The following is a 112,496-nucleotide window of genomic DNA, read 5'->3' as shown; positions in this document are numbered from 1 at the left end:
TGACTGTTGTGATGAACTTCAGGTTTTCATCTGTCTTCCTGACACCAAGGGGAGAGCACAGCTCCGAGCAGGATCCCTGCCTGGAGTCTGATTGCAACAGCCAGGCAGCAAGCTCTTCTCAGGCTTCTTTTTGTTAGAAATCTTGTTTTTGGCCAATAAATCATTAGTTCTCTCATAGACTGGCCTAAAGAGAGGCTGGCTTTTTGTCAGTTGAGCTTTTTTAGCTTAAGTCAGCAGTGTATCATACTATAAAAAACACAAAAAACACAATTTTTGTTTGGGTTTTTTTTTTTTTTTTTTAGGAGATGCTCAATAATGCAGCACTGGGCAGTGAAGATGACAAGGCAAGTCAAGAAGTCAAGTCTGAAGTTAAATGCAGTTTAAGAACTAGAATATGTAATTAGGCAGACATCACAATTAATTTTGCAGGGTCAAAAGCTTTTACATTTTGTCATTTTCAAAGCACTAAAACACAAAGTAGTCCTGGAAATAATAGAGAGGCTGTTATTGAGAATAATATTTGCGTTTTAAAGTTGTTTTCAATGAACCTAGGAGAGAGAGAGAAATACTTAGGTGTGAAGGAATATGTGCAATAATCTGGCAGGATTTCTAGCATGTCTTCTGTGTAATTCATACCTTGGGGTCTGTCTTAAAGCTACCAAAGACAGGATTTCATAGGTAAAAGTCAATGTCATTTCTGGGGGTGGCAGCAGTGTCAAAGGCAGGATGGAGAAAAGTCCAGTGCACACATGCTGAGGGTCTGTGGGCAGGCTCAGAGAGCTGAAATCCAGCCAAGGCCACTCACGAATTCCTGTCCTGTGGTCCAGCTGTGTCTCAGCACCAGCATGAATTTGCCTGCACTTGCCTGCTCTCAAACCTTCAGCTGGGGTGGAGCTGTCCTGTGGTGGAAGCAAACTGAGATCCCTCAGAGACCAGTTATAATTAAACATCTAATGAAGATAAATGGAGGGAAAAAAAAAAAAAAAGAAAAAAGACCATTTTCCTGGTTCTTTTTGCACTGTCGGGTGCTTGCTGCATGGCCATCCACAGCCCACGTGTTGTGCAGAAATGTGTAATAAAAAGCTTTTTTTCTTGTTCAAAGGGTGCTGACCAGGCAAATATTCTGCTTTGGGTGGGGACTAGAAAAATAAGTCTTGGCCCCAGGACTTGGATATATTTGCCACTTCAGGCTGCAGATTGAGTGAGATTAACTAGGCTGGGTCTGTGGATTCTTCAAGCTCCTTTCCAGGCTCAAGCACACACGCACAGCTCTGAAGAAACAGAAAGATGTAACCTGGCCTTGTCTCCTTGTTCTGTACCAAAATCCCATCCCATCCTGACGCTGTTGAGCCAGGGACGGGCGAAATGGCTCACAGGATTTCAGAAGGCAAATGAGAGATTATTCAAAAGCACTTCTCTCTTTTATAGAGAACATCGTGAACATTCATTCCATTGGTCTTAGAGTAAAAACATTTCACCACATTGGTACACTGGACTTGGGTCAGTGTGGTAGAACACATCTATAAACAATATGAATAGAAAACAAGATAACAGACTGCTTACATTCCTCTTGGACTTTTTCCCAGGCTTAGCCTGGCAGAAACCTTGCTCTTTTTCTCTCTGACTGAACTGAGAATATCCACAGCATCCCATCCCTTGTTCTGTACCAAACTCTGACTGAACTGAGAATATCCACAGCATCCCATCCCTTGTTCTGTACCAAACTCTGACTGAACTGAGAATATCCACAGCATCCCATCCCTTGTTCTGTACCAAACATCCCAGCCTGGTGAACAGTGCTCTCCATGCCATCCTTCTCAACACAGAATGCCCTCGTGGCTGCGTGGATTTAGCCCAACCAGCCTGACCAGTCAGCAGTGAGCCCTGATCTGGGAGCAGAGCTCTGTGCACAGACACAGAGCTGCAGCTGGGGGAGATCTGCACACCCAGGTGGGGCAGCCAGGGTGGGAATGAGCAAACACCCAGAACACAACAGAATTGAGAGTTTAGGCTTCAAACTGTGCTACAGGAGAGCTTACAAGGAGCTTCTTGTGCCCACAGCTGTGGAATTCAGGAGGATGCTTAGCAGGAGTTGGCATGGTTAGAGAAAAAAATAAATGTTACCTGCAGGAGCTCAGGGAGAGAGTGTAATCAGAAATAGATCTGAAGGTACAGGACTGTGTGAAGAACAATAACTGAATGAATGATGAGTCCAACAGGCTCTGTGTAGTTCTTATATTTTTATAGCTAATGATGAGTCCTACAGGCTCTGTGTAGTTCTTATCTTTTTATAGATAAAGATGAGTCCTACAGGCTCTGTGTAGTGATTATATTTTTATAGATAAGTATTTATGGTCGAAGGAGTTGTGCACTTGTGTAAATAGAAGCTTCCACATGGTAAGAATGCTTGAAAAGGAGTGAGGTTTGTCTATTTTTTATTATCTCAGCTGCTTTTTTGGCTTCTCTAGCTGCTGCTAATGCATTCTGTGGCTTGTCTTCTTTTTCTGACTGTATTTAGAGACAACTGGGGCATCATGAGGAGAAAAATGTTATTGGAGTGCTTCCCAAAAGTGCAATTATTTTGAGCAAAAACTGTACAATCAAATATTTGGAAAAAAATCCTAAAATATTTCACATTTCGGTAATGTGTATACTCTGCTCTTTTTTCATTTTCATTGTTTTATTTCAAGAAAATGGCAGAAATCAGGGAAGTTGTTACTATTTCCTCCCACAGAACAATCAGATCAAATGGCAAGAAAATTTCATATACAGGAGCAGTCAGTGTAAGGGCATCTAAAATAATCTGTCTTCCCTAAATTCTGATTGGGAGTTATTTGTTTCTATTAAGGTAGTTTAAGGAAGAATAGAAATGAACTTGTTTAAGTTTATCCTCAGTGCTAGTAGTTTTGAAGTCATAGTGTACACTACTTTCCTGGTCTGATTAGTTTGGGTACTTTAAAATGCAGAGATTATATAGAATAAATCCCAATAAATACCATTGGAAACATCCTTCCTTTTCCCCTTGTGCCTGTTTTGGAGCAGGCTGGAGAATCCCAGTGATGGCAATGTGTCATTTTGCCTTTTGTTTTTCTGACTATTTGAATTCCAAATGGAACATGACAAGGGCAAACTACACTTTTGAACTCTGACCTCTGCTTTAAATTGAATGTGAAGTCTAAATATCTCCCCCTTTGACTGTATCCAAAGAGAGGTTTGTCAGAGACATCTTATAACCTTGTGGCTGCAAGGGTATCCTCTATTAATTAAAAAAAGTTTTCTGAAGAAGTTCTGAGGGGGCAAACGTGGGGAAGAAAGGCACATTGTTCCCATGGACAAAGACAGGGGATCAATTTTCATAAATCTGCATTCCCAAGACAACTGTTCAAATCTGGTAAAAGGTCCATTTCTTTGAACTTACATACCAGAAAGCTTTTATTCCCCTGCTCTGCAGCAGACAGGAGTGCAGGTTAACTGTGTCTCATCAATGTCATGCTTTAGATGTTCCAGCGAGAAATTCTTTACTTCAATGAGGGAAGGTACCACCTACCTCAAGGAAAAAAAAAAAAAAAAAAAAAAAAGACAAAAAGGAAAGAATGAAAGGGTTACCTGTGGTGCCAGACTATGTTTTAGAAGATTCAGTTTCTCCAAGTTTTCAAAGCCCAGCTTTTGAGCTTCGTGGTTTAAAATTGCTAGATGTTATAATTAAGGATTTAACGCCACTCAAAAAATTGCTTTTTTATTTCTGGAATAGCACGTATCGAAATTCTAACCACGAGTGTCCTGCCTAACCTAAAATGTTTTGCTTTGGAGTTCTTACTGCTGTTTATTCACTCTTTTGAGACTAAATGATAGTAAAAAATGAACTTTACTTAACCACAGTTCAGTGCTAACACAAAATCCACACCACTTTGCAAGTTCTCAGCAGCATTGCACTGGAATGCTGTGCTTGGCCACTCATGCAGAAGAAGCATATTTTTATTTCCAGAGCTGGTGAAGCACAAAGATTTGCCTTAGTATTTTCTCCAATAATATTAACATGTATTGAATATTTTTGTTAGAGGAGCTTCTGGACATCCTGAGTGCAAAGAGACCATGGGTACCTACATTTACATATGACAAGCAGTGCATTGTCAAGAAGTAATTCCAATCTCAAAAAAATTAAAATAACAAAGGCAGGGAGAAATTATTTATTTATTTCCTAGACGGAAATTCTTTCTGTCCTCTTGCCCTTTTGCTTCTATTTGCTTTCTTGTTTTCAGTCCTCTTTTTTTTAATATTTTCAAAGTTTTTCCCACCACCAGGAGGGCCAGGAATAGACTTTCCTAAAAATGATGAGCCCTGGCACCATCACAGCACTTCCACGACTGGGGCTAAAAGACAGGAAATCCAGGAAGATTGGGGCCATAACTGGGATCTCTAGATCAAGTTTGTTTGTGCCAGAACAGAAAATGCCAGGAGCTGCTCTCAGGATCACAGCGTGAGGAGGCAGGCAGAGCTTAGCTAGAAGTTAAAACACCAAGAACTTCATTTGAACACCAACAACTTCAATGACAAATTTCCTGGTCTGAGTTTACAGACTGCCAAAATGCTGCCATAAAGGGAATGAACAAATCTGGGGAATGCAACCTGTAAAAAAACTACCTGCTGAAGTGTAAAAATGCAATTTTTCCCTGTTTTCTTTCTTCTTCTCTTTGCTTCCCTGACTATTTACCCCTCATGATCTTTTCCTCATCTCTTCAGATGAAAGTTGAGCCAGACTTTAATGAAGGTTTTACTGCATCACCTTTGGGTCTGTACAGGTGTGTTACACCTACCTAAAAGTGTCCTTTTCTCCTTTAGCTACAGGCAGGCACAGCAAATGAGTTGGTTTGTGCTTTTCAGACATTTTTAATATTAAGACAAAGTCATATCCATGAAATGAATGAGGAAAAAACCTCAGAGGAAACAAAACTTGGTGACTTAGTTTTAATGACAGCATCTGTTTGTAGGTGTATATATAAAAATATATATGTGCACTTATGATTTAAAGACAATTTGATAATTTCAGTAGCTGATCAGTATCTTTACTCTTTTAAATAGGAGAAGCTTCTTTGAATTGGTGAAATTTGGGTCAATTGTAGAATCAACTAACTTAACTCAGTGTCCATAACATAATTTGTTATAAGGAATAGTTATACTCTGAATGGCCTTTTTTTCCCCAGAAATTAAGGCACTGGAGTGTAGTGTAACCAAAATTTCACTTTGGCCATCTGTGCTTTGATCCTTGTATTGTCACAGATAATTCTCAGGAATTATTCTTGGGTACTTATTCTGTGGCTTTTTCATACCCATTTTAAACTTTCTTTCATCATCCCCTCTCAGTGTCTCACAGCCTCTGCTTGTTTGAAAAACCTGCAGAGATTTTGAGGATAAATTCTGCTCTCTGTGGTGCGATTTGCAGCCTGCCTTGTGCTCTGGCTCCTCTTGGCTTTGGTGAGAACTGAGCTGCTGCAACTCCTGCACAGGATCCTCAGCAATTACCAAAACCTAAACAGACTGTCACTTCAAAAGGATCAGCATTTCCTTGGGAAAAAATTAAGTTAAAAAAAAAAAAACCCAAACAACAAACCATCAGGAAGGCCCAGGATGACAGAAAAGATGTGGAGTATTCCACAGGAAAGGAGAAACTCCAAAGCAGAGGATTTATGTGGTCTAACTCCACTGCTTGTGTGTGGAATTATTATAAATGTTTTTCATTAATGGGAAGAGTTGAAATATGGAATTAACTGCTGATGAATTGGAGATGGGCATGCACTCCCAACTGGAGAATGTAACCTAAGATACAGTGGCCCTTTAATCTTCAGGTTCACAAAATAAGTGATGTATTCCAAGGCTTTCCATGCTGGGTCATCTGGAAGGCAGTGACCATGATGGTTTTCATTAGGAAAGAATGAGGGAGATAAAGACTGAGGGAGATAAAGGAGATTCACAGGCTTTGTAGGCTTTAAACAAACACAGAACTGATTTGTTAAGGGAATATCTTTTTGCTTTCTGGACAAAGCAATAAAACTGCAGTTAGGGGAGAGGAAATGCTGGGCCCTGGAAGTGTGGGACGTGTGCAGTGGGAAGGTTTTCACTCCTGGGAGGTGGAAGATTAAGGGTGGGATGTGTGCAGTGGGAAGGTTTTCATTACTGGGAGGTGGAAGATGAGGATGTACTTGGCAGCTGGTAATTTTAATGTGCTGTTGGGTTTCATGATGTGTTATGCCATATATAATGGGCACTGATGGGTTATTAACAGAGCAGGAGCTGGCTGGCAGCTCTGGGCTGGATTTATGGCGTGGCTCTCATGGAGATGGTGCTGGATAAGGTGCAGTAAATAACACACAAATTAGATTGCAAAACAAAGAAGGTCATTCCTGTATTGTGGCCCAAGGAGTTTGGCTGAATGCATGGGCAGGGCTCACACAGCTGGGTGGGAGCTGCAGGAGGCTCCAGGCTGCTCCACGAGTGTGGGATAACCAGTGGGACACATACAGGAGCTGTAAGTACCCCAGCAATTGTTCATTTGTTCCCACTCTTTGTGCTGAGGATGGGCAAAGCTGGCACAAGTGTGTTCTTCACCCCCACACAAAGTCTGCTGGGAAGAAACCCCAAAAATTGGTGTGGGATTTTGTCCTTTTCCCAGTCTGAGCCGAGGCAGTGGCAGATGTGAGTGGCTGTCATTTCTCAAGCTGAGCAACCAAATCAGAAGCCCATGGTCAAGGCAGAGAGCTCTGATCCCTGAATGCTCAACAGCACTGTTGGTAGAAAGCACAGAAATAACAATGGTTTGAAGAGACTTCCCAGAGAAGGGTTAGTGTGTGGGTAAAGGAAGAGAGAAATTGTGAGGTGATGTAGAAGTGACTATTTAAATATTGATATTTAATTAAATCTTGATATTAGTGCCCACTCCCAGTTTGGTGCTGTGTGTGAGCTCAAAACTGATGGTCTGTTCAGTGCTGGGGACTGCCAGCAGTGGAGTTCTTGTTCCAGGAGAGTGAACCACAGCTAAGTCTGCTGTAACCAACCCATGTGAAAGGATTCTTTCAAACTCCATGATTTTAACCTGTTTATTTATCATTTACATTTATGGAATTGATTTCTGCAAAATATTTGTAACAGAAGATTGAGGTGGTCAAACTCTCCTTAAAAAAACCTGACTCGATTGGCCTGCCACAGTTATTAGTATTTGCAGAGTGAAAGAGTTATGAAAATCCCAGTATTTCCAAGTGAGGTTTCCTTAGCTTGAAGATACACTCTCTGTGTTTACAGAAAACTGAAGTTTTAGAAAGTGATTTCGTAATTCCCAAGGAGAACAACAACATCACGCTTCTGTCCAAGGGGAAATGGATCAAAAGGGGTTTGTTTAGAGAGCAGTCACATTTCTTCACATCACTTCCAGTTGTTGCAGGGCTGCTGTTGCCACATCATCACTCCTAGAAGTGCATCAGCCTTGGAATGCCATTAAACTTTCTGTTGTGGCTGCAAAAATGTGTTCTGCTTTCTGCTCAGTGCCTAGGGGAGGGGGCATTTTTCTGAACCCATTAACAGTGTGCCCAAAATGATGTCAGGCGGTTTTTGAGCTGGAATGTTTATGCAGAGGTGAAAAACCAGGCTGAGGTGTCAGGAGCCTGAGACAGGCGTGAGCTCCATCCCACCTCAGCCATGTGCTTTCCTGGCAGAGTGGCAGGGAAATGCTGAAGGGAGCACTGGAGGTGTGTCCCTCCTGCTGCCCTGCCCCACTGCAGCCCTACTCTCAGCACTAGAATGCAGCTCCCAGGGGCTTGGAGGGGCTGGAGCTGCACAGCCACAGCCTCTGCCTGCCTGTGCCTTTCCCCTTCCCTCCGTTTGTGCCAGCCTGGAGTCCCAGCTGATGCCTCGGGATTTCAGCGTTTCTATTTTCCATCTATTTGTAACCCTGCAGTTCTTCAGTGTGTAACTCCAAACTCCACACTCAGTGTGAGCTGCTGCTTCCCCACTTGGGGCAGACACAACAATTCCTCTCCAGGCCTGGCAATCAAGGACACCTCACTGCCTCAGGCCAGAGAGATGGGAACAAAAGTGACTTGGGGGAGTAAACTTGGGCTCAGTGACTTCATTAGCTGAAGCTGGAATTGGGAGGTTCACCCCCAATATGCAAATGAACCAAACTTATCAAAGTGTGAAACCCTGACCCATTGTCCATTTTTGGATGTAGCCCCTGGGGGGTTTCATCTGCCCTAAATGTACCTGAAGCCCTTCAATAAATAGAACAGCTTTTCATTCCCTTAATTCTCTCTGGCCTCTGTTTTTAGGTAGCCCCAAAAGGCATCACACTGTGGGACGTGGGACTCTCCTTCCATCAGCTCTGCTGGGCTCCAGGGCCAGGAGGGCTCTGGGTCAGGCTGCCCTGGGCAAAACCACTTTACAAGGCTGTTTCTCCAGTTACAAGGGATTCTGGCTTGTAGGTGTGGGCAGAAGGCTGGTGCTCCACCGGATGCACCCAAACAGCCAGAGCAAAACTGATTTTTATTTACCCTGGAAGGCTGTGAGTAGATTTAATGACAGCTACAAGCAGCGTTCAGATTATGTGAACCAGGATAACCCTGGCCTGAGTTTTGCTATAAAGAGCACATTTAAAAAAATGAATTAATGAGGATTTCTACGTTTATCATCAGTGGAAAAAAAAAATCTTTTAAAAGTTGGAAAACAGTATGTTTTGTTTTCTGCTTGCTTCACAAAAGTTTAGACTATTTTGAGAGGCCAATAAAGATTCACTGACGTCAAAATGGAATATTAAAGGCAGATGTTCCTGGTTAGCTTAGTTATCCCTAACCACTTTTCCTGATTTTTTTTTTTTTTTGAGAGATAAGTCTAGACTAAACCAAGCACATTTCTGAAGTGTACTTTTAACTGGTTAGTTGGTTATTCAGTGATTTTCAGAATAAGGCTATCAATTTTATTTCCTCTGCCTAGTTTCATTATTAATTAGTGGGTGACATTTTGATAAGCCAACAATAGAACTGAGTTTTATCCAGGAAAAAAAAAAAGTCTCAGCAGTGTTATTAGAGACAGATGAAATGTGCCACTGGCTTGAAAAATTAAACATCTGGAGAAGATGGATGTTTAAGTGAATGGTATAAAAGAGCTTTAAAATTTAGATAAAGCAACAAGATTAATATATATGAAGAATGTTTCCTCAGTGAATTATTTTCAGTTCATTCCCTGCCATAACCTCAAATATATTGTACCCAGATTAGTTTCTCAGAGGAGGCAATCTCAGGGTTGGAAGTTGCTTCAGAGGAGGGTGAGGAAACCTGAGCAGCAGCACCCAGATCCACAGCATCCCGTGCTGATCAGAGAAGAAATATTGCTCCATTAGCTCTCGTGGTAAATGTGCTCTGGATCAGGACAGCCATAAATATAAATATAGAGATGGTTGCTGGAACCAGTCTGGCCCATTTGCAGGAACAAAAGCACTCAAGGCTGCTTCCAGTTTTGCCACCACATTTTAGGCAGCTGGTACAGTCCTGCCTACATTCCTGTTCCACCAGAAAATGGATTTTGCCTCTGACAGAGGTCACAAGGATTAAGGCAGCAGACAGAGGGATGACAGGCTGCAGGTTTTGCCTTTGCTTGAGGAGGTGAGGATCAGTTGTTACAGACTCCAGTCTGTGTCCCTGCCTGTGCTGTCCTGCTCCACAGCTTTTCCCTGGGCTGGGGCTGCCCTGGGGGGCTCCTGGGCACTGGGGAGGGCTGCTGCTATCCAGGGATGGCGTGGGGAGTGGAGTGTGGAAAGGAAGAGCAAACAGGACAGGGAGTCTCCTGTGCTCACACCCCAGCCTTCCTGAAACACCTCAGTGCCCTCCTGGCCTTCTTCCCAGCTCCATTCCTCATTTCATCCCCAGTGCCCCCACCTACTTCACATCTCATTGGCCTCTCCCAGCCTTTCATGGCCCGTTCCCCTTCACCAGGAAAACCACAGTGCCAGCCAGACTGGCCCCTCAGGCCCTCTCTTGTCACTCTTGTGTTAAGGATGGATGAATGAAGCAACATGAACTCTTAGGTCCTCAGAAGGTAAATGTAAGTTTATTAGATAGCAGGAATTCTTTTCTAGACAGCCATGATGCAGCTGGACCTGACTGGTCCTTAATCAACACCCTTTACAGCACTGGTTAATTAGGCACAACACCCTTCTTGTAAACATCTTGCAAGAAAACAACACGTTCAAAACACCAGCTGTAAAGATTAGGAATAGTTTTAATTTTTTTTCTCTGAACTTTCCCAAAACTTCCCAGAGCAAGGCCTGGGAGAGTTTATCTGACTCTTTCTCTGACTAGACTTGCAGCACCCACACTCTCTACCCAACTCCCAGCCCCGAATTTGGGCTGAATTCTGCCTGTGATGCTGGGCAGCCCCAGCACTGCTCCTCTCCCAGCCTCCTGCACTTCCCAGTGCTCAGCTGCTCCTGCCCATCCTCCCAGCTCCTGCTGCCTCTGCACTGTCCCCACACCTGATCTGGGCTCGGATCAGCTCTGGGAAGAGAAGCTCTGGTGTCAGCCTTGGAGCAGCCAAGGATCCTCGTGCTCCTCTTGCCAGGGTGCCACAGCAGCACCCCGCATTTGGCTGAGCCTGTGCCTTGGTCACGAGGCTTTTGACCTTTTTTCCTTCCTGACTTAATGCTATTTTTAAAACTCAGCCAGGATTTCTTTTCCCCCTTGACAGCTGGATTTGGCTCAGTGTTTCTGTATGATTCCATAACATCTTTTTACAGTATTATCGTATTACTTATTTTCATTTTTAGCCCAGGGCTTCATTTGAGGGCGCTGAAGGAGTTATTGTAATAACTAACATTCCACCAGATGTGTAGAACAACAGCCAATGGCTTCAGACAAATCTTTTTATGGTTTTTCTATAATAATAAAACAATAAACTTTGAGTTTATGTGAAGACACATTAATGTAACTTTCCACATGTAATTCAGATTAAAGGAATCTTAAACCTTCCAGAAAATAATGCATAAGTAGATTAACATGAGCCTTACTGGACATTTAAGGGAATATATTTATTAAAATGTACTTTGGTCATGGGGATGTGCTTGACTTTAAACATGCAATTGAAACCATTTCAGCCTGGACCCTGCCAGCTTGTGCTGCTGGGCTGTGACTAATTCCAGCTGAACTCAAGAGGTGACTGCTGGAAGGATTCAGGATCATTTCACCTGAATTGAAGCACCAGAGCTGGGTCTGTTATTTAGACAGCTGCTTATTAACAATTAGTTGATTATATGGAATAGAAGCAGGTGTGTCCAGACGTGGCCTACACAGTCCAGGTGATGGGATGTTCTCACAGCACTGGCTCAGTGCTTTGCTACGAGCTCATTGCATGGGGGCTCTGCTTCCCTGTGAACAAACTGGGGCTGGGCCGTGGCTCTCAGTCACAAGTTTTGTCCAATTTTCCCTTGTTCAAGGGTGCATTTGCAGTTCTCTTCCCTCTCCCATCCCTTGGAGCATTTTGCTCCTTAAATACCAGGACATTTCCCCTCAAAACCTGCTCCTTTGCAGCCCTGCACATCCTCTGCTCCTCCGTTCCACTGCTCACACCACTCAGTGTTCTCACATTTATATCACTTTTCCTTCTCCAAATCCTCTAGAGAGACTCTCTCTCCTCAAGCACTACCTTCCTTCCCAGGGTTACTCCAATTCTGTTGCTCTTTATTGTCATTTTAGGAGTGCCAAAATCTGGAAACAGTCTACTGCTAACTGGAGCAACAAAGAAGCTTTGATTGCAGTAAAGCCTGAGCAAAATATATAGCATGAAATTATGGGATGATCCAAATAAGTGGGAGTGTTGCCATTGGCTCCAACAGAGCAAAAATTTCATGCTTGTTTAAATTCAAAAGCTGAAAAGCTAAAGGAAGTGAAAATGTCATAAAAGATGCTGGGAGAAAAAAAAAAAAGCCCCAAACCACTTAAAAAGGGCTGATTTTCTTTGAAGCTCATTTCTTGATAGCAAAACTGAGCCTGGATGAGCATCAGGGTCTCCAAATAAGTAGAAGCTGGGTTTGGTGGGGGAAGAATCTTCCAACAAACATAAAAGAGCTTGGACAGCAGAACATGGACTTTTCTGCTCCTTTCTTTGTTGATAATTTATGATTTCAGTCGATTCCACCACCTCCTTTTCTTACCTTGAGCTCTTTTAAAAGAAACAAATGTGGAAGGTTGGTGCCTGTGAAACAATAATGTCAGTGCACAGTTGCCCCACTGAAATCCAATACATTCCTTCACATTTCGGGCGATTTCCTTGAGAGCAGAGTTTTTACTTTCTAATCTGTCATGTCAAATTCTTTGGCACTCACACATAAATAATCACTCCCAGGCAGTTGTTAAAAGTGGCACTGCACGAAGTTCTCCCTTATCCAATACTTCCACAGAGCCCTCTATTCAGCTGTGAATTATTAGGGAAGAAGAAGGGGTGTGATTAGCTCTGAAAGCCATTTCAGCTCAGCTGCTGCTGTTATTTCATAGAAGTCTTGCTCACCCTCCAAAATCCAAATCCCTTCAGCAGCCTGGCAGCTTTGCAGCTTGCCCCTCTGATTTTTCATCCATCTCTTTCACTGCTGGTAGCTCGCATTAGGAAACCACGTTTCTTTTCCTGTTACCTGCAGAAAGATTCATCAGCCCTGAAACACCTTGGAAAGGTCTTGCAGCTTGTGTAATTGTTTAATCTGGAGTCTCCCGGGTTCTTGTCAGGTGTGGGAGCTGAGGCTGAATCCAGAGAAATCTCACTGTTGGCTATTAGGAGCTGGCTCATTAAAGCAATTCCGTCCCAGCCTGGGGCTTTGCTCAGGCTCAGCTTTTCAGGCAGAGCTGCAGACTGGGGGTTATTTCCTGTGTTTCTCTTGTCTGACCATCTCATTCCAGGGAGAGGGACTGTGTGGATAACCAGCTATGCTGCTGTCCCTGGCTCCTCCTGTGCAAACCAGTTTTGATGTGGGTTTGGTGGCAGTTTTAACTTGGCCAGCTTGAAAATAGGAGAGTTTTTACATTTCCCTTTTGCACTTTTAATTATCCAAGTATAAAGAGAAAGTTCAGGGTCTGTTTTCTGGATAACTTTAAAAAGTTTTCTTCCCTATGTTCCTTCCCTTTGCAGTGTGGTTATCTCTCAGATTTATTTAGAAAAATTACTTGCTCTGTTTAAGTGGGTACCTTTATCCCAGGTTGTTCTGTTTGAGTGCTCCTTGTTAAAATCAGCTGGGCTCTCTCTGCTTTCTCCACTGCCCTCAGTTCCCCTTGTTCCTATGGAATATCTGGGTAATTTCAAGGACAAAGGCATTTGTTTGTTGGGATGGCTGATGCTCACCAGTTCTCTCGGGTCAGAGGCAGCAGAGCACGAGGAGCAGAAATGGGGTAGAAATGTCTCAAGATCATTCCAGACCTCCAGGATCTTAATGCAGCATTAGACTATTTCCTACAATTAACCCTCTAGCATTGTCATCTAGCTATCATAGCCATAAACCTACACTTTTATAGGGATTTCAGACCAGCTGGACTCTTCCCCACTGTACATTTTGCTCCAGTTGTGAATTTAAGCAAAGCCACACAGCCGTGTTGGAACAGAGGGTTCCATTTCACAGGAGTTCACTGTGCTTGCAGATCACTTTCTGTTCCAAAATGAGAGTGTAACACACTTTTGGATTCTTGTGGCATGGGATTTTGGGGGTAGGTATTACTTTAATACAGCAGCAAGTTTTCAGTTTAATAAAATTTTGGTCTGAAATGGATTTTTCTGTTTTATATTGTGTAACATGAGATTAAAAGGATTGAAAAAGTGCATTTCAAAGCATAAAGGTTCCACTCAAAGGAAGTCTGAGCGTTCAGTCTCAACCTAAGTCCTAGTCCAGCATTTTTCAAAACACGGTGTCACTGAAACTGACACATTTCTGCAAACATTTTGGATTCAAGGAAACCAAATTTCCTCCTGGAAGAATGTCCTGCTGGAAAACTTCTCACCATCTCCATCTCATATTACTTGGCAGATTTCACATTAGGCACTGCTTGTTTCCTTAGCCTTATTTAATACTTTTCTTGGAAGTATTGCCAATTTTTCAACCCAAATGTGGGGAACCTTAATATGTGAGGAAATTCACATCAATAAAACCTTCCTGACTGCAGTCAGTTTGCCTGTGGCAAGGCACAGCTGAAAGGTTGGAGCCCTGTGTGGAGGGAGCTGAAGGCAGAAGGCTCTTTGCATCCACCCAAGGTGCGAGTTCCTGGCACAGCAGTGTGTGCCCCAGTTTATTTGGGGCACACTGGGCAAGTAGTTCTTTCCAGTTTGTGTGTGCAAGGACTTTCACAGGACATTTAGAGTGGCATTAAACTCTGGAAAGCACTTAGAGAACGTTTTATTGATGTGGCTACTTCAGCTCCAGGATGGGGTAAGGCAGGGGCTGTAACGTGCTCACCCTGCAATAGCAGCAGGCTGTTGGTTGTTCCCTTCACCTGGGTTTTTTCCTCATTTCCCTTTGTCACTCACAGAAATTCCCCTTCTGTCTTCCCAGTCGGGCACCAGCACAGGTGAGGCTGATGCCCATCCCTGCAGGGGAGACCTTTCTCTGCAGAGACACCCGTGCTCAGTCCAGAAATCCTCTCTCCCCGTTCCTGGCAAGCAGGAGGTGTGGAATGAGCTGAGGTGAACAGGGAAGCCTCTCCCTGCTCTGGGACACACCCAGCCTGCAGAAGAGATCATCCCACCCGTGTGATGGTGTCAGGACCATCTGCATCCCCCTGGTCCCCTGTGCCCCAGCTCCTGTGGCCACTCTCTCCTCACAAGAACTTTGGTGCTCCCTGCCTGTCCCTTGCAAAAATCAAATCAGCTGGCACACTTCGGGCTTGCTGTTAACACACACAGGCCATGAGAGATTAAAGGGCACTCAGTTCCTCCTCTCCACGTGAAAAGGGTTTGTAAACTCTTTCAGTGGCTATTTTTTTTTTTTTAATACTTTTGCTAAGGAAATAAAGCTGAGTAAAATCATTTTGCAAGATTGAAGACAGAGGGCTTGGGGTTATTTTGTACTCTGCCTTGGGTAATGTAGCTAATAACTGATTTCACAATGAACAGCCTTGTGAGAGAGGCACAGAGAGCTGTTGCCAGGGAAGTGCAAAGAAATGCAGGAGACTTCAAGAGACACCTCAGAGCAGAGCTGTGAGCTTCTCAGCTGCTTCTTAGCTGGGCTGGAAGTGGAATTCCGCTGTGAGTGTTAATGTCATCACCTCCACAGACTTTGGTATTGTAAAGTGACACTTCCTGCAGCACTGGAGGAAGTTTTCTGCCTCCATTTGGGCTTTTAGATGTTTGCTTACTCTTTTTTCTTCAGCTTTGAAGTGGTGGTTTTGATAGCTGGTACATTTTGGGGGTCTTTGGGTGAGCAGGACCAAGCAAGAAGAGCAGGCTTTGTAAAGCCTCTGGAAATAAAAGAGACTCCAGTGAGGGATGTGATGGGTTTGGATGAGCATCTCTGGGGCAGACAGGCAGCATCATCCTCTGTGCTGGGTGCTGAATGCTCCCCAGCCCACACCAGTGAGCTCTCCCCTCCAAATTACTGTGCAAATTAATGCCACAGCATCAATGCAAATGCCACCCTGGGGATCTGAAACCACCCAGAGCAGCTTTGGGGTGTGGCAATAACTTGTGCTCCTTCACTGTGACTTTCCTTATGGGCCGTGGTACACGCAGGGATTTGTGGCTGAAGGGTGTCTGCTGTAAATCCTCCTCCACAGGCAAAGCTCAGGTGGGGATGTGCTCCCAAAAACTGTCTTTAGAGTCCAGCTGGAGCAAACATCTGACTTCAAAGCTAAATGTGCTCTGTCTTGTCTAAATGAAACTTTTCAAGCTGATCATGAAGCAGAAATAATCCCCCCACTATGTCTTTCTGTGAGTTGAAACCAAAGGCTCTTGCAGCAAAATGGCTGCAGGTTTTAATCCCTTCTTAGAAAAGTAACTTCTGCAGACCAAATAAACAAACAAAGAGAGAGGAAATGTAAGATGATTAAACAGGATTCCTCTCTGTTCCCCTATGTTCAGCATTTGCTGTTTCTCTTAGGTCATCAGCCACCATGAAACCAACATTTCAGTCACAGACTGATTGCGGCAGCTGCCTGAAGCCCTGCTCATAAGCTCAAAAACCAAACTCCAAAAAATATCCAGATGACCTCAGTTTAATTTGCTCAATATATTTGTAACGGAACATGGTATTGCAGATTGGTATTGAAGTTCAACATTTCATCTGCATTAGATAAGGGAGGGAAGTGCTACTTCATACAGCAGAAACTACTCTGGGTTTAATTCAATAAATTGTAATCATGTGCAGTGTACTCGTGTTCACAACAAATGTCCCACATATCCTGGAGAGAAAAACATGAAAGGCTCCATGTCTTTTAGCTTTGGAGTTGTTAATCTTTTTGAATTCATTTGTTTGGTTTCCCTTGGTGGAGCACTTAGTGTATGTAGAGCATGACAGTGGTTCAGTGAGCATGACTGGTGGGTCAGAGCAAACAGTGTTTTTCTAGTTTTAAGAACATTCCCATCTGTCTGTGGAATACAGGTTCTGCCTGGTGGAGAAGGAAAAAAAATCCCTTTTCTTCCAGCTTGTGTTGCAAGTCTCCTACATCAGTGTGTGTGTCTGCAGTTGAGTCATTTTTATTGCAGTTTCTGAGCACCTCTGTTTATTTCAATAGAACAAATGAAAGCGCTGATTGGAGCAGGCAGTGGAGGGGGACTGAGGTGGAGGGGGATGTTGCAGGAGATGTGTGACCCACTGAGGATGTAAATCAGCCTGAACTGCTGCTCAGACTGCCGGACCATTCTGTCCCTTGTGGCTGGGCAAAATCAGGTGGTGATGGGTTGTTACTCATCTTGGAAGGGGACCAGAGCTGGAGGAGACAGATGGGAAATTTTCTCTGTATTATTCCAGGAGAGTAAAAACAGCTCTGTGTGCTAGCTGTTGGGCAAGGGCCACCAAAAAAAGTCCTTAAAATGTGTCCCCATTTTCCCAGAATGCCCAGCTAGTGAAATCAACCTTTGCCACTCAACCTTGCAAATCACAGAATACTTAAGATTGGAAAAGACCTCAAAGATCATCAAGTCCAACCATAACCCAGCACCACCACCATGTTCCCCACTAAACCATGTCCCCAGGTGCCACATCCACACGTTTTTTGAACACTTCCAGAAATGGTGACTCCTCCACTTCCCTGGGCAGCCTTTACAACACTATTTGTGATTTTTTTTCCTCCTGGTGCAACCACTTCCTCTCATCCTGTCAGACCATGCAGTGGGTGATGCTGCAGTCAGTCTGATGATGCTGCAGTCAGCCTGCACGTAGGTTTTAGGAGCTGGGCAGTGCTTTGGGGGCTTGCTAAAGCCAGGAATGTCCCAGGGGGGTGGTGGGCAGCATCCTGAGCTGCCCCTGCCCTCAGAGCTGGGTGCCTGGTCCCCACTGGGGCAAACAGGAGCTGCTGTGGTGCTGTCCAGTGGGGAGGCAGCATGGATCAGAGTGCATGGGAAGAGTTCCCCAAGCTCTGCTACCGAGGCTCAGCCTCCAGCAGCTGCTGCTGAAAGAGCTGCTCGTTGTGAACACCCCAAATCTCTGGCAGAGAGGTGTAAGAGCTAAGCTGCTTTGGAAATCTCCTCCTAAGACTTCCTGCCCTGGCTCTGGTACAGACTGAGGTCATTGCTGGGCTGCTGGACTCTCTGGCTCTTTCCATACAGGGAAGATTTCTGTAATTAGGATGATTCCAAATATTTCTGTTTGCCTCATGAGCTTTTCATTATTTGTTGTTTATTTTCCCTCATGAAATCGTTAAGCTGCTCATGGCAGGAAACATTTGCATGAACAAATATTTTGCTAGTTGTGCTCAGATCAGGCAATCCCCCAGCAGGGATAGTGCATTTAGTTGCTCTCACTCTCTCTTTTAAAAAACTAATTCAGAGCCCCATTACCCAGCATGGGGCAGCAGTCATTGGCATTTCAGTGAGAAATTTCTAATGATAACCGAGGAGCAGTTGGCTCTCCATTGAAAGTCATTGAAACGCCCCACCTGTCACAGCAAATTTACACATTCATATGCTAAAAAGCCCTGAATCAGCTGGCGTTGTGTTTCCTGTCCGAGGCAGATTGTTTGCCTGTCACCCAGGAGCAGATATTTCCTGCAGGATTTCCACTGGGCTGGGGACCAGTGGGTGAGCTTTGGTCTGTCTGATGTGCTGGGAGGCACAAGTTCCACCACCTGGACCTGGGGTGGAAGGGAAAATTCTCAATTCTGTGTGAACCCTGGATCCTTGTGTGGATTTTGGGACTGACTGCGCCAGGTCAGTCTGGGCTCGAGGTTTTGGGAATACCTAAACATGGCTCAATTTGCAGTTACCAGGCTTAATTCACTCAGGAGCATGTATCTCATTTGCTAAAGAATAAATAAAACAACTAAAATATTAATTAATTAAATAAATAAAATATTCCCGAATCTGCTGCACCCTCCACCTTGTGCAAAGGTATCTGAAGTGGTTGGGGCAGGTAGATTTTAGGCTGTGGCCAAAATAATGCATTTGGGCTAATTCCCCAAGGTGAGGCCCTTTTCAGTGTGGTCACAAACTTCCCAGGCTCGAGCTGGTGCCCAAGCAGAGCACACACACATCTGTCTGCACCCTGCAGTGTAACCAAAACTTATCTGAGCCCTCGAGAGGCTGCAACACTTTTGCTGTGACTGAAATTCTTCATGAGCACATCAGCCCTCCTCCTCCTCCTCCTCCTGGTGCTCGGCACTCGCAGGGTCCAACACGGCATCTCCCATTTCCCACGACGTGTCCAAGGGCTGAAAATGTGCCACTGGACATGGGCTGGGCTTGTTGTCCTGTAATTCGTCAGATTTACACTGGAAAATCTCCACCCAGCCCAGCAGAGAGCCCAGTGCCCAGGGCATGTGCTGTGGCACGAGCCTGCGTGTCCCTGTGTCCCCAGCACTGCATTTAGGTGCTTCTAACAAAGCAGATTTAGGTGTTTCTAACAAAGCAGCTATTTCTGTGGGAAGGATTTTGGCTGCAGCCACCTGACGGGGGACGGCTCCCGACATGAATGATGACTAATTGAGCGGCGGATGTGTAATTTGTCTTTATTGAGGCTGCATTTGTGCTGGCAGCTGCTGCTCGGGGAGGCTGGGCGGGGGCTGGAGGCGATGGTGGATCCAACACTGCCACCTTCTGCTACAGCAGCGGAAGGTGGGGAAGGTGAGGATGGCCCCAGCTCCTCCTGCCACCTTCTGCTACAGCAGCACAAGGTGGGGAAGGTGAGGATGGCCCCAGCTCCTCCTGCTGTGCAAGGGGCTGACAGCTGGTCTGTTGGCCAGAGAGAGTTAGTTGAAGAAGAGAAGCTGATAAGAGCTGCCTTTGCCCCTGAAAGGAGTTCTATCAAGGCGTGGAAACAAAGAAGAAGAAAATATAAACAGGCAGCCTGCAGTCCCCTCCTTGGTGGAAAACAGTGGTGGAGACTGCCTTGCACCAATGAACATTATGGTGATCTGTGGTAGCCAATGAATAGGTATAAACTTTGTGAGAAGGTATAAAAGACAGCCTGCTGCTAAAATAAACAGAGAGAAGCCACCTCAAATACAAGAGGTGTTCTTCTGTTTGTTGCAAGCGTCTCAACAGCGACATCCTGCCCCCTTCTGCTAAAGCAGTGGAAGGTGGGGAAGGTGAGGATGGCTCCAGCTCCTCCTGCCACCTTCTGCTACAGCAGTGGAAGGTGGGGAAGGTGAGGATGGCTCCAGCTCCTCCTGCCACCTTCTGCTACAGCAGCACAAGGTGGGGAAGGTGAGGATGGCTCCAGCTCCTCCTGCTGTGCCAGACCCCACAGTTCCATCCCACGCCGGGACATGCAGGGTCACCCTCCAACCCTGCACTCATTAGGGGAGAATTCTGTCCTCCTGCAGCTCCCCAGATCACCTTTCCAAAGTCCTGTAGGGTGGCAGTATGTGCAGTGTTAATTTGGAAAGAAAAATATTAGATTTAAGCTCTAATGTGATAGGAATAGGTGTAACTTGTAATAGTGCTGTTGATGAATTTTATCAGGAGATATTGCTGATAAACAAAAGTTAGTTCCACATACAAATCAGCTTGTATTGCTTGGGGAAGTCACTGAATAAAGTAAGGCAGCTCAAATGAAAATGTAAAATAGTTTGAAGTGGGAAATTTTCATCAGCCTAAAACACTGTTGAGATAAACTGCTCTGTTGTTCTAGGATGGACTGGGCAATGGCTGGTACTTCTTAGGGGTGAATTTTGGCATAAAATAAAAAGACCAGATGAGAAATATTTGTGCCCTAATAGATAATACAGCCTGGAAAGTGTTCTTGTTGCATCCAAGGTGATGTACCCTGATAAAGTGAAGACTTTTGTACTCGGTGCTGACAGGGCCTCAGAGGAGATGTCTCTGAGGAACCCTGATGGGATGGAGGAGGGAGCTTCTGATCTGAGCCTGGCCTGGGTAAAACTGATCTCAGAAGTGTTAATCTGCACTGGCTCCTAAGAGCTGTTTGCACAAATGTGCTTTTGCCATGGATCCAGTGCCCTAAAGATCCCAGTGCAAGTGTTAGCATTGAGAGTGTGTGTAAATTCATGACATTCCTCAAACGATTTGGGTTCTGTAAATTTAAAATACTGCCAGGCTGGGACAAATGTAATTCCACTTCCATATGCTTCCTGCTACATACAAAAGAAATAAAGCATATTTACTTCATGCTCACACAATGGAAACTCAAGCCATTAAAATATTTCTTTTCCATTTGAAGACCAGCAGTTTGTTTGATACCTTCTGTTACCACCAGGCTTCTGGGATGAGCAGAGCCAGCACAGCATTAATTAATCCTTAAGATTACAAGCAAGATGAGACCAGTGTGTGGCACAGGGGAGAAGGGGGGGTGGTTATCTCTGTGTTGCACTGGTATCTTTCCAGATTTCCCTTTGCTATAATCAAAGGATGATGCTTCCTTTCTTCCTGAGGAGAGTCCTCTCTCTGATTCCTCCCCTCCCTTCCTGCTCTGTGTCACCTCCAGACCTGCCCTCATTGCACAAGGGATCAGTCCATAGTCTTTTCCACTGTTGTTGTTGTTGAGTCTAATATCCAAAGATTTTACTGAGGCACAGCTTGGCTGGATGATCAGAGTTACCTTGACTGCCCTCCTGGCTTGCCTGTGTCCCTAAATTGTCTCTCATCTTGGTTTAATTGCAGCCTGCCTCAGGCTGGGTTGTGTCTTCATGTCTTTGCACAGTAGATCAAAGCACTTGATCAGAGCTCACAGGTCCTGCAGTAGCAGGATTAATGAGAACATTCTGGAGGTCTGACAGTATTCAAAAGGGTCTCTTTGGACACAAAACATCTCTAAAATTGTCTTCAGAACAGCAGGACTTTGTCTGTCATGTTTGCTTTTATATCATTCAATCCTCTGGAAATATTTACTGTGTTTGGGAGTGATTAAGAGAAAAGGATTTTGTTGAAGTCTGTGCTATTAAGGCCAGGCTTTGCCACAGAGGAAGGCAGTGCCAAGCCCAGTTAGCCCAGCAGAGCCCTTACACATCACACCTCCACCTGAGCTGCTCTGCAGGTGAATTTGAAGCTGAAGAGCTGCTCTTGTCTTTGAGTTTTAAAAAACAACCAATGGTTGACCCTCGCAGTTCCAAAAGGGCTCAGCTCCATTTCCCCACCCTGCAAAGCCTTCCCATAAATACAGCCTGCAAAGTTTGCACAGCATGAGGCAATATTAGCAAAGCCAACGTGATGTCAACGCTGTAATCTTGTCAGGGTTTAATTTCCCATATGGTCTGGTGGTCTGATGCTCAGAAATAGGCACTTAATGACTCTGTGGGTGTGTTGGGAGGGCTGTGGGAGCAAGAGGATGAAATGTTTATTCTAAGCTGGCTATTTGATGGTTTCTCTGCCATGAATTGCCCAAGCACAGGGGGTGCTCTGGTCTCTACCCAGTGGGCAGTGACCTCAGAAATCCTGTCTGTCTGCAGCTGGAGGAGTTTGCTGATTTTGGTTGTCAATGTTCAGCCATATCACAGGGGAACTGGTTACTGGGAGAGCATCCCTGCTGTAGCCTGTGTCTCTTTCTCCTGGCATCAGTGCTCTGAAAAGCTCCCAGGAAGTTCCAGGTCTCTGAGGATGTTTCTGAGACTCAGGTACACACAGTCCTTATGAATAATTATTCCATATTTACACCACACTTTTTTTTTTTTTCCCTAAGCCAAACATTTGTTCTCTTTGTGTGGAATTTTTGAGGACCAGTGAAGGTGCAGACTGCTGTAATCTGCTTTGCTGAGCAAGACTCCTCTGCTTCCCAGTGAGTGCAGTTAGCAGGGAACACACCACAATATTTGCAGCACAGTTCTGCCCAGCCACCCGCCAAGGGCTGCCCTCCAGCTCCTGCACGGATTTGAAATTCAAATCTCTTGGAAGGCCCTTACTGCTGTTATTCATCCCCAAACCTCAAAACCCCCAGCCCACATCTACCCATCTTTGAAGGGTCTCTGGGTGTGGGAAGGGGACAGGAACACCCTGAAACAGAACTGAAGGGAGGTGCTATGTGCACTGGGCAGAGCCAGGATTTTTGCTGCTCGCTCTCTGTCCTCAGCTCACCTCCCATCCAGGGCTCTGGACCATCACTCATGGGGAGAGGCAGCATATTTTTGAAATTATTGGGTTTTTCTGCATTGCATTTCCTAGGCCTAGTTCCTGTTGCTCATCAGATGAGCTGCTGTGGAGAGGCACAGTATTCCTATAAAAAATTTAAGATGTTTGTGTAGCTGCAGCCCAATGCACTTGCTGGTTTAAGCCAAATGCAAACAGATATTTAAAGGCATGAGACTTAAGCACTGAAATAGGGCCTAAATGCTGCTTTGGGACTTTGAAAATTTGACTTAATTTCTAAGGCACTTGGGAATTGTTGAAGACATTCCCTTGGAGCTATATGAATCCTGTTTCTGGCCAGCTTTGTATTTAATTTTCTGGTGGTGGTTGGAGCATGTATTACCATGACCTGGAAAAAGAGAATTGTATTAAATAATGATGGTGGCACTGGGGCTATTTTTCTTGCTGTATGCCAGAAGGTGTTTGAATAAATTGACAGTGTATTTTCTTTTTGCTCTTCATCTTGATTTATTTCCATTCTTGAACTTTCCCCCTTTGGAGAATCCAGCTATAGGTTTTCCTCCTGAGCTGTACACAGAGCCAGCCTTCTATGAGCAGTCTCTAAACATATGTCAAGAGATTGAATCACTGGCTTTTTCCATTTCTGTGGAACAGATAAGACAAATAAGGGTTACTCTGAAACACTAGATTTTGGAAAGAGAAGGGGAGCGAATTCAGAACAAAGACCACCCAAAATATTTTGAAGCTCAAGACTCCAGTGAAAACAAACACAACAAAAATAATGTGCTTCTGATTAGCTACATAAATTAGCTGGTATTGTTCTTCTTCCCAGGGCAAATGACTTACTGGTTTATCCCACCCAATGTTAAATGTAAATTGGAAATGTGTAAAATTACATTTGGCTGTGGAGCACACAGTGTGTACACGCAGTTGGTGAGCAAGGCCAGCCCCACATGTTCTATACATTACAGGGACACAATTACAGAGTTATGGCATGAGCTGCCAGCTGCTGGGCCATGGCAGGAAGGATCTGCTATCAAATGTATCAATCTGGGACAACTGAAAAATGAACTTATTGAAGATGTGGTGACATTGCTGGACCAGCTGTGGGGTGCCCAACTGCTCAGTTTTCCCATTTGCTGCATCATAAAAGGAGGTTGTATTATTGAATTCAGACAGAGCAGGGCAAGATGGACCAAGAAAGGAAAACTTCTGGGATTTGGGGACCAAAATCCAGAGGGGGACCCGAAAGTGTCCACGGGCAGACCCTCCTGCTCACCTGAACAGCCCCAGCTTTGGCAGCTCCTCCTGCCCCGGGCTCCTGGTTCAAGGATGATCAATGCCAGCTCCCTCCCCACTCTGGGTGTGCTGGGGAGGGGTGAGAGAACAGCTCTGAGAACTGCTTGGCCAAGATCAGCCTTTTGCTACTTGTTTTGTGAATCCAGACTGGCCTTAGGATGCAGGGGACTTTGCCTTCAGGAGTAGCCCAGTTCACGAGTTCGTTGTCCCTCCCCATGTGGAACTAGATGGTCTTTAAGGTCCCTTCCTAGCCAAGCCATTCTGTGACTTTATGAGAGGCTTCAGCCAGTTCCCACTAGGGTGAAACAGGCTCTGGTGTGAAAGAGACCTTCATACACTACTTGAAATTACTCGAAGAGGCCGAAGGCTTCTAGAAAAGTGCTATGCACTGCTCGGCATGAGGCCATCCTGTCACACCCTTTTGGTTCAAACTCATGTTCCTTTCATATTTTAACACAAAATGCTGCCACTATGCTGGAGGAAGTCTCTTTATTCTCTTTGTTTAGCTCTGAGCACCAAGAGTTTGTGGTGTGCTGTGTGTGTGTATATTCACACCTACACGTGTCCATGGGGGTGTACATTTGTCAGGGGCAGCTGAACAAGCCCTGCTTTTTTACACACCTGCCTTTATGCGGGATGTTTATTGATTGATGGCGGTTTTCAAAACATTCCTCTTTCCCATGTATTGAATTTGTGCTGTGTTTATTTATTTATTGTTTGATTTGCGCCTCTTCTGATTCGTTCTGCCTCGTGTTTTCCTTATCGGTGTCAGTTGTAGTCAATTACTCTGAGTGAAAAGATTGAGGACCTAATTTATGGCATGATGACACACAGTAGATACACTGTTCCCATTAGAACCTGATGAAACCTCTCTATTAATTTTCTCAGTGTGCCAAGTCGAGTCACAGAGGGTAGACCTTTGATGAATAAAGCATATTTTCTTACTTAGCTCCATTCCTAACTAGCTCAACTTCTAGAAATAATATCGGTTGGCCAATGAAAACACTTCTTTGATAGTGGCAGGAATTTAAGATAAAAAACAGCTGGGTGAGTTTTTTTAGACGAAAGGAAACAACTTTGAACTCTGCAGACAATGTAGTTTAAACCCAAACAGATGTGGTTTAATCTTGTTTTTGATCCTCTTGTAGATTTTCTTTTAAAATGCATGCATGTGCACAGAAATGATGACTTTCAGATGGCTGGACATAATTTGTTAGAGTATCACCTTGGTGCATAAATCTTCTCTGCCAAAGGCTCCACGTCTTTGAACATGGCCTGAAAGGTACCAGAGGGAATTGATGTTGTTCTTTTGGTGCTATCCTGCAACTGTGCAATAGGAAGGTAAAGTCTGTAAAATGAGAAACTCAGATGTGCTTTTGTGGTTCCCAATAAATCTTTTAACCACGAGGGCCTAAAGTAACTCGGAGACAGAGGAGACAGTGTGAGACTTACTCCAAATCAGCAGAACCCTTTGATCTGAGCCCAGCCCTATCTCACTTGGAGAGCTGTTAGTCACATCTGGCATTTTCATATGCTAATTCCCCTCTCCTTTCCCTGTGTATTAGCACAAGTGGAAGTAAACATATAAACAGACTTCCCTTCAATGGATAATCAGCTTTCCATATAAACATGGTAGTGGCACTTTCAGCACATGTTCCAATCACCATCAAACTTCAAAGCTCTGTGCAATCAAGACCTGCTTCTTCCCCACAGCCAAATCAGAGGATTGAATACAGGAGGGCTGGCTACAGATGTGCCTCTGCACAGATGTGAGCATTTCTTTCTCCCCATCTCTTATCCTTACTAAAATCAGGGAGGTGGGGCGAAAACCAGCATAAAGAACAACCTCTTTTCTTCTTGGCAGAGGTAAAGAGCATTCTGGAAATAAAAAAGGTGATGCATTGCTATCTCAAACTGAGGTTTGGGAGCTGCAGCAAGTACCAAGGAGGGCTGGGAAGAAAAGCAGCTCACAGACAGTTTTGAAAATGGGTGCATGTTTTTGGTGAATCACAAATTTGGCCCCCAGGACTCAAACATATTTAGGACTTCACACACTTTGGAACCAAGGGGAATTAGTAATTCGAATAACTTTTGGATGTCTGAGCCTTGCCACAGTTTTCCTAAAGTCTCTGTTTCTCAGATGAAGATATAACATGAGGCTCAGTAAGGGAAAAATTAATTTTTGTAAACTTCAGAGTGGAAGGGAAAAGACTGAAGATGTCTTGAAAAAAACAAAACAAACCAGAAAAATAACCAAGATCATTATCTTCAAACAAACAAAGAAATAAATAAATAACTTTTCTGATTTCTGATGGTTCTCTTTGGGTGGTTGGTTTGTGATTTCAGAACAGAGTGCAAATGCTGTTGGCTGGGATGTGTTGGTGCTGTCCTGCCAGCCCAGCTCTGAAATGAGCCAGGCTTTTCCTGCCTCATCTCCTCTGGCACAGTCACTCCAAGGCAGGGACCTGGAAGTAGATCTTCTTAAAGCTAAAAGTAAAACCATCACATGATTTCTAACAAGATTAAAAACAGAGCTTCTAGCAGAATAAACACAGCAGATATCCTGGCTTTTTACCATGACCTAAGCAGTTGTTATTTTAGCAGATAGCAGGAAATTATTAGGAACCCATTCTCAGAGCCTGGTGGAAACAGGGGTGAAGCTGCTGTAGATCTGACTCTTAAACCTTATCTGGACTTATCTAGACCTTGCCAGTGGAGGCATCTACTACTTCTCCATTTCCTTCCAAATCTTCAGGGTGGCACTGTATTTTACCAATATTTTCTTTTTCTTGTTTGCTTTTTCCTCCATCAGCAATAAAGGGTTATTTTTTTTATACAAACAGATTTATTTTACGTGACCTTTTAAAGAACATCGAGTTCCAAACCCCCTGCCATGGGCAGGGACATCTTCCACTGTTCCAGGTTGCTCCAGCCCCAGTGTCCAACCTGGCCTTGGGCACTGCCAGGGATCCAGGGGCAGCCCCAGCCAGGGCCTCAGCACCCTTAGGAGGAATTTCTTCCTAATATTTAGTCTAAACTTGCTTTGTGTCAGTTTGAAACCACTCCCCCTTGTACCATCACTCCATCCCTTGTCAATTGTCTCTCTTCACATTTCCTGTAGCTCCTTCAGGCCCTGCAAGGCCACAGTGAGGTCAGTGAGCTTCTCCTGTGCAGGTGAACAATGCCAGCTGTGCCAGCCTTCCCTCCCAGCAGAGCTGCTCCATCCCTCTGATCCCCCTGGAGCCTCCTCTGGGCTCTCTGCAGCAGCTCCAGCTCCTCCCTGTGCTGGGATTCATTCCTGTTTCTGACAGTCCCTGTTGGTCCTGCACAGCAGCTTCAGGTTGTGCTGCACCATTTTCAGAACATCTCCCAAAAGCGCCCCAGCCCTGGGATGATCACACATCCCAAATATCAGCAACCCCACCCTGGGCAGCCCCAGGGCCCTTGTGGGGATGCTCTGCTGCCCTTGGAGCTCCATCACTCCCCAGACAGCACAACACTGAAATGTGAGCTTGGCATCCCCCAGCAGGGCTGACAGAACACAGGTGGGAAAGGAGGCAGCAGTGAATGGCAAGAGCAGTCATTTGCACAGATGACTGCAGCAAACCTGTAATCAATTAATGATTTGCATGTTCAGAACGGAGACGAGTTGAGCAGTAAATTATTATCTGCAGTCTAATAGCTCCAGCTCGATGATAGCAGATAATTTGCTGTGCTTACATTAGCAAATAACTGAGGCAGGCAGGGTACAGCAAAACCCAAAGCTGTGCAGTGGAATCAAACCACAGCTTGAACAAAATTTCTCTATTGCCATGTCTTTTGAAGAAAAAAGGGTTTTTTTTCCATTAAAGAAAGTTTTAACTGACATCTTTTACAAAATGGAAATCTTTCACAAAAAGATTTTTTTTCTTTTTAGAAAAAGGAAGAGAAGCCAGAAAGCTTCAGCCTTCCTCTCACATCTCCACTCCCTCCAAAGTCAAAATAAAATAAAAATTAATATTGGAATTTTGATAACCCCTCTGAAATTTTATTAATAAGTTCTTTAAATCTGCATTTAGATGCTTCATCTACATGGACATGTACAGTAAAGTGCCACTACACTCCCAGCTGCATCTGTGAAACATCCTGCCATGTCCACCTGAAAGTCTGGAATAAACCTGCTGTGGACACCAGTGAGGCTATGCCCAGACCTCTCATTTTCTTAGAGGTGGCCAAGTTTTCAATGATCTGCACCAAATATTGTCTAGTAACACAAATACAGCCTATGTTTGTTTGGTTTTTTTTTTAATTTAAAGCCAGGTATAAATTGCAGGATGTCTAATTTGATGGCAAGTATGAGAATCAATTAAACATATTTTAGTTAAGTAAGGAATGGGATTTCAAGTTGTGGATTTTCTCCTTTTATTTTACATTTTCAGGACCATTTCCCTTATTCTGCTGTGTGGGGGTAATTCTGTTTTTTTAAAGCATACTGTAAAAGCATAAAAACTGGGATTTATGAAATAATGGGAAATATTTAACTATGAAACAGCTGACTCTGTGTAGCAGCATTAAGTACATGAAGGGAGCCTCTTGGTCAGTATTATGATTTAAAGATTTGCTTATGGCTTGTAATTCATGTGTCACTTAAAATTGGTACTTTAAAGCTTGTCCCCTCGACTGCTGGCAGCTCTTATCTTGTCCCAGAGCTTTTTAATGGTTACACAAAGTTATGTCAGTGATACCAAGAGATTCTGGAATGTTTGAGCAGCCAAATGATGAATAAAAATTTATCCTGCTCTTTTTTTTTTCTTCTTTTAATTCAGCTCTTCCATGCCTGCTGATCAGAACATGATTTCTCAGGTATAAAGGGCATCAGGGACTGCATTTCACAGGTGAAAATTTCTCTAGAGGACTTTCCAGTCCCTGCCATGCCCTCAGGAGTTTTGCTGCTGCAGCATGTTGTCCACACATCCTGCTGGAGCCACCTGAGGATAATTCTTGGCTTCAGGCAGAGCTGAGCAGACCTTGCTGGTTAAAAAGAGTGTGTGTATATAGGCATATCTGCATCCTCATTTCCAGATGGGTGATTGTGTTACAGAGCTCATCCTTGCCTGCCTTCAAACTCTTGGAAAGACAGGAGCTTTAGCCCACCTCATTATCCATCACCGACAGACTTCCAGCCTGATCCATCCGTGATTTCCTGCCGTACCCTGCGGTGCTTCCAGGGCGGTGCTGGCACGGATAAATTTGCTGCAATCTGGGGAGTACAAGCCATCTCATCCTGCTGATTCCACAGGAAGCTTGTTACCCTTGGTGCCTGGGTGGAGAGGGGAGAGAAGTCCTGTAATTTCATGGAATGACCCTTGATTGGATCCCTGCTGGCAGCACGAGCCAGCTCGCTGTCTGCCGTGGCCGTGCCTTGCTGCTCTCATGGCTCACACTGCCTTGGGCCACGCTGCTGGCCCGGGCAGCATCCCTGCTGCTGCTGAGGGCACGGGGCATCTGGCATCTGTGCGGGCAGGGCGTGGCACGGGGGCACCCCAGTGACATGGTGATGGCACTGGGGCACCCCAGTGACACAGTGATGGCACTGGGTTTGGCACAGGGGCACCCCAGTGACACAGTGCTGGCATGAGGATTGGCACAGGGACACCCCAGTGACACGGTGATGGCACTGGGTTTGGCACAGGGGCACCCCAGTGACACAGTGATGGCACGAGGATTGGCATGGGGGCACCCCAGTGTCACAGTGATGGCACGGGGACACCCCAGTGACACGGTGATGGCACTGGGTTTGGCACAGGGGCACCCCAGTGACACGGTGCTGGCACGAGGATTGGCACAGGGACACCCCAGTGACACGGTGATGGCACAGGGGCACCCCAGTGACACGGTGATGGCACTGGGTTTGGCACAGGGTCACCCACGGTGATGGCACAGGGACACCCCAGTGACACAGTGATGGCACCAGGGTTGGCACAGGGACACTCCAGTGACACAGTGATGGCACAGGGGCACCCCAGTGACACAGTGATGGCACCAGGGTTGGCATGGGCACACCCCAGTGTCAAATTCCTGGCACTGGGGTTGGCACAGGGACACCCCAGTGTCACAGTGCTGGCACTGGGGTTGGCACAGGGACACCCCAGTGTCACAGTGCTGGCACAGAGTAACCCCAGTGTCACAGTGCTGGCACAGGGACACCTCAGTGTCACAGTGCTGGCACAGAGTAACCCCAGTGTCACAGTGCTGGCACAGAGTAACCCCAGTGTCACAGTGATGGCACAGGGACACCCCAGTGTCACAGTGCTGGCACAGGGCTTGGCACAGGGGCACCCCAGTGCTGGCACCACAGGCTGCTGCTCCCCACGTTCTGCCCCCAGCGTGAGGCACAGTTTCTTTTTCTCTATGGAAACTGCCCAGCCTGGCCTTGGGCACTGCCAGGGATCCAGGGGCAGCCACAGCTGCTCTGGGCACCTGTGCCAGGGCTGCCCACCCTGCCAGGGAACAATTCCTTCCTGATATTTAGTCTAAACTTGCTCTGTGTCAGTTTAGAGCCACAAGCCCTCGTCCTGTCACTCCAGGCCCTTGTCAGAAGTCCCTTGTAAAATGATATGGCACAGAGGGGTTCAGTGCCATTGGAGTTTAATTTTTTTAAAGCCAGTGCAATTTCCATCTGATATTAATTACATAATGAGCTTTATATGTTTTCATTCTGAACAAGCACCATGAAAAGAGCTTGTTTCTAGCAGATTCTTATCTTATTTTCTCCATGTGCATGATTGTCTCCCATTTTCTGAGGAAACCTGGAAGAATTTAAACTTAAATTAGTCTTAAACAATTTTAAGAGGGAATAAATAATATTCATGAGATGCCTTCTGTCCTGTAGAGGACTTGGAGGATGCCACGATTCCAGACTAATTCTTAGACAACTGATCAGCATCACAACCTACCTTGAGAATTCCTCCTGCAGCAGCTGAAGATGGGAGCACTGTGTGGCAGCAGCAGGAATGGGAAGCTCCTACAGCATGAGGTGGAATGGGTGTTGGGAATTTTTTGCTTCAGAATTTGGGGTGTGTGTGGATCTGAGCTGCTGGATTTGAGTTTTGGATTTTTTTTTTTTTTTTTTTGACAAAAAGCAGAGCCTTTTGTCCCATTGTTTAAGTGACACCAATGGCACTCACCAAGTTTGTGCTTACCAATCTCAGGGAACATTTGTACTTTGAAATTTCTCTAGGCAAAGCTGTGCAAGACTTCCTGAACTTCTTTGTTGGTGTGAGTGTTCAAGCACTCCAGATTCTTCCTGCTACAAAGGAAAAAATGGGAATGCTTAAACTGCTAAACACCAGCCTGTGAGGAGTACAACGTTAGAAATTGATTCTGAGGTGGGAACAACCTTTAAATGCTAACATTTGTTAGAGAACAGAAAGTTCTGAGCTCTCACTGCCTTAGAGGAGCCAACACCTCCATGCCATGGGAGCACTGTGCCCGTGGAGGAGGCTCCTGGGGGGCACTGGGGGTCCCATGAGATGCTTTCCACCAGGACATGCCACGATTTGGGTCAGTCTGGGGAGAGGGGCTGCCCTGGGAGTGGGAAGGGTGTGCTGGGGGCACAGGGGGGTGGTGGGTGATGGGGTGGTGCTGCAGGGGAGGATGAGGAGCTCCACATCTGCAGGGAATAATGAAAAACTGACCGGGCAGCACATGGGGCTCCTCTGGGATGAGCTGCTCGGTGGTTTCTGTGTCCTGCTGGAGAGTGCTCTGGAAGTTTAATACTTATTTTTGCCTCCATTGTGGAAGGATTTCCTTTTTCCCTGGATGCTGTTCTTCTCCTCCTGGCTGGGTGAGTACAAGACATCAGCTGTGTCTTTGTTTTAAGAGAAAAAAAAAAAACCCTCAAAGGGCTACAAGTGCTAATTCTTCTGGAAACCCAACTTTGATTCTGGTTGCACAGAATAAACTTTTGTGGATCTGGGAGTGAGAGAGAAGCTCAATGATCAGTGTTTAAATGCCACAAGAAGTATGAAATTGCTCTTTCAGCACAGAGAAACTGAATAATTCCAGGATTTGGTATCTGAAGGTCTCTCAGCTCTAGGAATAATACTAATAGGAACTCTTTCCTATTCAGAGGTTTTTAAAGGGGGAAATTCCTGAGTTTAGTGCTGAGAATCTCTTATTGGTACAGGCCTGAGTCTGCTGTTGTTGGTCTTAAGCCAAGGCATTTTTTGGGGGGGAAATACCTTTTCTGTGCAATATAAGCTACCAGTTTTCTCTGGGGAAAGTAGGAATAATTTCCTTTCTGTGCTGAGCTGAACTGGAGAATTCAAACACTAAATAAAATCAGAAAGCATTATAAAATCTAATTTCTGTAAAACTATAATGGTCAGCTTCATAGTGGTACTTCATCTTATGCAGGTGGATGGGGATGGAAGTGGAAAGGACTGGTCCAGAAGAAGGGTAGATTTACTTCAGATAGTTTTAGACTTTCATGTGCTTTTGCACGATCACATAAGCTATTCTGTCACTTAGAAATTGAGTGTGGAGCTGGGATCCTGCTGCTGCTGCAGCAGAAACAAAGGGAGTCCTACACAGAAAAACCCTGTGCTGTGATTTCTGGGGGCAACACCTACATGAACACAGAAAGCAAACCAGAAGGAACCTTTTCCACCTGGAACAGCACAAGACTTGTGCTTGTTTAGCTGTGCCCAGCTTCAGGAGGAGACTGCTGTGCCCGTTTTAAGCCTGAGACTGAGCTTTCCAGGTGATCTGAGCTCAGGCCAGTGGAGGAGGAGCTGGGCTGCAGGAAGGCTCTTGCAGAGGGCAGTGCCTGGTGTGGGTGGCATCCACGTGAGAGCAGGTGGGTGTGTGGGTGTCACAGTGGGAGTCAGGGCTCTGGAGAAGTTTGGGACATCTCGGGGTTCTGTGCTCAAGATGACCCCGAGATCGTAAAAAGTCTTTTCCTCCCAGCCCTGCAGCCAAAGAAGAAGTCCAGATGCGTTGGTTTTGCTTCTCAAGGTTGTTTATTTTCCTTTCTCTAGAACATTCTCTCTCTGCCCTGCTGAGCTCTGTCCAGCAGGTCAGCCATGGCATTCTGTCTGCCCTCTAGGGTGGTGTTTCCATTTTATACCAAAAACTACGTGTACTTTATTTATGATTAATTCCCAATACCTATCACCTATGTTAGAGAGTGTGTGTCTCTAAACCAGTAAAAAGTGTCACCATCAGAGTGAAAGATGGAGGAGAAGAAGAAGGACAAGACACGCCCAAATTCCTCCATCTTGCCTCCTGAACCCCATTCTAAAAAATCCCAAAATTCTACTTTTTCACCCTGTGTTACATTAACTCAAACTCTTGTGACCTGTAAATCTTCACACAAAGTTGGCAGTTTTTTCCACGGGCTAAAATCAAAGCCACAGGTGTTTTTGACTTGGTGCCAGGGTCTCAGGGCAGCCAGAAGGATGTCCTGCGTTCCCACATGGAGAGGATTCCTGGCTGGTGTTTCCAGCTGTCTGTGAGGGGCTGCTCTGTGAGAACAGAGCAGTGACAGCTCTCACTCTGGCTGCAGTATTGCTGATCTTCAGGGCTTTCCAGCTGTGTTGCTGTTACTCTGTCCTTCCCTCCCCGTGGCTCTGTGACAGCACTTTTGCCATGCAGCTCCTCAGCACTGGGGACCCTTTTCCTGTCAGGGCAGTGGCAGGGATGTGCTCAGCATGGTTTGCTCTTTGGCTGAGCTCCCTCAAAAAGCAGCACCTGAGATGTAAGAAGTTATAGAAAGCTTTTAAAGGTGGAGAGGAGCTTTCCCCTTCCTTCATGAGCTAGACTTGCTGCTGGCAGCTCCCGTGCAAGCTAAGGTTTGGTTTTTGTTCCAGAGTTCTCCCACTCTTTCCTAGGTCTGCCCTTTTCCTTGCACTTCAAGCTGCTGACTCTCCCCACTTTCTGTGCTGCTCTTTTCTTGCTTTGCTCCCTTTTTAGCATGAGAGTCCTGCCAGTGTGGAGGAGTTAACAGCAGCATTGTGCAGCTGCCAGGAGGTTTGGGTTCTTGTGTCCTGGTTAAAGTGGAGACGCTGGCTTGTAACTATTCCACTCTGAGCTATGATTATGCCTTAGACCAGAGGCTACAGACATCTTCCTACAATATATTTTGGCAGGGCTGAGTTGATTAATGAAGCTTGAAGCATGAGAAGGCAAACTCTGGGAAACTCCTGTGCTGCACTTAAGATATCTCATGTAAATTAATATTTCTGAAACATGTTGTCTGCTTTAAACCTGGACCCAGGGGAGAAAAAGTGCTGATACATATGAGAGCTCTGATTTCCTTCCCAAGCTCAACAAGAGTCTCAACAAGTGCCAGTAAAGGGCAGCAAGGAGCTCTGAGCAGAGAAAATAGAAGTTTAATGTTTCTAGCTGTTGACTGAAAGAATTGGGCCATTGTGGAGATGACAGAAGGCTGGAACAGCAGCATCTGAAAAGCCCCTCAGCGTTGTCTGATGCTGTCCCTTTATAAGTGCTGTATTGATGTAATGGTACTTGAGGTAATGACTTTTTAATGTATTTAAGGGAAACAAGACCACCCTGATTAACTGGAGTTTTATTTTCAACAGAGTTGTGATTACTGAAATGCTGTCATGCCATGAATCACTTGATTCTGCGGCTGAGGTACTGCAAAACCATCAATTTTAGTGGTTGGGCCCCAAAATTTCTCTCCCATTTTGTGGCAGTTTGGCAGCTGAACCAAGTCTAACTCGATTGATGCATTTTTTCCTACTGGAAACAAGATAGCTTGAATGTAAAGACAGTGAGATTTTTGTGCTGGATAGTGACAGTAGGGCTGGGAAAGGGGATGCTGTGAGCGCTGTGGAGTGTAAAATATTTGTGGGGAAACTTATGGAGCATCTCTGCCTCCACGGAAGTGCAGTAGAACAGATTCTCTGTTAATTCCCTTGAGCAAGCCTGTGTAAGTTTGGACAAAAAGATTTTCCCACTGGACAAGGATGTTCCAGGGGTTGTACTGTGCCTTGAAAAAGCTGCTGGTGAGATTCAGTGCTGGTGGAAATCCTTCATGGCTGAGCTGTAGCCTTCCAAGGCTTAAAGAGAAGTTGTCCTTTCTGTTTTGTCCTTTTTATATGTATGTACACACAGGCTAAAGGCAGAGAGGGAGGTCAGCTGAGTGTGTGTCAATGTGTAAAAAGGTCAAAGCAGCTGTGGAAGTGTCAGTAATGCCAGCACATGGATATGGGACAACAGCCCCCTGCACGTTGGACTGAACTTTAAGTGACTGGTACCTGCAGAAGGCCATGATAGAAGTTCTGATTTTTCAATGTGGATAAATTATTTTAAAGGGCGTTTCAAGCTGAGCAAACTCAGTTTAAGTCCCCTGAAACACTAATTTTCAGTTTGTTCCACCTGGAGGGATGACAAAAGTGACTGTACCTGCACTATGTAGCAGCCTGGCAGAGGGGGTAAAATACCCTGTTAAGAGTTAAAAGATTATTCACTGCAAAAGCTTGTCAGTGAAAGGCTATCAAGCTAAAAATGCTGGCTGGACTCTAATTCCCAGGATGGGCACTGCTTTGTTGTTTTTGGATGTTTGCTGCTATTGTGATCAATATGAGTTGTACTTTCCATGAGTCTTCATATTCTGCTGTTCTGAGCACAGTGCTGGTTGTGTATTTTATTGTCAGTCTCCTGTAACTCATTTTATGTTCTCCAGCATTAATCTTTCCTTGTCAATGTTTTCTAAATCTAATCCAGCACAGCCTCAGGAAAATAAAGCAATTGTTTAAATTGATGGCTTTGAACAAAATAAATCATAAATCAGTCTATGATCTTTGAAACCTCTCTTCATCTAGAAAGTGTGTTTTGATTTGTTTTGTTTTTCTTTTTTTTTTTTTTTTCCTCCTGGAATGTGATTATGGAGCATGGGTTAGAGATGTGCAGGAAGGCCATGCCACCTGCAGGTGCTGGGGAGAGGGTGCAATTAATTCTCAACAGCGTCCAGGGCTGGCTGAGCTGCCCCTGCACAGCTCTGCAGGTGACCAAAAGAAAACACACTCCCTTTTCCTTTCTACTCCTGCAAATAAACAAGTTTCTATCATATTCCATGTTTTCTGAATATGATAGAAATATTCTATTCAGAATAGATAGAAACAACAGTTTATATCATATTCCATGTTTACTGAATATGATAGAAATATTCTATTCAGAATAGATAGAAACAACAGTTTATATCATATTCCATGTTTACTGAATATGATAGAAATATTCTATTCAGAATAGATAGAAACAACAGTTTATATCATATTTCATGTTTACTGAATATGATAGAAATATTCTATTCAGAATAGAATTCTATTCAGAATAGAATATTTCTATTCTATCTGATAAAACATTTCTATCACAATCAGAAAACATGAAATATGATAGAAATATTCTATTCTCAAGAGAATGTTTCTATTATATTCAGAAAACATGAAATATGATAGAAATTGTTGTTCCAGAACCCCCACACTGACTAAATGTGTGTGAAAAGGGCTTGGACGGGGCAGGATTGGTAGGGGATGGTTTTCCTTTCTGTTGCATTCTCAGGGAAAAGCTTGTGCAGCCCAAGGGTCCCCATGGGCCAGAACCCCGATGCTTTGGTTTATTGGCTGCTTTATTAATTGATGTTCCTCTCTAATGAGAGCCTGGCAGGGAGCAACCAGGATGGAGCTGTGCTCCTGCTGAGGATGGGCTGCTGCTCCTTCGTGTTTCTGGCTGCTCAGTGTCAGGTTTTGGGAGCTCCAGGCGTGTCAGGCCCAGTGGCACTGCTGGGAGCCAAGCTCCTGTTCGGCTCTGAACTGCCTCCAAATGACCTCTGAAAATAGTGACAGAGAGCCCGGGTGGGGAGTGAGTTAAGGAGAACAAAACCAAGTAATGGGAGACAGCGTGTGTTGCTAATTGCCTGCCATTCTGATTTGGGCAGTGATTTTTCAGCTGTGAGCTGGGCGGTCACACGCAGCAGCAATCCAGGAGTGCTCGTTGTGGTTTGTGGGCATGTGAAACATTGGGATTGATGTTGTGTCACTGCTGATCCCGGTTTTCCATTTAGGATCGTGCTGGAGCTCGGGGAGAGCTGCTGGAGCTGGGTAGCTCATCACAAATTGTAATTGCAGAAAGATGATCTGCAGTAGCTCCCCAGACTCAATTTCCACTTGTAATTGGCAGATGGAAGAAGTCTCAGAACAATTATCTGATATTAATTATGTCAAAGACTTTTTTACTTTTGGATTTTCCTCATCTTTAAAGTCTCATTTCTTGACGTGACCAGAGAGCAGGGAGAGGGAGATGGTAACTCTTTCAGCAGGTCTGTCAGAAGCTGACTTGTGCACCCTGTGCTTGGTAGAACATCCCTCAGCAGCTTCAGCATTCCCTCATCAGAATTCAGATGGAATTCTCACCATCTTCAGGTACCCCACAGGTGCATTAGGTCAGCAGCACCTGGTCTGGACTTTGCTGGAGCACTTTGCTGGACTTTGTGGAGGAGAAAGCCCAGGGCTGAGCCCTGCTGGGCCTCCAGTGCAGTCCTGCCTACTTAGGCCTGGCAGGAAATCTAAATATTGATTTCAATATTGGTGCACAGTGGGCTGAACAGAGCAGTGCCACTCCTACCTCAGTGGAAGGGAGCTTTCCACAGCTACGACTTTCATTGGATGATTGATGCTGTGAGATGAAGAAGGGAGATGTGGATTTAGAGGACGCTTCTAGTTCATCAAAAACATTGAGTTTTAATTTGGCAGAAGTATCTGTAAGGTTGTAGCTGCTCTTGCAGGTGAGGCTGGACAATAACACCAGCCTTATTTTGACATGGTGCTTTCCAAAGGTGTGGGAATGTTTATGGGGAGAAATTCCAACACAGCTGTGCCCTGGTAAGACACCTCCTCCCAGCCACCTCTCTGCAGTTGTTGAGTCCTGTGCACTGGCAGGAAGAGCTCCATTAATTCCAGAAAAGCCCTGCATCAGGTAGCTCCGTGCTGGAGGTGTGTTATACACAGATTATCTTCTGGGTTTTCTGGGGACTGCTGTTGGACACTGGTAGTTTGGTGGTTTTTTTGTTGGCTTAACTTTGCCTCTCTGTTGTCTGGTTGTGGCAGCTGTTATGGGATGGCAAGGGAAAATGAGAATTAATAGTCTGTGCTATAAGGAACTCACCTGCAGCCTGTGAGGCAGAGGAATGCTTTCTGTCCTGCTCCAGAGGGTGTAAAACCACTGCATGTCAGCTCATTGTGAAGCTGTAGTAAGCTTGCAACAAAAATGGACTTAAGTAGAACTCACATCGTGGCTTGAAGTTACAAGATTGAGTTTTCCCCACCTCTATTTGTCCTCCAGGTTTCTTATTGGATATAAAGCTTTTTTTCTTAGGAATCCAGGCAGGGAAGCTGGAAGTAGTCAAATATAAATGCATCCTTCTCTTGCCCCTGTTTATTTCATGTCTGTGGGACTGTGGAGAGCACCTGTCTGCTGAGGGTACCATGAAAAATGGCCCTCACCCCCTTTTAAAGCAGGGTAATAATATGCAATATTTATTGTATGTGTTGAATGCTCAAAAATTATGTTTTGGCTGAAATTTATACCCAGCCAGGCCCCTGGAGGGCACCAACAGCCAAGGTTAGGATTTTTCACTCCCTTTTAGCACTGACATGCAGCACTGTGAAGACGGCAAATATATCCCCACATATAGATTAAAGTGAACTTGCTTTGCCTCGCATAATTTGAAAATTCAGAAGACCAATTTCTTAGTGTAATTGAAAACCGCTACATTTCAGGCTTATTCATTGAATCAGTATTTCCAGTTAGAATTCAAATTAATCTTCCTACCTTTAAACAAGATAACGAGGGTGTAGTTATATTTACTCAGCCTTTTAACAATCAGGTTCAGTGTAGCTGCATGTGATTAGCTACACACACACAATTGCAGGAGGTGAGTGCTCCTGCCTCAAGCCAGGAGGGGAATTCATCTCTAAAGGCTGAAAATCTGAACTGACAGCTCAACACTCAGCCTAATGCCTGAGTCCCTCTGGAAGGGAAAAAGGGAAGGAAGGTGAAATGACCAGCCCAACAGAAGAGCCATGTCATCTTCTCCAGGATTCTCCATGGAGTTTTTTATTTTTTTATTTAGCCCAGGGGCCTCTTGCTTTAAAGTTGCCTTAATGCAACTTTGCTGAATTGCTTCCAACCCCTGTCAGGGGGATGTGACATCCAAGAGAGCTTGTGGAGCCCATCTGGGTGCTCTGGGGGTCGGTCAGCTGCAAACACAAGTCTGAGGCTTGTGCACTCCCTGCTCTGCACCACAGGACTCTGATGTGGGGGGTAAATTGGGGGATAAAAATCCTTAATTCCCTGAAATAACAACAGATGGGTTTTAAGAGCTCAGCTCTCTGAAGAGAAGCCTAAGGGATAATTTGACCAGTCTCATCCTCAGACTTTGAAGGGGCTTGGACCACAGCCTTGGTGTTTCCAGCAGCATCATTCCTCTGCTGTGTGCTGATGTCAGGTGGGACTTGGCACCTTCACTGCAGGCCACGAGTCCATCAAGGGAAATCTGACTTTTGGACGTGGGAAGATTGGGGTTGAGTTTGTTTGGGCACCTCCACAAGCAGTCCCTGTGCTACTTTTAACTTGTAGAGAGTCCCCTGTCCATAATCTTTCCCCTGAATTGCTCAGCATAAACTGGAAAGAACAGAAGTTGTGCCCCAATCCATTAGTTTTGAAAGGCTGGATGTTGAGCTTGCTGTGTGAAATCCTCACTTCAGCTACCAGGGGGTTTTTGTTCTGGATGGCACCTTGCATATGTTTTTCAGTCACAGACTGGAATTATTCCAGGGAAGCTGCTCTGTTCTGTTGCCTAATTAATAATACATCCTTTTAAAGAATAAATAATAAAATAAATCAATGCATATTTAGCTGATAAGCTAGAGTAACTTCAAAAGCACTGGTTTGGGCCATGAGCTGCAAAAAACAGGCAGTGCAGCACAGTGTAGCTGTGCTACACTGAAAACCCTGACTAGACCAAAACTTGGGCTGTGTGAGTTTGCATTGTGCTTTTAAGTACTTGGATGGTTGAATGTGTTGAATTTCATGGCTTTTTTCTTTCCTCTCTTAGAAAGAAAGGATGAAAAATACAGTTTAGTGAGCTAAGTCAAGTAGTGGAGGTAAAATTGTTACTTTTCCAAAAGGGATTTGTACCTGAGATGAAATCTGCAGCCCAAGGTGAAGTCGTAAAGCATCACCTTATCCCCAACCAGCTGTTAGTCAACAAGCTGCCCTGGAAAGCAGCTTATGAGCATTCCCTTCTGGTGAGGAATGCAGGGTAAAATATGGAGTAAAACTGGGACTTGGGAGAGGATTTTTACCTGCTGCTGTCACTGTCCCTGTGCAAGGCTGGCCAATGCTTCTCTTTGTGCAGTTTCTCATAACAATGTGAGAGCTGAGCTTTTTGCATGAACTTTTGCCACTGTCACTTCTGCTGATCCTTGTAGCAGCCACTGACACGGGGGTTTTGTGATAATTTTACTGGGGGAGAAGAAAAAGTTGTTTTTGCAAAGATTTCAAATAATTGTGAAGATACAAGTTATTTTTTTTTTATTCTTTAATGGCAGTTACTCCTCACCAGCACAGACTGGCATGGGGAGAGGAAATGAGGAGGGTGTGAGTCCCAGTGGGAACTTCCCCAACAGACCAAGTCTGCTTGTGTAAAAATCTTTAGGTTTGTTTCCCTCTGGAAATATGATTCCATACTCAGAGGGTTCCTTGGTTTCTAGAAGGGTCTTTGGCAGAGGTGATGGGCAGACAAGTAGAACCTCTCCATCTCTGCTGTGCCCTCCTGCAATTCCTGCTCTGTGTGCATCCCCCAACCTCCTTTTCCAGAGGTTTACTCCAAAATTTCCAGGGCACAGGGCACCTCCCACTCTCTCTGTCTTTCACATGATTCAAGGAGTAGCAGCCAAGACCAAAAAAAGGCAATAATTGTATTTTGTGATGCTTCAGGAGCTGCCTGCACATGGGTGAGCAACACCGGGTACCGCTCATGGCCCAGTGGCATTAGGGATTCAAGGCTGGAGCTAGCACAGGATCAAACTGCACATCCTGCAACACAAACCAGGATTGCTTTGATGGAAGCTGAGGCTCTAATTTAATTTGCATGGGCTGCAGATGAATGGCCTGAGTGATGAAAAGGGATGGTGCTGTAAATAGGTTCAGAGAGCGACGGGCGCTGCGAGGGAAGGGAGCTCAGTCTGGGGGCTCGGGGGCAGGACCTCATCCTGGCCTGAGCAGGGAGTGATGCTGGCAGCTTTTCCTCTCCTGCTTGTCAGCCAGGAGCTCTGACAGCCAGCTCAGCTCGGGAAGATTTCTGCTGGATGGCAGGGGCAGTGCTGAGGTAACCACACGTCTTACAGGATGCAGGAATCTCCTGCCGTGCCCTGCGTGCCTCTGGAGCCCCAGCACTGCTTCCATTTACAGTGCTGGAAGTCAATTTTAGCCCCAATCAACAACCAAAACTCAATCATCTCGATGGTGTACAAAATGGAATGTACTAACAGCCACAGAGGCCATTGATTTAGGAAACTTAAAACCCCGTTTCCTTCCAGTGTCTGAAAGATTTACTGAGGGAGTTCGGGCTGGAGACGTTCAGGACTCAGGTGGTCAGTTCTGTACAAGGATCATTAGAGAATAGATTCTTTAAAGTCATCACCAGCATTTTGTTAAATATTTTTGTATGACAAATGACTTCTACAAGTGGAGATCATCTTTATTTAAAAGATGTCTTATAGCTCCGAAATTGATCTCAGAAAGGCCAAAGATTCCATTTTTCAGTCATCTGGTTCCTGGGAACCATCTGGCTGCATTAAAGGTGAGAATTAACTTACTTAGCTAGTAAGTTAATTGATCCTAATGGGTCCCTTCCAACTTGAGATAGTCTATATTAAGCAAGAATGATTTGGGAGCCTTGCCAGTGAATGACTTGGAGGAGATCTTGCATTTTAATTCTCAAAAATGGTGTTTAAACTCTTTATTTGTTTCCCCAATATCTCCCAGGCTGGATATCAAACGATGTTAGTTAAACCTTTATCACTTCTGCAAAAATTAAGTCTTTCAAAGGGAAAGCTTTAAAGATTTAAAGGTCTCTGCCTTTCAAGGGTGCTTTTAACAGATGTATCTTTGCTGAAATGTTCCTTAGCACAATTGCAGCACAGTTAATTTACCACCCTTTGGAACTGACTTCTGAACTGGATAATGGAAATTACCCCAACTTCTGTGTGTGCTCCCAGCTGCTTAAAGATGGTGATTGCAACAGCAGGGAAACAAACAGCTCTGTACTCCCTGAAAATGCGATTTATCTTGTACCACTCATGTGCTCCTGAGGAATCCTGGAAATTACTTTCAGTTATCAAATCCAGCTCCTGATTTTCAGAGCAACTGTTACAAGAGAAATTCAGTGGAATAACCTGGAAGGATGTTGGAGAGGTCATGTAACTCATCCATCAGCCCCAAGGCAGGATGAGCTGTGTATTAATCCTGACAAGGTATTTATTCAATGTGTTCTGAAAGATCTCCAATGGTAGCAAAATGCTCAGCTAATCTATTCTGTCTCCTCATCCCTGCTGTTAGAAAGGTTTTCTTGACATTTACCCTGGATGTTTCTTCTTGTAATTAGTCAGGAAAACGGAGTGACTTGTCTTATCTGTCCTAGGTATGGAAAAAGATGATATTCTGCTCTGTGTGTGTGAAGGCTTTGAGGTCCCCCATGAGTTGTCTGTTCTTCAGGGCAAACAGACCATAATGTTTTTAATCTTCCATCATGTCACACTTGCAGATCTCTGATTAGTCTCGTTGCACTCCTGGTGCTCTCTGCAGTCAGGCTGTATCTCTCCTGATCTAGAATATCTTTCTCAAGTGTCTAAAATAGCCTCCATCACCCACTTTCGATTCAGTAGCAGTGTTTGGAATATGTATGCTATCAACATTAAAGTAAATAAGTGCTATTATTTAAATATTATTTCCTCTAACTGGATCAGTCTTCCCTAGTAACAGTAGCCCTGATAAAATTAAGCATAATGCTAATTAGTAATTTGGAAAGAAATGTGCATTTTAAGGTGCAATTGGAGTTCTGAAGCAGGATTTAGCAGTGGCAAACTCAGTATTTTTGCCCGGTGATTTGGATCCACACAGCTTTTGTCTTGACTTTTCCAAATGGATGATTCCCTCTCTTCTTTACCTGTTTGCTCAGCTCTGAACACGCAGGGTTTCACTCACTTTTGTGTGTGTTTCTATTCCTTATATCACGTTCTAGATCTCTCTTGTTGTGGGAGTTACTCCTTCTCATTTGCACACGTTCCATGATGTGACAACTTATTTAATAGCAGATGACACTTGTTGCTGATTCTGTCACATGAAACTTCTTCAGAGCCTTTTTTCCTCCTGCAATTAAATCCTGCATCTTAGTAGCTGCCTTTTGTTTCCTTTGAACTCATCAGGGAAGGAATATAATCAGATATTTGAAATTACAATCTTGGCTAAGAGGCAACATGAAGGTGCTGAGTGCTTCACATCTTTGTTTAGCATTCCAAAGCTGGGAAGGAGACAGGCCAAATAATCTGCACTCATTTCTGAGTGACAATTTAGCATTCTGGGGACTTGGATACTGCCCTAAGAAGCTTTGAGGAAATAAGATTTGATCAAGGTGGGGGACTAAAGCTGCAAGAGCAGAAGCTGGAGAGATTTAATAGTCACTCCCAGCTGAGGGGTGCATCTGTTCTTCATCCTGCTGCAAGTTAGGGCTGTGCAGAGGTAGAGGTGGCAGGGATTACATGCAGGTAAGAATTTGGGATCAAAGGAGTCAATTTGATCCCTTTAAACCAGCCCAGAAGTCTCCACAGAACCTCTCCACATCCCCACGCATGGGGTGAAGCAATGAACTCCAGACCCTCAGCACGAACGTGGCAAAAGTGATGTGTCAAGGGGAAATCAAGAAACAAGAAACTCTCACTGGTGCCTTGCACTACTGAATTAGCAGCAAATTTGCTAGCTAAAAAAAGTCCAGCTGGTGCTCAGAAACGAGTTGCTTTCCCAACTTCAAAGCCTCCACCAGGCTGTCCAGGGAGGATAATTCCTTCTATGAACAGTTCATTTAACTCCTGAGTGCGTGAGCTAAGTGAGCTCCTGATAGAGGTTTCCTTTTTTTTTTTTTTTTTTTTATGTCTTGCAAAGAAGTGTTGAGCAGTTTTGGGCTTAAGGTGAGAGAACACCTCTTTTGAAAGGTTTTTATGGAAATTGCTTCTGTAACAGAGTCGGGGAGAAACCTTTCTGCTCCACAATTGCAGGAAAAAAGGAACCATCTGGATTACAGCTGAGGGAAATTTCCTTTAGTTTTGAAGCAGTGGTGGTTTTCTTAGAAACTTGGTTCTTCAGGATGTGTGCCAGGGGCTTTTAGGAGAGGTTTTAGCTCTGAGCATTGCTTGGATTTTCCTTGTCAGAACCCTCCTGTCCTGTTGTGAGGGGGGAGTGGGGTTTAAGTGGATTATGAAAGTGTTGGTCAGTTTGGATGCTCCAAAGCAGGCAAGGAGAGGATAATTTATAAGGAGACTTTGGGCTCAGTCTGGTGTTTATTCCCCTTTTTGAAGGTGCTGCAGTTGGTAAAATTTTGGCTAATTTTTGTAACAGTGAAACTTCCAAAATTGCTTTATCTATATGTGAGCTGGCTTTGAGAAGCTTTGGCTGCCCCTGCCATTCTGCACACTGTGCTGAATTCAGAAGGGCTTTTTTTGTGCTGAAGTGGAACTACAATAATTTCTGAGCTCTGTGCCTTGTTTCAATTATTTACCTCTGCAAAAGAGATTTTTATAAATCCTCCCTTCTCTTTCATATTATTAACTTTCTTGTCAAACTTTTATTTAAACCACAGAGACAAAGACAGATCTTTTCTTTATAGCTCTGCAAAGTTAGATTTACTTCTCTGACCTGTTTCAGCGTGATTGAAAGCTAATCTGTCTCCTTTTTATTGGCTTTTGGTAAAGCATGTATTTCTTTGTTTCCCTTTTTCATTTTGTATTGTCTTGTGGAAATATGTAACTTCACTTCGGGCTGTAAAAAATTATTCTCCTACGGGAAAGGAAAAAAAATGACAACCCTTAATCCAGTCCAAGAGAAGCTTTATGGTTTTAATTAGCTTGTTGGACTGCATTCATGGATGATTCAAGTCAAATGAACCCTGAGCAATCATAAAGGTCCTGTGGCCACCTCTGACCTCGCAGAGAGGAACACTAAAGCCAGAAAGCTTTTTTGGCTCAACATCAGTGACAACTACTTGAGTTTCTCTTTTTTTTTTGGGGGGGGAGCTAATTCTGCCATAAAAGCCTGTGGAGTGCTCTCACTGCAGTTAACTTGCTTGGCCAAGGGCATGATATGGCTTGTGGGCTGCTAAGTGCAAAGACTGATATTTTAAATTGTTATTCTCCCCTTTATAATTAGTCCACTTTATAATCAGTCCTTTCGGTGCTCTAATCCTACAGGATCTGTTTCTAACCCCTCTGCAGGAGTTATTTCCCTTTTTTTTTTTTTTTTAATGCACTTGAGGATATAAAATTCCCTCTGTGTTATGCTAGAGTTTTAAAGCTTATATTGCACTTCCTAGAGGCTGTTCATGTTTTGCCTCGCCCAGGTGGATTAAATTGTGATTATACACAACATTGTATCAGGTAGAGAGGATTCTGCCCCAGATATTTGTAATTATTTTTGTTTCTGAAGAGCTGAATGAGCACAAGGGTAATACCCAGGGATATTGATCCCGGGACTTATTTTGGTAGAAGGTGCTGACTCACAGCAGCCACCCAAAATTGATCAGTTTTCCTCCTGCCCATCTCTGTGGTGAAGCATCTCTGTGGTGTCTCCAACACACTCCTGACCCTCTACAGCACTTCAAAGTCATCTTGCCAGACTTAAAATCTTGCTATTTGCGAGGTGTCTGCAGAACTGGGAATACCAATAAATTATGCATGCTTGCTACCTGCAGTAGTTTAAATTTATCAGAGCATTTTACCTATTTTCTATTCAGTGGCTTCCACTGTCAGTGTGTATATAAGTGTAAATTATATCATATATGTGCAAATAAGTGCTGTATTTAAGTGTAAATAAGTGCTATGGCTGCTTTTTACTTGTTTTTGGGGATGAAATAGCATTTTACTGGCATCCAAGGGCAGGTTCAGGTGCCTGAGAGCAGAGTAAGTATCATAGGGATAGTATATAAATAAATAGATATATTCGTGTAGCTACTGTTCACTGCTGCTCTGTTGCTCAATGTGTGAAAGCACATTAAACCCAACAAAACTGTAAACAAAGTAGAATAAATGCTGCTAAAATTAACAGCTGTTCAACCTGACAGTTACTGATATAAAAATCTTCAAAAGAGCTGTGTTGTGAACACGACTGACACGTTCTGTGGTTTGTGTCTTTGGCCTGAAAGAGTGTGCATACAGGTTTTCATTGATGTTCCTGTTCATTTTTTTGGCATATTTTGTTCTGGTGCCCCTGAGTTATTTAATAATGCATCCTGACATTCATTAAATATATGCCCTTTTTATATGGACTTTAAAAAATAGTTGTAAAATGCAAGTTAATACTCTTTATTTAGTTCTTTCACCTTAATGCAGAACAAATTATTTATGTTGGTACATTCATTATGGTGCTGTTTACCTGTAGATCTTTATTTCAGTCCCCAATTCAAACAGCCTACCAACAAAAAGCCTCCAGAACCAACCAAAGGACCCCAAAGCCCTTGTTTAAACCAGAAATATTGATACAGAAGGCATCCAAGTACGTCAGGAACCTCCTCCCTGAAATCAAATGGCTGGATAATATAACCTGGAAAAGCTGAAGAGTGGTTCTGAGCACAGATGTGCATTCCTGAGTGAGAGCTTGGGCTCAGGAAGCAGCTTTGACAAAGTTCAGCACCCAAGCTTGATTCCTGAACGTTGAGAACGTGGGGGAAGTGGAAGCCTCAGCTTTGTGAAATAGGAAGGCTCAGGAAATAAAGAAGAGAGGGGAACTGCTCAGAATTGGATGAGAGAGGAACATGAGTATTAAAAACTGAAAAAGAATGTGTATGGGTTAAAGTGCTGCAAAGAGAATCCAATGTTTTACTGGCTAAAAAAAAGCCAACAGAGAATTATTTTCTGCAGTCCTTGAGTAGCTCTGGAATAATGGTGATCATCCCCATTTTAGTTCAGGTGTTAATTAATGATCTGCCTTTCCTCAGATTTCCACCCAAAGGAAAATATCTATGGAAAAAATCTGGAGAAGAAACACCAATGCAGAACTGGGTGTGCTGAGGAAAATTCAGCATCTGAACATCACCTTCCCTGGCAGAAGAGTCTTGAGGAGGAACTTGAGTTCAGGGGTTGTGCCCAAGCATTCAAGGCAGTGTGTAAGGAAATCCAAATGAAGGACATCACCAGTGTGACTGGGTGTGGCCTTGGCTTTCTGATTTGATGGCTTTTTTTGGTAGGAAAACTAAATAGAAATAAAAATGGCTGACTAGGAAAGGGAAAGAAAGGAAATGAGTGCAGCCAGATAGAGCAAGTCTTTGATCAAAGATTAGAAAGATTATTTCAGTGCATATCAATGCAAAGAGTAATGATGTCTTTGAAGAATTTGTAACACAAAAGTCCATGTACCAGGTATAAAGAATGGAGAGGGGCAAAGGATAAAGAAAGGAAAAGAATTTGTGCATCATTAATGACTGATGAGGAATAGAAAGACAAATGAAAAATTTCACTGCACAGAATGACAATTTTGATTCTTTTACTGAGCCACTTGCTTAACGCAAGGATTTAAAGAAGTAAAAGAGGAAAAAAAAGCACAAAACTCCTGTCTGTGTACCACAACGTGTGGGGAAACGGTGGCAACCGTTTCCAGCAGGAGAAGGAGCTGAGAACCAATTGAAATGTGATGTTCTGAAGAGAGCTGTGGCTGCAGTATGAGCAGGTGAAGCACGTGTGGTGCTGGCCCTGGCAGAGGGCACGTTTGCCAGGGGAAGGGCACAGGGGAGCCCAGTTTGGGGTCTGTGCTGGCCCAGCTGCCAGCTGGGCTCTTACCAGGTTGTGGATGTGCTGGGAAGAGGATTGCTGGCAATGTGTGGGAGAGGGGGAGCTCCTGGTTTCTAGAAAAATCCAGTGTGTGGAGCTGGGAGCTGGGCTGGGGCTGCTGCCAGAGCCTGGGCTCACCTGGTCCTGCTCCAAGGCCAGCCTTTCCCTGTTCCCATGGCACTGCATTCCCTGCCAGGAAGTTTCTAGGCAGCGTTCTCTCTCCTTATTTTCCTGCTTCCTGTAGGACTGTCAAAAGTAACAGCAAAAAATTCAAACACAGGAGGTCTGCTTCTTGGTTTTATTAATTCAGGATATTCCCAACACAGAGTTTCAGCTCTCCTGGATGTTTCTACCTTGTCCTGCTGATTATTTAGCTGTGCTAGTGGGATCTTCTACCATACATGATGTGCTACCTTAGAAATATAGTTAATTTCCAGTTGTCTCAGCAGGTACTTTCCCCTCTCTGGGGCAACTTTGTAAGCCAAGACTCAATCCATTTGCTGCCTATTTATTTCCCCCTCTCACCTCTTTGTGGAGCTTTACTGCTCCTGTTGGAGCCTGGCAATGGGAGAAGCCTTTTTTTTAATCTCTAGGCTGTGAATCACTGGTGGAATCAATAGAGTGTAATCCAAAAGTTGTGCTGAAGGTTTTAAGGAGTCTATAAAACACAGGCAGGAAAAGGCACCAGGACCCCTCTGGCTGCCTGAGACGTGAACAGGGCTGGGCTGGCAGCTCCATCCGAGCTACAGGCTGCTCCAGAGCGGAGCCTGAGGTGGATTTTGGGTCTTTCTCCAGCTCTCCTGGACCAGAGGGAGCTCCAGCAGGGCAGAGGAGCACGGCAGGGCTGTGTGAGTAACTCTGCACCCATGAATCCTCCCAGCAGTGGGGAGTGGGGAGGGCAGGGCTGTCACAGCCTGTTCTGGGCTGGTGGGAGTCCTTGGAGCTGTGTGAGCATCAGAGAGCTTGGATTCCCACAGTGTGGGGCTCACAGCATCATAAGGGATAGCCTTAAGGACTGCTTGCTGCTGGTGGTATCCAGCACCCAGAAATGTAACTCCATGGCAATATCAGCTTTCCTTAGAGCTCTCATGAATTTTAGGAATATGAATGGCTCGTCTGTAGGCACTGAGATAAAGGAGTTGTGAAATGCCATCTGCCTGCTTGTGCTGTGTATGCTGAAACAGCAAAGAGCTCAGTTTTGCTCAGGTTTATTTCCTTGTTTGGCTTTTTTTTTTTTTTTTTTTTTTTTTATTCCAGTAAGTTTTTTTAACCTCATTTCCCAGCTTTGCTCTTGGTTGTATCTAAAGGCAAACACTGAAGGTTTGTGGACAAGGCACAGCCTTCTATTCACCCAGTATTCTTCAGGGTCCACAGTTTCAGATTAGCTCTAAATAGAAAATGTAACAAGGGTTTTTACTGTGAAACGTGACCAAAAATTACTCACCTTGGTACAGAAACTTTTTCTAAGTGGTACAAAAACCTGACAACTGTGCTGCACTGCATCAGCACATATGTTTTGGTAATTAAAAAGTATTCTTTCTGTGATGATCTCCCATCTGCTGCTACCTCTGATCAATTGAATGCTGCTTTTGAACACTGAAACACAGGGATTCTTTGTTCTGGCATGTGCTGGGCAAGGAGATCTTGAATCTCACAGGCTGCCCCTCTTGAGGGTGGCTCCTGATGAAATATATAAACAATAGGAGGTTTGGTGAAGTTAAACTAGTAAAAGGAATCATGGTTTATTTATAGTTTAAAAAAATCAAACCCATATAAACAACCCAACCCTTTTCTGCTGGCCTGTGTATTAATGGCTCTCCTGTATGGATTTGTTTTAAAGAATTTTTTTAGCAGCCTCATAGGCAGATGACAAAGTTTATACTGAGTGAAGAGACCTGGCTTTTCCATTTGCCTTTAAATCACTGCAGAGCCTTCACCTACAACTGCAGAACCCAACTGATGAGGAAAATCTGCTCTCTGCTGCTTTCTGGGTGCCTGGTCCAGCTCCTGGTGCAGGGCTGAGAGGAGGGAAGGATGAACTGGCAAATCCCTGGAGTGGAGGGCAAGCCCAGTGTCTCCCAGTACAGGCAAAAATTACAATCAAACCCCCCCACCAAAAGTCAGTTGTTATTTTGAATATACAGCTTTAAGATTGTTTTGTTTTTCCTTATTCTTCTCCTTAAAATGGTTGGATTTGATTCCCTTAGCTAATCCCAACGTGCAGAAGCCCCATTGCCTTCTTCATTTTGTCTTACAGAATCTGGGATAATTCCATAGGATATATGTACAAGTTCAATCTCAGCCTGGCTTTGGATCATTAAGTACCTTCTGCTTCGGGTTTTGCTTTGGCTGAAGTCACGAAATGAAAAACCTGAAGCATTTTGCTGGGGGCAGAGGAGCTGCTCCAGTCTTGCTCTCACTGGGATTGGGGTGTTCTGGGGAGATCGGTGCTTCCAATCTGGGCAATGCTTCAGCCAAGAGCAGCAACTGTCCTAAAATGTCTCTGATGGTCTGTGAGGCCAGAAAAAAAACCCCAGTGATGTTTTTCATTTGTGAAAGCTGAGCCTTTCCTTCCTGCACAAGTGGTGGTGGATGGAAAAGGATGGAAAAAGGAGAAGGATGGTGCTCAGGACACAGCTGGATCAAGGAGATGATTTTGCTGTGCCTCTGTTTCCCTGCTTCTCCATTGGCATGCACTTTTGCAGTCATTTAACACCTTGTAGGCTGATTGTGGAGTGATTGCAAAATAGAACAAGCAGGTGGCTTTGATGGTCTGAGCTCATTTTGAACTCTCTTCTTGCAGCAGCAAATGAAGAAAAAGCAGAGCTGAATCAGGGCCCCAAACAGACTTTATTAGAAGAGTTTATTTTTAATGTGCACCAGATGAAAAGCAGTATTTTTGTATTGTCATATCACTGCAAATCCCTGTAAGGAACAGCTCAGTGGCTTCTTCAGGAAGGTTCAAGATATTGGAAACATCCCTGTTATTGTCCTGTGGCACCTTTTCTCCTGAAAATGCCCCACAGAAATACATCCAGGGGGTCTGTGCTGGCACTGGCAGACATGTCAGCGCAAAAAATGAATTAAACATAATGATAGTGACAAAAAACCACGAGAAAAGAAGTTTTGCTCTCAAATATTCCACTTGATGTGCCTGGAAGAGGTGAAGTAGGACCTTGAGGGTCAGTATGGCTCATCAGCACAAACACTTGGTTCTTCTCTTGCTGCCTGGAGATGGTGCCTGGAAAAATGTGGTTGGGCAAGGCCTTAAAAGTTACTAAAACGTCCAGTGGTCTTTGTTTGGTTTTGTTTTGGAAGTAATTAAGGTTATTTGGCAGGACTAAGCAGAGAATAAAAAGGTTCCCTTTAATCTTTCAGCTGTTATTAACTGGAAATCATCGAGTTAAGGAAATTCCCATGAACAAGTGATGTCCTGCCTATGTCAATATCTCCAGACTGCTACAGTCCATAATTATTTGATTTGATATGGATGCAGCAGCAGTGCAGATACCCCTGGGTGCAGAAAATTCCTTTATCTCCAGCAGCTCTAAAATCAGTAAACAGAAAATGTTAATTTGGGAACTACAGGTAAGGTGAGACTATTGAACACATGTGGCAAACAATTTCCAATGGAGCTGAACACCAGGAAAACTCTAAAATGCCTTCCTTTCCTGAAAATTGTGATTAGCTTAGGGCAAGCATAGAGCTTAAGGGAAATTCAGCTGAATGAAGTTGTAATCCTTGGCAGCCATCAATAAAATCAGGAATTTCATGTGCTTTAAAGGAGTGAATTTAAAAAATAAATCCCCCTAATGAGCTTATCTTGCCATGGGATGCAGTGGGCAGAGGAGACAAAGGTGTAACTCAGGCAGGGTGGGAATGCACTTTACTGCCTTGCAGAAGATTTGGGCTGGGCAGTTTGTGCTGATGCATCTCCCTGCTGTGTGCCACCACAGCCACCTGTTTGTCACAGCTTTCAGGGCCCAGGCCAGGCTGTTGGCAAAGATGACAAGGGAACAAAGCAATGGTGTTTTCACCCAGCTGTGACCGTGTCAGGGTGACTCTGCAGTGTCTGAGCTGGTGCTTAGGAGTGATGGAGCAGCCTGGAGAGCTCAGTCCCAGTGATCCCTGTGAGGGGCAGTGCAATGAACACATCTGGGACAGACAGATTCCCTATTCCCCACCAACAGAATGTTCCTGTGTCTTCAGTTCCCAAATAAACTCTAAAGCTGGTGACAATTACCCAGTCTTAGCAGGTGAAAATGCCCCAAATGGTTTCTGGGTGCTCAGAAGCGCTGCTGGAGGTGAGCTAAAAAACTTGTTACAAATAGGATTTCAAATAAAACAAAAAGTGAAAGTCCTATTAGGAAAAAAATAAAGGTGATTCTGGGTAACCCCATGGATCATCCACTGTGGCTGCCTCAGCCTGGCATGGGCTGGTGTGACTGCCCAGGCACGAGGACATTGGGAGAGCTGGGAAGGGGCAATTATTTTAATTGAAAGGGCTTAGAAATACCTCTTGACTCAGGGGGTACCATTAGAGTTACCTTTCACCACCCAAACACGTCTGGTTTCACAGATTGCACCATTCCCTTTTCTCCCAGGCACTAATACAAGAAAAGTGAAATGTATTTTAGAAAGGCAGCCAGGAGAACTGGATGCTAATGCTAAAATGTTCTGTTACAAGTTGGTTTTCAACGGCTGCAGCACCTGCAAGAGGCTTTTAAAGGAGAGAAAAAGGAGAAAACCCCTCTGATAATTTTACTGCAAAATGGATACTTCATCTCTATAGAGAATAAAAGTGTCATTGATCTCTATGATAAATTGTATCTTGGTGTCTGAAAATATAGACCTTGTTTTTTTTCATTATAAGGATGACCTTGCCTCTATTGTAAATCAAAAGTAACCAGGGATTTGTGGCTCTTATAAGAGCTACAGGGTGGGGGGGGAAATGACTCTGAAGCTGCAGTGCATTTTGGAGCTGAGGGAAGGTGAGGGCAGAGCTCCCAGTTCCACCAGGGATGGATTTCACTCCCTGCTGGATGGATGCTGAGCGCTGCCTGCCTTCCAAAGCCTGGGATGAAAGCAGCAGCACGGGAGGGTTTGCTCTCTGGCCAGGAGAGGGTAGGGAAATGCTGATTCTCCCTTAATCAGAAGAATTTCCAGAAAGTTTTTTCCAGCTGAGGTTCATGTGCCAGCTGTGCCCTGCTAAGGGACTCTCTGTTTATTCATAAATACTGCAGTGGTGCTGAAAGCTTGGTAATTTAAATCATTTCTCACACTGCTCCTTTTAGAGTTTGAATTAAAAACTGAACGGCGGCACCTATTTTTGTTTTATAAAGGTGGGAAAAAGCAATGTTTTAAATATTAAGTGGTTTTAAATTGTAGCAAATTCCAGAGCACAACCTCCTTTGCAGGAGCCCAGAACTGGTACAGAAGAGGGCCATGGGGATGACCTTCAAAACTGGAACCCTAATTGGAAAATCAGCCTATTAAATGAAATTACCTATTTTACTTACCACTTTCCAATTTATTTCAGATCTGAACCAAAAATGTTTTGCCTGTCCTAGAAGGTGGATAATGGTTAGAGCTGGGATTAAAGGCCAGTTAGTCCTGGGTTGGGTTACAGATCAGTCTGACCTTCTCACTGGGGCGTGGGTTGCATGGACACTTTAGACCTGGCCTGGGGACAGGTTCAAGGTACAGTGAGGAGTAAAAAATCTTGGAAACGGTTTGCATCATTGGAAAAATTCCTCTGGTCTCAGAAAACACTGATTTTACTGAGAGAAAAATCCTCACCAGTGTCAACCAGAACGTCACCCTCATTAAACTGATCATTTCCAATGGATTAGCATCAGGCCTGGGGCTTTGTTAGAGCTTGACCTTGGCATTAAAGGTGTCTGTGGGGAGTTAGGGAAATGCAGATGCATGGCTTTTGTCAGGGGTACCAGAGGAATGTCTGTTGTGTGAGTCTCACGATTGTGGAGGTGAAAAAGGCTGGAATCCTTCCTTTAATTCCCTTCTCAGGTTGTGGAACATCTTTGCTACAAGCAGATAATCCATTTTCCTGCTTTAATGTTGCCTGGTATGTAATCCTACAGACCTCACTCCTCCAGCCCTGTGCTGATTGAGGCAGGATCTTAAAACTGGTGTTCAGGTAATTAAAGCCCACATCATTATGCACAGGCACGAGGGGGCAAACTGAGGTTGCACAGCCAGTCTCAAGTCTGACATTTCCAGCTTGGAAGTGGTTGACTTTGCATCTCCACCAGTGGCAGAGAGTGTGGTTGCTGCTACTCCCTCCACTTACCTCAGGCAGAGGAAAAGTTGGATTTCTTTAATACACTCTGAGGTGGAAGTGTTTTGTGGGGAAGTTGTGTGGTAACTTTGTGACATAATATCCACTGGAAAGAACCCTTTTCTGTTTATTTTGGGAGTTCAGTTCCAGACAGCTGGAGCTGTACCACGGTGGGACATATGCAGTTAGTTTACAAATCTTGCCTTTCAAACAGCACCAGCTTCTTTGGTTAAATTATTTAAAATACAGTTCCTGCTAGTGCTAGTCCTGTTTCCCTAGAAGTTATTATTTTCATGTCTCAGTGTTCTTCACAGCTACCAAAAATACTTCTGTGTAGTTTGAGTCAGAGAAGAGTGAAGATGCAGTGAACCTTGATTTATGTAACTCTCAATCAGGAACTGACAAAATGCTTCAGTTAAAGGGCAAAAATACACCCCAAGCTACCCTGGAAAGCACAGAGAGCTCTGCAGGCATTTTAAGTGGGGATACTATTATTGTTATGATATTGATTCGGAGCCTGCACTGTCCCTGCAAAGGAAATGGGGTTTGCCCACTCTGGAGGTGGCAGCAGAGGGGACAATGGGCATTTGGGCACTGCCCTGTCCTGACCATGGGACAGGGACAGGCCATCCCTCCTGCTCCAGGCACATCCTGTGTTTGGTCATGGGCACAGACCTGGAATGCAAGATGTCTGAAGAGGGAAAAAACCTCTGCTTGGTATCCAATAGGTGGTTTTATTTCTTTTTCAATTTGTTTCTGAGCTGGAAGGATGGGCTGTACCAAAAACCATGGTGAAGACCTAAAGGCAGGAATGGCTCCTTGTTTTATGGAGCCTGAGAGCAGCAAGGGGGGGAGAAGTGCTGTTAAAGGAGCTCCAATCAATAACTCTATTTACAAAGAAAGCTAAATCACTGTTCTTTGAGAGTGGTGTCATGTATCATAATAAAAAGAATAACAGTCCAACAAGAAGTCCCTTTCTAGACAGTTCATGGTGTATTCTGGGAAAGTGGACGTGTTCGTCCCTAGATTCCACTGGAGAGGCTGGGTTTTTCCTGCAGGAGCTGGTTTGAGCTGAGTGATGTTAACAAGACATTCAGGCACAGGTCACAAGCTCTTGTGCTGAATGAGAAGACAATCAGCCAATTCTCCTCTGTTCTTCTCATATTTCAAAGACCCTTGGCTCCTCAGGAATGATCCAGGTTCTTTCACTTCCCTGCTCCAGTCAGGATGCAGCACTGGGGGATTGAGTGAATCTTTCTTTGTTTAGTGTTTTCGAGGTGCTGAAATTGGTGGAAAATGCAAAGCTCTTTGAAGTTCCTCTCTGAACCTGTTCTGACAGAGCATCCAGACATGGAGGGGAGTTTCCCTGACACCCTTGTGCCTGGCTGTGGAAATGAGTCGTGTTTAGGGCTTGAGCACTGAAGAAATGTCAGGAGGCCAACACAGATAAAACACTTTAAGAAGATAATTCCAGCAGTTCAGTGCTGGTTTGCATTTATGATGACATCGTGTCAAAATCTACTTTGAAAATTTATTAACTCATGGTTAAGCAAATGAATATTTTACAAGGCTTGCTTTTAACACTTTTGTTTTTTAGAGGAGGATTTGTTGTTATTGAATAGCAATGTTTCTTCCGGCTTGCTCCTGAAATGTTGGTGGTTTAAACCATTTCTTTGAAAAATGCAGCAAACAAACTCAGAGTTCATCTTCTTACTGGGAAAAATGCCCCAGTGGGTGTTGGAAAATGTATCTGTATAAGCTAATCAGTTAGGCATTGTAAATTTGGTTGATGATTATGGCAGCTTCATCATAGTATAATTTTATTACTTTTTTTTATCTGAGGGATTATATGCTTGAGTAGCTGTCTTTGAAATACCTGTCACACAGAGCAGCCACTGCACCTGTGACAGTTTGTTGTTCAGAGCCTTTGAGGAATATCAGCACGGATTTTTAGAAGCCAATTGAATAGCCAAACCCCAGAGTACAGTGAAATAACTTTATTAGGCAGTCTAAGTAGTGCCATTGAGTTTGTTTTGTGTCTCTTATTAAATCAGCTCAGTTAGCTGTTATCCCTGTAGCTATTAAGGTCTCATTCTAGAGCAGAACCCACCTTGGATTTGCAAGGCTAATGAAGTTCCAGAGGTCCAAGGCAGAGGTCTGTTGGCTGAGCCAAGGGATAATCAGGCTCCTTTGGGTGGGGTCTGGTTTGCTGCCCTGGAGGGATGCAGGGAATTCCTGCTCCAGCTCTGACTCCTGGCACAGTGACCATCCACTGCTGCCTGCACAAGCTGGTGTGGGCTGAGGGGGCCAGTAAGAGATTTCTGAAATTATCCAGGTAATCACCACCAGGAATGCCCTTCAGAACAGGGATATACCCTTTTAAACTCCAAAGACTCAATTTTCATCAGGTGAACTGCCCGGGGTCTCTCTGCTGGGCGGCTCTTCACCTCCGAGAACCCTTCTGAGGACTCCTGGATGTGACTCGTAAGCCAAATTTTGTGCATCTCAACAGAGAACTTTGGTTGCTGGGCCTGTGCTTTGCTGTGGTGTGAGCTTGGTTTGAGGTGGGTGATGGGAAATGAGGGAAGGGAGCAGGCTGGAGGACCCCAGGTCAATCAATCAGGAGCTCCCTCCAGCCCCTCTCCTGCATTGCAGGTGGTTTCACAAGTGGGATGCTTGTGCAGTGGATGTGGGGATGCTGAAGGGTTGCTGATGGATTTTGAATATTCACAACATTCCTTTAATGAGGCAGTAATGTTATGAAGCTTGGACTAGTTATTTCTTCCATTTTTCAGAATAACTTTAAATTCCATGTTTTTAGGAAAGTATTATAGAGCGAATTGAATTTCCTTTATTGAATGAAATAATTTTTTCCCTTGAAAACCAAATGTAACAAGAATTTAATAATTCATGAATTGAGCTTCAACATCTTTTAAATAATAGATGGACTGTCATGCCAAGTTCAGCTGAAAACTTACAGAGCATACGTTTTTATGTTTTTATTTGACATTTCGAGGAATTACAGAACTGCAAACATTTATTTTGTATTTTTGCTCATTGCAATATTTTATTCCTTTCAGGTTGATTTAAGAAATAAAAACAGCACTTTAAAAAAAAGTAACTAGCTTCAGGTTCTGATGGGAAAAGAGAATAGAAGGGAAAGAAGCTCTAGGTACACATTCATAAATGATTCACTGGACTTTTGGCTGACAGATAGAGAGCTTTCATAATAACTTTGTTTATTATTTTTCTTATCAGTGGAATCAAATGTTAAATAGCTCCACTGGAAAGTGCTGTAAGGTTGGCTAACAATTACACCTCTGTCACCTCTGCTGTCTTTGTCCTTTTCAAAATAATCAGACTGGATTTATTTTATTGGTTATTTCTCCTCCCTCCATGAAACAGAAATGATTTTCAGATGTGGTGAGGAGCTGCAGGAGCAGTCTGTCTTTTTGTGGTATTTTTGGAGGTGAGGAGGATGGGGCAGCCTTTTGCTTAAAGCAATAGGAACCCAAAAGTTTCTCTTGCTGCTGACTTTGTGACTTCAGCTCTGCTGTGCCACAGCCCTGGGTGTGAGGTGTCCCAGTCCCGGGGTCTGGGTGTTGGGATGACCCCAGGAGTGTAAAAGTCCTTGTTCTCCCAGCCCGTGCAGCCAAAGGAGGAGTCTGAATGTGCAGGGTCGGCTTCTCAAGGTTGTTTATTTTCCCTTCTCTAGAACATTCTCTCTCTGCCCTGCTGAGCTCTGTCCAGCAGCTCAGCCATGGCATTCTGTCTGCCCTCAGGGCAGTGTTCACATTTTATACCAAAAACTCCGTGTGCCGTGGTTACAATAACGTGCCAATGTCTGCCATTGGTGTTGGACAATGTGTCTGTGCCTGAAACCAACAGAAAAGTGTCACCAGCACAGCAAGACATGGAGGGCAAGGAGAAGGAGAAGAAGATCAGGACACACCTAAATCCCTCCATCTTATACCCCCTGAACCCCATTCTAAAAAGCCCCAAAATTCTACTTTTCCACCCTGTGTTAATTCAACTACCACACTACTCAAACCCTTGTGGCTTGTGATTCCTCACACAGAGTTGGCAGCTTTTTCCACGGGCTAAAATGGAAGCCACAGGTGTTTTTGACTTTGTGCCAAGGTCTCTGAGCCCCCTGCCAGGGTCTCAGACAGCCAGGGCAGCCAGAGGGATGTGCTGGACTCCGACAGTGAAGGAGAGGTGGAGGTGACCCTGTCCCTGTGCCCTGTGTCCCAGCTCTGTGCTGGCCCTGCTTTCAGGGATGCAGTCAGGGCAGGCAGCCCAGGCTCTTTGGGGTGCAGCAGGACATGGACAGTGTGTGACCAGAGGGCTCTGTGTGGGGTGCTCTGCTCATGACCAGCTCTGAGCCCAAGGGTCAGCTCTGGCCAGCAGGAGCAGGACATGGAGCTCTGAGACAACGCAAGTTCCTACAGCTTTTCAGCAATTAGGATTTTAAGTTGTTGGTGTTTAAGATTTCCCTGCTCTTCCCCATCCCAATGAGGCAGAACCCCGACTCAGCCTGTTAAACAACAGATAATCTACAGCTGAAGGTGATGCTGTAAATGTCCCAGGAGCTGCAATCCCAAAGAGAAACCCAGCCCAGATCACAGCACTCATTAGGAGCACCCAAGGCCACGTCCCAGACCCACTGCTGCTCCTGGCATTCGTATCTCTGCTTGTAATATCAATTCCAGAGAGCAGCCACTGGCTCTGAGGTGATGGATAGCCTCATCTGTCTTGGCAAGACCTTTCTGAAATCCACAGAATACTCCTGCAGATTTCATGAATAGGTAGCCTGTTCTCTGTTGGTTTGGAAAGTTCTTCAAGGGCTGGAAGTGAAAAGAATGCTTTCTTCTTTTATTCCCATGAAAATGCATCTTTCTTTCCAACTCCTCCTCCTTCTGTGCAATGGAACTTGAGGCTGGAGTTGGTGAAAATGAAAAGATGTTATTTTTACAGGTATTTTTTAGTGTGTCCTATTGTGAGCAGGGCCCAGTTAGAGGCCTGAGGATTTTGAAATTAATGATGTTGCTCTGCTCCCTTGCACCAAATGAGGCAAGGGGAGCTGAACAGATGTAGTTGCCCTTCTGTAGAGTTGTCTATAAGAGACTTTAGATATCTCCAGTAACAATTTGGGTTGATTATTTCAACATTACTGTTTCAATTGTCCTGCTCTGCAGAACGGAAGGAGCAGAGGGGGAAGTAGTATTTAAGAACCTGATGCAGATGATTTAAGTGGCAGCACTGTGCCTGTGCCTTTGTCTCATACTATTTACAAACTACAAACTTCTCTTATTAGTCAAAGGGGAACAATCAATTTTACAGGAATCATTATCTTTCCACCAGATATTACAAGCGTTGAAAGAGAACATTGGCACTTACAGGGTATTAACAGGCAAAAATAATTCACAGCTTCTCTGTGATAAATGTTCCCACTTGTGAAATTACAGGGAATCTGTATTCAGTTCCAGCTTGTTCCACCCCAAGGAAACACTTTGGTAATTTGGGTGGTTACTTACAATAACTCATCAAGCTGATAATAGTGTTTATTGCACCATATGTTATCACTTAAGACTTGAACTGTAACTTTTACAATTCCATTGAAGGGGAACTAGGTGAATATGGAAATCAGAGGAGCTTGGGGTTCCTTTCTTTTCTTTTAGAATCCTGAGCCTATTTCTTGGAGTCTCCGAAAATGTAAAAGAATTAGGAGAAATCCTATTAGCTGCTTTTTGCACCAAGCTGGGCTGATCTCACATGGGTCGTTTTGTAGAGAAAGGACAGAAAAAGTGATTTTAAGTTTATTTTATTTGGAGCTAATAAATAAGGCTTTTCTCTCCATTGCTCATAGGCTGGAGCCCTGAGAGAAGAGCCAGCTCAGTTTAGTTTCCAGCTTGGGCTGTTATTCCCTGGAGAACCTCACAGTTAGAGGGAAGAAGGCACAGTTTGACCTGGCTGGGTATTTTCAGAACAGATTCACCCAAATGTTCAGGTTTTCATCGATGGGCTTGTAGCACGATTATGCCCACGAGTACAATTTCCAGCAAAGATTCCTTGAACAAGAAGCCATACAAGTTGCTGAGTAAAAGGTGGTCTCTGTCCCAAAACACTTCTAGCACATGTAGTTTGAGAAGCAAATTGTGTTATCTGGCATGAAACCATTTTATTCTTTGTAACACCATTTAAAGCTGTGCCTCTGTGTCCACTTCTGATCAGGGTGGTTTTTTGTTTTATTTTTTTTTCTAAAAAGTCTGTTAAAATTAAAGTTTTTCCTCACTCAGTCTTTTACCGAGCACCTTTTCACCCAAGATATTTCCTTTTCTCTTTGGGAACATTGCAAGCAACTCAATCCCAAGGGGAAGAGAGTGCTAATATTCAGTGGGGGAAGAAAATAATTTGAGTGTGAGCAGGAACATTTCGATTAAAAATGCAAGAATATTCAATCATTCTATCTCGCAGACCATATGTACATGAAAAGCCTATCTTCATTCTGATCATTTGGGTGCTCGTTCTCAACAGGATGATTGATTGGCAAGATTCCTATTTCTACACCTTTCATCTATCTTCAGTGCTTTCATAAATGTTGAATTAAGCAGTTTTTATGGAACTTATCATAAAATGGAGTGTTCATTGAAAGTGACTGTGACAAAGTGGATCCCCTTACTCTTGAACTTGAGCAGCAACATTGCACAATGCATTTATTTCTGGCTGCTTAAAAGCACTGGGTGTTGTTTTTTTTTTTTTTTTTCCTTATGCATCTTTCACCCTGAGGAAATTATAGAGAGGGGAAGACTGAAGGGCTTTTGAGAAGAGCAACAGTGTCTTGGAATGAAAATGTTGCTCTTTCTGCAGGCACTTGGAGAGCAAGACCATTGACTCTGTGGAGCTGACTTCTTTCTTTTGTTCTTAGCAAGGTTTTCTTTTGGTCTGTGATTGCCTTTTTGTGGAGGTAATACCTTGAAGCCTTTGTCTGTCTTGGATTATTTCATGTCCTTGGAACAGGTACAGCCTTCTGATTCATGCAGATTTTCTCTGATTAAAAGTAAATCATGTTATATTAACTCTTGCCTTGCAGGTATCCTGTATCAACACAATACAATTGCTGAATCAAGTTAATTTTTTCTTACTGGCATCAGATTTTGGGAAGGGAAGATACTCTGAGGATATTTGTAGCTGAACAGATCCACTGACAGCTTATTGCAGCTGACAAATTTCCTCTTGGGTGGCTCTCATGAGTCTTCCCAAGTTAGAACTGGATAGGATAAATTTCCCACTTCCCTTACAATGATGCAAATCCAGTCATGTTCAATGCCCAGTGTTTTTGGGCATTTTTTTTCCTCGAGGTGTCGGAGCCGCATCACATCTGCTGGTACTTCTGGTACTCTGATGTTCCATTAAGTACCTTCCAAATTGGGTTTATGGTTTTCCCAGAAAAAGAAAAAAATAAAGAGATATAAATACTTGATTTATGGGAACACATGGCATTTGCAGATGTGTCAGTGTCACTGTTTCCCCAGTAACTGAATTAAATGGCTGGAAAAGGACAATCAAGGTGGCTGTCACATGCCATTGCATGGAAGTTAGCACAACATCTGCTTTGCCTGCTGCTTCAGGAATCACTGGTGCATGGCAGAATCGGGAGGAGAATCTTGAGCACTTTTTTTCTTGCTGGTGCAGACCATGCATGGGAAATGTTTTAAGCTCTGCTGAGAGGAGCTTTTTTTGAGTTTTTGGCTGCAAGTTGATATTTTTACCCAGTTCAGCACTAAAGTTACAAGAAGCTCAGAAAAAGAGCATTTCCCTTTTTCTGTGCTCTCTCTTCTATCTTTCCATCACCTTCTCTTCAGATCTTGCCCCTGGGAGTGCCTCCATTCATGGCCCAGTGAGGATTTTTTATCCATACAGCAAATTAATTGTAGCTCTAATCACTGGCAGCGGTTGATGTTTTGCTGTTGCAATTTGGTGTTTTCCCCCAGAACCATTAGAGGAGGATGTGATATAAAATGCTGGTTAAAAGCTCTGTGATTCATGGCCTTTCTGGAGGCAGGAGGGAAAACGAGCTGTTGGTAGCAGAACCTCCAGTTAGAAACATTTATGGGGCTTCCCTTGGGGACTATGATGGGGGAGTAAAACTTTTATACTCTCAGATGCTTGTAAGCAATTCTCCATCTGGGACTTTGGACTGGAATAGCTCCATTATTCATTTGTACCCCAGAACTCCTCGGGTAATAATCTGCATCATCTTCTAGCTGTGAGTGGCCACAGTCACACGTGCTGCTGGGGGAAGCACAAATGAAATGCTGCTTGCTGGCCTTGGAAACCACAAACTGTATTTCTTGCACTACCAGATGCTTCCTGCAGCATCTTGGGCAGTCTCTTGCTGATAAAATCACTTTAGATGCAATTAACTCTCTGCACACATCAGAAATATTTAAGTGACTTGTTATCGAGGTGATTTCTGTACCTGACTCTGCACCTGTGATCTGGGACGTGACTCCAGGGATGTGACTGAGGTGGAGGGAAGGTGTCAAACCTCATTGTCCCTGCTCTGGATGTGGAGCTCTGAAATTAAATGACGGTGTAGATGCAGGAGCACGATTCCCACCTCCTTTTTCCATGGTTGTGCATGAACTGGTTTGTGAAGGCACCTGGTGTGTGCATTTTCCAGCCTGCCTGCCTTCAGCTGGGGTTTAGCACCAGGAGAGGAGGCTCATGGAGAGTTTCAGGGCCAAATCACAGGGGGAATGAAAACATACTTGAAGGGGAGTTTATCGTGTTGTGTTCCACAGTTTGGGCAGCAAACTGGGAGGAATCAGCACTGAGCATTTTTGGCTCCAGGAGCACCAGAAATCCTGCTGTTACTGACTGCATCTATTTAACAGCAGGGCTGGGCACTGGGGACGAGGTGTCACTGACTGTTTAGCTCTTGGCTTTGACCTATTGCAGGCTGGCTGGCTGCTTGCTCATTACCCCAAATTGCATTAATAGATCAACAAGCAGCTACTGGAAAAAGCAGCACAATTCAGCGTTGGGTTTGGCAGCTCTGATCACCCCGAGTCCCAGCCACGGGGGCAGAGAGCTGGGTGTGGCCACAAGGTCCCCAAATTGTCATTCAGGCCAAGGGGACATCAGAGAGCCACATCCACTCATGGTGGGGAGAGCTGGTGACTCCAACAAACCGGTGACCGAGGACCCCAGGGGTTTGAGCAAAAGGAGTTTTGGGAGATTTAAATTGTGCTCAGCTTGTCAGTGCCACGATTTCTGGTTTTCTGAGGGCATTGCTGGTGACTGCACATAATGTCTGTCACAGCAAGCACCTCTGAATTATTCATAAGTGACTCGATTTTGCAATCTAGAATATGAGTGTTTTCCCACCTAAAGCCTGTCTCTCACGGGGCCTTTCCTGGTTATTTGAAGCTGTTGCTGATCACCAGTCCCAGGGTGTTATCCAGGGGCTGCTACAGCTTCTCCAGCTTCCCCAAACACAGCACACCTTGCTGCAGGCTGCCAAATTCTGTCCAATTTCGTGTCCCTGCCCATGGCAGGGGGTTGGAATGAGATGATCTTGAAGGTCCCTTCCAAGCCAAGCCATCCTGGGATCTATTTACTGCTCTGGTGGACTGCACTGGGCTGGAGAGGGTCCTTGAATGCACAAAAAAAAAAAAAAAAAAAGAAATTTTGTATGTTGAACAGTTAGTTTACTCCACAAATACCGACTCAATTGAAATTTTTACTTACCTTGTGGTTGAGGAGGCATCTCTGAACCTGTTAGCGTAGGAACTGAAATTAATTTGTGAGTTTATCTTTTAATGAGTTTAGTGCAGCAACATCAAATAATTTCTCTCACAATTTAGCTCAACATTGATTCCTCATTTAGTTAAAAATTCAAAATCTTACAGGCTACACAAGAAATTAGGTTCTTAATGACTGTTTTATTCAATTATTACAGAGATACTCGTCCTATCACAGTTAATGTTCCATTGTGAAATTGGTTTGAGAGCGACTGGAAAATGTTACTTTTCTCCCCAATATCCTCATGAGTAATATACTCACGTGACAATTTAATGAAGTTTTCAACCATAGTGGATCTCCTTTGTGTGGTTCTGTTTCAGAATTTTAACCAAGGTATTATTAAAATGCAGTTTAAATTGCAATTTAAAAGCTTTTTGTCTCAACAAAGATTGTTTCTTACCAAGTTTTTAGCACCTTTCCCAAAAATTCGTTAAAAAAAAACCCCAGTGCTGCTTGTCTTAGGATAAAAGTATCCCAATTCTTTATTTCTCAAGTTGCACTAACAGAAACTTAAGGGTTCTTGTAGTCTTTTTGTTGATAGCAATTGATTTATAGAAAACTGCTAGGTAAATCTGACAGGAGATAGAGTGCAGGAAAGAATTTTCCAGGGTTGAGGCTTCTTAGGATAATTTTTAGACATTGTTCCTCATGACTGACAGCTGGTGGTCAGTAGGTAAAGAGATAACATCTCTGGACTTTCCAGTTTTCTGTATTTAATACAGAAAATCCAGGTGGTGCTTGAAATATGGCATGAAGTGTCACTTTGGGCAAAATGAGCAAGAAATTGCCTCAGGTGTGGCAGTCCTGGGGTCTAAAAATGGAGCTTGGGAAGATCAGAGGTGAACAGGAGGAAAGGTTCTTGCATCTCTGTTCTCCTGTCCTTGCTGAACCAGGACTAATCCTTCTTGGCTGCCCAGGTCAAGCTCTCTGCTGTGTTTGTCTGATATGAATCAGGTTTATCCTTTCTGTAACTTCACAGGAAATAATAATTTAACATTTTGTCATTTGGCTGCACAGCCATTTGGCTTTCATCTTTTGAAGGGAAGAAATGGTGGAGTTTCTGTTTGGTTTTTGTTCTTTTTTGTTATATTTTGGTTTTGCCTTTTTGGTTGCTGTCTTCCCCCTGCTGTTGAACATCCTGTGCAATCCACTGCACTCTGGAGCAGCCTCTGTCTCCATTCTGTGTGCTGGAAACCTCCTGGAGATCTGTCCTGTGGGTTTGTAACCCAGCTGGCAGCTTTAGCACAGCCAGTGTGCAATGAAGGATCCACAGGGCTGTTAATGGCAAATCAGGGTCCGATGGATGACTCGAGGTTACAGCACCTTCCCACCTGAGCAGGGCACTGCACCAATCACTTGTTTGCTGGAGCAGAAGTGTTTGTCTGGTGGAATTACAGCCTTCAGAGAGAGCAGGGTGTGCACAGAGGGGCTGGGGCAGAGCAGGGCACGTGGGGAGCCAGCACGTGGAGCTGGAGCCAGGATCTGGGAAGGGCAGGGCTGCACAGCAAAGTGATCACTGAGCCGTGCCAAAACTAGTTCTGCATCCCACACCTCTAGGTCTTGGTGAGGTCTGATTCTCTCAGTCTGATGCCTCAAGTTTTAGCTTTCATATTTCCAGACTCTGTGCTGCTTTGGTATATAACTCCAAACTTCATATTAAGTGTCAGCAGCTCTCCTCACAGCTCAGGCACACAGAACAATCCTTTTCCAGCCCCAGAACCAAGGACAGCGCTGCAGCTTCAGCCCAAAGAGTGCAAACAGCAGGGAATGGAGGAGAGCAACCTGGGAGGGTGGGACTGCAGCACCTGGAGCTGGAATTGGACAATGAACCCCAATGTGGAAATGGACCAGAACTTATAAAAGTGTCAAAACTCGTGACTTTGAGTCCATCTGGGGTGTAGCCACGGCTGGGCTCTTGTCCTGCCCAAGGTCTATCCTTTGAAATGGAGCAGAACTTATAAAAGTGTGAAAACTCCTGACTCTGAGTCCATCTGGGGTGTAGCCATGGCTGGGCTCTTGTGCTGCCCAAGGTGCATCCTTTGAAGGCCTTTTAATAAATCCCCACTTTATTCCTTAAACTGGCCAGCCTCTGTTCCAGGCAGCCTCTCCAGGTATCAAGTCCTCCTCTTTAAATTTTCTTCTGTGTGCCCTTTGCCTCTTGTGCTGTTTCTGCAGCTCCCACCTTAAGGGTCAGTTCTGGACCTCTGATGGGTAAAACATCTTTGCACTGATTTTGTCCTCTAGTTCTTGTCTCAAAGGCCGTGTCTGTTGCTAAAGAGGACATTGCTTTACTTCCATGTAATTAGGGCACCAGCCAACCTTTTATACTCCTCTCATGTGCAAAGGCTCTGCAGGTTGTCCCTTCCATCCACAGGATTCTGGCTCCAGTTCCAGCTGTGCTATCCAGTGAAATGCTTTGGGGACAGAGAATTACCAAGATAATGTGGTAGTTAGCACCAATTAAGATAAAAAAACAAAGACAAAATATAAATACATGTCCTGATTATTTTAAAATAAAATTCTAAGAGCTACTTTATGTTCTAGACTGGTCAAATATCTTATGGAATGTAATATTTTGATACATGTGCCATAATCTGCCCAAATCTGTTGTTTTCAAAATAATTGTTTTGGAGTTCTTATTGGTTATAAAATGGAACTTGAAAACTGGGTTGGGTTTTGTTTATTCTCTAGCACATTTTTCTGTCTTCCAAAATTTAAGAAAGAATTCTCCAGATCGGGTTGCTAAAGAAACTCAAGTGGCTGATGCATTGACTCGAGTGCTCCCCCAGGGTTTTTAAAAGCTCCCACAATTGCAGGTAGCAGTGTTAGTTCATTGTGCTCTGCCCCCATGCAATGAGCCAGGCTTTTGAAATGGAGAGCTCACTGCTGGCCCCCTGATTTCATACATTCTTACTGGGGAGTGTTCCCTCGGCCACCAAGGTGGCTTTGACTAGGTTTACCTGTGTGGGAGTGGAGATAACAAAACTTTTTAGAACAGCTTACATGGCAATTAATATTAAAGACTGCATGCAATTATCCCATCCCTATTTCAGAAGAAATTAATACTCTTTGTTGAAAAACTCTTAGGAATACAATGGCAAAAATTGGCTTTTTTTTTCTGTACCAATTTCAGAATTTAGTTCGTGGACAGCTTTCTTTTTCCTGCCTGATTTTATTTTGGATGGAAGTTGAGTGATTCTGTCCATTCTCTTCCTCTGTTATTTCTTTGCCATGCATCATAGGTATCCCTTTGAAGGGAAAGATAATGCAGGAGTTGGCTGCTGCCTGCAAATACCCAGCAGAAATGTACATACATATTTGATTATGTATTTCTTCCCATCTCTACAGGGCAAAATAAAGGTAATAAATGTCAGATCTGAAAGAAAGCAGTGTTCTGTTTTAAGAAGAGGTGTTGGATTGCTTCTCTGGATGAGATGTGGCACAGGGAAAAGGTGGAGAAATGGTGGGAATGGCTGTGGAAGTGAAAAACATCTCCAGAGTAAACACTGAACATCTGACAGATGTGATCATCAGGGGAAAGTCATGATTCTTTTAGTGACAATGATTCTTGGTGGTTTATATTGATTTCCTAAATCTTAACACAGAAACAGCACCTGCATTTTATGAGTGCTGGGGCTGCCCCACGGGCCTGCTCCTTCTGAGCTCCTTGCAGTTTGCTTTGGGTGACCTGGCAGAGCACTGGACAAACTCTTTGTTTAGATTCGTGTCGTTCCTCTGCTGCTCCGAGTAAATCAGCTTAGTGGGAGTTTACTCCTTTGTGCCCAGAGCTCTCAGGCTGGCAGAAGAGTTTAAATATGAGGCCTGAAATTAATCTGAGTGCTCTGCTCTGTATCCTGTGAAGAGTAATAAGATGCTTATAGATTTGCCAGCACTAAACATGGTACACAAGAATACAATAATCAATATGTGCTGTAGGAATACCAACTCTTTAATTTACTGCTTATTGCACTGAATTGGATTACAGTCTGCTTTGTCTTTTCCTTTGCTTTAGTGCAATAACCTTTAAACCCTGGCTTATTTGTTCAAAATAAACCCAAATCTCCCTTTCTCTATTTTTTTCCCCCTCAGTAACCTGCTTTATTTTACAGACACTTCCCATTTCTAGTCTCTTTGCTGGCATTTATCTGCTTGCAGATGGATTTATCGTGGAGTAATCCCAGTTTTGAACAAAATGTGGTTTGCTATCTCAAACCTCCAGGCTCTGCTCTGTTTGCTGTGCTCCCAATTAAGTGGAGTGAGTCAATGAGAGCCTTTTCCAGAGCATCACCCAAGGAGGATGTGCAGAAGGAAATCCTCGTGGCTGCTCTGGAGCTGAAGCTGGTGCTGCACAAGGGCTCACTGCACACAGGGGTTGGGAGAGGCAGGGAGGATGGATAGTTCTGGCAGCAGATTCCTTAATTCTTCCTGCCTCTTTTCCAAGGAGCTATTCCATGCTATACTTGTCTGGAGTGCTGCAGTGAAAGATTTCTGAAAATAAGGGGGAAATGTAATAGTCAGCTGAAGCAGGGTCACCATGATGCCATCACCACTGTGGCAGCACAAAAAATGGTGTTTACTTTCTGTGTCCCCGTTCAGAAAGGGGAAAATATTTTAAGTACAGTAATAAAACACCAATAAAATGGTTATTTTATATGTATGATAGGGAGTTCTGTGGTAAGAATGCTCTGGCAAAGGAAAGGGGAGGGGGATTACTGGAGTGGGGAGTGTCAGAGCTGCCCTTTTCAGCAGTAACCTCATCTTAGTTTAGCTTAACCCATGAAAAATGCTATGATGAATTTGCATTTTTGTCAGTGGCTCTGTTCCATGACACACCTGCAAGTCCTGCCTTGTGTTTCTGTGCTGGAAAGTGTTTCAGGTCCCTGTGATTAGGGCAGGGCTTGGACCCAGTCCCTGCCCCAGTGGAAAAAAGTTCTGCTGACTTCACTGCATGCTGCATTGAGCAAATATAAGACTGTAGGGATTCTGTAATTCTGCTTTTCCCATTTAACTGTGGCCTTCTTCAGCCTCAGGATCCATCACTGTTCACAGAGATGAAAGTGTCCCACCTCCACAACAACATCCTTCCCCACGCAGGAGTTGTTGATATTTGCACTACAAATTGCTGTAACAACTGAATTACTGTAAACAGGAGGAAGCAGATAAGAAAGCTGCCAGCCATTTATTCAGGCACTGGTCAAAGGAACTGCATTTTATCCCAGGGTTATTGCAAAAGTAATCCCATCCTGATAGCTCTGATACTGCAGATCTTTCTATTGGAGGGTTTGGCGCAAGGGACAGAGGATAAACTCAACTGTAATTCTCAAATTTAACAAAAAACCAAGACCCCCCAGGAGAATCTCTACTTATACTTCGGTTTTAGCAAACCTGGACTAATATTTGTCTTTCTCTTATACATGCAGGATGAACTCCATGTGTCTGCTTTAGTTTGAATGGTATTTTTGGGACGCAGGTATTACGTGTTGAGGTGTGTGAGGATGTTCCTGAGCTCTCTTTGGGAGGTGGAGTGAATTCCTGGCAAAATTTACTCAGCTCTGCTGCCTGGCTTGATTTAGCATTCAGAGAGGGAACAAGCATTTAAGACTTTGAAAAGTCCAAGAGAAATTGCTTAGGCTTCATTTTTTACACTGTCTTGGCGAGGATGGTGAGAGGACTTTCACCACATGAAAGAGAGAAATTTGAAACCAGTGAGAGAGCCCCACACTAATCTAGGGCCAGCAGCTGCAAGATCACAACAGGTTTAAGGGAAAGACAAATGTGCAGTGAGCACAGCTGAATTTGGGTCTGTTCATTGGGAATGAAGGCAGGTAAAACCCAATTTATCTCTGCCCTGCAGTGCTGTGGATGCTGGCTCCCGAGCACACTCATTTCCGAGCACACTCACTCTCCATCGGATGGGAAGCCCTTGTCATGTGGAGGGATGCAAGGAAAGTGTGTCCAGGAGGTGTTTGGGCCCCTGCAGAGCAGTGATCAATAATCTGGAGCTCCTGTGCCTCGTGCCAGAATCTGCTGCTGCAGCAGATGTTGGGTCGGTGTCTCAGCTCCAGGCAGTGCAGTCCCTGCAGAGGGCTCAGGGTGGCTTTGCATCAGTTCTGGGCGACCCTGGCTTGGAAGGGTTTGTTTTTAGTGGGGTCTGGGGACTGAGCAAACCTTGAGTGAAATGTGGTGCTGTCCATCGAGGAGCTCTGTGGCTCTGGAGCTGGGAAGGTGCCCAGTGACAGCTATTTCAGAGAGCAGCTGATGGCCCCAGGGAACCCTCGGGGCCACTTCACTCCTGCAGAGTGCACTGTCTGAGAGCTTTCCAGTAGCCTCAGTCAAAAATCCCGAACAAATCCCAGGCCAATAAGATCACATAATGAGCTGTAAGATGTGATGACTTGGATGACATTGTGCTCCTGAAGTCAGAGGAAGGATGGGAAGGAGAGGATGCTTCTGGCATCTCCTCACAGAAGCCACCCCTGCAACCCAGCCAGACCCAATCCAGCAGCACTTAAATAGTTCTGAAAAATCTCCCTGCTCTGTAGTGCAAGAGGAGAAGTCAGATGAGGAGATGGCAGGCTGGAAGGATCTGCCAATAAAGTAGCAGGTGGGGCAATAAAGAAGAGGGGATGAGGTCAGAGTGCTGGAGAATTACCTGATGAAGAGAGAAATGAATATTTTATCACTATTCATCATCATTATGGCAGCATGAAAAGGCAAAGAAAGAAGTGGGGAGCAGTAGGCTGGGCCACAAAATGTTCCTTTAGTGGTGCTGTGGGTTTGCTCTGATGAATGTTCCTCATGTCTCACCCAGAGAAAAGGAGTTGGCTAACGATGTGCTCTGCAGATGGATCCCTGCTGGCACAGAAACCCTTCCACAGCCAGTGCACAGGTGTTTGATTTTGTTTTTGTTAACAAGCCAGTCGCAGGCAGATTCAGGGAAAATGGACCACAGTTACTGTGCAGAGACAGAGTTTCTCTGGCTGCTTGGAATCCAACTCCACCATATGTTCAGTGAGAGCCTGAGCCACCTCCTCCAGTCAGGCACCACCCCTGCATCTGCTGAGGGCCAGGGATGGAGCTGCAGCTCCCCGTGTGCCTCAGCCCTGCACCCCTCCACGCCCTGTGTGGCTTTGCTGGGTTCAGGCAGTGCCTCTGACCAGCCTCCCTGATTGTTTGTCTTGTCACACGCTCCTGTGGCTTTTTGTTGTTGCTTGTATCCCTTCCAGAAAACACTTCACAGCAGATGTTGGCTAACGCAGGAAGTGCTGGAGAAATACTTGTGAAAAGTAGATTTCAAGGGGTTTTTTTTATATATACGTACACCAGGTGCAGTTATTCAATATGAGGATGGAGTAAAGAAGTTGCTAGAACTGGCAAAGTCTTCAAGTCTATTTGAAATTAACTGTGAATTTTCTCTAAGGAAATGAGGGAATCAACACAGTCTGCCCACAAACCTAACAGAGGAAATGCAAGGAATGGTCCTGATGGACAATGGAGGAAACATGTAGGTGCTCCACTGGATCAAGAATATATAAACTCAGAAATCTTTGCTGAAACTATCCATGAGACTTTAGGAGGGATATTGGTAAAAACTCTTGTGCCTTTTGAGGTCAGTTTGTGAAGAGAATGGGAAAACAAAGGGAAAAATGTAATATGAAATGAGTAGTAGGTAAAACATCCTCTCCCACACCTATGGATAGTTGCAGGTGGAATTGGTTAAAATTATCACAGGTAATACAGTGGCACTGAGTTTTTCCAACCATAATCCAGATCATGCTGAACTGCATGTTCTCTTTACAGGAAGTTTTTTTTTGTCACAGCATCTTATTTATTGCTGCAGAGAAGACAGGGAGCCATCCTTGTTACTCACCCTGCTCATCTCAGGTTCTCTTTTCTTTTTTTATAAAAAAACTTCCTGCCTCCCCCCCCCCCTTTTTTTTTTTTTTTTTTTTTTTTTTTTTTTTTTCTTTTAAATTTAATTTTAGTTCTTTGCCCTTTAGAAGAAAAGGCTCTTTCTCGGTCAGTTTGTCACAACTGGAAATGAAACCATGGCAATACCCTTTATCTGCAGTGTTACAGAGGCTGCTCCAGAGTTGATGGGAGTCACTCCTTGCTTTTCTTGTTATCTTCCATCCCTGACTGATTTAGAATGCAGCTAATGCCTCTCCCCGGGCTGCTGACTCACTATTAAAGTACATGCTAAACCCCACACATGCAGTTTGAGTCACAGGGGAATATATTGTCAGAAAATAGTGCTTTGATTCTTTCCTTTGCTGGTGTAAACAGGGTGAACAAATAAATCTGGGTACTTTGAAGTCACACAGTGCTCCAGGGAGAATGGAGAGGGGATACAGTAACAAGTCTGGGCAAACTCTTTTAAGGATGACCAAAATAGCATGCTCTGAGAAATTCAGAATTCAACAGTTCTTCAACTCAGACTTTTAACTCACTCCCATCATTTTATCTTGGATCATCACAGTTTATTGTGAAAATATTGTAGTGTGGCAGTCAAGGGATGTGTGGTCTGTATGAATCATATTTATGATCATGTTGTGAACTAATACCTTAAATTTTTATGGCACAAAGTGGCATTTATGAATAATTCATTGATGATATGGTAAACTGAACTGTAGCAATTCCTTCACGTGGGTTATTTGGAAGAGCAATTGACAGTAAGGAAAACAGGCACTTGGAATCCTTCTGAAAAGTCTCTGGAAGTGTTGAAATGGGATGTGCAGGCTGTTCCTGGGCTGACCTGGAGCTGGGAGAGCTGCCTGTGGATCTAGCCAGCAGCGGGTGGAATAGGCAAAGGGCTTTGCCAGGCCCTGGTGCCACTCAGGACTGGGGGGGGAAAATGAGTTTATTTTCTCTCTTTTCTCCATAAACACAAATTCACATTATTTTTTAGCGAGCCTGCTGACAGGAGCTTGCTTTGCCCACTCTCTGCACTGCATCTGCTGCAAACCCTGCACGGGCAGCCCCGGCAGGGGCAGGGGAAGGAAGCCCTGCTGGAAATCCCTGTTTCCCTGCGTGGGAGCAGAGCCAGGCTCCTGCCAGCCCGGTGAATAACCCCTGGAAGGCAGAGCAGGGGCTGTCACCCTGCATTTCCCTGCCACCCGATTCCCCCCAGTGCTGAACACGCTCCAAATCCTGCCCCAGTGTTTTCCTTCTGCTTGACAGTTGTTTCCTTTATGATGTGGCTGCTGACGAGGGAGCTGTTTCATAGGGATTTCAAATGTGCTCCTTGTAAAATCTGCAGCTTCTCCTGCGTGCAGCAGATCGGGCGTTTTATTCCTCTCGCGCCGGTTCATTTTTCCTAAACTAAGCACTTTGCTTCAAAAGGGTGTCCTTGTAAATCTTTGTCCTTTTAAATCCAAAGGTCAATGATACTTTCTATATGCAAATTCAGTTGTTAAATGTATTGCACATTACTACTCCTGGCAGATGGGGGAAAACTGCAAATTTATCATGGTGATGGCTTCAGGAACAAAGTAAGTAATTATAGACACAGTATGACAACTAACAACAGTGTCTTTTATTCTCTAGTGTTCTCAGTAGCCTCTCAAATGAAAGAAGAGAATTGGAAGGTTACCTTAGCTATGTGTCTGAATCTAGGACTGTATTACCAGAAACTGCTGTGTATTGCCTTTATTATTACCCATTAGAATGCAATTTAACTCCTGGCCCCTTAATAAAACCCTTCCCATAGATTCATTAATAAACAGAAGTTTATTTGGTGTTCAGCTTTGCTTTTGTTTCTTGTGCAGCATAAGGAGTTCTAGGCAGTTGGAAGGAGAATATTCTGCTGAGAGGTTTTTTTTTTTTTTCCTAGTTATATTTTATGTCTGGATAATCCAGGCTAATACTCAAAAATATGAGAACTTTTGTAGAGTGGCTGCTTTGTTTTTACGATGGTGATGGTGGCCCTGAGTTCTGTGTGACCACAGGTGTCAGCTCAGGTGTCACCAGAAGTGCAGCGCCCAAAATCCAAAATGCAGGTGGCTGTAAGGGAAGGGAAATGCAGGCTTGTGATCCTCTAGGTACAGGTGGGGTTTTGGAAGAGCTGCTGTCCATTTCTGGGGGGACAGAGAGGGGCAGCAGAGCCAAACTGCCCCTTGGGACTGTGTGGTTCCTGCCTGGCCAGGCTGGATCCCCCGGCAACCCCAGCCTTGCTGAGCTGGGCACCTCCCCTCGAGCCAGCAGCAGATGCCCGGGGGCAGATCATGTTCCCATGTCTCCCATCTGCACCCTCTCAGTTTAGATTTAGGCTTTGTCTATCCTGATAAACTCAACCATATTTCCTTACCAGCTTGCTGTCAGTTGCTATATATTGATCCTCAGTGAATGCAGTGATCTGCACTCCAAATGACTAATTAAATATGCCATAAATCTGCAAGAGAATGAGTGCTTCAAGCACCAGAACTCCTTTTTTTTTGTGTGATTAAAAAAAATCTCCTTAAAAAAGCCATGCTCTAACCACAAGTGATTAAAACCTAGTTTGAAGTTATTTTACCAGAGACAGAACTGTATAGATTATTGCACAGTGATATTTACAGAGCTGCAGACATTGCACAGAAATTCAGAGGTCAAAAGTCCAGTGGATAATATCCACAAAAGTAAAAAGGAAAAGATGTTATCAGGCTAACGCCTTGTGTACCTCAGATGTCACTTCTCTGATGTTTTGGGAAAACCAAATTAATTCCCTTGGCACTGATGCTTTTGGAGAAGACACCAGTTTGTGATTTCTTGGATGTAGATGAACAGCCCAATCCAGACAGGATTTTTTGGCCATAAACACCTGTGGGTGCTGTGTTACCTTGTGCTAAGTGCAGCACTCACAGGGAAAGATCACTGTGCTGTGGCCTGTCCTGGCACAGAGAATTCAGGTGTTTCACCTCCTCCCCTGGAAGGAGGCTCTGATAACAGAAGATTAACCCTGCACCACTTTAATTATCACTGGCAAGCAAAATGCCTTGTCCCTCCCCAGACAGAGGGAAGGATTTTCAGGGGAATAAACTGATATTTGATGGCTGCAGGTTGCCAAACTCCACTGCAAGCCAGAGACTCCTTTAGTGCTGATCTAGGTGTGATTTATTGCTGAGGTGAGGTGCATGGTCTGTGTCTTGTGTCTGCAGTGAGAGTTTTCTTTAAAAAAACCCAAAATTCTGCTCTCATCCCATGGAGTTAGCTTGGGTTCTCCTCCTCCTTTTCCTCTTCCTGACCTCTGGCAGCAGAGTAATGTTTGTCTTGACTGAAACAAAATTCAATTCTTGTGCTTAAACAGGTGCTCTTACAGGGCTGTGTGACTCCCTGTCCCTTCCATTTGCATATCCATCTATAAAATGATACTGCTCATTCTAAAACTCTTTGAACATTGCTGTAAATCTGCAGGAACATTTAGGTAAACAAAATGTCTGCTTCTAAGGAATAATCTAATAACCTTTATACAACTTTGTAGATAAGAAAATGGTTAAAAATTGAAATTCTATGATAGTGCAGGCCTGGAAGAACTTGTACATAGAAAAAATTATTAAAGTTTTGTTGCAGCAATGTAACAGTAACTGCAGCAGAATTTTAGTCAAAACCAGTTGGCTTTAGTTTGCAGAGGTTGTTGTGGGCTCTGCAGATAGTTCTCAGCAAATACATTCTGAAATGTCTTTAAATAGTACAGGTAAATGAATTCTAACAAATATAATAAATTTACAGGAAATAATATAAATTATGCAAAATATGCATTTGTAAGTATGTGGCAAAGACAGATTTATGAGATAAATAATTAAAGCAGTTATGAATACATATTTATCTTGTTTTTTTTTTAATATTTGAGAAAATCCCTGATATTCTGATGATGTTTTGGCTATTCCATTCCCTTCATTACACTGTGGTGATTTTATCCAGTTTAAAGGGCAGTAGAGTTGAGACCAAAATATTTCTGCTGTGATATCAATTGTTAAGATCTGTGATCTTTTTTCTCTTCTCTTTTGGCTTGGGATATCGGGAAAAAGATTTCTGTCTTTTCAGTGACATTTTAGGGCCCATTTCAGTTCATCAAAAACGTGGAATTCCCAGTGATTGACACATTTTTGTTCCAAAATGCCACAGCTTCGGTGGGAGTTTGCTGAGTATCGATCACAGGATTGGGATTTCTAAAGCAAACACATTCCCAGAAATATTTACTGCACAGTGGAGACTCCTGGGGTGCAGGATGTGGATGCCAGCACTGCTAAATAGAAGTGTCATGTCATGGAAAATGCCCTACAAATACAGAATTATAGAACCCCAGAGTTAAGGCTGGAAAAGATCTCCAAGATAACATTGAGTCCCACCATGATGCCAGCACTGCTGTGCTCACCACGTCCCCAGGTGCCACATCCACACATTTTTTTGGTCACTTCTAGGAATTGTGACTCCACAACTGCCCTGGGCAGCTGTTCCAATGCTTGACCACCCTTTCAGTGAAGGAATTTTCCCTAATATCCGACCTAAACCTCCCTGGCACAACCTGGGGCTACTTTCTCTCATCCTGGCACTTATTAACTGGGAGAAGAGCCCAACCCCCAGAATTTGAGTTTTGGGGGTTCAGAGTTTGCAGAGCTGTGAACAGGCACTCGCTTCCTACTTGGAATTCCTTTGGCAAGTGAAATAATGGTGGAAGGAAGTATCACATTTTCAAAAGTAAAATTCAGATGCTGCGCAGCTCCAGTGGCTTTGATTTGAATCACAAAGATTCTCAGATGAAAACAGAGCTTTGAAGTTTCAGGGAAATGTTAAAATTTTCTCTCCTGTTTCTCCACCAGCGTGACTTTGTCTGGATGTCCAGACTTAAAAGCTGTTATTGACACACACAAATCTCCTTTCAAGTGGGTGATCAGCACTGGGGCTGTGCTCTTGTGCTAAGCAGATTGGATTATAGCTTTTAAAAAATGACCACACATGAAAGGCTGTTTTCCCCCTTCAAACCCATCCTGAACAAAGTGAAGCTGTTCCATCTCATAAAGACAGATGATTGACATTATATAGTGCATGAAATTTTCCTTTTCAGAATCATGACATTTTTTAATAAAAGTGGAGATAATGCTGGGAGCTAATAATTACACTATATCCACCCCCAACAAAAAAAGATCCATCGGGGGGAGAAATGAAACAATATGTCTTTAGAGAGAATGCAATTAAGTAAAGCCAGATTAGAGGAAGCACTGAGGGTAAGCGACAAGCCTTATTATCTCCAATGTGTAAATTTAATTTTCTTTTTTCCTCATAATTCTTCTTTCCCCAGCATTTTTTCCTCACTCCATGGAGATCAACTTGCAACAGCTTCATTTTCCTATTGATCTATTTAATATTTTTCCATTGTGCATAATAAAACACCAAACAGGATTTGCTATCAATGCGTGAGCAGCCTTTCTGTCTCGGAAAAGAAAGAGATAATATTGTTGCAAAAATGTTCTCCCTGCGGTAGATGATGACATTAACATTTTTGTTAGGGAAGGAGTGGCTCAAAATTAAATCTTGAAGTTGCCAGTATTTATCAGAGCCACTCACAGGAGTGGAGGGGAAAGGTGAAATGGCTGAGTAAATATCATCTTCTCTGCATCTCTAAAGGCGATGCTAAAAAGGCATTAAAATTAGGATACAAAGACTCCCCTCAGGAATATTTATCAGAGGTGCTTCATCTTGATGACAAATCTAAGACAAGACGTGCATGGCAATATCTGTTGATGTGAAGAGTTTGTTAACAGCAGGTTTGGTTTTGTAAAAGTGAGATTTTTGTCCCCGGGACAAAGAAAAACTGATTTTGCAAAGGCAAGGATGTATTGTAGATTAGTTCTGCACAACTGGACAAGGAAAGGAGTGGAACCATCTGCTAAACAAACCACTTGGAGGTTAGAATTCTGTGAGTGCCTTCTCCTTGGTAAAAAGGAACTTGGGTACAAATTGGGTTTGTGCAAGTGGGGATGTGTAAGGAATTATGGTCACACCTGATGCAGGTTGTAGGAGGGTTGGAAGGTTCTGTCCCATTTTATTCAAAGATCTGCATGTGTGTTATCATTCTTGAGCTCTCACAAACACAAATAAGACCTTGACTATAAGCATTTGTAATTTAAAAATTATCAGTGGATCAAAACTCACTGTTGCTGAAATAATGAAATATTTTGAATGATGAGTCCCTCTGAGACTGTGGCAACCTGAGCGTGGGCAATTTGTGAGCAGGAAAGGGGAAATTACAGGTTGTGAGTTCCTCCCTGATTGGTGTTTGATATTACTGCCCTTGAAAAAGTTCCTGCCCCGAAGCAGTGATGATGAAAGGCGATGACTTCTTGCCATTAACGTCCTTGCATCATAAAAATGTCTGAGTTCATTGCCATGGAGTCGATAATGGCAGCAAAACAACACCAATTTCATTCCTGACGTGTGCTCCAATTGCTCAGGGTGCATTTCCCTGCTCCTCAGTTCGTGCAGGAATTGTTTTGGTGTGGGGAGTTGTGCTAATTATGGATGCTGCACACTGAGGCGTGTGAGTCGTGAATCTTGGCTTGGAGAGGAGAAGACAAGACTTTATAAATGAGATTCGTTTAGGCAGCATGTCATCAAATGACCTGATAAGTAGGGCCTCATCTGGGTAATGATTAGGTTTTATGTACTATTACAAGGATTGATTTCCTAGAAAGGCAATGAGCAAAAAAACCATATCTACAGCAGATTTTATCTGGCTCAGCAAATTACCTGACAAGATAGGCAGACCCAAACCAGGCTTTTAATTCCTGAAAGGGCAAGATTTTGACACCTTATCCAAAATACTCTGTGTTCTATAGTGTGGATCAGTGCGCTTATTTTGAATAAGTTGTTTTGAGAGGAAAATAATATCAGTTTCAACAGGAGTATCTGACTGCCTTCAGTGCCCAGCTGAAGGGATTTCTTCCACACTGGGACAAATGTGGAAATGGTCTTGGAGTGGCTTTATTGAATGTTTTTAGAATGCAATCTTATGCTTGTGAGAGTCAAAAATTTCACTGATAGAGAGAGAGATTATTTATGGTGTGGACTTTCATTTACAACCTCAGGAAAGTTTCCATGGAGTTATGAATTGAGTGTAATCATAATGCAGGTGTTTTGGATGTAAAAAATTATTTCAGTGTATGTTGCTCTGTTCTTTTGAGAGTCTTAAAATTCTTCTAAAAGTTTCTTATGCCTTCTAATGTTTACATACTTCTACTGAATTTTCTCACACTGTTCATAAAAACAATGATTGTTTTGCATTCTTTGTAGGTGAAGAGAATTGATGGACTGTTGGTTTGACCAGTGTGGTTGGAGAGGTGACAATTTTATCCTCCAATCCACTGTCACTTTTGAAATTGTATATATAGCAGAGTCAGAAAATAAAATCTCTCCTTGGGTTCTTTTCTTTCCCCTTTTGCATCTAGCATCTGTGTGTAAGTTATTTCGTGTTGTAGTGTAACAGGTGTTATTAACCTTTTTCTTTCATGTTGGCCCCTCCATTACCCAAAATATACTAAAATATTACTGTAAAAAGGAGCTGAATGAGAATCAACTGCTCTCTGCACTTGAGATTAGTAGAAATAAAAGGAAACACCCACAAATTTTCATTCAGCTCAAATGAGAGCAAAATGGCACATCCTTCAGATCCCACTCTTTAATGGGTGTCAATGGAAGGCTGGGCCTTGGTTTTGTCTTCAGGAATCCTGAAGAAAAAAATTCAGTTGGATATAAATTTGAATCCCATGCAGAAAACCCCATATAACCCCCTACAAATATTCAACTGGCTGCTGCATGGCTGCTCTCTGATCCAAAAATGAGGAGTATTTTATTGAACCAGCTCCTAGATGTCCACAGTTTCTTTTTACATTGTTTTATTTTGGAAGATATGGATACATGAGCTCTGGGGTTTGCAGATTTATGGTTGGGCTTGGCAGAATTACACAAGGCTTTATTTCAGCAGTGGAGATGTTGTGATGAATCATATTCCTAAAAACTTCTGGGCAGTCTCTTTAAAACAAAAGCCAGATCTGAGGCTGGTGGTTGTATTTCAATGCATCCATGTAAATAGGGGCTTCAGAAATTAAATCTTACTTCTGAATGATTCACGTAGGATAGAGCACTTTTATTTGCACTGCTGCTGACCTCTCCATCTTGATCTCCCTCTTTCACTTCCCTGCTTTTCTCCCTAAATTTTACCCAAATAACAGCTCTGTTTGCAAGCAGGATGATTTCCTCCCCATCCCCACACCAGGTCGTTCCCTCTGTGACTGGAGTTCATCACAAGCAGCCCAGCTGTGTGACACATTTTATGGTCCTGGGCACCCCCCTGCAGGCAGAGGGATTTCCCACCACTGAGGGATTCCTGAGCAGCTTTATGGGATTTTTCTGACTGCTGAGGCTGTAGAATGTGCTGACACAGAAGGAAGCTCCCTGTTGTGAGTGCTTTCCCTCAGCTACTGGTGTTGACTTCAATCCTCCCAGCAGGAAGGAAACGCTGAGGGATGAAAACAGGATTGTGCTCCCTGGGCTGTAGAGGTGGGGTAAAGGCTTAAACTCTGGGGCTGGAGGAAAAGGAGGAGCAAAGTTTTAGGCTTGAAAAATCATTGTGGTTTGGTTATTTTATTTATTTTTAAATTTTATTTATTTATTGTTTATTTTTTTTTTATTCTAACCCATTATTTGATCCAAACTTTTTTTGTGGTAGTGAGGGCCATTTCTGTTAAATTCAGTAACATTTTATCCGTGTTAAAAGCCTTAATTCAATACATACAAATTGAAATGGTTGGTAATGGAGCTTTTCAAAAGCTCCAGAATAGGAGCTCAGTGCCTAAATTTCTCTTTCTGTTGGGTTCAGTATTGATTTGCTATCTCATTTGCCTCAGTTCAACTTGAGTTCTGGAAAGGCTGCCTTGTTTTATGTTAGTGTTCTTTTGCCTTTTCTTATTTTTTTTCCTTGCAAAAAGCTGAAACAAGCATGATTAATTTGAAAGAATGAGATTTATTTCAACTTAGCAGATGTATTTGAGACCACTTGTAAAACAGCTTCGAGGCCTTGAACATAAATGGCTGTTACAAAGATTCTTTGTATTTAAAATAGAAGCCTAGACAGATATTAATAATGAAAAAGGCCAATAAATGACCTTTTCTTCACTTTTATAGAGTAAATGCAGTATTGAATTTTTCATCTGTTGTTTTCTTTTGAAATGTGAAAGATCACAAGAATGAAAGCAGGTGAATTAGATTGTATTCTCCACAGACACAACCTTGATGCTGTAGCAGTGTTTCGATACAAGAGAATTATTTTTTCATTTATTCTGTATATTTTCTTGATCTCCATTCAGTATTACTGCTCCACATTTTCATGATCTAATTTTATTCATTTTTACAAATTTAATAGCATTTCTTTTGTTGTTTTCTCTGAGCTTTTTGTGCTGTCACGCTTCAACTCTGAGCAAGTTTATTTCTCTGGTAGTCAATGGGGCACTGTTCTCTAAAATAAATCAGGACAACCCTGAGCAACCCTAGAAGAGAAATAAGTTTATGGCTAGCAAAGAATGGCTTCTATAATGCTATCACCTCGTAGTTAAAAATCATATCTCTGTGCACTAGGAGTGGTTGCCAGGTGAAATGTCAGCACTGGGAGATGTGGGGTGGGATCCTGAGCAGGATGAGAGGGAACAGGCAGAAGGGACAAGGATTTGCCTGGGTCAAATCTCACATTGCTTTGGGTTGGAAGAGACCTTAAATCCCATCCAGGGCCACCCCTGCCATGGCAGGGACACCTTCCATTATCCCAGAGTGCTCCAAGCCCTGTCCAGCCTGGCCTTGGGCACTGCCAGGGATCCAGGGGCAGCCCCAGCTGCTCTGGGCACCTGTGCCAGGGCTGCCCACCCTCAATCTAAGCAATTTACTCCTTAAATCTCATTTGAATCTCCCTTCTTTTAGATATCCACGTGGCTCCTTTTGGTCAAGTGTTGGAGTCCAGCACACCCCTCTGGCTGCCCTGGCTGGCTCCAGACCCTGGCAGGGGGCTCAGAGACCCTGGCACAAAGTCAAAAACACCTGTGGCTTCCATTTTAGCCTGTGGGAAAAGCTGCCAACTCTGTGTGAGGAATTACAAGCCACAAGGGTTTGAGCAGTGTGGTAGTTGAATTAACACAGGGTGGAAAAGTAGAATTTTGGGGCTTTTTTAGAATGGGGTTCAGGGGTACAAGATGGAGGGATTTGGGCGTGTCCTGACCTTCTGCTCCTTCTCCTTGCCCTCCATGTCTCGCTGTGCTGGTGACACTTTTCTGTTGGTTTAAGGCACAGACACACTGTCCAACATCAATGACAGACATTGGCACGTTATTGTAACCATGGCACACGGAGTTTTTGGTATAAAATGTGAACACTGCCCTGAGGGCAGACAGAATGCCATGGCCGAGCTGCTGGGCAGAGCTCAGCAGGGCAGAGAGAGAATGTTCTAGAGAAGGGAAAATGAACAACCTTGAGAAGCTGATCATCATCAACATTTCAGACTTCTTTGGCTGCAGCGGGCTGGGAAGCAAAGACTTTTACAATCTTGGGGTCATCCCAACACCCAGACCCCGAGAGTCAGGCAGTTTTACACTTCCCTGAATTGTTGGTTTTGGCGATTTATTTCTGGAAGTTGCACTATTGCTGTTGTTCCCAAGCCCCCAGCGCTGCTTTGGAGCAGCCTCGGGCACTGCCCCTGCCAGCAGGAGCTCATCTCTGAGGCACCTGCTGGGGGAGGAATGAATGCAGAGGAGGAGCAGCAGAACCCGTGGTGCTTTGGCTCATGAAGCCATCTATATTCCTGTGGAGTAGGTTGCAGTAGGAAACACAGGTCGGAGGGAACAAACCCTTGCCAGGGGATGGGGCTGTGGCCCTGCAGCCTCTGGGGTGCTGCAGGCTGGGAAACAGAGCCCTGGGGTGTCTGACTGTGCCCCCACATCACTTCTGCTGCAGTTTCAGCCTGTTTTGCCTGCATAGGGGATCCTGAGGCCAGGCCAAAGAGCTGATGGGACTTGTGTCAGTCAGGGTGAGAAATCAAAGCATTTTCAGGGGTGGTTTCTTGTTGGCACAGGCTGAGTTGTCCAAAGCCTAAATTTGTTCTCTCTCTGGGGCAATTAAGAGGATGGAGTTGTCTTAAAAATGCCCCATCCCTACAGAAATAAACCCTCCCTGCTGGTGGGGCCCCTTTGAGATAGTGGGGCATGACCTGAGCCCAGCCAGCTCTGCTTTCCAGGACTGAGAGGCTCATACATGAGGGATTCATGGGATTTCCCCCAGCACACAGCAGAGTATTTTGCCCTGCTCTAACTCTTTCCATAGTGCTTCCCTTAGCTTTTGGCTCTTTTCATGGCTTTGGTCATTCCTGAGACATTAAAATGCTCATTAGCATTGCTTTTTTTCCCTGACACGTCTGAGCTTGGCCATTCCTGTGGGATGCTCAGGAGGTGAGGAGCTGGGATGTCCTTGGTGGGAGGTGTTGAGGGGAAACTGAGCCCCAGAGAGTGACTGTGCATGAAACCTGGGGGAAGATCCTCCTGGAAAAGGACATGCAGAGCCTGCCCATGCCTGGAAGGCTGAAACCTTCTGAAGGACAAGGAATTAACCACAGCTTGTGTCTGTGGTGTGCTGAAGGGCTGCACTGGGAGCTGATGCTGATTGCCCTGCCCCTCCTGCAAGCCAACAGTGCAAATCCCTGCCAGTTTTGTTAGTTAACATATTGATTGATTGATTGATTGATTGATTGATTTTAAAGGTTCAGCTCCTGAACAACAGGAGAATTGTGGTCCATGTTTAGAAAAGCAGTGCAATGCACAATGGTCCTTTGGTGGCCCCAGGAACAAGAACTCAGCCTGGAGAGCTGGGCTGGGGCAGAGCACTGATGGTGCAGGAGGTGTCAGCATCACTGCAGGAATGTGGGATAGCATGAGGGGACACTTTCTTGTTTATTTTAAATTTAAACCTTGTGTCTTTAATGGTGTCTGGGCTGGGGGAGTGGAACAAGGCAGAGAAATTTAACAGGAAAAATGGCAGATAGAAGCAACAGAGCCTCCAGGTCTTGTGGTTGTCTCAGCATCTTGTAGGACTTGCCTGGCTCTCAGATGGGTGTGAGGGACTCTGCACTTGATTTATTCTGCACCCAAAGGAGAAAAGCCTCTAGTCATGGCTGGGAAAAAAACTTAGATATACAACCTAAATAACAGGATGCAAAGTACTTATTGCAGTTGAATATGCATGTTCATGAATCCAAACCCAAATGAAGCCAATGAAATTATTCCCGAAGCTTTTGATTTTTCATTTTTGTTTTTTTTTTTTTCCTCTACCTAAGTCTACATAGTAGCTTCCCAAATTTTAATGGATGAATTCCAGTATCTCTGTTTACAGCAGCTGATTACATTCCCTGCTGCAAGCTCCACTGTCAGGGATAAGTCTGCAGAGACCAGTATTTGCAAATTTATCACCTCTCTTTTTATTTGTAGGTAAAATATTCTCCAGTGATTCATCTCATCACTGGAGAATGCTTTTCCAAACAAATTGCATTGCTTCCTAAAATTTAATTCCTATTTCATATTCCTATTCTTTGCTTAGTTTATATTCTTTGTCAAATGGCTTTGGGCAGGTTTCTTACAGCTTTATAAGTATGATGGCTCTGATATCACTCCTGCATTTCCATCAGGGTGAGTGTTTTGCATTTCCTGTGCTTCCCTGTGGGTTGAATCCAAGGATGGGATTCCATGAGCTGTCATACACATTGCATTTGCTGGAAGATGCTCTCAGAAAGCCAAGACTTGAATGTTGCAAGTGGTACTGAGATATAAGCAGAGTGGATAGATCTGGTTTTGTGTTAAACCTCACTCCCAGCACAACTTGAACTCGTTGAAATTCAGCTGATTCAGCTCATTTACAGCATCTGGGAGATGCTGGAAAACAAGAGGATTCCTTTTAAGAGTTGTGGTTTTATTTAACTTTCTGTGGTGTTTGGAGTTCCAGTCCCAGACCTTGCGTTCTAAGGCACTTCAAAGAGAGACCAAAATAGATCTTCTTCCTTCAGAAGGTTTCAAGTTTTTTATCAGAAGACAGGAGAGTGTACAGATTACAGTGCACAAGAGGCCCCATGAAGTAATTCCAGTCAGCATGAGCTCTGCAGCTTCACAGCTGTGAAGTATTTTAATGAAAGCTCTGTATGCACACAGATATGTTGTGCTTAGGGAATGGCTTTTGTTTCTTTACAACTTAAACCAAACTTCTTCCTTGGAAAGGAGGTAGGTTAAAAAAAAAATCATTAATTTTGGGGGCATCAGTTTGAAAAGAGAGCTCATTTCTCACGGTTGCCCTTAAAATTTCTCTAGCCAAGAAATAAAGTGTTTCTATTGCATTATGCTTTATCAAATCTCTATTTTATGTGGTTACAAATGCTGTGCACGATTCTGAATATCAGCAAAGTACTGTTGTGATATTTATCCTGGGGTAACAGCCCAAACCTGCTGCTAGAGTGTTGATTTTTTGGGCTTCTTAAGGTTAGGGTGATTTTGAGATCGTAAAGAGTTTTTGCTTTCTTAGCTTGACGTAGCTAAAGAAGGAGCTCGGAATGTGTCCAATTGCGTTTTTAAGGTTGTTTTTTTTTTTCTAATTTATAACTTTCTCTCTCTTTCTGAGGTTTGTTTAGTACAGAAGCTATAGAAGTCTTTCTTGAGTCTTGGGTGGCTCTCACATTAGATACTCAAAATTATGTGTTGTATGTTTACAGATTTGTGTTAATGCTTACTACTTATGTTAGATAGTGAGTCTTTACTTTAAACTAATGGAAAAGTGTCACCATCACACTAAGACATGGAGGATAAGACGAAGGAGAAGAAGGTTAAGATATGCCTAAATTCTTTTATTTTGTACTTTTTTGAACTTTATTTTTAAAATTTCAAAATTATATTTTTTTATTTTGTGTTAGCTTAAATATTACACTATTAAAACTTTTGTGGTTTGTAACTCTTCATATAAAATTGACAGCCTTTTCTACAGGTTAAAATTGAAGCTACAGATGTTTTTGATTTTATGCTAGGGTCTTTGAGACTCTTGCTAGGGTTCTGAGATAGCTAGGGTAGTTAGAGGGATGTTCTGGACTCTGGCACGGGAGTGTAACCCAGAGGTGGGGGAGGCTCAGCCCTGCAGCAGCCTCAGCTCGCACAGCCCAGCGAGCAGCTCCAAGAGTTTGCCTGTTCCAGGTGAAGCCCTTCTCCCCCTGCCATCAGAAATAAATTGCCAGACCCCATAGAGAACTCCCAGCACCTCAGTGGAAAAACAAAGCTCTCCGTTCTCCATTAGTTCCTACTGCTTTGAACTTTAAGAAAGATGTAAGCAAGTCCATCGCGGTGATAAACGGCCTCGTGCCTGCTTTTATGATGACTGAATTATTGGAGGAGAACAAAGTGCTGGGAGGATTCCCAGCAGACCTTGTCCAAACTGCTGCCCTTCTGTTTTCCTGTGGTATTGAGCTATTTGCTGTGGGTGGGAGCTGCCCCTTTCTAATTAAAAATTATGAGTAGAAGCGCTGCTGTTATTTCAGAATATGGGAAGTGTTTTTTTCATGAAGCCAAGACCTCCTTTTAATTGAAGGGATTGGATAATGATTTGCAAAAGTATTCAAGAATTCATTGAGAATATATTGCCCAGGTCTTGTGGAAAGGTTAATGCACATAAAACACATTAATGCCCCCTGTGTTTATTTGGCTTTCTGTATCAGGATTAGTCCCACTAGCTCTGGTGAGGTAAGTGGGAAAGCATATGGAGAATCCTTGTCTCAGCTGGAATCAAATGAGTTTATGAGTGTTTGTAGTCTCAGCAATGGGACTTGACTTTCAGTTTTACTGTGCCTTATTTATACTGTCCCATCTGTAAAGAGAAAGCAGAGACAGAGAGGGAGCCTTTGCCTGTCTATGGTACAGCTGCTGTGAGTTCCTGCTCCTGTCCCCTGGACCCTGAGTTTGAGTTGGCTGTTGGGAATGTTTGTGGTGAGCTAAAAACTTCCATGACTCTGACCAAAATGAGAAAAAAAACCAAAGTGCTTTAGGCTCACAGCAGCCAAATCTGTCACTCTTTCCTCCATTCACTTAGTGCTGCAAGATGAAAGTGTGCTTTAACAGCAGCATTAGCATACTCCTCCACGCTCTGTTATCTCATACATAATCAATCCACTTAGGCACCAATAGCAGAAATGAAAAAGCAAAAGCTTTGACTTCAGTGAGCGCCAGCCCCAGCTGTAATCACATCAAGACAGTGATTTGTGCCAATAATGGTATTCCCCACCTTGCCCAGAGCAAGCTGCCTTCACTTGGAATCACACTCTCCCTACTACACCAGCAGTAATTGAACGTCCAAATGTTTTGTCAGCAGTACAGCTGCACAGAGACCGACTGGAAAGGGCTGGGAGTGCTTCCCCCTCTGATGGAACTTCATCAGCCATCAGAAAAACGAACCCAAAACCCAAACCCCACCCCTCCTGAACGTGTCACAGAGACAAAAGCAGGCTTGGGGGACGTTGTGCCTCTTGGCAGGACATCACTGGGAGGACACAGCTGTTTGGGGACACCAGCCAAGATTATGGCATTTCCTTTTACTGGGAGCATCTGCTCTCGAGGTGGTACCCAGCCTGCATGTGTTGTTTTCTGTGTGACTTGGAGTGGCTCAGCAGATTCTTGGGACCTGAGCCAAGTTTTTCAAAGTTTAAATCAGATAAGTTAAGAGTCCAAGGCTAAAATGTTGACATCAATTTCTCACGCAACACCTTTGATATTATTATGCTTGCTGGAGTGTGGAATGGCAGTGGGAGAAAAGGGCTCTGCATATTTTCATTGTTATTGGAGATAAGCTGAACAGAGAGGGTCCAAAGTGTCTTTTTTTGGGATTACTTCTAAGAAGAAAAGACTGAAATGAACAAAATGGGTAGCTGTTTACAGCTCTCCATGTTATTATGGTCATTTTGATGCCTAAGAAAATGGTGATGTTGTTTATTCACAGCATTTGTCTTCAAGTATTCATGTTTTTTGATGAGATATCCCAATGGGGAACTAATACTCTTATGAGGAGCAATTTAAAACCTCAAGAATAACTAAAAGTCGAGCCCCACAGTACAGATGTGTTGCTATACTTTAGTGGGAATAGGAAATAGCTCCAAGGATCTTTATTGTGATCCAGCTGGAAGCAAGCCAGTGACCTGTGTGCTGGGTAATTGAACCTGGCAGTCACAGCATCCAAACCAGGGTGCCTGACCCAAATGCAGCTTCTCTGGTCTCAGTGGGGTGGAAAAGGTTCTGTATTCTGAGGAGTTTTTGAGCTAATGAAGCCCTTACCTCAGCATTTTGGTTTGCAGCTCTTTTCTGTGGGAAATGCATTTCTGAAAAGGTACACTACAGCATCCATGCTCCAAGATCTGCTGGGGATGAAAAGATGCTGGGGTGTCTGTGGTTCCAGGGGCAGGAGCTCTTTGCTGTCTAACAAGAAGCTGGGAAAAGGGGGGAGCAGAAGGATGCTGATAGCACCCTGCTTTTCATTCATTCTGTGTTCCTGTGAGATTGTCTCCAAGGAGGAAGGAGCTGCAGGAAGGCCAAAGGACTGATCTGCTACTGCCCTCCTCACACTGCCATCTGTTGCTGTCTTTTTCCAGCATGAAAGCAAAGCATTCAGTTATTTTTCCATATAAAAACTGCACTACACCTACCAAGAGAATAATTCAGGTGTCTGGATACGCTGCCTGCGTGCTGCAGAGTGAGACCACTCTGCAAACAAAGCAGGCAGAACTCTCCTGCTTGAGGTGTGAGATGAAACCACTCCTGGGGTTTGTACTGGAATGAAAATTTGGATAAGAACTCACAGCTACTGCTAATTCTTGATAGTTTCTCAATAATGTATTGCAGAGAGAGCCACAGAGCATGAGGCATTTACATAGAGGAGAATTTAGCCTGTGTTTTATTGCTGATGCTCTCATACCTGCCCTGTGTCCAGTTGCTTCTGGCACAGAGGCCCCTCAGAGTCCCTGCAATGCTCCTGTTTGTCCTGGCACAGGAGTCACTTGGTGTTGCTTCTCTCCCTTGGATGAGTGTCCTGAGCCATAGCAGCAAACAATCCTCTGTGGCATAAACGTGTCTGCCCTGGCCTCGTTTGCAGGTAGAGCTGCTAATTGCAGAGAAGTCCTTCAGGGCTGGTTTGATTTCAGCTGTGCCCACCCCAGCCCTTCTTAATCCTTCTTAATTTTTCAAGGCAAACAAAGAACAGAGGCTGACAGCATTTTACATTTATTCTTTGCTCTTGTTAATCTAAATGGCATTAGGGAAGTGCTTCATCTGATGTTGTTCTCCTTCTGGTAGAGCAGCTTCCATGTGTGCTTTTGGCAGGCAAAGCTGCTCCAGCTATCAGGAAAACTGCAGGTGCTATCAGAGAATGTTTTTATCCAGCTGTTGACTGATATCCAGGGGTTTCATGCAGAGATCCTTCCCTGTGCACCATGTGGTTGTGGCTCTGGTGGAGAGAGCACTGCCAGAGATGAGAGGCTGAAGGGAGAAGGTTCTGTGTTTGTTGTACACCCTCGTCCTCATTTCAGCATTCAGCAGGGCCACAGAGGGGGCACTGGCCTAAAGAAAATCTTCAGAGTAGTCATTAAATTGTGAGGTGGGTGTTCTCTCCAGCCTGCATCTCCCTACGACTTAACAACAGCCTTTTCCAGGGATCTCCTCTTCTCCTTGGTGCTCATTGTGTTGAAAATGAGCAATATTTTTGTGCAACAATAAAACCAAGTGTAGGACTGAACAAAAACAGAGGCAAATAGCACTGCTGGATGTGGAACTCCTGAATAAAGCCTCACATGTTATCATGGGGATGGAAAACAGGGAGGGAGCTGTTTGCCTGCCACAGGCACCCATGCTGGTCTTTGTCCTTCCCAAGCAAAATGGGTTTTGCCCAGCAGGAGCTGTGCCTGGACAGGGAGTGCAGCATCCAGGCAGCCTGGGCACGGGGGGAGGCTGCAAAAGCTGCAGCTGCCTCTGGCCACAGCACCCAAAGACACAATAGCTGCCCCTGTGCGTTTTAATTTAGTTTGTTAATAATTGAACAAGGTTTTATGGCAGCTCCAAACACTTCAAATCTTGCCATCGTGTGAAATGCCCAAGTTCCCCGAGCTGGGGTTGAAATTGGTGGCATGGGGAGAGCACAGCTGCGTTTGGCACTGCTCTCCTGGTAGAGTCCTTGGAGAATCACCCTTCAGGACAACCTGTGCCTGGGAGACAGCTCAGGCTGTACCAAGCAGGCTGTGCTGGAGCAGCCCCTGTGTCTGAGCTGGGTGGGTGTGCTCAGGGCAGGGGGAGCCCCTCTGGAGCCTCACCCTGGGACACCCTGCTCCTGCTGCTTTTGGTGGATGAGGAGGTTTCCAGAATGATCCTACACAAGGCCAGGTTGGACAGGGCTTGGGGAAGGTGTCCCTGCCCATGGCAGGGGGCTGGAGCTGTAGGTTCATTAATGTCCTTTCCAACACAAACCATTCTGGGATTCTGTGGCTGCTTTTTATCAGTCTGTGCCAAACAGATATGACAAGAATCCCATAATAAATGTGATGACAAGAGCTCCATGGACAAGTGATTATCATCTGATCTAACCATAACTTCTTTACAACACTTATGCCCTGGGTTTTTGCATAAATTTTGTAATCAGATAATAATTTGAGCTCTACAAAGCTGATTCTGATATACCTGAAGAGTCTGACAGTTTGTGATTTCCTACAGCATTAAACCATAGAAACAAATTGGTGTTTAATGTAGATTTTAGTTTTATTATCTTCCTTCCACACTTCAAGAAACAAGTGTATTGACTACCATAAATCAGGAGTTTGAGACCTAAAATATCTCTGTTCTCTGGTGAGAGGAAAGAAATAAAAGACAATTTATTGAAAAGTAGAGCTGGTAGAAAATGAGGGAAATAAATGTGAGGATCTTCAAGTCTGTGGGAAAGATTCACAGCATTAATGATGCTGTTCTTCCTGGAGACACCCTGGTGGTATCCCCCTCTCCTTCTGCACACTCTCCACTGCAGCTGTTAAATGTTGTCTGTGCTCTCCATCCCAAAGGGTTTCCAGGGGTGGAGCTTTCTGTACCAATGATAACATCATTAATCTTCCTGATTTTTGGGAAAAGTTGAGCAAAAAACCTTTGTGCAACAGCCCTGGACTGGTATCATTAATCAGTGATCATTTCAAGGTATTAATTAAAGCACTGGGCTTTTTGCCTAGAAAACAAACTTCAAGGCAGTTTTTTGCACCAATGAAGTGGTTTCCATTAAAGGCAATTAACAGAGACATAAAAGCAGGGAAAGTGCTCCATCTGATTCAACAACCCCATGAACAAGGTGCTACCACCAGATCTTCAGACTCAGATAAAAAATAAGGCTTATGAATGCCTCTATTATCTGTATCATCTGTTATGGAAATCTGGAGATGCTTTTCCTGTTGTAGTTTAGATATTTGCTGGGATTTTTTTCCTGTATTCCAGTTGCATGCCATAAAAAAAAAAAAAAAGCCCTTTGTGTTGTTTATTCAGAGTTTCTAAAAACACTTTAATGATGTGAATAGAGAGGGGGTTTTAAGGAAATGCAGAGTTCACAGTTAAACAATCCCACTGAAGTCCCTTTGGTGCTATTAGAGAGGAACTGCTGTTCATTTTAATGGTGTTCACCAAACTAACAAAGCTGGCTTTCTTCTAAAGCAAGTCGTGGCAGCACTTTTTGTCAGCCAAGCCTCCAAAGGCCTTTAGAGATCTGTTTGAATTCAATTATTTTCTTCTGGATTAGGAAGAACTAACACCCAATAGCTCAGAGGTTGTTTCAAACAGAATTTTATTTGGTTTCTAAGTGTTTGTCCAGTTCTCCTGGATGAAATAGATGCTCCAACTTAAAAAAAAAAAAAAAGGCAGAAACTTGAGAGATGGGTAAAACCAGGGGTGAGGATGATGTTTCTGTTCCCCCACCCTGTTCCCTGATGGTGCATCTCCTCGTCCATGGAAACCTAGGCACAGAGGGACAGCACTGCATTGCAGAACCATTTTATCCAGTCTGTTTTATCCAGGTTTCAGGCAGCTGGGAAGGTGCTCATTTGAGCCTAACATTTCTCTGCTCCTCAGGTGGCTCCCCTCAGGCTGACTCAACGTGTTGTTAGGTAGACATTGAGCTGCACTCCATGTCAGCAAAGAAGCCAGGCAGGAAGGGAGGGAGCTGTGGGTTGTTTTTTTTACCTTTGGGAAGCCCTATGCATGAGCTATTTCAGGATAACTTATATTAAAAAGCAAATTAGCTGTGCTGAGAAGTGAACAGGACCCTCAGCCTGGGCTGGAATTCAGCATTTCCCCCAAGGACAGGGGGAGGTCTGAAGCAGGGGTGCAACTCAGACTCCTCAGCACTGGGATTTATCTGGGGAGCTTTGGTGCACAGGAGCAGCCAAATTCCACAGGTGCCCTGGTTTTGATCTTTAATCTCCTGCTTTTCTTCTTGAACATCAGCTTCTTTGCATGTGCTGGAAGTGCTTCCACCTAGACAGGGCTGAATTGGCCAGTGCTGGCTCCCTGACACTCCTAATTAGACCTAAATTAGCATGGCTGTGATTTAGCACTCTGCTCCCTCTCAGTGGCTGCCTATTGATTTACTGGATTTGATTCTGCAGCTCCTCACTCAGGCTCTGCAGTGGGTGAGGAGCCTGGCTCTGTGGCAGCACTGGGAATCACCACCTGGAATCCAAGCGGTGTCCAAGGGGTCCTTTTTGGCTGTTCAGGTTTTGCCCTAGTCCAAAAGGGAGCAGGAAAGCCCTTGTGAAGATCTTTGGACAGTCCCCACGTGCCGTGGTTGGTTCATGCTGCACAGCTATGCAGAAGCTCTGGGTTCATTGAACCAAAGCCAGAACTTTAACTCTGAGCAGGCTCTGGGGCTGTGGGATTGCACTGGAAGCAGCTCCTGGATGCACTGGGGATGAAGGGGATGCAGCCCCTGAGACCCTGCCAAGAACCCTTTTCTTAGGGGATGTGACAGAGCAGTGAGTGTCCCCCGAGGCAGTGGGGACAGCAGTTTAGATGTGAGACTGAATTAGACCTGGTTTAGTGGTGAGCTTGGCAGTGCTGGGTTAATGCTGGGCTCAACCAAAGGATTCTGTGATTCACTGAACACGAAAGAAGAGTTTGTGCTTTGCGCCATGGGCCCAAAGCAGACTCAGATCCTCTGTTTGGTGGCACAAGTGTCACTCTGCACGATGGCAGCACCTCACAGCAAGCCACAGGTCTGGCTTCAAGCCCTGCTAGCCCAGAAACAGCCCTCAGACCTCTCTGCAGCCCTCAGTGAGCTGCAGCAATACCAAAGGTCCGTGGTGCACATTCTTAAGGGATCATTTCTCTTCTAACAAGATTTACTTCCCACAGGATGAAGCTGGGTATTTCTCATTATTGGAAAATGACTGCTGTGTTCGGGATGAATCATCTTGGCAGTTCTCTGACAGGTGCCAATCATTTATTTGTCCTTGTTCACATGAAGTAGAGAGGGAGCCGAGGCAGTGATTTGTCTCTTTCAAAAGGGGAAACATCTGCCTGAACCTCATTTCCCTCAGACCCAGGGGCTGCTGGGGGTGATCATCCCAGTGAGGCTGTTGGGAGCATTTGGGTCCCTCTTCCCCAAACTCAGAGCAATTTTCGTCCCTCATCTATTTTACTCAATTTTACATGTTCCAATCTCAGCCCACGGAACCAAGGGGGAGGAAGGGCAGGTTACAGGAGTGACAGAGCTGCTGGGACTCTGAATGGTCTGAAAGATGCATTAGAATGTTGAGGATTTCCCTTAATTTATCACAGTCCCCCTCATACCCTTTGCTCAGGGTAATTAAGGTTGTGATTATTCAGTCAGTCTCATGGCAGTTTTCTTCTTTTGCAGAATAAAATTGATGGGAGGGTTTTCTTGTCTTCAGGAGAAAAAAAAAAAATGGTTGGATACAGCATGTCATATTGATTCCATAATGCATGGTTTGCCTCGTAGTCATTTTTTTCCCCCCCTCTTGATCTCCAGTACATGCTGCAAGGATCTGATGTCAGTAAAATTGGCTGTCTGTCATACAAGAGTTATTAGAGGGGGAAAAAAGTAATTTTCTGATAATAAGATTAAATTTTAATGGAGAAAAGAAAATGGAGCCATGGGTAACAATATAGGACATTTTTGGGGGAAAAAAAAACCTGCTCAAAAATATTTAATAATAACAGTATAAAGAGGTATATAGGCTACTCCTCAGAGAGAGCAAATCCACTGAAATTATGTGTGGCAGGAGGGAAGGGGGATTGCACAGCCAGAAACCTGAGCATCTCCCAGTGAATCGAATTTTTTCTTCCATCCTATTCCATTGACATTTATGGAAGTGCCTTTCCAACAGCCAGAGAAGTTTTATCCAGCAGGAAGTCTCGGGGTGTTTAATGGCAGCAAACCAGAGTTGGGAGTTTTGTACCGCGAGTCGGGGCTTTGACAAACATCAGCTTTATTTATAAACGGTTCTCTGGGACAATAATGATGGCCCCTGCTTGGAAAAGTGTCTGAAATTACCAGGATGTGCAGTGGTGAGCAATGCAGAGCTCAGTGTTTTCTGCAAGATCCTTCTCCAGATAAAGCTGCAGCAGACAACGGATCACTGCGGAGCTTCCCCAAAGAGCCTGGGATTTGCTCTCTAATCTCTTCCTCCAGGACTATTTTCTAGATGCTTCTTCCTTGCAAAATAGATTAATAAGTCCACAGCAGAGCTGCCTATTGTGCCTCTGTCCCATATTCAAAATACATTCGCTGACATGGGTGAGAAAATGGAAGTTAAATCATCCCTGTGCTACCATTCAGATTACTGCTGCATTTTGGGCATTTTTAAAGCATCCCTCCTGTTCTTCCCTCCTCATCCCTGCTGGAAGGGCTTTTTTTTGTTGTTGTTAAACTAAGGTTTTGCAATCTGTCTCAGGGCTTTAGAAAGCTGTAGATTGCTTGCTGTCGGGATGTGAAGGCTGTGGCTGCAGAAGGAATTGCTTTTTTTAGGCGAACACAAATACTGGCCCTCTGTTCTGTTCTTTGTAGAAATTGTGTACAATAGACAGAAGCAGGGAGAGGAGCTCAGCGTGTCAGGAAGGTGACAGTGAAGGCAGCCAAAATGCAAATGGATGGGAAGAAATGGAAGTGAGATGCCCAAAATCACGCTGAGATCAAAGAGGGACTGAAGCAGGCATGAGAAAGTGAAGTTTAGCCGCAGAACAAACAAACTGATTGGCAACGAGGCATTGCTTAGAAACACAAAGAAAATAACCCAGCCAAGAGCAGCGAGCCCCGATTCAGTGAAAGGCTCTTAAGGGCTGCTTTTTGCATGAATGAGAGGGGAAGTTGTAAAGTGGCTGCGTGGGTGGCTGGAGCTGGTGTGAAATGGTCCCTGCTGGCTGGAGCAGATAGAGAAAATTATTGATGTTGTTTTGGTCTGCGGAGCTGGCAGAAATTCCTGTCCCTGTGAGATGCATCTTTGCCGAGTGAAAGGTGATCTCTCTCTCTATGGCAGTGCTCTGTGTTTTGTGGGGTGAGAGAGGGGGCTGACTTTGCCCAGGGGTCGTGTAAATACAGAGCCTGGGTGAAATTCAGGCCTCCATCATTCCATCCATCATGCACGTCCTGCAGACTGCTCCAGGAGAATCCAAACCCATCCCTGGTGTGTGTGTGCAAGTCCTTAGCTTGGGTAGGGGATGCTGCTGCTGTGTTGATGGAGATATGACTGTGACTGACACTTGGAGTGGAAATTAATTCCTTATCTCTCCCCAGTGACTCCTTACAGAATTCCCAGTCCAGCCCCCTGGATTAGTGTGTGTGTGTGGAAGTGGGTCACCACCAGACAGAGAACTTTGCATTTGAGAAGTGTTTGCACATAAGGAGAAGACTTCTGCTTGAACAAATGTCTTAGATCACTTGCTTGGAGTTGTGTTTGCCTCTTCCTTGGCATTCCCCAGCCTGTCCTGTCCATGGGCAGCTTCCTCCCTGTCTTCCAAAGGTGTCTGAGGCTGTAGGAAATGCAAAATGAAGTAAGTCTGAGGCAAACAAAATAACAAAGTTTGGTGTTACCCACACCACTTTATCATTCACTCAGAGGAGGCTGAAGAATGATGTAGAAGCAGTTAGTTTTAAAAATAATTAAAAAGTCCTGAGGGAGGAAAAAGTGAGATTAACTCCTTTCCTTTAAAGAAGGAGGGGAGCTGCATAATCATTCTTTAAATGTAGGTCCCTCTTTATACTCTTGCTTACTGTGAACTTTCTTCTGAAGGCTGTCTTTGGGCTAAAAAGAGAATTTTTGCTTCTGTGCTACTTCCCTGCACAGGTTCTGAAAGACCTTTATAGTTTCCTTGAGCACAAAATATCAGAAGTTTTTATTAATAGAAACATTTTGGAGCACCCAGCAAGTATAGATCTTGTTTTGAAACACTTTTAGAATGATATCTTTACTATTTCTATGCCTGGTAATGAAATTCCAAATGGACTGAAGCACTTCAAAGCTTGTAGTGCATCCCCCTGGATGCTGCAATTCTGCTCAGAGATGTCTCTAAATCCAGTGGCCTCCACAGTGCTTTTGGTTCTTTGGTGATGAGCTCCAGCAGTATAAAAACTCTCCAGAAAATCCCTGAGGGACTTGGCTTCTGTGCAGGTCTCCAGTGCATCCTCTCTTCTCGTGTCAGCATTTATATGGCTCAAAATTCCTGATCATTCTTAAAGGCAGGAGTGACCTGCTTTGCTTCACTGCCATGCTCATTATTTCTGTAGCTCTGTCAGTTCTGAAGTATTTACAAAGCAAATCACATCTGCTTTGGCTGCTATCAATCAATAGCTGATGAGAGAGAGATCATTGCACCTATTTATGAAGAACTAATTGCAAGGCAATTAGGATTTCTTGGATTTTTTACCTGTGCTTGTACTGTCTGCAGTTTAAAAAACATCCTCTGGCTCTTAAGTCTTAACACACAGGAGAAGAAAAGGCTTAGGAAAAAGAGATGAGGGCTTCCTGCTACGTTTTGTTTTCTGTTTTGCTACGTTATTTTTGTGTTGTCACACCCCTCTTGGATGCTCAAGTTGTGCTGCTGCAAGGAAAATGCCAGATAAATGGCTCGAAGGAGCAGTGACTGAAAAGCTGGGCTGTGACTGTCCCTGTCTCAGGGCTGGGGTGGCTGAGGCATAGAGAGAAGGGTGAGCTAAGCCACACTGGGGCTCTGTGTGGGCTTCTCAGGTAACTTCTCAGTGCTGTACTACAATGAGCCCTGATTTAGGGCCTCCCATCAGCTCCATGTGCACACCTGGGCAGATAAATTCAGCTCCTGGAACAGCCTGGAGCTTTCCCAGCTGGGCTGCTCCTCCTCAGATGTTTGTCTGGTAAAGCCTGGGTTTGTGCTGAGGCAGCTCCAGCTGGGTCCTGTCTCTCTGGGGTGGTGCTGGTGCATTTTTTGTCTCATGCAGGTACAGCAGGTGCTCAGCTCTGATCCCCCGTGGGGAACACAGCAGCCTGACCCTGAAACTGAGCCCTACCCCACCTCCCTGCTGCTGCAAACCCAGCTGGGGCTCTGGGAATTCCAGAGGGACACCAGCTCCAAACTGGGAATTGCAGAGGGACACCAGCTCCAAACTGGGAATTGCAGAGCGACACCAGCTCCAAATTGGGAATTCCAGAGGGACACCAGCTCCAAATTGGGAATTGCAGAGCGACACCAGCTCCAAAACTGGCTCCTCAGCTTGGCACAGTGGGATATGCTGGCTTTAGACAAGGGGAGAACAAACATTTTTGCAGCAGAAATTAACTCTTTGTGCTGGCAAGTGACTGAAACACCCATCAGCGAGTCTGATGTCTGCATCCCCATGAAAACCATTGAATCACCAGGATTCTGGTTGTTCTCCATGGGCTTGCCTGACCCTGGAGCTGTTTCCACTGATGTCAGCTGTCTCCAGATCAGCCCCACACTGCCTTTTCCCAGGTATTCCAGCGTTACAAGCTGGCATTCAGGCTGTGATTAGCCACCCCAATTGCATGCCGATTTTTCCTGCTTTGTAATCGGATTACTGTAATATTAGCAAATAAAAGCAGGAGCTGAACAACAATGAAGCTCTAACACAAAACGAGCAGAGAGGGAAGGGAACATCAGCAGGCAGGAGATTTAAAGGTATAAAAATGCTAAAGTGATTTGTTTCTTCCTTCCAGCTGGAGCACTGTGTAAACCCACGTTCACACATCACAAGACTCACGGCACAGCTTCTGTGTGAGCAAGGCAGGAAAGCAGAAACTCAGGAGCCAGGGAAAGTTAGACTTGGTGGGCTGTAATTTCAACTTCATGCACAAAGAGGGAAGATTTCTGTGTTTTTTCCCTTAATGCATTGACATTTTTCTATGCACACGTTCTTGATTTATCCAGAAGATAATATCATTTGCAAGTTTCATTTTTGGCTTTATACTGAAAAAGGGCAGGTTTAGCTTGGATATTAGGAAAAAATTCTTCCCTGTGAGGTTGGGGAGGCCCAGCCAGAAGCTGTGGCTGCCCCTGGATCCCTGGCAGTGCCCAAGGCCAGGTTGGACAGGGCTTGGAGCAGTGGGGCAGTGGAAGGTGTCCCTGCCCATGGCAGGGGTGGCACTGGGTGGGATTTAAGTTTCTTTCTAAATCATTCCATGATTCTGTGAAAATCCTCTTGAATAATCTGCCCTGGAATACCCATTTGTTTGAGAGAAAAGACTCGACAGGCCTTGAGTTCCCATCTCTACAGCTGTTCATGCTCACACAAGCATCCTTAAAAGGGATAAAAGAACCCTCAAAAGTGAATGGAAGTATTTAGTGAAAAGAAGCAGATTATGAAATGGGATTTAACATTTGGGCAGCAGTTTTTGGCTGTTTTTTTCCTCTGTGGGATCAGTCAGAGCTGACCACCAGGCTGACACAGGGGGAGTTGCCAACACTGTAAAGACACCAAAATTATCATCTTGCCCCCAAAATCTGGCAGCCTAATGGGAGTGGACCTAAAACCTCTTACTTTAAGTGTGGCTGAAACCTTACTGCTCATAAATTGACAGTCTTGGAGCAAAGCTGCTGAGATTGTGTTTTTGGTGGGATTTTTATGGGCTCCCAAGGAACCTTCTCTTTCCACCACAGGAATGAATGATGGCCCTGGCAAATTGCTCCCATTTTTTATGGGTGAGCAGGCAGCTTCCCATTCAGCAATTCCTGACTTAACCTGGCCTTGAAAACAATGAGCATGTACCCAAAAGGAGGAAATCTGTCTGTGTGTCCCCTGCTGAGGCCATGCCAACATTCAGGGGTGCTGGTTTTAGCAACCACCTCACATCACTTTATTCAAAACTCCTTTCCTATTCCTGCTGAACAAAACTTCAGCAGAACTGAAAAGGGTTGAGAGCTGAAGAGTTCTGATGGATTATCAGAGGTGCAACAAGAGGGGAAAGCAGGAGAAATCCTAAACCCTTTACCTGGAGCTGCCATGTGGATCAGTGTGGCTGCAGGAACTGAGATTTTTGTTAACTTCATGGGCACTGAGTAATTTTCCAGATTATTTTACCCAAATCCTGTCTATTAGTTATCAAAATCTCTCTGGTTGAGGTTGCTTTGGTGCCTCTCTGGTAGAGATTATTTTCCAGTAGCAACAGAAGGTAACAGATCACTTAGAGGGGGTCGGGCATTATAATCTCTTAAATGAGATAATTGAGCAGAATATTGATCCCACATTGGTAACTTATTGTGCCCTATTGAGTAGGGAGGCCTGGAAAGCTGTAATTTAGTTGGAGAATTCTCCAAACACACTATAATTTCTTTTCTGTTCCTGATGAGCTCAATAGAAGTGTTTCCACCCTGGACTGTGCAGACCAGTGGCTTACAGGCCATCAGTCCTGGTTTTATTTTAGATTTCTAGATGATAAAACATAAAACTTCCAATTTTTTTTTAATATTAGAATATAATATATGAAATGTATGCAATATATACAAACTTTACAGCAGCATTGCAGTTTTCTCTGTTATTACGAAGTTCTGATATTTAAATTTGAGGAGGTTTCAAACATTTTCCTCCAGAAGAATCTTTCCTGTGGTGTTGTGAGTGCTGGGTTACTGTTTATACCCTAAGCCCACTGCATGGTTAATTTTCTTTAAATGAAATTTAAAGAACTCAGTTGATTAGTTTTGCTTTTTAATGTAATGATATTTTATAGAATAGCAGATAATTTATCACCACGGTGGAAGATTGCTGGAATGTGGCTGCTCTTTATCTTTGAAGATTTAACTCATTTTTGGTTTAAAACATTTTTCCAAATCCCCCTTCCCATCCTCAGAAATCCGATTTCTACTTTTGTCATCAGAGCACAATTTTAATAGGTAGAACTATCAAGAAGTTAGGAAACACTGTCACTATTTTAATGTAAAGCAGAATAAATTAGAAAGTACCATGTTACTAAGCTTGATGTGCTTTGTAAAAGAAAAAAAATGAGAATTTATGACTGGTTTTCTTCTTGATATATAAAATAACTTGATTTTTTGGGGCAAAAAAAACCCCAGCTTTTGTCCAGAGAAATCATGTCTAGTCTTTTCTTTCCCCAGAAGTCAGATGTTACAGGATTGTGATCACAAATAGATCTTAAATGGATGAGAGAGGGAAAGATAATTCATGCTTTCCTTAAAGGCTGATTTGGATAAATAAAAATTTGTTCTCTCTGATGAAAAAAAAAATCCCTTGTAAAAAGATCTCTAAACTTCTAAAAAGGCCTCTAGGAAAAGTAGCAGAGATGCAATTTGAAAGTCTTCAAACTATAAATACATCTTTTAATTATATTTTAATACATTACAGAACAACAAAGAAGAAAGCTTTATTTTTAATCTTACCTGGGACATCTAATTAGGATTTTGTCAGTTGTAAAGACAACTTCTTTAATTATGCAAATTTAAATAGAGGAATCTGCTAATTGAGAAATGGAACTGTAGATAGAATGAGCAATTTTTGAGATGCTCTAACTAAATTCTGTCTCATGGTGACTCTTCAACCCCTTTATTTGCCAACATTTCTTGTATTTCAGGCAATTTACTCCTCATTTCAAAAACTTGGTGATGCTCTGAAAATTCTCAGGGCGTGTGTGTGGGTAAGGTTCCTATTCAGCAATTCCTGAATTAACTTTGAGCTTATTTACAGTCTTTACAGAGAATTGGTTGTTGAACCAGAGGAAGGGGTTCCCTTCTTCCACCATGACATAGCCATGAAAATATAAAACATACATATGATTATTAATGAGGATGTCCCCATTTTGAGTTGATGTAGGAATAAATGCCAAACTCCAGACTTTACTATTGCTCAAGAAATCTGCTGCTTCTGGAAACTAATCTCTACTAGAGAGGCACTAAACCAACCTAAACCAGAGAGATTTTAATAATAATAATAATAATAGTAATAGGACTGAGTAAATAAATAATCTGTAATGTTATGCAATGCTCATTATATTAACAGAAATCTTCAGTCCTGAAGCGTCTGGTTTGGTCACGCCAGCTCTGCTAATTCAGGAAAAAGCAAGAATTTAGCCATGACTCCCACAGGTACTTCAGAATGAAAGCTGTGTTTATGCACAAAGCTGGAAATGACCAGTTAATTTGTAGTTGTAGCTTTGATTTAATTGTCAATCCTGCACCCACAGAAAGAAAAGCTGTTTGGTCTTTGTGCTGTGGTTGGGCTCCCCAGTGGTGATGCCTTGTGCAGGCTGGCCTAGAGCAGAGGCTGGGCAGAGTCACAGAATAAAGCAGGGATTCATTCAAAGGATCTCCTCCATGGATCCACCTTGGGCAGCACCAGAGCCCAGCCAGGGCTGCAGCCAAGAGGAACCAAAATGGTCCCAAAATGCACGAGCGCTCCCGGGGCTCTCACTGGGATCAGCTCTGCTCCATTTGCACCTTGCAGTTCATTGTCCCATTCCAGCTTTAGCCCAGGCACTCCCATCCTGCTTGTTTTTCTCTCTCCAGCCCACGCTGTTTGTGCTCCTGGGCCTGAGATTTGGATCATTTGTCCTTGGTGCCCAGCTGGAGCAGGAATTGTTTTGTCTCCCTGCTCTGTGCAGAGAGCTCAGCATCCCCTGATGTGAAGCCCAGACCCTCACACTAAAGCAGCACAGAATGTGAAAAATATAAAAACTGAAACCTGAGGCATCACTGGGAGCATTCCCAAAGGGAATGAGGTGAGCCCAAGCAGTCCAACCTCTCTGATAATTTCCGTGTCTCAGGGACAGGAGGATCAGGAGATACCGACCTGGTGGAATGTGCATTATTGACTCACCAAGATGGCCTTGGGAGCCACAGGAGGGGTGGAATGAGCAAAACTGCAATCAGCAGGATGTGGGAAAGACACCTCAGGCCCCACAGCCCTGCCCCAGGCAGGGAATGGGATTTCAGCCCCTGGTCCCAGCAGGAATGGGTCACACATTATGTGCTGTGATTCCAGAGGCTCCAGCGCTTTTCATTCTGGGATATCTCCTTGCAGTGATAAACGGGGATGGGCAGGACATCATTACCTACAACTGCTTTACCTCAGAGCTCCTGAGTCTCTTTCCCCAGCTGATGTGGCCATATGTAATTCCTGCCTCTGTTCTTTATTCCTACCCTCTAATTTTTTTTTTTTTTTTCTGAGGACAGAAAAGAATTGTTACCCCTTGAAAGTGAGAACTGATTGCCTCCCATTCCACGGCTCCTCGAGGCGTTCTGCACCTTTGCTCACTGCAAAATGAGGGAGGAAAAGACAACAAGAATCTATTTGGAACAGTGTAAGAAAAACTGTCTGCATGACCCCTGTAAAGATGGCAATGTTTCAGTCTGAAATGGATTGCAGAGCATAAAAATCATGAACAGGTGAACTCTGCCTGTAGGACTGAGTGCTGCCTGGGCATGCAGTAGTAAATGCTGACCTCCTTACTTTATAAAGATAAGAATTTCAGCTGCATTGGTGGATGCTGAGGAATGATGTGCTCATAACCAAATCCCTGTAATAGGGAGCACACAGTTCACACCCAGCCCACCGCTGGGAGCTCTCAGATGCTATCGGAGCAGCAGCCACACTTTTACAGGTGTGAACTGCAGAAATGAGAGTCAAACTTGGTGGGAAGCAGTAATAAAAGGCAAATAAATCCAAGATGGGAGCTATTCACCCATTTATTCAGCTCGGGTAATTCCCAGAGCTGAAGATAAGATCTATAGCTGGCATGAAGTGAGAACCCTCTTGTCTTGTCGACTTACCAAGGGAATTTAACTCTTACCTAGGCTACGAGCTGAAAATCAGGAGCTTGATTGTTATATAGCCTCATCTAAAAAAAAAAAAAACAACAAACAAATAACCATGTTTGATTTGGTCTAAAATAAGGAGGCTTTTTTTGGAGGAAATTTGGCTGAATGGCAGTCAGGGTGTTCCACAAGGAGCTGAGCTCAGCAACCTCCTGGGAGAACAAATATGGACCATGGCACTTCAGCCTTTCTGTCAGCATTGAGGGAGTGATTGGTATCACAGTGTACTACTCACCAGTAATAAAGGTCTTGTAAAATAGATGCTGGTAGGCAGAATATTTAGAGAAAATGAAGGTTTGGTGAGAGCCTGCTAAATTAACAAATATTCATAATTTGTTTTCCCCACTGCCACTAATGTTCCATCAGCTGGTTATAAATATCCAGGTAATAATAATTTCCTGCATCTGAGGAGGGAGTAATTAGCAGCCTGAAGGCAGCTTGCAGGACTCAGAATAATGGGAGCTGGCTCCTAGGCCAGGACAGCCAGCATGGAAGGGATTGTTCCTGCAGAGCTGGGCTGTGTTTGCAGAGGGAATGACATCCCAGTGGGATCCACACTCAGCCAGTGCTTGTGCCAGGGGTCCCCCAAACATTTGGGAGCTACTCCTAGAGGTGGGAATTACCCCAGTGCGTGTGTTTGGCAATAAGATTATCCATCTACTATTAATCTTGTTATTTTGGGACATTAATGCACTATAAGAGAATCTTTCCAGCTAACTCAAAAATACCAAGTAAATTCTAGGCAAGGAGCAAGTTGTGGGTGTTCCGTAGCTCTGACATTTTCCCTGGTCTCTGGCATTTTGTCCATTTCTATATATCATCACCATGACTACAGTGGGAATATCTAAGAAAACTCCAGGATAAATCTGACAGCACCTCCTTAGAAGTACTTAAAATCATGTAATTAAGTAAGAAAATGCAGCTGATTGAGGAGGTTAGAGCTGCCTCGCAGAAGATTACAGCACATTTCATGATTAACAATCAGAACATTCTTTTCCAAACCTCTGCCTAATTTAGCAGACTAAGGTTTCAGCTGAGGCTCTGCTCTTAATGCTGCAAGGAGGGAGGGAGAAGGGTGATTTCCCACCATTTTCACTGCTTTCCTTGTGTTTACTCCACTGTCAGTCTTCCTTCTAATTTTGCTGCCTGGGTTAACTGACTTAACAGAAGTACTGAAAAGGCAAAAAGGTCAATGCTGCTGATCCCAGCTCTGTAATTCCCTTCAGTGCCTTGGCAGTTGATAATTAGGATGGAGGAATAGGAAAAAAACAAATCATTTTAATGACAAAAACTTTGCACCCATCAGTTAATGTGCCAAAATTAGTCTTTTCTCTACGGTTACAGGTTGGTTTCAGAGATAAACTTGTGTTTATTTCCTGGTGAAGACATTTCTGTGGAACTCTGCAGGTAAACTCTTGGAGAGAAAGAGAAGTGGTTCATGTATGGAACACAGGGGTGTTATTTAGAGTTTTAAATAGAAAATGTTTTGGTATTAAAAAAAAAAAATCATAGAATGGATAGGGCTGGAAGGGACCTTAGAGACCAGAAGGGATCAAAGATGTGAATCACTGGAGGGAGGTGACAGCAGGAAAGGGATCCTGAGAGACAATTCCTGGGTTAAACTGTGCAGGAGTTTGCTGTGAAACCTGCTGGGTTTGAGGCTGCTCTCCGTGGGAGCACAATGCTCTGGTGAAGCAGCTCCATTTCTCTTTGCCCTGCACAGACATTTACAGGTGGCAGCGTTAGGGAAATCTGCAGTTTGGTGGCAAAATGTGTTTTTTTCAGATGTCTAATGTGACACTGTGGCAGGGGGAAGAAAGGTCCTTAAACACAACTTAGCTCTGGGCCAGGTATTTTATCTTCCTGCTGTCAGTTTTTGATGTATTATTGTCCATGGAGTCCTGGCCACGTTCCCTAGGCTTTGTTATCTTTTTTTAAAAAATAAAAATATATATGTAAACTAATATGTAAATTTCCACCTATTTGCTTGGCAGCCTTCAAAAAACTTTGCTCATTTTGCCTTCCATGGTAACTGAGTCCATGTCAACCTCTGTGTTTTTCTGGGAAAGTTATTTAACTTTTCCTCCGTCACTTGGTTGAGTGCCCATGTTGTGAATTACAAAAAAAGAAAATATTCCTGTTGTTTAGTTCCTTTCTGTACACCCCCACTGAAAATGAGGGGTGGTTTTTTTGCTAAATATATTATTTACAAGCATGTTAAAGGTTGGAGAGAAACTGGAAGTGCTGCAAGAAGGTTTAAAAAGGAAAGAACTTCTTATTTTCTATGAATATTATTTCACAAAATAAATACCAACTGCATGCAAGGGCAGGAGTCCTGGGAGTAAGGAGTCAACACATGCAGCAGCCATGGAATTGGGAATTTTTGCACTCAGATCCTTTGAGGGAATAGTTTTTTTTGTCTTAAAATTTGTGATGAATACTGATCTCAATCGCACCTCCTTTTGGATATATTATGCAGTTTTTGCAATATTTTAAAGATATTTTTGCTTTCACATAGAGAGTAGTAATTGCAGCAATCACAGGGAAAACCAGCAAGTTTCCCCCCCACCACAATACAGATTTAAATTTCCAAGTCCTTTAAATATGAGTAATGCACTGTGTTTGCATCTTTATTCTCCTATTGCAAAATTCAGCGTGATTTTTGGAGGGAATTAAAATTTAAAAACACATCCCTGATCCTAGAGGCCTGGTTTGAGTGTAAATAGAGTTGGAAAAGTCCTGTGCCTATGTCTGCGTGTCCCAGGTGTGGAAAAACTGATGATGAGCCTGACTTTTTTCCTTAAAAACTCTCGGGGAAGTGCCAGCACAGATACCATTATTAGCATATGTTAAAGCAGAGCAAAAAATACTCTTTGCACAAGAGCTGCCGCTGGAGTGATCAAATATCTCCATTGCTGCAGGTCAGAATGTGCAAATTAACACGAATATTCAAGTATTAAACCACTGGCAGGGAATGCCAAAAGGTTTCCAGCAAACAGGGGCTGTGTGGTGTTTTTATCCAGCAGCCTGGCTGCGTGACAGGATGATGTGCAGTCCGCAGGAATTATTGACTCAAAGGAGAAGAACATGAAGCAGGCATTTAAAATTCAAGTCTGTAATTAACTTACCTCGAAATGATCCTGCAGGATTTATATTGCCAAGGGTTGTGGGGCTGAAAAGCTGAGATTTTCCTACTGAGCAGGCATGGCTCAGGTGCACAGTTAATCTGAAGGGGAAAACACTTCAGTGTTTGGAATTCGTGGTGCTTGTAATAAAATAAGGGAAAAGAAGCTGGGAACAGGGCATGTGACAGACATTATCTAACTCTGTGTGTGCTGAGAGGGGGAGAGGAATCAGCATTTATTGTCAAGTTAAAGCAACAAATGGAGAAATTTTGCAGAAAGTTCCTCGCTGTGAACAAGCCTGCACCTTTGAGATAAAAATAGGTAGAGCTGTGGATGTAACTCCAAATTATGTAAGCTCCTTGAATGCAAGGATTTCAGCCCTTTTTCAGGCAGAGACACTCGATGCTTATAACAAGTTTTGATATTGGGTTGGTGCTGTTTAGGCTGTCCTGTGACTGTTCCCTCTCATGATACAGTCTTTAATTCCAGCATATTTATCCTTTTCCAGCCATGCAGCCAAATGCCAGAAAATCTGAATGTACCCTGCTTGTCCTGCAAGAGGGACTGGTTCCATCCAAGGCCAGGCTGGCTGGGCAGCATGGGGGGCTGGAATTGGATGATCATTAAAGTCCATTCCAACATCGAGAATTTCATATTTCTGTGGAGAGATGCTTTGCTTGCTCAAGGCATTAATGCAAATAAGAAAAAAAAAAGAATTTTAACAATATATTTTGTTCTTACTCAGGGCATCTCCTTTCTATGAATGTTTGCATCCCTACTCATACCTGAGAAGTGCTGGGTGGAAATTGGCCATTCAAGAATACTTGAAAAACTATAACTTTGCATGGTTTTCCCCTACAATAACCCCATTTTCCTCCTGGAGAACAAATTATCTTCAAGCTCTACCTTCATTTCAGACCACTGAAGATGCATGAACTTGTAATGTTTTTCCCAGTGTTGCCTTTTTAGCTGATATTATCCCAGAGTGTTGTAAAAATCTCAAGAATATATTTTCAGATTGGAAAATTGCAGCACTCCGTTTCAGATGTGCTGAAATGTTGTGTTCCAGCACCAGTAAATGGCTCTTTGCAGTTTTTAAACAAGATGTGAATCCTGACATATTTCTGGTACTTCTGTTTTGATTAGTCAGAATTATCCAACAACAACAGCAAGAAGAATATTCTGCCAGGGAGGTTTTGGTTGTCCTGTTCTGCTTTTTTTAAAAGTGTAATTTTTCATCCATCTGGCTGCTGCTAGCCTTATCCTTGGATTTGTGCATCTCCTACAGGAGTGACTGATTTGAAGCATTTTTATTTTCAGCCCAGCTGCCCTGCAGTTCCTGGGTCAATTGGTGAGAAATGCCATTCCTGACCTAGAGGTGTGACTCTCCAAAGAATTGCCTGGGGATCACAGAGGGAGGGAATGTGATTTTTAGCTATTTTTAGGCTTCCAGATGTACTTTGCTGAGTGAAAGTTAGAATGACCCTGAATATGGTGATTCCAGTCCTCATCGTGCTTCATCCTTCCTCTCTTTCTTTCCAAACATTTGGGAGGGGATGGATGGACACAGTCATTTCAGAAAATCCCAGAAGGTTTGGGCTGGGAGGGACCTTAAAGCCCACCCAGTGCCACCCTTGCCATGGGCAGGGACACCTCCCACTGCCCCAGCTTGCTCCAAATGCCATCCAGCCTTGCCCTGGACACTTCCAGGGATGGGACATCACCAGCCCTATCCCTGTGTGGGATTTTATTTGTGTCAAAGTGAACCCTGAGAACAAATGAAGTTGTTGTCACAGCCAGTGTATGGAAATGTTGCTGGAAACCTGAGTCCCACATCCTCCTCATTTAATCTGATATTTTCCAGATTTGCATCTTAGTTATATTCTGAATTGTTGCCTTAGGTACTTCCTTAATCAGTGTTGCTACAGGTAGTGCTGGAATGGGGATGAAATAACTGTCGTGGAATAGATGAGAAACTTTGTATTTGGGGGCCTGTTTCACTCATGGTGCCTGTTTCACTCACAATTTTATGAGAACAGCTTGTGGGATTCTTTTGGGTTTTTCTAATTATTCCCAGTGAGTTTCCAGTGTGCATTTGTGTTAGGAGTAGGTGGGATAGCACATTCCAGAAAAAATGGGTGCACCTGGACACTCACTCAAACAAAGCTTCTGAAAATGTCCAAAAATCCAAATTTATTGAAAGTCAGAGTCAGAACTGAGAACCAGCAACCCGACAGTGCTTCCATGGTCTTTGCTACAACAGGAATGGGAAGATGAGGGATGAGTTAATCAGTCAGTTGCTAATTTCCCTTTAATCAATAACATCCTTAATAAGTCCATGTTATCAAAGGCTAAAGCATAAATTGCTCTGCTGCCTCCCATTACTGCGCACAGCAATCAGCGCTCACACTATTAATAAAACAGATCTAAATTTCATTATCATCCCTTGAAATGAGCCTGTGTTCACCTCTGGCTTGAGCTCTTTCCTCAGTTGTCACAGCAATGGGGACCCTCTCCGAGGCCTCCCCATTGGGATTTTATTTTGGCCTGGGAGGGGAATTTAATTGATGCTCTCCTGATCCTCAGACTTGCCTCGCCCACGTGGCACACACGTGAATTTCCAATTCAATTTCACCCTCAGATGGGAACAGCCACAAATCCAAATGTCTTGCTGAAGCTGCACAAAGTGAATTATGTGGATAACAATATTTCATCGGGCTTGGAAAGTGGCTGTGTTTTGTCCAAAGCAGTAAAACTGTGTAAATGAATCTCTAAGTCACTGTAATATTCATGACTTGGATCTCATCCTTTAAAAGCAGGGGGACAGAGGAGGGAATTGCCTCTTACCTTGATGGAATTCTTTTATTTAAGCCTGCAAATAATATTTATGAAAAAATAAAATCCTTCACAGGTTTAAGTAATTTCAAATATTTTATGTCAAAGCTGGTGAGGGCCAGTTCTCTCTGGCCTTCTGCTCCTCAGACTTTCTATTCTTCATGGGTTTCATTCAAACCTTGGCATTATCTTGGCCTCAGTGAGCTTTGGGTCATCATTTGGGGTCTCTTGCAACCTTTGGTCAGCTGTGCCACAGTTGGATGTCCTGGCCATGGCTGCCAACCTTCTTTTTCTGTCTTTATTGTCTTTAATTCCTATTGCTCCATCCATTAGTGCTCCCATTAGTGCTACAATTCCTCCCTATTTCGAGCAGCTTTGAAGGATAAGCCTATGAAACAGGCTAAGTACAAAAATGAAAATAAAATAATAATATAAACCCACCTCCACAATATCTTAAAGCATGTTTTCTTTAATTGCATTTCAGTTAACAAATCAATAAGCAGCTCTCTCAGTTACGTCTGTCCTGCTCCATGAGTAACATCATGGAATAAATAAGAGTAAGGTTTCCTTTAAATGTTTCAAAGCCTTGTTTCATCAATAATAATTTTTTTCCTGCTTTTTCTCAGCAGCCCTAAATTCAATAAGGCTTTAGTGGGAGCCAGTCTGACCAGCACGTGATGCTTTATCAGAGACATCTCAGTTCTCTGTGCATCCCTTTTCCAAAGGATTTCCTGAAATAGCTCTGGGTTGAGGTTTACAGAATGCAGTTTCTTATATTTTCTAGGAGTTCCTACCATTTTTTTTTGGTGATACTTGATGGAAATATTCCACCTCTAGATTCCCAGGTTTCTCAGGCCCATGTACACTGAGTGCTGGGATGTAACAGCAACAGAGACTTTTGAATGTTTGATGCAAATTCTTGGCTTCTAATGGGCAAAAAGTGATGTCACTAATAATTGTTAAACACCAAATACTTTCAGCTCCTGCATGGTGAAGTTCCATTGTGGATCCATAAGTGGATTGCAGCTGTGGAAATGCAGATGTGCTCAGCCCACGTTTATTTCTGTCAGCTCACTCACCAAACAACCTTAGGGCATAGATGAATGTTCAAATATGATCTAGGGGATGTCATTCCAAATCTGGAATTTGTGGTGGGAATCCTGCTGCCACCTGCTGTCAGACAAGACAAAAATTTGGTGTTTCCCTGCTGAATCCTGTGATTCTGACCAATTTTTTAAAAGTTACAATTTTTAATTTCCGCATATTTTACTTATTGAATTTCCAGCTCTTTGCATTTCCTCCCTTAAGAAGACATTAGTTTCATAGCTTCTAATTTGTTTTCTTATCATAGCAGGTCTGTTGAACATCTGTTTGGCATTTCATTTTTAATATTTCCATAAACTGCAAGTGTGAGTAAATTGCAGGGTGTGATGTTGACAGCTTGCATTTATTGCAGGTGGGATGTGGGGAAGTGGAAGGCTCATCAGCAAGGGAATTTGTGCCTATGATTTTGTATCCCAAAGCATTAAAACACAGACTTTAAGACTGCCAGATGTTGGTTTAGATGGAGCATTTCCTACATGACTCAGGAATGTTTCTGACTGCTGTTTGCGTTCTGGGCTGGAGCATTGGCAGAGGAGGGGGAGAAGGAAGGGGAGAAGGAAGAGCTGCTGGATAATGGTGGATAATGGCATGCTTTCAGGAGCTTGGAGTTGATATCTGAGCCAAAGAATAACGGTGATACCTCTTATTTCAGGCCTCGAGTCAGTGTGGATGGGTGCAGAGAGCACCTGAGTTCCCAGTACAGAGGGTGTTCTTTACCCTTTGAGTTCCCCTTTCAGACCCAATCCCAATGATTTTACCTTGGCTTTCTTTCGTCTCTTAGCACCAATACCCACTGTCAAACAGAGAAGTGGGACATAAATTCCGGAGATGAAAAGGGCATGTGAAAACAAGGTAGAGTCAGCAGTGGCTTTGTCCGATGGATGGATGGATGATGGATGGATGGATGGATGATGGATGATGGATGGATGGATGGATGGATGGATGGATGATGGATGGATGGATGATGGATGGATGGATGGATGGATGGATGGATGGATGATGGATGGATGATGGATGATGATGGATGGATGGATGGATGGATGGATGGATGGATGGATGGATGGATGGATGGATGATGGATGGATGGATGGATGGGTGGATGGATGGATGATGGATGATGGATGGATGGATGGATGATGGATGGATGGATGATGGATGGATGGATGATGGATGGATGGAGGGATGGATGGATGGATGGATGGATGATGGATGGATGGATGGATGGATGGATGGATGGATGGATGGATGGATGGATGGATGGATGGGGATGGATGGATGATGGATGGATGGATGGATGGATGATGGAGGGATGGATGGATGATGGAGGGGTGGATGGATGGATGATGGATGGATCCATGAATGGATGGTGGATGATGGGTGGATGGATGTATCATAGTTGAGATGGTCACAATACAAAGCAACACTCCATTTTCAGAAGGCTTCAAGCCTGTTTTTATTATAGCATGCATGCTTTTTATACATTCTTATAAAACTCTTAAGTTTATTCATTGGTCATGAGAGACAAACAAAGTACTCATTGGAACAGGCAGTTGCAGGTTTCTCTTATTTATCCTTCTTTCTTTCTTGGTTTCTCTATCAACAACCTTGGTAGAAAATTCTTTCAGGGGTAAACATGGATCCTCTTCTCAAACTTCTCTCTGGCTCACAGAGATCACTGCAAAACCTCTTCCAGATGGATGGATGGATGGATGGATGGATGGTCCCATTCTCCTCATGTCAGCAGTCACTATTGTAGCAGGACATCAGCATATTCCTGCACTGAGGGGTTTAAGCTAAAATGAACTGCCAAGTGCTGCAAATCTGCGCTGAATTAATCTTTGAGGCAATACAGGCATGATCTAGA

The 112,496-nt window shown here is 43.9% G+C and overlaps 1 long non-coding RNA gene across 2 annotated transcripts; it reads left to right on the top strand.

The window, feature by feature from the left end:
* The first annotated feature begins 30,271 nt into the window (after positions 1-30,271).
* LOC128794182 (uncharacterized) lies at positions 30,272-47,461 on the top strand. 2 transcript variants are annotated; one of them, XR_008433020.1, is made up of 5 exons: positions 30,272-30,363; positions 30,869-31,052; positions 31,217-31,364; positions 31,780-31,822; positions 47,267-47,461. It is a non-coding gene; the product is annotated as an uncharacterized LOC128794182 (long non-coding RNA). The 2 variants fall into 2 exon arrangements; XR_008433019.1 differs by lacking the exon at positions 30,869-31,052.
* Positions 47,462-112,496: the final 65,035 nt, after the last annotated feature.

This window comes from Vidua chalybeata, chromosome 12, assembly GCF_026979565.1.
Source record: "Vidua chalybeata isolate OUT-0048 chromosome 12, bVidCha1 merged haplotype, whole genome shotgun sequence".
In the NCBI taxonomy this organism is placed as follows: domain Eukaryota; kingdom Metazoa; phylum Chordata; class Aves; order Passeriformes; family Viduidae; genus Vidua; species Vidua chalybeata.
This window is presented reverse-complemented; position numbering and strand designations above follow the sequence as displayed.